General features: G+C 46.2%; 2 protein-coding genes and 1 pseudogene across 2 annotated transcripts; 2 read left to right on the plus strand and 1 right to left on the minus strand.

Annotated features, from left to right (window-relative positions):
- Positions 1-33,980: 33,980 nt before the first annotated feature.
- LOC129473189 (FUN14 domain-containing protein 1-like) lies at positions 33,981-35,148 on the minus strand (annotated as a pseudogene).
- A 2,088-nt stretch (positions 35,149-37,236) lies between these two features.
- On the plus strand, positions 37,237-68,477 carry PXDC1 (PX domain containing 1). The gene is made up of 5 exons (XM_055263415.2): positions 37,237-37,873; positions 52,680-52,771; positions 53,634-53,751; positions 63,434-63,545; positions 67,361-68,477. The coding sequence occupies exons 1-5, from the start codon at positions 37,618-37,620 to the stop codon at positions 67,476-67,478; spliced, it is 696 nt and encodes a 231-aa protein (XP_055119390.1). The 5' UTR covers positions 37,237-37,617; the 3' UTR covers positions 67,479-68,477.
- A 26,978-nt stretch (positions 68,478-95,455) lies between these two features.
- LOC129472921 (mitochondrial import receptor subunit TOM5 homolog) lies at positions 95,456-95,722 on the plus strand. Its single transcript, XM_055262930.2, has one exon. It carries the CDS (start codon positions 95,532-95,534, stop codon positions 95,685-95,687), a length of 156 nt encoding a protein of 51 aa, XP_055118905.1. The 5' UTR covers positions 95,456-95,531; the 3' UTR covers positions 95,688-95,722.
- Positions 95,723-144,179: the final 48,457 nt, after the last annotated feature.

Genomic DNA, 144,179 nt, shown 5'->3' on the forward strand with positions numbered 1-144,179 from the left:
GGAGTAATATCGGGGATAGAAAATACATTATAAATTTAATTTAGGGAAACGTTATCCTGTGTGCCTTTGTAGCATGCAGGCACAGTTAGGGGCTGTTAAGCCTTACTGCTGGGGGGCTGTGAGCCCTACAGTGGTTGCCTTTTCCCGAGGTTCTTTATCAAAGTTCCCAAGCTGGCCTGCATAGAGGAAGTGTGAAAGGCTTTCTAGTAATTCAGTTACTGCTCCTAAACCCAGCAGTGAAGGAATGGGATCAACACTGGGCCATAGCCGTAGTCAAAATATGATCCACAGAGCTAAGATGTTGAAACTCAGAAAAAAACACTGCTTAGACTAAGCATTATTTTGATAAAATACTTTCATGTTGGAAAAACCTAGAATTAAGAGCATTTCCAAGGGAATGTGTTTACTCCACACTGTGAGTTGCCAGCAGCAGGAAAGAACCACATATTTTCCACGAGGATAAGAGAAAAGTTCATCTGGATGGAGCCATTTCAACGTTCCCACTTACTCAGGGAGGTCATCCGGAGAAAGTTCAGATGAACACACCATAGCTGTGTTCACAAATGATCAACAAACCCAGATTCAGAGTGTTTAGTGACAGAACTTAGCATGGAGCATGTGTAACGTTAAGTCAGCAGGTCTGAACCTTAGACTGTCTGGACCACCTCCTCATCGCAGAGGTGGCAACGCTGGGCCTGCCCTGCTCACACAGCTGAAGAGTATCACTGGGAAGGAAGAGGGCTCGTAAGATACTCCAATCCAGTGCTTCCCAGCCTTTGATGAGAAATGGTAAACTAGTGCAAGGAAGAGCATGGGTTCTGGAGTCAGATGGCCGTCCAGTGATAGAATCCTGGTTCTGCCATTATTACCTGTGAGTTGAGCAAGCTCCCTGAAAACTCTGTGACGTGGCAATTACAACACATGATAGACACAGAGAACAGCACAGAGTGCATTCCACAAGTGGCGGCTCTTGGCCGACCCAGACCCAGTGAGAGGCAGCTCTGCCCTGGCCCCACGCTTTACAGGGCCCCGATCTAGCCCCTACTCACTGGGGTGAGAACGTGCCCACCTGGAGCTCATGCGTCTTTCTGTAGACCACATTCCAGGTAACTGGGACCCCAGATTTCCTGCCCAAGCTGCTCTGTTCTCACTTTCAGGTCCTGCATGAAGGGATTCCTCAGAATCTGTCTTCCTGGGGGGCACCATAATGCAGGTGACACCACCCGTGGGCCTGAGGGGTGAAGACAGGCAGCTGTTGTGAGTCATGCATAGAGCTTGGGCATGTGCTCTAAGCAGGCCAAGCTTATGCATGAGAGCCCACTGAGGAGCTGGGGTGAGAAGAGGAGGGGGCAGGCCAGAGGCCAGGAGCTGGCATGTCCTGCACTGCTACATACATGTGCTGTTAACCTCAAAGTGCCCAGAAATTTTACATTTGAACCTTGTCTGCAGGTCATTATGAAGGTATATTTGCAAAGGCAGGAGGACATGGACGTATGTATCAGTTTGGCGAGCAACTTTTAAATATTGAAACCTATGGTGTGTAGGCCTCCATGTGCACTCCTGCCTGGGCCCCACAAATGTTAGGGGCAGAACTGACTACTACAATTGTATATATTTTTCATTGCATCAACCACTCTATGGAAGATCCCATACTCTACCATGTTAAATACTGACATCTGCTCTTTTCCAAGAGTCATATTTACATGGCTTCATTTTTATGAGGAATGAATGAGAAATTTTTATGGTTTCTAAAAAATTTCACTTTTAGAGACAGAGTCTTACTCTGTCACCCAGGCTGGAGTGCAGTGGTATAATCATAGCTCACTGCATCTTGGAACTCCCGGGTTCAAGCCATCCTCTGCCTCAGCCTCCTGAATAGCTGGGATGACACGTGTGCACCAGGCCCTGCTTCTTATATTTATTCTTTAAGGGAAGTTCAAAACAAACGTAAAGAAATAACAGCCTGTGAGCCACTGGACATCAGAATGTAGTTCATCCGGTGTACAGGCTTGTTTTAGAGTCAGTGCGGCCCTCAGAATGGTCATGTTGGCCCCTCAGAAGCAGCCAGTTAGTTGATCCCTGTTCCAATGCTCAGCCACTAATGAGCCTCAGCTGCTCCCTCCATCTCAGCTTCTGTGTCTTTTAGATTATTATCAAACACATATTTTTATTTAGCTTCTCATGTATTTCTTCTTTTTTGCCCCGCTTAACAGCTAAGGTGTGCGTTCCTTGAGAGTAGAGGCTATGTCTAATATCTCTGTTTCTGGCATAGAACTGAACACAGAAGCATAGCTTAGGAATATTTGTTTGCTGGGTCATCAAGGTATCTGACAGGACCAAGTAATTCTGGTTTCTAACATAGTTTTAGATGTTCTGAATTCTTCTAAAAATAATACATTTGAAAACAACCCTTTATTTCAAACAGTGGTTTATCTCTGACTCTAAAACTGATGGATTTTAAAATACATGGTTTCTTGACCAGGTTTTTAAGGTGGCCCATTACTCTAGAGACACAGTCTTAAAGCGGCTTCCTCAAGGGCTTGACTCGCTAACCTTGCTGAATCTCCGTGATGAGCAGAACTCGGTGTATTCATTTTTTAATTGATACATAATAGTTGTACATATTGATGAGGTACATGTGATATTTTGATTTGTGCATATGATCTGTAATAATCAAATTAGTGTATTTAGGATAACCATCACTTCAAACATTTCTCATTCTCTGTGTGTCCTTGATACAAGTAATTTCCCTTTTAAAAATTCATCCTAAGGAAACCAAGCAGCGTCCACCTTTAAGCTCAGGATGACAGGAGTGATGACATCTGCTTTGACAAGCAGTCATAAAAGTATGTTTTTAAATAAATTCCAGCTTCGTGGGAAAATTCTCACAATATAATGTTAAATTAAAAAGCAGGATATAAAATTGTCTACAGAATATACAGTATAAACCCAAGTGTGGAAGGAACACACACAACTACATCAAGGCGTTAACAGAGTTGTCATTTGTAGTTGTGGAATTCTGAGCAATTTTATTTTCTAATGCATCTTTGTCACATGTGTGAATATATTGCAAAAAGTTTTTTCAAAAAATAGGAAATTCCGGTTGGGTACAGTGGCTCACGCCTGTAATCTCAGCACTTTGGGAGGCTAAGGCAGGTGGATCACTTGAGATCAGGAGTTCAAGACCAGCCTGGCCAACATGGTAAAACCCCATCTCTACTAAAAATACAAAAATTAGCTGGGTGTGGTGGCACACGCCTCTCATCCCAGCTACTGAGGAGGCTGAAGCAGGAGAATCACTTGAACCTGGGAGGCAGAGGTTGCAGTGAGCTGAGATCGCACCACTGCACTCCAGCCTGGGCGACAGAGAGACTCTGTCTAAAGCAACAACAACAAACAAAAATAGGAAATTCCATGAACAAAATTAAAAGCGAAAAACGACACCAAAGAAGATTTTTGCAAGTGAAAAGTGACACCAAAGAAAAATTTTGCAATATACATTGGTGTCACTGATTTATAAAGAACACACATATATCGAAAAGCAAAATATTAACACTTACATAGAAAAATGGTAAAATACCTTGGGGCAGAGATCAGCTCTCCACCAAAACCTGCCTCCCTTTCTCTGCAGTCCTGGCCTTGCGCTGGGTCAGCCTGCCCAGGACGCCATGTTTTCCGTCTCTCTTGGAGTTTGGTGTGACTTTGAGGTTCAGCTCTCTCCAGTGGATTGTGACAAAAGTGGGGTGCACAAATTTTATGTCTGGCCCCAAACCCTAGTAAGCAGGTTATAAAACAGTTAAATTCCATTTCCAAAACTTAGTATACAGTGCTGTGAGCACTTTACTGATATGAGCTCGTTTCATCCTAGCAACAACTCCATGAAGCAGGAGAGAATCTCCCCACTTTAAAGATGAGAAAGCTGAGGCTAGAGACAAAGTTCACTCTGTGGCATGTGGTATATTTATGTATACAAATGACCTGAAATGTGATACACACTAAAACATTACCGTGGTTACTTCTGGATGTTCTGACTACAAGTACTGTGTGTACGTATGTTTTCTCAACAAATGTACAATCTATAATTATACATGTGAAATTTTTAAATAGTAAAAAAATTTAAATGACAGCAAAATAATTAGAGCTTTATGGACAATAGATTGCACAATTTAAGACAGTCAGCCAGGGCCGGGCACAGTGGCTTACGCCTGTAATCTCAGCACTTTGGTAGGCTGAGATGGGTGGGTCACCTGAGGTCATGAGTTCCAGACCAGCCTGGCCAACATGGCGAAACCCTCTCTCTACTAAAAATGCAAGAATTAGTGGGGTGTGGTGGCAGATGCCTGTAATCCCAGCAACTTGGGAGGCTGAAGCAGGAGGATTGCTTGAACCCAGGAGGTGGATGTTGCAGTGAGCCGAGATTGCACCACTGCACTCCAATAACTTTAAGAGGAGTAGATTATATATAAACCATTCCCATCTCCCTACTTTTTTGGTAATTCTAGACACAGAAAATACAATTTTGTCTGCCAAAATTGTAACCCAAGTTTATTAGTCCATTCTCACACTGCTGTGAAGAAATATCGAGACCAGATAATTTATAAAGAAAAGAGTTTAGTTGACTCACAGTTCTGAATTGCTGGAGAGACCTCAGGAAACTGACAATCATGGCAGAAGGCAAAGGAGAAGTATGTACCTTCTTCCCAGGGCGGCAGGACAGAGTGAGCACAAGCAGGGGAAATGCCAGACGCTTCTAAGACCATCAGATCTCGTGAGAGCTCACTCACCATCACAAGAACAACGTGGGGGAAACGGCCCCCATGATTCAATTACCTCCACCTGGTCCCACCCTTGACACCTGAGGATTATGGGGATTTTAATTGAGGTGAGATTTGCGTGAGGACACAGAGCCAAACTGTATCCCCAAGTCTGAAAGCTTTGAAAGGAGGACAGAAGGGCTGACAATCACTGGGAGGTCACAATCCACCCTACCCTTCTGTCTGTCTAAGTGACATGGAACTCTGCCCCATTTTAAACCATCCTGCCTCCCAGAGGCTCCCACAGTGTCTTAGACACGCAATGTAAGGTGCTCGGAACTGGATAACCCTTGGCATGACGAAGTCAACAGCACCGCTGCCGGTCAGAGGATGACTGTGCTGAATGAACAGTGCCACTGTCACGGAAAAACACTGGGCACCGCTCTGTATGACGGAACGTGACCCTCTGACTCACATCCACTTGTGATGGAGAGACCTACCTACCCGGGCTGCCCATGCCGGCCGCTGAGCTCGTGACAGACGCGCCAATACTAACAAGTTCTAAATCAGCAAACTTTTTCTGTAAAGTGCCAGAGAGTGAATATTTTAGGCTTTCAGGCCATACAGTCTCTGTTGCATCCCTGCCTTGTAGTGTGAGTGGGGTATGGCTGTGTCTCAATACAACTCCCCCCTCCCCTTTTTTTTTTTTTTTTGAGGCAGAGTCTCGCTCTGCCGCCCAGGCTGGAGTGCAGTGGTGTGATCTCAGCTCACTACAACCTCCGCCTTCCAGGTGCAAGCAATTCTCCTGCCTCAGACCCCTGAGTAGCTGGGATTACAGGCACGTGCCACCACGCCCGGCCCAATTTTTGTATTTTTAGTAGAAATGGAGTTTCACCGTTTTCGCCAGGATGGTCTTGATCTCCTGAACCTTGTGATCCGCCCGCCTTGGCCTCCCAAAGTGCTGGGATTACAGGCGTGAGCCACTGTGTCCAGCCAATAAAACTCTTTTTACAGCCGGGCACAGTGGCTTATGCCTGTAATCCCAGCACTTTGTGAGGCAGAGGCAGGCGGCTCACCTGAGGTCAGGAGTTCGAGACCAGCCTGACCAACATGGTGAAACCCCATCTCTACTAAAAATATTTTAAAAATTATCCGGGCATGGTGGCACCTGCCTGTAATCCCAGCTACTCTGGAGGCTGAGGCAGGAGAATCGCTTGAACCCAGGAGGTTCAAAACAAAAAACAAAACAAACAGAAACAAAAACTCTTTTTACAAAGACTGGCCCGACAATTCATCCACCTAGCCAAAAACCACTTGCGCCCCAAAGGCTATTGAAATTTTAAAAACTGGCCAACCCGCCGTGGTTTGCCACTCTGTGATACACTTGTGCCCTTGCTCTCCAACTGTGGCACCTGGATCAACAGCACGAGCCTCTCCTGAGAGTGAGTCAGAAACGCGGAAATCACGCTCCTCCCCAGACCTACTGAGTGAAGATGTACATTTGAAGACGATCCCCGGTGATTGGTATGCACAGTACAGTGTGAGAGGTCCCGGCAGAGAGCAGATGCCCAGGCCCGGCCGCTCCTTGATATCACCTGGGGAGGTTTAAAAACATACTGATGCCCTGGGATTCTGACTGATTTGGTACTGGGTGGAGTCCACGTGCTGGGATTCTGGAAAGCTTCCAGGATTCTCATATGTGGTCAGAAGTGAGACTCGATAGAGACGGTCACCTGAACATACCCAGCGGTGACTCAATGATGAAAACACTGCCTCTCAGAAAGATGGATAAAACACTCAGCAGCCCTGGCTTGGCTGTCGAGATGCCCATTTATTTCTACCTTGCCAGGGTGCAGGCCTGCACCCAGCCCCGGGGAGGGGCCCCCTGCCCACTTGTGGTCTCTGAAGCGGGTTCTTGTGTGGCTTTCACAACCAGTCCACGGGGGACGGAGAGTCCTGGGAGCCAGGCCCAGCCACGCGCAGAGCAAGAAGCCGGCGCTGTATTTAGCTCCTAGAGAACATGGAAATACTTAGATGTCATTGATCCAGAAAGAACGGATGACTGTGAAGTCAGGACAGATCGTGTGATCAGAAAGCTTAACCCTGAATCTCAACACAGAACATATTTATAAAAAGAACAAACATGAAGCTGCTGCACGCCAGATGGAGTTCTTTATAAACTTCCTGGGAGGAGGGCGGGGTGGGCAGGCATCACAGCACGTGCTGCCGGGGATCTGCTGGGGGGACCACCAAAGGCGAGGCATCCGTGAGAGCTAAAGACACTTAGGAAACAGAATGCCACTTGTCAGACTCTGGCTGTGGCACCGTGAACTGAGGATGGCAATGTACCTTGGTAGTGGTGTGCAAACCTGCTCCTAGGAAGCCTGAGGGTGAACTCCTGGGTAGCCTAGAGAGGTTGGAATCAGGAATCCCTGCTCCTTCTCTCCAACCCAAAATCTGCACCCCACTCCCGAAAAACTACCGTGCAAGGGTGCAAAGGAAATGCATGGTCCCCCCATTCGCCTTGCGATCACAGCAGCCCCCTTCGTTGCCCCAGCTCCTTCCACACTGGCAGATGGTCTGACCTCTCAGGGCTTCTTCGGCCCAGACACACCTGTGGGCCCTGAAATCAGATGACTAAGCCTCTAACTAAACTTGCTCCACCATCAGGTCCCATCCACAGATTCGACTTGTGTTTATTTTGTTCTTTCACAGATTTTGGGTGCAGATTTTGGGGTTAAATATTCACGGAGTGAATATTTAAAATTTCTGGCCACAGCATCATAATTAGCCCAAAGCGAATGCTCAGATGTTCATACCTTGGGAGACTTATCTGGCCTATTATTCCCCAAGTCTGGGGAAGAGGGTGGCTTGGAGACTTTGGACAGGAAGTTAGTGTCCGTCCTCTGAAATTGTTTGGCATGGGAAACCTCATCAGAGCAAAAAGAGAGGCGATCCTACATTGTATTGTCCAGGGAGGGCTGGCAGGCATGCCCTAGGCAGCTCTGGGCAAACCAGACATGTGGTCACTCTACCACACCCTACCATCACGCCACGTCGCCATGTCCTTTGGTAGAATGTTGAGATTAGTTGTGCCTTGTTTGGTCGGGACAAAGTGCATTCAGCAACCATGCAACCTTCACGGCACGTACGTTTCTCTAACAGGCCACCGCAGCCTTATTTGATCACATCCGTTGTGCCATACAGAAATTACTCCGTTTTTTTTCTATATAGTTTTGTCTATAAAAAGCTAATGGTAGTGTCAGGCCACTGTCCTTTGGAGGGATGAGGAAGCTCTTCTCACACACAGCTCAGGAAATGATTTACAGCAAAGGCCCGCGTTGGAGGCCTCTCAGTGTACATTTGTGCTGATGCAAGCTGCGCTTGGGAGCCATTTTGATGTGTAAAAATGCTCGTTTCTAGTGTTTCCAAGAGACCATGAACCAGATGGCCTCATGTGGTGAAAAGGGTAGAGTAAATGTCCCCAAATGAACGGTTTTTAAATAATTATGTAGGGAGATTTGCTGTAGGGAGATTGAATGGCCCAGCTCTTGGGACAAACTGGAGATATGAACCATTTGCAGGCAGACAAATGTTTACTAGGTTTAAGGAGCAGGAGGTGCAGCTAAACAGCTAGAGAAACACTTGTGTGATATTGCCACGGTAGGAATGCTTCCCCAAAGGAATGATATCTGGGATCATTGATAACACTGGGAAATTAAACAGTAAGTTTCATCCATTTATTTGCTATATGGCCTGGATGACAATGCCTCACTTTCCTCATCTGTGGAGTAATAGTATACCCACCCCTGAGGGTACAATGGGATCACGCACACAGGACTTTGTTGGCACCGGTGCAGGGCACAGGGCACATTGGAAGGGCTTGGTAAATACCAGCTGTTAAGAGTGTATCGTTTAATGACTTCCTCATGATGGCTCCCTCCAAATGTGTGAGAGTGACACCTGCTTCATCCCTTCCCTGGACATGCTGTCTGTCTCCAATCACTGAGCCCCTGCATGTCCGGGAGGTTGGAGAATCCACAGAAATCCCATCCAAGGGGCCTCTTCATTGCTTGGCTCTGATTGTGCTGCCTTGGGGCCTGAGGTCTCTCCTAAGTCACAGAGCTGCATCCAGCTCCCTGTGTCGGCCTTCACCCCAGTGTCCTCAGAGACCTCAACATCCGCATATGCCACACTGGCATCATCATTTTTTCTCCCCAGTCTCTGCTCATCCCCGTGGTCTCTGTCAGAGAACGGCGCCCTGGCTTCCCACCACCCTGGCAGGAAAGCTGCATACAAACTGCTTCTACTCACTCTCCATTTCTCTCTCCCTTGCTTTTCTCTCACCAGCACGTCACTGGGTTGCCAGGGGTTCTGCTTCCTCTCACCTGCCTCTTTTAGACCCTCCACCCAGAGCCCTTTAACACTGACTCCCAGTGCAGGTGCTGGTATAAGAAGCTGGGACTCTGCACACTCTGTGGTCCACGGCTCCTGCAGGGTGGGGCTGATGTCACCTTCACAGGACTTCCACCCAAGGTTGCAGCCTTGAGAGGCTTCCTCCTTCCCCGGCCTGCTCCCCACTCTCTCACAGGTAGGTCTCCCCAGGATTAATTCCTTGATAAAGCTCTTGCATGTGAATATATGTCTCAGGGTCTACTTCTGGTGCACCCGACCTCAGGCACCTCACACTCCGAGTAGGAAAGTCTACACGCCATTGGGTCAGTGCCCTCTGTTCTATCTCCACTCCATGGGATCCGCCCCTCAGAAATGTTCTTCCTTGCTTTTCTCACTGCTGGGCCTACCAATACTCAAGGCCCCTTCCAATGGTGCACCCCAAGAAACCCTTCCCGATTGGCTCACCCTCCTTCTGGCTTCAGCTGAGTGCAACTGGGCTGTGTGCTGTTCCTGACCTGAAGCCCTGGGCATATGGTCCGCACTCAGCACCGGCCCTGCCGTGTTAGGGAGGGAAGGCATGAGTATCCCTCCACCCTACTTGTATACATAGGTAAGGGCATGCTCAATTTACTTTACATCTTCTCTTTGTCAAGCTCTTTGATCATTCCAGTTGCTCAGCAAACCTTTTTTTTCAGCCCTGGTAAGAGTCAGGGCTGAAATTTCCCATGTCCCACCCAGTACGGCCATGGAGACAGCGAAAACACGGTGGTTCGTTCACACCGGTTGGTACTGTACCCTGGCCACCCGGCCCCTCCCCAGCCCCCCCAGATCTCTCCATGAGCCCACATTTAAAGGGTGACCTTGTCACAGCAGAGAGCTTGGGTACCTGCCCCAGCACCTCAGCAAATGGCCAGTCCAATCCTTCTGTGCATGTGCCTGGCATGTTGTTAAATATTTTGTGGTATAAGTTCTATTTGTGTTGACAGTTTCAGGTAAGAACAAACAGAAGCAGACAGCATCATTACCGCGGAGGTCCCCAGGACCAGCGCACAGCGACCAGTGTCTCTTGGCCCTTTCCTCGCCAGATCAGCCCTGGTGCCCTGGCAGATGAGATTCAGATGCTCAGCACCCCCACAGCAACAGTGAGGCAGATCTGGCAATAAGCAAAAATGATGGGCGGCAGCCTCCTGGAGCGCGCCGGGTCCGTGACAGTAGGGAAAGAAAGCTTTCTAACACCTCCTGTCCTCCAGGACAGTTCGAACAAGTGTGGTCTGGACCCAGAGCATTGGAAGGAGTCTGCTGCCAGTCACAGGGCAGGCTGTTGCCCCTACTGAGTGAGCAGCCCTGCAGAGAGGCTGGCCCATCACATGCAGCATTTTTCCAGGTCATGCCAAAGTTGAGATATTTTTCCAAGCAGGGCACAAAGGATTCCTACTTAGTGCTTTAAGAAGGAAACCATCGCTGTTTACCTTCAAATGCAGACACCCTGGGTAATTTCAGGCTGGTCTGGACATGCAGGATTTGGAGCAGAGCACAGAAAAACAGTTGATAGAATTAATCAGGATATGAAAGTGCAATTTGTTAGATACTGCAATATTGCCTTTCATGCTAATTTTTAAAGGGAAAAGGTCATCAGGGGCTGGTGGGGACCAGTGTTCAGTGTCCTGTTGCTAGGAAGAGAGGGATAACATCATAGTCTGCAGTCCTGGGCAGATGCATTTTGGGGCCTTATATTGATTGTGCAAATCTCAGCAGGTTTGGCAGGATAGGACTGCTGGTGTCGTCCCCAGCTGTGGAAAGTTCGAGAGATCAAGTAGGCTGGGCGCCATGGTTCACACCTGTAATCTCAGCACTTTGGGAGGCTGTGGTGGGTGGATGGATCACCTGAGGTCAAGAGTTCGAGACCAGCCTGACCAATATGCTGAAACCCTGTATCTACTAAAAATACAAAAATTAGCCAGGCATGGTGGTGCACACCTGTAATCCCAGCTACTTGGGAGGCTGAGGCAGGAGAATCGCTTGAACCCAGGAGGTAGAAGATGCAGTGAGCCAAGATCGTGCCACAGCACTCCAGCCTCGGCAACATGAGTGAAACTCCGTCAAAAAAAAAAAAAAAGATAAATTATCCTTGGCTGAATAAAGAATAAAACTCTACACACACACACACACACTTTATGAGAGGCACATGCTCTGAAATTGTGTAAAAATAGTATTAATAAATCGATGTGAATATGGCTTCAAAAGTAGACGAGTTCAGTTATGAGTTGGAATTTTCTTCCTGTTGGCTGAAGTGGGTTAACTTAAACAAATACCGCTCTTGCTGTAAAGAAAGACCTACATTTCCATCGCAGGTAGGCAGCCTTGGATGAGATGAACAAATGCTTGGCACATGTCGAGTCTATCAGCATTTAGTCATACATGTAGTTACACATCCTTGCTGATTTCATCTCATTTTGTTTTCCTGGAAGGGACCTTGAGCTGCTGCATGAAAATTACATGTTAGTGGTGGGAAAAAGAAAACAACACAAAAGTGGCTGTTCTTGACTAGCTGTCAGTAGTGGGAGGGGCGTTGCGCAGACGGGAACCATTTCTCCTGTGGCTGGCAGTTGCCACTTACGGATCTACTTATTTGGAGGAGAAAAGAGCTGACATAAAAGGCTGTCTCTGAAATTCTGTGCGTAGAACAAAGCGGCACACGGCGAGATGTAGAATTCCATTAGAGGACGGCCCCAGCACTCGCTGTCCTTCACGACGACCACCCTGCAGGCGCATGAATAGAAGCGTCAGCCACCCACAGCCTCAGTGCCCGACGGCATGTCTCCAGGAAGGAAAGGCCCGGGCACAATGCATTTCTCTCAGGTTTGGCTCAGCTTCCCCGGGGATTTGCACCATCACAGAGAAACCTATCTCCTCCAGGGACCCACAGTTGGGGAGGCCACCCCATGCTGTCACCCCTCCCTGTCCCTCTGAAACATTTCTTTCTCCCACTCATTGCTCCTAGACGGTATTTTAACTAGCATTTTCTTGATATTTTCAATAAAGTCTTGAGTTTCAAGTTCCCCTGCGCAAAAATATTCAGTGCCTCAGACTCAGCAGAGGCAAAAAACAAACTCACCGATGTCGCCGGCATCCCCTCCTGCACTCCCTGCTTGGGTCAGAGGTGTCAGCACAGTGGTGAGTCAATCTCACAGCCCCTGCCTGTGGGCTTCTCCCAGGTCCCTGCACCTTCCTGTTCCCTATCCTGACCCCTCTCCTGTTTCCATTGCCATGCCCTGAGCACACAGCCTCTGCCCGCTCTCCTGCCCCAGCCAGAGACTGTCCCCAGCGGTGCCTCCTCCACACCACCGCCAGGTGTCCACCAGGACAGGTCTGACCCTGCCACCCCCACCCACCCCAACAGAGGGTGGGTGTGCACACACACATTTAATACACACACAACATACACACCCAACACACACACACAAAATTCACACAGAATACACCCAACACACACCATACCCAGCAAGACACACACCAACACACAACACACACACAACACACAATACAACACAGCCAACACACACCACACCCACAACACACACACGCAACACACACATCTCACACACAATACACCCAACACACTCTATACTCAACAACACATACCCCAACACACAACATATGCACACAACACCGCCAACACACACATACACGACCCAATCAATACATCACACAATACACACCCAGCAAACAGCCACGACACACACCCGACACACACACAACTCACAACGCATACCCAATACACACCCCACACAACTCACAACATATACCCAATACACAACACACACATAACACATCCAACACACACAACACATACCCAACACACATACGCAACAAACACAACACAGCCAACACACACAACACACATATCCAACAAAAACTCAACACACATCACACAACACAGCTAATACACACAACACACATTACACAACACATACCCAACACACACCCAACCAACACACATTCACAACACACACCCAACACACGCACCCAACACACACCACACACATACCCAACACATATACACAACACATGCGCAACATACATCCAATACACAACAAACGCACCACCCACACACATACCTCATATCCCAGCATACACACCCCAATACACACACACCACACACCAACAGGACCACATCACACACAAAACACACACATACCCAACACACACGAAACACCCAACACACTCCTGCAACATACACACCTCCAATACACACACAACACACATTTCCCAATATACACAAGACACAATACACTCAGCAAACACAGCACATATACACAGCACACACATAACACATACATTCCCAACACACACAATACCCACAATACACCCAACAAATACATACCATACCTAATAACACACAACACACACGACATACACAAGACACATACAATATACCCAACATATTCAACACACAACCAACACACGGGCAACACACACACACATACACACACACACGCTCCTGTTGGTTCCTCATGATGTTCAGAATAACACCTCTAAGCCATCCCAGCCTGATGTACAAAGCCCGCCACAGCCCAACCCTCTCCAAAGATGACACATTTAGGGACTATTTGAAATAAACTATCACTTGCAGTCAAAAGATGTTTTCAGTGGAATATTTTGTGGTTGTGTTTATCTGTTCTGTAGGCAACAAAACATATACACACACATACACACGCATACACATATATATGCACATACACACACATATGCATATACACACACATACATATATGCATATACACACATACAGATATGCATGCACATACATATACACACATACACACATGTACACGTGCAACACACACACATATGAAGTATAATGCATCTGTGTAGGGAGAGAAGGGGAAATTGTTCAAAGGCAGGCTGTCTGCCCTTGTAACTATGGAGTGGAAGAAGTGGTGAGGTTCCCATAGACTCTAGACGCTGATGTAGTGGACCTACTAGCTCACAGTCACCATCTTGGTTATAACTCCTCACAGCAGGTGTAATCCCTGACTTATCTATCTGTGACTGAATGAAGATTCTTCCAGGGCAGGGGTCACGTCTTCATCTGCGTGTACTGGCTGATCAGCACAGGGCGTGAGTTGGGCTTGAAACCCCTATAATCTATACGGAACCAGGATCTGAGAGCTCTCCTGTACTGGGGAATGGAATGGGGAGTGGTGTGGGGCTGTGGTCCTTAGTAATTTGGGTGTGAACCTCCATAAACCTGCATTTGCAAATAGCTCCTAATAAGCTTCCAAAACCCTTCAGGCAGAATGCTTTTTGGGCATGGGGGTGCTCCGTAAGCCAATCCACAGCAGTGTGGACTTCTTGGAGACACTGAAGCAGGGGCAGGCCTAGGGGAGATGGCTAGAATCTTGTGATGAGGTTTACAGTCTTAGAAAGGCCTGATTGTCCCCAAAATATCTTCCCCTACTAAACTTGTCATCACATCTGAAATCCTCCCTCTGGTTGTGGCTGTGGTTCTCAGCCCTAGCTGCACCTTAGAATCACCTGCAAAGCTCAAGCCGGATACTCAAAGCTTCCACCAAAGATTCGAGTTCCATGGTCTGGGGTAGGACCTAGGCATCAGTTCTTTAAAAGCTCTCCAGATGATTCTGAGGGGTGGTCAGGATTGAGACCCCCTCAGTGACACGCCAGGAGCCACAGAGCAGTGGGTCCTCTTCTTTGTTTCTCCACCAGCATTCATGAGATTGTTTCAAGAGAGTTCCTGTTACTGAGCTGCCAATGGTGCCTGCTTCCATTTGCATTTTAAAATAATACATGTATGCAATAATCATTTCAAGATTGTCCCCTTAGAGCTTGCTACCTCTAAGCACTCACGAGTGAGGCCCTGTGGCCCTCAGCAGAGGAAGGCTCAGATTTTGTCATTCAGTTTGCTGAGTACAGCCAGGTGGAGTACTTCTGACAGCCACAGAATTTTATTTTATTTTATTTTATTATTTTTTTAAGACACAGGGTCTTGTCTGGTCTTGAACTCCTGGCCTCAAGTGATCATCCTGGCTCAGCCTCCAGACATTATTCTCAGTCTTAGTTTTATATGGATTAATTTATACCCAAAATGGACATTGGCTAAATAAATAACTCACTTGAAATACTGACATTTATGAAGAAAATAATGATAATATTATTTTCCGATTATATTAAGTATTCCTCAAATATTTTACCAATTACATTCATTGAATTGAAACTCTTAAAGTACATCAGTCTCTGGTATCTCAAAATCTTGTTTAAAAGAGAAAATATAGTGATTCTTTTATCCAATTGCTTTTCTGTTTATTAAAAATAAAACTCAACAAAAGAGACATCGTCTCTCTTACCATTTTGAGACAAAATATAAAAATTTTAGAGAACTGAGTCCATGATCCATTCTTGATGCCCTAAGGATGATTCACTTCAAGCTGCATTTTACCATTTGTTGTTTGCTCAAATGAAACACAATGTAACAGGTCATTTTAAGAATGGTTTGTCAGTAAATTGTGCTTTCTCATGTGAAAGTGGGGCGTGGTGGCTCAGGCCTGTAATCCCAGCACTTTGGGAGGCCAAGGTGGAAGCATCACTTGACCCTAGGAGTTGGAGGCCAGCCTGGGCAACATAGTGAGACAACAAAAAATTAAAAACAAAAATTAGCCATATGTGGTTGTAGCTACTCAAGAGGCTGAGGCAGGAGGATACCTTGAGCCCAGGAGTTTGAGCTATGCTCGCACCACTACACTCCAGCCTGGGCGACAGAGCCAGACCCTGTCTCTAAAAAAAAAAAAAAAAAAAAAAAAAAAGGCCGGGCATGGTGGCTTACACCTGTAATCCCAGCACTTTGGGAGGCCAAGGCGGGTGGATCACTTGAGGTCAGGAGTTCAAGACCAGCCTGGCCAACATGGTGAAACCCCGTCTCTACTAAAAATACAAAATTAGCCGGGCATGGTGGTGCATGCCTGTAATCCCAGCTACTCGGGAGGCTGAGGCAGGAGAATTTCTTGAACCCAGGCGGCAGAGGTTGCAGTGAGCTGAGATCACACCACTGCACTCCAGCCTGATCGACAAAGCCAGACTGTCTCAAAAAAAAAAAAAAAAAAGAAAAAATAATGTGAAATTTGTCAGAATCAAAATGCAGTCACTTGTGTCAAACCCTGACAAAATGGAGCTGGGTAAAACCATGAAGGAAGGGTTTTCACCCACAATTGTCTGATAACAAAAAGTATCACAAAAAAACTGCCCAAACCAGGCCACTGCAACCTTACACAAAAAATATGTCTGCGAGGAAGTCTGTCCAGCAACTGCCTTGGACTGATGCCACCCTTGTTATTGATCCATGTAGCCAAGGATAATTGTTTCAACACAACTTACGTAACCCTTCTCATTTTGCCTTTAAAACCACTTGTCTTCCCGTGCCTCCCTGAATATGCCCATAGTTTATCATGGCACACATATTCAGCACTGTGATGCTCATTCCTAAATAAACTCATTGCCTTTGGAGAATCTTCCTCTGTTTGTTATTCAGACTCACACTCATATAAAAATTAAAGTATGTTAAATAGCACAAGCCACTCAAATGAGAAAAGTGAGAATGCATCAAATTATGATCGTCATTAACATTACATTAGAAACACTTTGTAAGACATCCTTTAATATACTGATCTAAAATAAGATACTAACATTAAGATAAGGTGTGCTCAATGGCATGTAAAATAATTTTTTTTTATTTTAAAGGAGACTTTTCATATTATACATTGCGTGAAAGAGGTTCATAGGCCAAACACTTGGGAAACAGCATCTTTTCGTTAACTCGATTATCAGAATCACACAGTAACTTGTTAAACAGAGACTTCGGGTTCCCACCCAAACCCATGAAACAGAGTATCCAAGAGAAATGCCAGGCCCCTCTACTTTTTGTTGTTTTTTTTTTTTGTTTTTTTTTTTTGAGACAGAGTCTCGCTTCTTCACCCAGGCTGGAGTATAATGACGCGCTCTTGGTTCGCTGCAACCTCCGCCTCTCAGGTTCAAGCAATTCTTCTGACTCAGCCTCCCCAGTAGCTGGGATTACAGGCATGTGCCACCACGCCCAGCTAATTTTTGTATTTTTAGTAGAGACGGGGTTTCATCCTGTTGGCTAGGCTGGTCTTGAACTCCTGACCTCCAGTGATCCACCCACCTCGGCCTCCCAAAGTGCTGGGATTACAGGTGTGAGCCACTGCGCCCGGCCAGGCCCCTCTATTTTTAATAAGCACTCCAGATGATTCTGATGATGAACCTGGTGTGGGAAACACCCATATTTTTAGAAAGCAGGTCCTAGGGGCAGAAAGAAGCCGGAATAGCATGTTTGCTGGCAGGGGAAGGAACTGGCTAGGTAGAAGGAGGCCAGATCTGAACGTAGTCCTGCCCTGGAAGAGCTTGGAAAGCTGGGGTAAAGACAGGAAGAGCCAAAAGAGATGAACGAAGCATTAGGCGAGGCTTGAAGATGCAATGCAGTAGACCCAATTACTTCTCTCAGATGTGTCTCCTATTATGTGACCTTGGAAAGTTACTGACCTCAGGTTCCTTGTCTGTATAATGGGGCTTTAAAAAATCAATGTCCTCAGATTGCCATAAGGATTAAGTTAAATCATCTAGGCAAAGCATTCAAACTCAAAGCAGCTAAACATAAACTGAGAACCCAAAGAGAGGCTGAGAATGGTTCTGAAGAGTGATTTTGGCTGTCTTTGACCTGTCTTAGTGAAATTATTACATTTTGTGAAACTACCTACCTGTATGTTTTCCTGTTCTTTTAGGGATGGACAATGTCTTCATAAATCCCACCAGCCTGGGATCCCATGTCATTTCACTAGGCTGGTCCTTCAATAGAAACATTCTCTCCAAGCCTGGAAATTATTATTTTTTTGAGGTGGTCAAGTTGGAGCATTTAGTGAATAAGGCTAGACAATGCTGTGTTTTTAACATAGTTTCTGCAGGACTTTCTGTGTGAAGACGATGTTCTAGAGAAAGGGAGTTTTATGTTGCCAACCTCTATTAAGTGAGCAGAGAAGCGAGGTTGGGGGTCGGGAGCTGCACGTGCTGAGATCTTTGATTTAATTCTCACCGAAAGCAATCTTTTATTTAACATCTTTCCACGATGAAAATGTAATTGTTAGCTAGGCTTACAAATTGGAGGTACAATTCTAAAGACCATAGAATAACTCACTGGAAGCACACAAGCTGGTAATGAGATTAGAGGCTCAACTCTCAGACATCACAGGGAATAAAATATATATTCAAATGCCCTCCTGTATCTTTCAGGAAGCCAGGGATGGGCTCCCAGTGCAAATAGATGTTATGCAAATACAGTGTGCATATATTAGAGAAGTGATGAAAAATAGAAAGAAAGTAATCTTGAGACCTCCCTTTTCCTTAAAGAAAAGATGTGGCTGCTTCCGAATTGCTCCCCTCCAAGGACGCCTCTGCCCCCTCTCCGCCTGGCTGGCTTTGCAGAGGCTGAAGGGGGAAGACCTGGGAAGACACATGCAAATGAACCCCGCCTGGCTGCGGGGCGACCAGGGTGCTCAAGACGCAAACTGAGCTGCAGCAATAAAGTCAAAAGGAGGAGAAAGAATGAAATGGTGGTTTTCATCTTTATCCCTTGTGGTTAGGCATGGTTCCTCTCAATCTATTGTTAGACTTGATTGTGTTTCCGTATCTGTACTTGCCTTGCAGATACAGTGCTCTTCACTGCTTAAAATGATTAGTATATTCCAGCGGCAATTCCTACAGCAGAAGTATGCCGCATGACAGTAATTCTTTGTATCAGAAGAATGAAATCGGGAGTTTGGGACATTCCTGTTCATAAAGTTACACATCCGTGGGTTCTGTCCTTGATTTTTTCTCTCTAGTCTATATTCTGACTAAAATCCAGCACAAGAAATGTGTAAGCGAATTTCATAAGAACATGAGTCATCTGCTGTGAGAAATCCAATGTGCCATTTAAAATTTACTAGAAAGGTCTAAAACCAGGGCCTTTCAAATCGCGAACTCACCTGGGCTTGGTGGTGCAAGTCTGTCGTCCCAGTTACTCAGGAGGCTGAGGAGGCAGGATTGTTTGAGGCCACAGTGCACTATCAACATGTCTGGAAATAGCCATTGCACTCCAGTCTGGGCAACACAGGGAGATGTCATCTCTAAAAAAATGTTTTTTAATATTATGAACTCGATCTGTAAGTGAGCTCGTTGCCATGAAGAAAGTTTCCCTTTAAATGGGTGAGGCTGGGCGCGGTGGCTCACGGTTGTAATCCCAGCACTTTTGGAGGCCGAGGCAGACGGATCACCGGAGGTTGGGAGTTTGAGACCAGCCTGGCCAACATGGTGAAACCCTGTCTCTATGAAAAATACAAAAATTAGCCGGGCATGGTGGCACATGCCTGTAATCCCAGCTTCTTTGGAGGCTGAGGCATGAGAATCACTTGAACCTGGAAGGTGGAGGTTGCAGTGAGCTAAGATGGCGCCACTGCACACCAGCCTGGGCGACAGAGCAAGACTGTCTCAAAAAAAAAAAAAAAAAAGGGTGAGAAAATTGGGAAAGTAACAAATGGTCTGATATCTGGGTGTGACCCCAAACCTTATTTTCCAGGTAGCATTCTCTAGAAGGGATAGAAACCACGGCCACCTAGTGAGTGTTAGGAGACACTGTGCAGAGCTCACACTGATCTCAGTCAGGGATGCAGTGGTGATTGCCGACAAGATGCTATTAGGTTGGTGCAAAAGTAATTGCGGTTTTTGCCATTATTTTAGTGGCAAAAACCGCAATTACTTTTGCACCAACCTACACAAACTTCTACTTTGAAAACAAAACGTGGTGGAATTAAATATTGATGTGTTAACTTATCAGCGATTACCAAATGATCAGTTTCTAGAATATCATCTTTCCTTTCCCGTCCCGCAGTCGCCAAGAGCCTGATGATTCATGATCTCTTAGGCTAACCAATCTAAATTTCAAAAAGATAATAGGAACCCTGACTACTTAGTTACTTCCCAATGCACAGAGTACTTGCTTATCTTTTTTTTTTTTTTTTTTGAGATGGAGTCTCGCTCTGTTGCCCAGGCTGGAGTGCAGTGGTGCAATCTTGGCTCACTGCAACCTCCGCCTCCCAGGTTCAAGCAATTCTCCTGCCTCAGCCTCCCAAGTAGCTGGGATTACAGATGCCTGTCACCACATCGGCTAATTTTTGTATTATTAGTAGAGACAGGGTTTCACCATGTTGGCTAGGCTGGTCTCGAGCTCCTGACCGCAGGCGATTAGCCTGCCTCAGCCTCCCAAAGTGCTGGGATTACAGGCGTGAGCCACAGCGCCTGGCCTTTATTTAAGAAACAGTCAGAGTATAGAAGAATTCTCTGCTCATATTGATGCTGTTCTTACTCTATTTGCTACCAGGTAATAAAAATACGTTGAAGGAATGAGTGGTGAAAGGATGGAAAAATGTGGATAAAGAGGAACATTTGCAGGGAAATAATATATTACAATTACAGAATATATTTTTGTTACAGTTGGATCAACATATTTTTTAAAAAATGAAAAAAATGTAAAAAAACTGCTTAATTGGGTAAATAGTCATAGGTTTTGCATCTAGATTTATAATTAGCAAACTGAAAAAAAAAAGACAACTTCCAGATCACCAATAAAGTTACTGATGCATTTAGGAGTTTCATTTCCTTAGGAAGTGTGCTCGTTCATAACATGTTGTCATAGAAACTTTTTTTTTTTTTCCTGAGACAGAGTCTTGCTCTGTCTCCCAGGCTGGAATGCAGTGGTGCAATCTCAGCTCACTGCAACCTCCACCTCCCTGGTTCAAGCAATTGTCCTGCCTCAGCCTCCTGAGTAGCTAGGATTACAGGCATGCGCCACCACGTCTGGCTAATTTTTGTATTTTTAGTAGAGAGGGGGTTTCACCATGTTAGCCAGGCTGGTCTCGAACTCCTGACCTTGTGATCCACCCACCTCGTCCTCCCAAAGTGCTGGGATTACAGGCATGAGCCATGGCGCCCGGGAAGAAACTTTTTAAAAGTGTTGTTTTCCGGCCATTTTGTTGTTCCACTGAACGGCCTGGGAGAATACCCTCCAGGCACTGGGTTAAGAAGAGAGAATACCAAAGTGCCCCACACCTTTGCTTCCCTCCTTCCCACGATCCCCAACTAAGATAACTGTGTGTTCATCCTTCCTCAGACAGAAGAGTTCTTGGAAATGCCTTTTGTTTGAAAACACTGACTGTGCCTCACAGCTCAGAGCTAAGAAAAGAGGACAAGTCTGGCTATTAAGGAATAAACCTTGTGTAGCAGGCGGTGGTGGAAGACGCTGTCCGCTTCCTGTACAGTGGAGAGTCTGATTTAGGATAATATGGGATATGGGCAAAAATGTTCACCCGCCTTACTAAAATGTGTTTAACTTGATATTGATACGAAACAGTTATTAAACGTTTGAGAATGGCCTGAATAATGTGCGCTGGCCTGTCTGTTTTCCTGTAAGTCTCTGATTTGAAGGAGGGTATTCCCAGATTCGGTGTCACTTTCCCCTGGTCAGTCACCCTTCCTCATTTCTTACACCTCATGAACGAAAATGAAGAGCCACAGCCACAGGCAAGTGAAATCCATTGGCTATGCCCAGTTTCTCCCCAACATCCTTAGCTATTAATGTCATTCATTTTTTGGAAGCCACTTCAAATCCTTTTTGGAATAGTTATTATACACCATTGAGCAGTATGTGTGTAGTTGCATTCTAGGAGGAATTACATTTCTAATGTTGGACTCAACATCATTGGAATCAATTCATTAGAAAACACTCTTTTCAATTCCATTTTCTCTCACTTTGAAAAATACAGACTATGTGTCAAACCTGTTTCCCTGAAAGGGGCCAAAAGCAGCAAAATTAATCACCAAGAGCTATTTTCATTGAGTACAAAGTTACATAAAGGCCTCTGAAGACCAGACAGTGCTTAAACTATATGCGGGTGTGGTTATGGATGTGAAATACGTGGATAGCATGTGAGCACTGGCTACATGCCCGAAGCATGCCCACACAGCCGCCTGGGTAGACGAGCTATCTCAGAGGGATTGTCTTTAAGCAAAACCATCTGTCACTGTGGTCCGAAAGGCGCGGCATGAGCTCTGCCACAGCAGCGACTTTGAGGTTGAGCCTGTCTCTGAAATGCAGCGCACTGGCAAACTGAGAAAACAATCTTTCTTACTGTCAGACTGGGATTTGCTGACGCTGAACTTGGAGTGGAGTTTTAGAAGGAGTATAATCAGCATCAAAAGAGATGCCAGTCTGCTGAACTTTAAAATAAGTTATTAACAAAAAGCAAAATCTGCAGAGTAGTCTGCAATTGCATATCTTCTAAAGTATAGCTGTGGTTTAGCCCAAAGTTGGTCATCAGAACTAGCACTGGTTTCTAGAATATACACGGGGACGGGGGTAGGAGTAGCAACAAAGATCTTCAAGCATAAACTTACACACACATACACACACACCCACTCCTTGCTCAGAGGTCTATATAAGCATTATAAGTAACTTTAATTATTTTAAAAATAAGAAAAAGCAAATGTTCCAGTTATTCTTAGTTCTTCATCAATCATTGACCCAAATTGGGTGTTTTCGGAAAGCAGTTTATATCTCCTTATAAATGTATTTACTTATTTTTTTAATCTTGGTCTTGTGACTTCTGCTCTGGGCTGAGGTCAGGTCGTTTTGAGTGTTTGAGTTAGAGAACCCCTGGGAAAAGAACTTCAATTATTTTTCTGTCTAGATGAGTGACAGAACAATTCATCATAACAACTGGTATGAATGCACATAATTCTGTAAGAGTCGCTCCTTGAACCAAGACATTGGCATTTGTTTCATTGCCTTGAGCTTTTTTCTGGTTTCAGTTCACCAAGCCCTTTTTTCTTGGGCAGAATTTAAGCCCCGTGGGTGACGTATACACAGTCACAAGACAATGAGTAGCAGCGATTCGACAATTAGCTGAAATACTTGGGAGGTGCAGACAACTAAGGTAAGTAATTTGGGCTGCACTTGGAAGCAAATATTCTGGCCAACTAGAGAGAAGGAGAGAAGGGTAAAATAGAGGTTTTCATTGAAATGCCCATACCTGCATTGAGCAAACCTGGGTGAACATATAAATACACATAAAAGCCAAAAGAGAATCAGGGCGTGATTATTTGTTTTAGAAAGGAGGGTGACGTGGGACTCTAATGTTCTCTTGGCTTGTAGTAAGATATCTTCAAACATCATCTCAATGTAAATTTTCCCCCACTTCCTTAGACTAACCTTCAAGAAGAATTAAAGTTGTGTCAGTAATACAAAGAGAAATAAGCCAGGGTTTCCCATCCCCCAATAATGCTCTCGAGATTCTAATAGAAAGGCCACAGGAGGGAGGAAACAAGAAGTTTGCCCTGGAAAGAGAGGAAAGGAAGAGCCTAAAGCCACCGAGAGGGTATGGAAGGGAACATGGTGGCAGGGGTGGCCTTGGAGGTGGGTGGGGAGGGACTTGAGAATGGAGAGAGCCGACTGGTAGCCAGCATACACCAACCACCACCTCATGGAAGCCAAACCATGTCTGTGGATACTGCATTGCAGGAAGGGAGAAGCTGCTTGTCCTGTCCTCATTGGGCCAGGACCTCCAAGACCACCGATCTGCCCACTGCCTATGGATGGTATGCCCATCTCTGCCCAAACACCTCGATGAGCCCCATCTCAATGGCCTCATGTTACTTGTCTTGAATGGCTCAAACCATACAATTCCCTCCAAAACAGCATACAATTCCCTCCAAAACAGCATACAATTCCCTCCAAAACAGCATGGATCCTTGCTATTCAGAAATGCTGCTGGGGACAAATCCAAGCCCCTTTATGTGGGTGAGGCTAAGTGGTGAAATATACCACCTGCTACAGATTCATGTCCATTCAAATAAATGTATAGAAATTTAGTCAAACCATATCTTTCCAGGAGCCTGTCTGCTCCATCAGGTAAAGGACAATGGAATTCAGCCTTGGTTTTCTGAACCAAGAGCTCTTGCTTACCTAGTCCTAAGTGGCTGAATATGTGATCAGATTGAGGCTGCAAAAAATGAACAAGATCCTGGACACATAGATATGACCAGATACCAAATGAGGTAGACATCGACCCAAAACTCCCTCCACAACTCCTTGAATGAGGCTGAAGGACCTCAGTCCCTTTTTCACTCACTCACAGAATAAAATCATGACTGGGTACCAGTCTAGAAAGTCTGTATGTTATGTGATACTACTCACGAAAATACAGTCAGGACAACATCTCTGCCCTGCAGGGCATTAATGATTTTACAGCCAACATGCACTATAGTTAAATGATCACTAAAGTCCTTTTCAGCTAGAATGTTAGGTGATTCTATTAAAATTTAGTCGAATATCTATCTTGGGGCATTTGGGTGTAAAATGCAATATTCTGTACTTAATTTGCTGAGGGGCTGTTGTGTGTTTTGGTGAGGGGTGTGCAATAAGCCAGGGCGTCTCAGGAATAAGGAGGCTTTAGAAACAGCTGCTGCCACATTCATCATCACCTTGTGGATACTCCCATGAAGCTATATTACAAGTTCATGGCTCTATGAACTCGTATTACATACAAGACACAGTGTTAATTAATTTTGGTTCTTTTTCTTGACTTTTGACTCAGTGAATAATAACCAGTTTGGGACTAATTTTAATGTGCTTCATAAAAAAAAATCATAGCCACGAATGCTTAAATAGTATCTGAGCCTTAATATCACTGTGAGAACGTCAGCAAAAATAAATGGTTTCTCAAGGCAGACAACAGGTTCTTGAAACCATGTTTAGATTATGTTTATTAAAAGGAGTAAAAATATAATTATCCCTCTCCAACTTTTTCTTGGGAAAATTTTCAAATATTTAGAAAAGTTGACAGAATAGTATAATAAAGGCCTAAAGCCTTTTTCTTAGATACAACAATTATTCACGTTTTGCTATATATGCTTCCTAGATTTACCTACTTATTTACTTATTTATTGCTAAGCCAGTTGAAAGACAGTTTTTAACATCACAACACTTCATTACTGAGAACTTCAGCATACAAAGCCTAAAAACAAGAACATTTCCATTACAAAATACCATTATTGTACTTAAGAAAATAAACACAACTTCTGAAATATCATTTGTATCCTGTTTATATAAGTTTTTCCAGTGGTCTAAGAATTACTGTCTATGCTTATTATATAGTTTCATTTTTACGTACTAGGAGTGACTTCACTGACACTTGGCTTCACTCTGTTGTCAGAAAACAGGACTTGAGAGGCTATTCTAATACTGAAATTATCATGTTGGTAAATGCACTTCTAAAATCAGTTACTTGGACGCATTTTATTTGAGAACAAAGTTTACCCGGCAGGATCACTAAAAATCTATGTTGGTGAACTGTCTATATGTATAGGCATATAGCCAACAATTAGCAAATGTTACCTTGAAATTTTCTCAGCCCAGATCACCGTGGAGCAACCTTACGAAAGATGACGTTGGAGTCTTGATGTTCTGCTGTTCATGCATTAGAACAGCTCCCCGTCTACTGGAAATTTCAGTTGCAGATTCTCTTCATCCCATGACCAACAGTCGTTAGATGTTCCTCAGATGTTGTTGTGAGGATTATCAGACTCAGACAAGAATTTTTACGTTAAAGGATGTCCATTCTACAATCCCAGGGCTCAGTTGCTACTTTTAAAAGCACGGGGAGGCCGGATGCGGTGGCTCACACCTGTAATCCCAGCACTTTGGCAGGCTGAGGCAGGCGGATCACCTGAGGTCAGCAGTTTGACACCAGCCTGAACAATACAAAAATTAGCTGGGCATGGTGGCCGGCGCCTATAGTCCCAGCTACTTGGGAGGCCGAGACAGAATTCCTTGAACCCGGGAGGCGGAGGTTGCAGTGAGCCAGGATCGCGCCATTGCACTCCAGCCCGGGAGACAGAGCGAGACTCCGTCTCAAAAACAAAAAAGCACGTGGATACGCCCTCAACCAACAAGACAGGACACCTGCACTGCCCCTAGCCAGAGAACGCAAACTTCACCATTTGCTCCTCTCAGGACACAGCAGTCTACAGAACAGGAAAAGGCCCTCCTCACAGGATTCACATGCTACTGCTGATACAGGTCATGACACGTTATCATGGCGTTCACTCTGAAGGAACACAAAACACGCTGAGAGAGAGAATGACAGGCGGATGGGTGGGGGGAGTGAGCTCTTTCAGGTGGGTGGCCAGAAGGGCCCCCCTGAGGAGGTGAATCACAGATCAGGGAGGGAGCCAGTCCAGAATTGGTGGGCTCTTGGCCTCACTGACTTCAAGAATGAAGCTGCAGACCCTCGCGGTAAGTATTACAGTTTTTAAAGGCGACGTGGCTGGTACTTGCAGTGTTGCAGGTTCTTAAAGGCGGCGTGGCCAGGGTTTGTTCCTTCTGACATTCTGATGTGTTGGGAGTTTCTTCGTTCTGGTGGGTTCATGGTCTCGCCGGCTTCAAGAACAAAACTGAAAATCTTTGTAGTGAGTGTTACAGCTCATAAATACATTGTGGACCCAAACAATGAACAGCAACAAGATTACAAAAAGCAAAAGAACAAGGTTTATACACCCTGAAAACAGACTCTGGTGCCTTGCCACCACTGGCTCGGGCAGCCTGCTTTTATTCTCTTATCTGGCCCCATCCACATCCTGCTGATTGGTCCATTTTACAGAGAGCCGATTGGTCTGTTTTATAGAGAGCTGATTGGTCCGTTTTGACAGGGCGCTGATTGGTGTATTTACAATCCCTGAACTAGATGTAAAAGTTCTCCACGTCCCCATCAGATCAGTTAGATACAAAGTATCAACACAAAGGTTCTCCAAGTCCCCACCAGAGTAGCTAGATACAGAGTGTCGATTGGTGCATTCACAAACCCTGAGCTAGACACAGGGTGCTGATTGGTGTGTTTACAAACCTTGAGCTAGAGACAGAGTGCTGATTGGTGTATTTACAATCTCTTAGCTAGAGGTGAAGGTTCTCCAAGTCCCCACCAGACTCAGGAGCCCAGTTGGCTTCACCCAGTGGATCCCATAGGGTGCAACAGGTGGAGCTGCCTGCCAGTCCTGTGCGGTGCGCCCGCATTCCTCAGCCCTTGGGTGGTGGATGGGACTGGGCGCCATGGAGCAGGGGGCAGCGCTCGTTGGTGAGGCTTGGGCCGCTCAGAAGCCCAGGGCGTGGGGGAGGCTCAGGCATGGCGGGCTGCAGGTCCCAAGCCCTGCCCCGTGGGGAGGCAGCTAAGGCCTGGAGAGAAGTCGAGCACAGCAGCTGCAGGCCCAGGTACTAAGCCCCTCACTGCCCGCGGCCGAGGGGCCGGCTGTCAGCTCCGAGTGCAGGCCCGCTGAGCCCACGCCCACCCAGAACTCGGGCTTGCCCACAAGTGCCGCGCCCGCAGCCCCAGTTCCCGCTCGTGCTTCTCCCTCCACTCCTCCCCGCAAGCTGAGGGAGCGGGCTCTGGCCTTGGCCAGCCCAGAAAGGGGCTCCCACAGTGCAGCGGCGGGCTGAAGGGCTCCTCAAGTGCAGCCAGAGTGGGCACCAAGGCCAAGGAGGCGCCGAGAGCGAGCGAGGGCTGTGAGGGCTGCCAGTACGTTGTCATCTCTCAGGAGGACGCAGGGCAGAGTTTCAGGCTGGCTCTGTCACCCATGCTGGAGTGCAGTGGCATGATCTTGGCTCACTGCAACCTCTGAGCTCTCTGAGTTCAAGCGATTCTCCTGTCTCAGCCTCCTGAGTAGCTGGGACTATAGGCGCCCGCCACCATGCCCAGCTAATTTTTGTATTTTTAGTAGAGACGGGGTTTCACCAGATTGGTCAGGCTGGTCTCGAACTCCTGACCTTAGGACCCGCCTGGCATATCTAGGAGGAGTGGACTAGAGAATGTAGGAATGTGAGGGATGAGATGGAAGACTGGGGGGACAGCACAGGCTATGTAGAGGTCTTGCAGGTCAGGCAAAGGTTTTGGAGTTTAACTGAGTCAGGAAGCGTTGGAGGGAAGCCATTTGCAACCCACATTTAGTAACTGAATGCACTTCGATGGTGTGCTTATCCGTGGACCAATTTTCCTCTGCTCCTTTTTGTCTTCTACATTTTCCTAGGATCTAAATTCTAATTTATGCATTTTTTATTGTATGTATTTTGGCAAGTCATCTTAAATCTTTTGTGGAATCAAATAAGACACATCTGTATCTACATATTTATAGCTATGTCCCTAGCCATGTGGTAAAAATTTTAAAGTTATATTACTTGTTTGGGGCTTATATTACTGGTGAATATGAAGACTGATGTCTGCTCAACACATGTCAGAACAAAGTTCAGGCACAGAAATTTTATTTCTATTCAGAATATAAGAAAATGCTGAATCAAAGTGAAACAATGATCTCTCATTTAATCTAACCATACAAAGGAATCCCATGTTTGTTGTAATGTAATAGTTCCAGAATAAATATTATTGGCAAGCATTATGTCACTATGTCTCAAGTCAATGTTGATCTCAAAATATTTCAGATTTGAACTCCAAAGTTTCCTTATTTTTCCTACATAGTTTCCACAAACAAGCTCACTAACTCTGCTCATGATAGCCTATAGAAAGTAGGCTGAATGTTGCAATGCACTAATGAATGTAAAAAAAAAAAGTTTAGCTTCAACTCCTAAAATGTTAAATCTCTTCATGTATTAATGCATTCATACCATTAGGGAAAATACAGTGGCTTGTGGAGCAGGTACAAATGCCACATGTGACTGTCCATAGGCTGTTTGCTGAATAACCTCACAACTTACATATTTAAGAATGTTTACTGGAATTCCAGTATGTGAAAAGCATAAAACTCCAGCGACCCACCCTCCATCAATCCATAGGATTATTTGGTGCTGTTAACTAATGTTGATCATCTTGGGTTATCATTGATTCTTAGGAGTCTGGGTGTTCAAAAATGGCAACTTAAGTTTAGCAAGTAGCTCAGTGGCAGCTTAGGCCTTGAGTCACAAATTCCATCCTTAGAAAGCCAGCAGCATGAAACATAATTCATATTGACAAGAACCTGCAGAAATCAGATAGTCAAGAATGAGGCTGGGAGTGCTTTGGAGTAGCAAGGCTGAGAAGGAAAACACAGATAAAACCATTCAGAGAATTCACATTGCTGAGTGTCTCGGTGGTCATCTGCAGTCCCCCCTTATTTGTAGTTGGAACAGTGAGTACAAGTGATGGGCCATGGCCACACAGACAGTTCATCTGCAGTGACAAGAGAAGTGACCATGCATATAATTCAAAGAAGAACTTGCTTATTTTCAAATTACTGCACTAATGCTTGTTCATTGCATTAAATTTGGAAAACACAAAAAGTACACAAAAAAAGTCAGTAATCCCATTCTTGAGAGATGATCACCATGAACATTTTACTGTGACCCCTTTTAAGATGGTTTTTTTAAGATGATTTTGGGCCTAGCATATTGTGTCTGGAATTGCTGGGTTCTTGATCTCACTGACTTCAAGAATGAAGCCACGCACACTCACGGTGGATTTCAGTTCTTAAAGGTGGCGTGTCTGGAGTTTGTTCTTTCTGGTGGGTTTGTGGTCTCACTGGCTTCAGAAGTGAAACTGCAGACCTTGGCAATAAGCGTTACAGCTCTTAAGGCAGCACCTCTGCATTTGTTCATTCTTCCCGGTGGATTCATGGTCTCACTGGTTTCTGAAATAAAGCTGCAGACTTTCACGGTGAGTGTTACAGCTCGTAAAGACAGTGTGGACCCAAAAGGCATGCAGCAACAAGATTCATTGCAAAGCCCAAAAGAACAAACCTTCCACACGGGGATGGGAGATCCAAGCAGGTTGCCACTGCTGTATTGGGCAGCCTGCTTTTATTCTCTTATCTGGCCCCACCCACATCCTGCTGATTGGTCCATTTTATAGAGAGCAGGCTGGTCTGTTTTACAGAGAGCTGACTGGTCCGTTTTGACAGAGTGCTGATTGGTGCCTTTATAATCCCTGAGCTAGACACAAAAGTTCTCCACATCCCCACTAGATTAGCTGGATACAGAGTGTCCACACAAAAGTTCCCCACGTCCCCACTAGATTAGCTAGATACAGAGTGTTAATTGGTGCGTTCACAAACCCTGAGCTAGACACAGGGTGCTGATTGGTGTGTTTACAAACCTTGAGCTAGATACAGAGTGCGGATTGGTGTATTTACAATCTCTTAGCTAGACGTAAAGGTTCTCCAAGTCCCCACCAGAGTAGCTAGATACACAGTGTCGATTGGTACATTCACAAACCCTGAGCTAGATACAGGGTGCTGATTGGTGTATTTACAATCCCTTAGCTAGACATAAAGTTTCTCCAAGTCCCCACCAGACTCAGGAGCCCAGCTGGCTTCACCCAGTGGATCCCGCAGGGGGCCGCAGGTGGAGCTGCCTGCCAGTCCCACGCGGTGCGCTCGCACTCCTCAGCCCTTGGGTGGTCGATGGGACTGGGCGCCATGGAGCAGGGGGTGGCGCTCCTCGGGGAGGCTCGGGCCGCGCGGGAGTCCACGGTGGGGGGAAGGCTCAGGCATGGCGGGCTGCAGGTCCCGAGCCCTGTTCCGTGGGGAGGCAGCTAAGGCCCGGCGAGAAGTCGAGCACAGCAGCTGCTGGCCCAGGTACTAAGCCCCTCACTGCCTGGGTCGGCAGGGCCGGCTGACCGCTCCGAGTGCCGGGTCCGCCGAGCCCACGCCCATCCGGAACTCGTGCTGGCCCGCAAGCGCCGAGCACAGTCCCGGTTCCCGCTCGCGTTTCTCCCTCCACAAACCCCCGCAAGCCGAGGGAGCAAGGGGCCCCCACGGTGCAGGGGCCGGCTGAAGGGCCCCCCAAACGCGGCCAGAATGGGCGCCGAGGCCGAGGAGGCACCGAGCGAGGGCTGTGAGGGCCGCCAGCATGCTGTCACCTCTCAATATGAGCCTCCAGTAAAATCTGGATTTGATGATGGGTTGTGAAATGTTCCCCAATGTCCCATTAGTGTTCCTTCACAAGATGAAGGGACAGCATTGTTCCTGTGGGAAGACCAGTGTTGGCTCTCGTCTTTCACTCACTTATCCATTTGCTAAGTATTTAGTGAGCATTGTGTCAGGCACCGTGCTGGGCACTGGAAATACGAATAGGAATGAGGTAGTTCTTTAGTCCTTGCCCTCGTAGAGATTACACCCCAGGCGGAAAACATAACAAACACTCATTATAATTATGAACCAATGCAGGGCACCAGGAGACAGTATAACAGTATCTCCTGACGCATCCCAGGCCAAGCGAGGCCTGCGCTAGGATCTGCCTTGCTGCTCAGAGTGACTGGCAGATGGGCGTCATGAGCTCTGGCAGCCCGACAGGAACGCAGAGTCTCAGGCCCCACCCAGGCCTCCTGAATCAGAATTTACTTGTAACAAGTTCCCAGGAAATTCACAGGCACTGGAGAGTTTGAAAAGCACTGGTCTAAAGGAAGAATGGGAATGAGCAGTCCAGGGCAGGGGTGGCAGGCATTCCACACTGAGCAGGTCCCTGGGGAAGGCACAGGGCCTTTGGCAAAGACCATGAACACCAGTGTGCTGGAACCAGGGCCGGACCAGTGAGTGGATTTGCAGCGGCCTGGCCAAGCAGGGCCTTGGTGTGGGACTAGCCCTCCACCCAGGGCCTCTCCAGACCCTCTTGGAGCCTTGTTTCTTGAATCTAAGGAACAAGGATCTCCTCCCTGTCCCCTTAGGCTGTTGTGAGGATCAAATCAGTTACTGTATCTGAAAACATTCACAACTCTGAGGTCCTCTCCCTTTTGTTTTGAAGAGAAACAGAGAAGAGCTGTAGTTTTTTTTGGTTTTTTTTTTTGTTTTTTTTTTTTGAGACTGAGCCTTGCTTTGTTGCCAGACTGGAGTGCAGTGGTGCGATCTCGGCTCACTGCAACCTCCGCCTCCCAGGTTCAAGCGATTCTCCTGCCTCAGTCTCTTAAGTAGCTGGGACTACAGGTGTGCCCCACCACACCCAGCTAACTTTTGTATTTTTAGTAGAGATGGAGTTTCACCATGTTGTCCAGGAGGGTCTTGATCTCTTGACCTCGTGATCTGCCTGCCTCGGCCTTGCAAAGTGCTGGGATTACAGGCGTGAGTGAACCACTGCGCCTGGCCAAGAGCTGCAGTTTTGCGGGAAGCTCACTGAACTATCTTACCGTGTCTAGAACAACTGGTGAGGCAGAACTCAACATGCAAAACATGGTGCTCTTGTGAACAGCTTGTCAATCACATGAGGCTCCAAACTCCTTGCAAGCACGGTGATTAAAAAAAAAAAAGACCCTCTTTAGCTCTCCCTTTAGGGGTTGGGGGAGGTAAAGTAGGTGGGGTGGGAGTGGGGGTTACAAATAGTGGAACCTGTGGGGTTAGGGCGCCCTGGGGCGAGCATCTCCTCTCCCACCCCACACTCACTGCTCACCTCCTGGCTCTAGAAGTTAATCTTATTTTTCAGACTATAGCAGCATGGAGTTCCCTATTGTGTTGTCAGATGCCAGATGAGTAGGTTACAGACAGAGACCTGGAGGGATGCCTCTGGGCTTTTGCATTGTCTTGCTGTTCACTTTGCTGGCCAGGGAGAACACATAGAACTTAAAAAAATCTAAATCCAAACAAACCACCGAAGAAAAATAAACAGGACACCCCAACACCCCCTCGGAAGAAAAGGCCTTGGGTTTCATGAAGTCTTTTATTCTCATGATTTACTCTTATTAATTGAAGTATCTGGTTTCCAAAGCTCTTACCTACAACAGGGCTCCTCCTTGGCTACACCTTTGTAATTCTAAACCAGGCTTGGAAGATGGGCAGGTGACCCAGAGAGCTCCTCTTTGTTCTCCATTTGCACATTCTATTATGTAGCCTCCTGCAATGAACTAGCTCATCAGCTGGCTTTACAACTCGAAACCACTCCGTCTCCTCTGTATCTGTTACTGACATTTATAGATCACAAGTCCTCAAAGGTGTTTACTGCACACTTTCAGCCATGTACCATTTTATTTGTCCTCACAACAGTCACGGGCTTTTTAATTTTTGTTTTAAATTCCCATTTCACGGAAAGGCACATGGAGGCAAAGAAACATCAAGTGAGCAGGTTGAGACTATCCGATTGGAGGTCATCAGTGGCTGGGTAGGACCAATAGTTAGAAGTAGTCAGAAGTTCTAATACTCACTTCAGAGATTCTTTTATTATCATCATTATTAGAAAATTATTTTTTGTCTATTTAATATCTTTAATAATTATATCATTTCTAAAGCTTTCCACGAAGGGGCATTGCAGTTCTTCAATTTATTGCAAACATATCTTTAAAAAAAGTCAGTCCTAATATTGAAGCTGTAATACAGATTTTAAAATTATGGTCATTATACCGTAAACCACAATGAAGAACATCTTATTTATTTATTTATTGAGACAAGGTCTCACTGTGTCACCCAGGCTGGAGTGCAGTGGCGCAACCTCAGCTCATTGCAACCTCTGGCTCCTGGGTTCAAGTGATTCTCGTGCCTTAGCCTCCTGAGTAACTGGGATTACAGGCACCCTCCACCACGCTCAGCTCATTGTTTTGTATTTTTAGTAGAGACAGGGTTTCACCATGTTGGCCAGGCTGGTTTTGAACTCCTGACCTCAGGTGATTCTCCCTCCTTGGCCTCCCACAGTGTTGGGATTACAGGTGTGAGCCACTGCGCCAAGCCAGAACATCTTATTTAAATAAAAAGGGATTAATATTTCACCAGACAATAAATGTAGCAGTTTCTTTTCTCTCCATATCTACAACCAATGGTGATATTTCATAGGCTAATTCTAAAGAGAAGCAATTTTTTTAAAATGATAAAAGCCACGTTTTGCTCAGAACTACTACTGTTCACATACCATATAAGTTGTTTTACAGCAAAACCAGTTTGCCAGGCTCCAGATGGCAAAATGCTAAGTTGTGAGTTCAGTATTGTCCAGCTAGTTGTTTTTCTGAGATCCGGCAGCACGTACTGTTGAGAGAGGACAGTGTGTTGCCGCCACTTCTCATAGCTGAGTCTACTATGGTAGACCATTCATGTCCTTAAAATGCAAGTCTTAGCAAAAAGCCTCCCACAAATCCACTGGATATCACAATGCTCTGTTTGATGAAGTCAGTTGCTTCTTCAACTGTATTGTTGCTTTCAGGTGCTGCTTTATTTGCTCATTTCTTAGTCTGTCTTTTTTTTTTTTTGAGATGGAGTCTTGCCCTGTCACCAGGCTGGAGTGCAGTGGCGCGATCTTGGCTCATTGCAACTTCTGCCTCCTGGGTTCAAGCATTTGCCTGCCTCAGCCTCCCAAGTAGCTGGGATTACAGGTGCCCACCACCACGCCCAGCTAATTTTTGTAGTTTCAGTAGAGACAGAGTTTCACCATGCTGGCCAGGATGGTCTTGATCTCCTGACTTGGTGATCCACGTGCCTTGGCCTCCCAAAGTGCTGGGATTATAGACATGAGCCACCACGCCCGGCCCTTAGTATGTCTTTTTGCTTTGTGTACGTCTCTTTCAATTCTCTTCCAGTCAATCTGGAAGTCACTGCAGTTGCTGCAATCTTCCCAACTTTCGGGAGCAAAAATCCTGCATACCAGCTTGTCACGCCACACATTCCAATCTGGGTAGCTACTGAGTATTTCTCTGTAACACTACAGGTCTCCAACTGGGGCCAAACACTCGATTCCACCGCTGATGTCTTCTTGCACACTCAGTTAAATCCAACACTTCGTAAGAGTTGTCATCACTTTCATATTCTTGGGGGCTGGGATTAGAGGTCACCATGATACCACAGGTGGCCTATTTTGGGGTGGTCCCTTCCTGCCCTCCTCTTCCTGGCACTTTCAGAAAATAAGTAACAGAAAAATACTGAGAAGAAAATAATAGTCATTAAGCAAATGGGCTTGTCACCGATGGAGGATGTCCAGGTTCTTGGCATCTTGAACAAAGAATTGGACAAAACGCACAAAGAAAGCAAAGAAGGAATGAAGGGATTTATTGAAAGTCAAAGTACATTCCACAGTGTGGGAGCAACACGAACACAGGGGCTCAAAGGCCCCGTTACAGAATTTTTGAAAGTTTAAATATCCCCTAGATGATTCCACTGGTTACTTCGCTTACGCTCTATGTAAATGGAGAGGATGAAGTAAAGTTACAAAGTCATTTACAGCATACACCCTACGGAGTGGATACTTCCTGTTATAGCCGAAGTGTGAATTGGCCTTATGTTCCCTGCCTCCTGAGCTATTTTCCTGCCTCAGGCTGACTGCCCAATCAATGTACACAGAAGCAATACCATGGTACTGGCTTTTGAGAAAAGAAAGGCTTTATTGCAAGACCAGCCAGCAAGGAGACAGGAGGCAGGTTCAAATCTTCCTCCCTGATTTGGGGTCTGGGGCAAGTTTTAAGGAAGCAGAGGGCAAAGGAAAGGACTTAGAAATGTTGGCTGGGCAGGATCTGTTTGAAGGCCTTCAAATTTGGCCATTTATGGTAAGGTATGTTGAGGTGGATTTTAGCCCCTATCTTCTGGGCCAAGAGACCCTTCCCTTCTGAGAGTTCGAATGTTCGGGTTCCAGTCATGTCCCAGACTTCTTCGTTCCAAGGAGACGAATAGCTGGTTCTGGATGTTTGTTAAGAGATCAAACCTTTTTCTATGGTGCATGCCTGGGCTTTGTGACTTGAGTTTTTGGCTCTGTTATACCTGCAAGGTAACTCAACATTGTTATAAACAGAGTAAGCCCCGTTTGGGCTAGTCCTGTGGTTACAACGGCACTTATTCCCACCACCTAGAGTCAAGAGCTGCTGGCACACGGCTGTTTACTTCCAGTTTCCACGGCCCCTATTCCCCTATACAAAATTACACAGGAAACATATGCGTTCATTTAATTAACAAGTGTATATAAGAACATCATAGACAAAAGTTTCTCTAGACACTCTCCATCTTGACCTGTTCACCGCCCCAGACCAGGTGAAGAACTTTGAAGCTATGCTATCTGCAAATCACTGGCACAGTCGGAATAAAAGCTGGTGGTAGTGGGGGGGTCACCTGGGTCGGGACTGAGTCGAGGCAGGTGGGACTGAGTGGTAAGGACCTGGGGGGACATCAGGGTCGGGTCTGAGTCCAGACAGGCCACCTGCCTTGGGCCTCCAACATTTTCGCGCAGCGCTGGGCTTCAGAGGCTTTCCAGAGCGCTGCCGGGCGGGGGTGGGGGGCTCGCCTTGGCTCTCCCACCCCTGCCTACACGCTGTGAGGTCACTTGATTCATTTCTGAAACTAACTTGTAATTCTTAAACAAGTGCTATTAATTCTCTTCCAACTAGGAACGTCCTCAGTAACGCGCCGCTGAGTCAGTTTTCAGGGCGGGCGGTTTCCCCAAGTCCACTTCTGAGGCCCCTCAAGAGCACCCACGGCGTCCGGCTTCCCAGGGCGCTCTTTCCCGGGAGACCTTCTTTTCGCCACTGTTTTCTCCCCTCTTGCTACTTCTCTGAGGGCTGCCCCGCGGTCTATCCGGCCGCGTCCTGGGCTTTGGCGCGGCTGAGGCATGACCGGAATGCGCGGGAGGACGCGGGGCACGGAGGGGACGCGGGGCACGGAGGGGACGCGGGGCATGGAGGGGACCCGGGGCGGGCCGGACTGGCCTGGGCCCTCGTCGGGGCGGGTCGGGGCGGCGCTCGGCCCGGCCCGCGCCTCCCGCCCCGACACTCGCAGCCCCGCCTCCGGACCCCCGGTAGTTGCCATCCCCTGGAGGGCCGGGTGGGGCGCGCAGCTCCCAGCCCTGGGAGGTCCCGAGGATCGCGAAACGGAAAGAGAAAAAAGTCTGCGCCGAGCGCCTGGCAAGCAGGGCCCGCCCCGCCTCCCTCCCGGCTGGTCCAGTCACCGACCTGCGGCTCCGGGGCCGCGAGGAAGGAGGCGCGGGGGGCGCGAGGCGGGGTCGAGCGCTCGGGACTCGGCCCGGCTCCCGGCTCCGGGGGTTCCCTTGGCCGCAGCGGCGCGGTCTCGGCGGAGGCGGCGGGGGCGCGGCCAGTCGGACCTCTTCCTTTCCAGGGCGGCCCGCGGCGCAAGTTCCGCGGGAGGCGGGCGGGAGGCGGACGCGGCCTGGCCTCGACGTCGACTACTGCGCCGCCCGCGATGGGAAGCACCTTATAAAGCCGCGCCCGGCCGACCCGAGCCACTCGCCGCCGCGCCTCCCGGAACGCGGGCCGCACGCAGCCTCCTGGAGTGCCGGGCCGACCCCGGCCCCGGACGCGCCGCGGACGACCCCGGCCACGGACAGACCCGGGAAGACCCCGGCCGGGGCGCGCCTCCTGCAGGCGGGCGGGCGGCGGGGCCGGGGCGCCCTTGGCGGGGGCATGCGTGCGGCATGGCCTCGGCGGTGTTTGAGGGCACGTCGCTCGTGAACATGTTCGTACGCGGCTGCTGGGTGAACGGCATCCGCAGGCTCATCGTCAGCCGGCGCGGCGACGAAGAGGAGTTCTTCGAGATCCGCACGGAGTGGTCGGACCGCAGCGTGCTCTACCTGCACCGCAGCCTGGCGGACCTGGGCCGCCTGTGGCAGCGCCTGCGCGACGCCTTCCCCGAGGACCGGTCCGAGCTGGCGCGGGGGCCGCTGCGGCAAGGTGCGGGGCCGGGGACGCGGGAGGGGCGCGGGGCCGAGGCAGCCTTGAAGTGCACGAAGGAGGCGGGGAAGAGACTTCAACCGAGATTGCGGCTTCTTCCTCCTGCCCGCCCTGGACAGGGGGCACTTGGACCCCGCGCCCGCAGACGAGGAGTGCCCGGGCGGCGGGGTTGGGGAACGGGGAGCCGGCCTGCCCAGCCTGGGGGCGCTCCCGGCTGAGGAGCCAAATGGGGCGGGAAAGGGGCCGAGGCCGGAAGGGCGGGCGCCGGACTGTCCTTGAGGACTAGTCGCTTCCGAGGAGGGCGGGGGCGCCCAGGGCTCAGCGGCTCACAGGGTCGGCCCGGCCCTAGCCTCCTGCCCGGTACCTCCCGAGGGCCGGCGGGCGGGCGCACTGGGAAAGCGTCTGGGAGCAGTTAACCGCAGGGTCCGAGCCGGCGGTCGCGTCGGGTCTGGCAGCCGCCCCGAGTTCTCCCCGCGGAGGGCGCGCCCCTGGTCTTCGAGCGCGAGGTGCCACGCAGCCCTTCCGTCCCTCCTCGGAGGGGCCGCCCCGCCCGCGGCTGCCGCGGACAGCCAGGGCCCCCCCCCGCACCCACGCCAGGGCTGGTCCCCATTCGCGTTTGATCAGCTGCGCCGCCTCCTCCCCGGCCTTGTGACCGTCCTGGCTCGCGGGAATTCTTGTTTTCAGACACCGCGGTGGCTTCCCTTTTCCTACGGCTCTGCCTGATCTTTCTTTTGGAGGCCAAGCTGAGGGGGTGGAAGCCGGGAGGACGCAAGAGAGACGGACTGGAGTTGAGACGAGAAGAATTGCGGGGTGGAGGGGGCAGGCCGGGGAGAGGGGCCGCCTGGGAGGGCCAGGAGGGGAGAAGGGGCGGGAAGACTTCCCAGCAGGTCCCACCCCCCTCCATGTGTGACCACCTGTAGCTCGGAACATTGGGACAGTGGCCCAGCAGCCTTCCTTTCTGCAATCCTCCTCTAAGCAGAGACCTCCTGAAAGCTTGGGGCCAAGTTACTGAAGGAGAGGGTGGCCCGTCCAAGTCTCCCCAGCCTCCTGTCTGGCTGCGGTCTTGAGATAACCTGTGCTTTCCCCTGGCGATGGCCCCAACCCCAGTGTGTGGATTACGTGGATAATTAGCTCAGTTCTCATGACACATCTTTTGGAAGGGCTCCCACAGCGAGCGAGCTGGGGCCCTGAGCGAGAAGGCCCGCCTTTCAGGCCTCCCTCTGCTCCGCAGAGCCTCACATTGATAGCTGTTCTCCAGACAGTTGGGTGTTATTTCAAGCATCGAAGCAGTTTTCCTTGGATTTGCTGTTTGTTATGATATTTTAAATTTAACAAATCAATGCCCAAATCAGGAAAGCATCGTGAAGGAACAGCGGTTTATTCAATGACCTTTCCTGGAACGAGGCTTAAACACGTTGGAGTCCCTGGGCCTCACTGTGGTCAGGCGTCTGAGCTCCGTGACCCCAGGCAGGCGGGTTGCAGCGGGCTCCCCGTGGGGCTCCCCACCTGTAACTTGGTACCTGTGGCCTCTGACGTTTGTGAGGACTGAAAGGCATGGTAGAGGGTCCAACAAGAGCAGGTTCTCCATAAATGCCAGTTGTCATTGTTACCATCGCATCAGCTGCTTCTGGCTGGGGTGGGGCCAGGCGGTGGAAAGAGGGTGTGGTTTGAGTGGCATCCACGCTGGTGGAAATACCTCAGCTGGAGCAGGAGGGAGGGGCGTGTGAGGAACTCCAGTTGCCCTGCACACACCCTGGCTCCGCCTCTTTTGCTCTCACCCTAGTTGTGCTGGGTCCGTTACGCGGTGACAAGGTGTGTGGACACGCAAGCGTGGCTCCAAAGAGTGAAGAAAGGTTGAAGACGCGGGCGATTACCGTGGAGAAAAGACTGAAGGAATATGATAGCTCCCTCCAAGTACCTCAAGGGGAACACAGATCAGAAATAGGGGTCAGAGTGATGGTGGCAGGGCTGGTGGGCGGTGAGTGTGAGGTCCAGCAGCTGGGTGTAAAGGACTTTCTAACAGCACACCATGGAACTGTTGGAGCTGCTCTCTCTGCTGGGGACAGTCTGACACCCCCTGGAGGGGGTGAAGAGGGGAGCCTGGGACCAGAGCCGGGACCATAAGCCCTGCCTTCATTCTAGTCCTTGGTTTTCTGAGGGGCAGTTAGTTGGTCCCTGCCCAGCACCACCTGAGTTTTGTTGTGCAGCGCCAGGGAAGCCCTTTCCCTTTCTTTGATCCTTTTAAGTCCAGGGAAACTATTTGCCAAGTAAAATATATCCCAGTAATGTAAAAGCAGATTGCACCCTATTTCCATGCAGATTTATTATTTGCATAAAAAGATTATCTGGATATACAAACTATAAACACAAAAGGCAGCCAGATGTGTGCTTTGCTGTGCTGCAGTGCCAGCTTTTCTCTGCATAATTCCCTATCAGATTCCCCAGTTTACATGTATTGAACTGTTTCTGGGACGGGTTAGATTTGCATTCTCTAGTTGTATTTAAGAGATTTGTGAGGAAATCTGGATCTCTGAGCTTCTGCTGGCAGTGGGCTGGTGACTCTTGGAAGTGTCTGACTGCACACCCTTGGAGGGTGTGGGAGCCTTGGCCCCACTTGCAGCTTTGAATCTGCTAGCAATTAAAGGGATGCTGAGCCCTTTTCTTGATCCCTTGAGTATTGCAGTGGGGGAGAATGTGCTTTTTCTCTCTCTGCACACACACACTGTGGAGTGGTGCTTGGAGGTCATCCCTGGGCCTTGTATGTGTCGTGGTGACACATCCGCAGGGATATGTCAACCCCTGTCTGGGGTGGAGGCACAGTGCTCACTAGCGCACTCTCCTGGCCTTCTGTTTGGGTGAGGTCAGACCAGGCTGACCTCAGGACTTGCCCAGCTTCTGTCCTCTAGCCCCTTTCCTCATACTCCCACTCTCCCACCACTCACTCTCCCACTCGACCTTCTTCTCCATCCAGATCGGATATGCCCCCTCTCCCTTTCTTGTCCCCCAGCCCTAGGGGAGGGAGCTAGCTGTTTCCTGGGGATATTGTCGCTGAGTTACCAAGGTGTTCCGTTCTTGCGTTTTCCAGACTCTAACACCCGTGTGCCCAAGTCTTTCATTTCAGTCCCCTCTGTGCGATACCCAACATGGTTCAGGCTTACCCTTTATTTACATCTCTCGCATCTAGGAAGGTTTATGCTTTAAAACATAAACATGTTGAATTTCCTTATTGGCATTTTGAGGCTCCTAGACTTTTTTGATTGTTGTTTCTATAGTTTCAGCCTTTGTGATGTCTGAGCCAACCAGGTCACCACTGCAGCAACAGACTGTGTTCCCGAGTAGTCAGGTGATCTTTCATTCTTAGTAGCTGTACAATCAACATTTTGCTTTTACATTCATTCCATCAGATATCTGCATAGTGCCTACCACATGTATAGGTGATGGTGGCACAGCAGTGAACAAGAGACCAAGAACATCCCTGCCCTCATGATTCTTATATTCTGGTTGGGAGAAATCCAATAGTAAACAAGATAAGTAACAAATACATTAGATAGTGATACATGTTCAAAAGGAAAAATAAGTAAGCAAAGAAAGGGCTCCGACTTACAGGAGCAGGGGAGGGGTTTTGCGTTTAGACAGGGTGATCAAGGACAAGTCACCTTTGAAGAGAGACCTGAAGGAAAGCGGGGATCAAGCCATTGGGTGCCTGGGGAAGTCGATTCTAGGCAGTGGAAGAGCAGGTGCAAAGGCCCTGAGGCCGGCGTGTGCCTGGTGGGTTTGGGGAGTGAGGAGGTGCGGTGGCTGGTGTGGAGAGTGTTGGTCAGGAAGGGAGAGAGGCAGGTCGTGGTCACATTTGGGCTCTTATTCAGAGAGGGCTCTGAGCAGAGAATTGATTTGGCTTGAGTCAAACTCGGGCTGCTGTCCTGAGGAAGAGTGGGGGCAGCAGGGAGGCAGGTGCTGGGGCCTGGTGCAGCAGAGCAGGTGGGAGAAGTGGGCAAACGATGATTTGTATTGAGGGAGAGCCACAGGGGCACTGCAAGGCCAGACGTGGGGTGTGGAGGAGTGTGCGGATGACCCCAGAGTTTTCAGCCTGAGGTGCAGGACTGGCAGGATTGCCATTTGCTGCCATGGGGGAGTCGGCAGGAGGAACTGGTATGGGGGAGGAGGTGGCTCAGGAGGGCAGCTGGGGAGGCGGCATTTTAGCATTTTCTCTTAGTTAAGGCCATGATCACAAGCCCGCCAGCCCATGTGGTGCTAATGTACCTGCCTGTGCTCACCTTCATCACCAAAGGCGTTCATCTACCCGCATGCCAGGAGACTGTCTTCTTAGACTTGAGATCTAAGTACCAGGGGACTGGCATCCAGGACATTACCAGAAAAGGGCTGGACACAGATGTGACCGCCAGACTCCCACAACCCTGACAGCTCTAGGAAGATGCGTGCTTTGATCCCAGGACCTGAACCTGCTCATGCTGTTCTTAGGTGGACAGTGAGGGGAGAAGCCCTGTGTTACCCTGAAACATAAGGGAGAATCCCACCTGATGGCCAACTGCAAAGCCACGGAGTTTACTTTCTTAGTGACAGTGACTAAAAAATGATCATGGGCCACACCAGTCCCGGGCAGCAGAGCAGGGGCACAGAGGCACCATCTCTGCCCCATCCAGTGGGCCCTTGCAAGTGGGGTGCTGGCTGAGCCGGCCCTTTGCTTTCAACCACAGCTCCATCCCTGTGCAGAATTCACCTGTGTCATTCTGCCCCAACCCAGAGGGGCAGTTTTACTTCTCTGGGGACTTGGATCTTCTTTTCTGACTCATAGACCTATTTTTGACTCTCTTGACCTGGCCAAGTTGCCCTGCACTGGGGGTGCCCTGCCAGGGTTCCCATGGGGCCACCCACCTTCACGCAGCCTCCTCTTCCTCTTCCTCTGCCTTCTGTTTTGCTTTTCTTTCCCAAGCCCAAATCCCGCCGCCCACTCTGCTTCCCCCATCCTGCTGTACCTGGGATCGTCTTCCTTTTCTGTAAATGACCACTGAGCTGTGTTTGGTTTGCTGCCCCCGACAGATCTCAGACTGAGCCCCTGGGCCCCAGGCAACACCTGAGCTTACTTCCCAGCTGGAGACTGGACACTTCCACAGACAGACTTGCTTCCAGGGCTACTGCCATTTACGGTGGCAGTTGGCACTGAAAAGCTGCAGCTTTCTCACAGAACAGGCCAGGGACTCAGCTCAGGAGCACCTTGCTCTGAGTTCCCTGCTTGGTGGCGAGAGGAGCTGAGCGCACACCATGTGTGGTGACATTCTTCTGCAGACAGACACCTCTAGCCGTGCCCCCTCTTGCCCCATCCTACAGGAAGTGGGGACATCAGACAGACCACGTAGCTCTTTCGCCAACTTACACCTGCAAGGGTTTCTTCCCATTTTTAAGAAACTTTGCTGACTCAGCAGAAAACACATGGTGGACGGGGTGCAGAGGGGGAGGGAAGAGCTTGCAGTTCAGACTTTGACAGGTGGCAGCTCTCAGTCTCACCATAGAAGATCAAGGCCTGCAAGATTGCTGGGTCACCCACCTGGGACACAGCTGGGTCATGGTAGGAGGGGTCAGCTTGGGGGTCAGCCACCTGGGACACAGCTCAATTACAGTGAGAAGGGTCAGGCTCAGGGATCCCCCCACGGAACACAGCCAGGCCTTAATAGGAGGGGTCAGGCTCAGGCTGAAAACACTGGCTTTGGACTCAAGACGGTGGGGTTGGGGGACTGGATGCTGGCTTTGCCACCTGCATGTCATTCCAGGCAAGTGGCTTGGTTCCTCAAACCTCGGGTGCACTGTTGATGCTATAGCAGTAATAATATCTGCACGCAGGGCGGTTGTGAATACCGAAAGCAGTGGTATCCGTAGAGTGCCCAGCACCAAGCTGGACATATATGGGCTGCTGGCTTTAGGACCATTTGCTCTTTGCCCTGGCACTTGCCATGTCCCCTTGATGACAGTGGTCTGCGGGAGAGTGCTGGAGGCTGGCTCCTGAGAGTAGCGAGCCGCTTGGCAGGACTGGCCCACTCATGTGCCCGCCCTTTTCTGGGTGTGGCCCCCTCCATACTCCCTGGGAGAATACCCCTGCCCTGGCTAAAGAGAGAGCCCACAAAGAGGGAGGTCACCAGCGAACTTCAGTGGGATCCCTACAGACTACGCCTGTGGCCTTGCTGGTCCAGAAACTAGAATTGGTGCTGGGTGTGGGCCAGACTTGGGTTACCTAAGAAAGATCCTAAGATCTAGGCTTGATCCTAAGAAAGAATTGCTGGCCATGGTGGCTCATGCCTGTAATCCCAGCACTTTGGGAGGCCGAGGCAGGTGGATCACTTGAGGTCAGGAATTTGAGACCAGCCTGGCCAACATGGTGAAACCGCATCTCTACTAAAGATAGAAAAATTATCCGAGCGTGGTAGCGTGCATGCCTGTAGTCCCAGCTACTCGGGAGGCTAAGGCAGGAGAACCACTTGAACCCTGGAAGCGGAGGTTGCAGTGACCTGAGATTGCACCACTGCACTCCAGCCCGGGTGACAAGAGCGAGACTTCATCTCAAATAAATAAATAAATAAAAATAAATAAGAATTGCCAAGTGCACAGAGTTCTTGTGGCCAGAACCTCCATGGGAAGCCGTTGCCTCCTTGCCCCTCATGGGCAAAGCCCTTTCACGGGATTTGTGAGACCCTGCTTGTCCTTTTCTGGTCTCAGCTCTCCCCACCCCTGCCCTCCACCTTCCCCATCTCACTCCCTCTTCCCCAACCCCTTTCACTCTTATATCTGCTTACCCTTCAGGCCGCCTCCTGCCCAGGAGTGGGGGGAATCCCCTGCTGTGCGTCCTCCTGGCACCCGGATTTGCCAGGCAGGGGACACTTTGTGGTCTGTGTTTGCCCCCTGTTGGACCTTCTGGCTAGCATGACGTGCCGGGAGGTCGGGATCCCATCTTGTTGACCATGGTGTCCCCAGCCTGGTGGAAGAGGAGCTGTGGGTGCTTTGGGAAGAGTGACCGAAGTGCTTCCTTCCTGCCTGAGTGGGCTGCTCCCCCTGGGTACCTGTGGTGCTGCAGGACGGACTGGCTAAGTGGATGGCTGTTGGAGAATGTTGAGTCTAAAATTTAGGAAGGGGATTTGGCTTTTAGTGGGGAGAATAATGAAGAGGCCTAGAGAAGGCAGGATTATAGGAGGAGCAGAGCAGAGCTCAGTAAGGTTAAGTCAAACACTTCTTTCCCAGTCACTCTAGGAGCCACCTCCCAGGTATAGTTGGCAGCCGCTGCTGCAGAGGGAGGAAGAGAGGCTCCCCTCAGCCCCCAGCTTGGGTCCTCCGGGTGTTCTGTTTTTCCTCAGCCACTTCCATCTCTTCCTCTTGTGTTCTCAGCTCAGCTTTTCACTCCTGAAAAGATGGAGAGGAGAGGTGGCTGTGGACCAGCTGCTGGGCGCCCCTGGTGCATCTCAGGGTGGAGCTGTGGGGGAGGCCTTTCTGTCCTTGCGTCCACACAGCCGCAAGCTCACTCTCCTTGTACAGTTACACCGCGCGACACTCCGCAGGTGGAAGCGTGTGAGTCTCGGATGGCGAAGAGCAGCCTCAGGTTCCCAGGGAGTTAGAACTTCCTTGGGTTGCTTAGTTGTGCATTGAGTAACCAGCTAGTCCGTTCTTAACTGGCTGCTGCTTCAGTATTGACTGCCTATTTAGAAAACAGGTACTTAGGAAGTTTTAAAGGTTTTCCTGAAACATTTGAGATATTTAGTTTCCAAAATGTGTATTATACTCAACCTTTGAAGAATGTGTGTCTCCTATGCGGCACACAAGATGAGGCTGCATTCCCCCCTTCACCTCTGCATCTGTGTAGTGTGCTCATGGGCACATTTGTTAAATGGAAAGGAAACAATAGAAATGTAATGTCTGGTTTGACTCAGTCTGTTAAAGCTCACTTTGCAGAGCATTTCCCCCGGGGCCATCTGTTGTGTGCGTGTGGGAACGCGTCCTCTGAGTGCTCAGAGAGGCCTGTTCTTTGGGTAGTGGACGCTCTTTAATGCGTGACCTTCCTGCGCAGCTGAGCAGCATCCTGCTTTTAGTTTCAGAATTGCAGCAGCAGGAAGCCCTCCCGCTAGAGTCAGATGGTCAAGGTCCTCCCTGGAGGAAGCTGGGCCAGTTACCACAAGTGTTGAGCCCAAAGCCTCCACTTCCCAAAAAAGTGGGACTCTGGACCCAGGTTTCTGAGATTCGGAAGCCGCGTTTGTTCGTGTTGGCTCTCACCGTCAGATCTCTGTGCTGCCTCCAGCGCGTTCCGTTCTGATTCCAAGAACAAATCAGGTATTCTGTGTTTGCACAAAGCAGCTAATCCACAAATTGACAGATACAACGCTGTGTTTTCAACTTTCGAGGCCTAACTCCTTTAGGAAGAAAAGTGACGCTGGCAGCCCCCTGTTGATACTCAGTCCCCAAATGTGTGTCCAGTTGGCCCACTGGAATTTATGTACAATTGTGTTACCAATTTTTTGGCTTCAAATTCTTAATTGTTTGGCTACATCTGGATGAAATTCTCATGTCACAAATTGTGTAGGATGAAATTTTAAAAGTTGAGGTTGTATTAGTGATTCTTTATCAGAAATTAGAAGAGTTTCCGGGGCTGTGAACTCTGAGGCTAACTTCCTTAAGCGTGCATTGCAGTGAACGCCATCCTGCTTTTTCCGCAGAGTGCGCGTGCCCCCTGCTGGTCAGTCCTGAAAGAGCCGAATGAAGTGGCTCTGCTTCCGTTTTAAGGTTCGCTTGGGAGAATAGGGAACCCTCTTCACCTGCCTGCGGTATTCATCCGTGTGATCTCAGACAGTAAAACTAAGTCGGACAGGAACCCCACAGAATTGTCATGCCATCAATAATATTTGGAATATAAAAACCACAAGTTTTAGATGATCTATAATTATTGTATTTAAGTGCAGTTTCGAAAACAAGCTTTCAAATCATTGCTTATGGTAAACAGGTGACAACATTTGGAAAGGTTCCACTAGCCATTGGAAGCCAAAGCACTTGAGTCACAAAGGAGGAGTACAACAGGTGGGATAGAAACGCAAATGCATGCAATAGTTTGCTTTGGGGGTGCAGTACTTCTTAAACTCATAGTTCTTCTCCTCTGTCCCTGGGAAATAAAGCAGTGTCTTCAACGTGGATTCTGCTCAGAACTTTTTCTTTATAAATTTGAGTATTTGTAATATGGCATGCTGGCAGCAGGAGTTTGAGGTTTCCAGCTGTGAAACTGAGAAACCTTAGTGAATATAAAACAATCAGAAATTGCAAGATGAAGATTTATTTCTGCACTGTGGTCCCAGTGGACAGTTGTACGGTTTTTTTTTTTTTTTTGAAGTGTTTTCCTTCCACATTAAATACACCCATCCATTTGGTGTATTTAAAACATTTTAAAAACAGTTGAAGGAGAATAGGGAAATGCGAACGTTGGCATTTTAAGAAGGCCAGGCTGTCTGTAGTCTTTTGCCGATGTCACTTCTTGACGGGGGCAGGGAGGCCTTTGCTGCTCAAGGCAGCCCTGCGCTGCATTCTTGTCGCTGTGCTCTGGAGCTTGGTGGTAGCAGCCGGAGCAGTGGCAGCCCAGTTGTGCTGCTGTCAGTCAGGTGGGTTTCAGTATGTTCAGCAGAATTCATCACTTTATGAATCAGCTGCGGCCCCTCCCGGGGAAGGGACCAGTGCTCGTTGTCATTCAGGTGAACTGTCTCCGTGGAGAAAGGACCACAGTGTCCTGAGAAAGCTGATCCAGATTGCCAGCTTGGTTGCCAGGGGAGCCGGAATGGGGAATTAAATAATGGACGTGCCCCTAACTAAAAGCCTAGAGCTTAAAAAATAAGCGCCTGTCATTTCTGTGCTTGCAGGGAGGGATTCCAGCTCTTCACTTTCCCCATCTAAATTTTCTCAGGCTCCTTTTGTTTGGTTGTTAAGCATGTTTACATACCCAAGGAACACAATTTGGCTTCTATTCAGAAACATAAAAACAGGTGAAAGGAAGCAATGTGGTTCTGCACATTTCCACAAATAAGATCAAACCAGCGTGGCTCAGCAGTTTTAGTGCCACTTGTCCCTCGAGACTGTCCTTCGAGGCTGGTGACCGAAGAGCCTGCTGCTGGTCGGTTCTGCCTGGGGTTAGGCTGAGGTGATGACGACAAGACTGAGACTGGGGAGCTGCCCCAGGGCAGCTGGAGCAAACACAGGAGAGTGACTAACACCTGTCCGCTTCTGTCTCATCTGATGCCAGTGTATTCTGCCAGCACAGCCAGCGAACATTGCATCCCTTGTGTGGGCCAGGCACTGTGCTGGTTGCTGGTCACAGGGAGATGAGCCTGAGGTGCCTCCTGCCCTATGGCTCTCACTAGTCTCTGGGGAGACCCCCAGGTGAAGGCACAGTCATTGCAGAGGAGCAAGAGGCTGTAGAGGGTGGGATGGGCTTTCCGAGCCCACAGGCAGGACCCTGTCCCATCGTCACAGAGCAGGTGGCTTTTGCCTAAGTGGGCTTTGCCCCATCGTGAGCCTGGAGGTGGAGGAGGCTGGAGGACAGCTCACCCGGAGGCTGTTGGGCAGCGAGGGCCTGTTTCTCGGGGTTGGCTTGAGGGTGTGTTTCACAGGGCACAGAGCTGGTGAGGTAGGTGGGCTAGGATCAGGTCATGAAGGGTCTGCACGCCCAACTAAAATCCTAACACAGTTTCCAGAGGCCTGACCAGGTATACTTGCCTTTCTGTAGTTCAGTCTGGAAGATGGGTCACAAAAAAGATAGTGTAGGCAGATAAAACACCGGACCCAAAGTTAAGTTTGAATGTCAAATAAGCAGCAAATATGTTTTCAGTGTAAGTCGGTCCCTGCTGTTGCATTATCCATTGTTTATCTGAAATTCATATTTAATTAGGCATCATGTGTCTTATTTGCTAAGTTTGGCCATACTGAAAGGAGATCAATGTAACGCAGAATATATTTATCTCCCTAATGTTACCCTTGGAGGTTATCAACCTAACCAAGAGCTGCACATTAATTAAATCAAAGATATAGCCAAAGATATGTCCGCAAAGCAAAGATAAAAGCCTTATAAACCTCTACAATACCTGTAAATTGTTAGGTCATGCTTTCTGTCATATGAAATGCATACACATATGCTGGACATATTGACCATGCAGGAAGCCAGTCTTGTAAACTGAGTGCAACCACTGTGTCATTCATTTGATCAACTGGAAACTAGTATTCTATCTGCAATAAAAGTTGAAATATAGCAGTAGTTTTGCTTGTCTTAGAGTAAAGAAGCACTTTGTGGGAATGAGTTATATAAGTGTCTTCTCTTTAAAAACAACTTATTTATTTATTTATTTATTTTTTGAGATGGAGTCTCACCCTGTCACTCAAGCTGGAGTGTGCAGTGGTGCGATCTCAGCTCACTGCAGGCTCTGCCTCCCGGGTTCACGCCATTCTCCTGCCTCAGCCTCTCCGAGTAGCTGGGACTATAGGCGCCCGCTACCACGCCCGGCTAATTTTTTGTATTTTTAGTAGACGGGGTTTCACCATGTTAGCCAGGATGGTCTCGATCTCCTGACTTCGTGATCCACCCGCCTCAGCCTCCCAAGGTGCTGGGATTACAGGCTTGAGCCACCGCGCCTGGCCTAAAAACAACTTTTTAAGATTTTTGAATTGGCCCCCCTTTCCTTGGTAGACTTCCCTTAGCAAGCAGGGGATCAAAGCATTTTGCTTGAAAGAGTGGTGCATATATACATCTTGTAATATATAAATATTTGAAATTCTATGTAAATTGCGGTATATAAATATTTGAAATTCTGCGCAAGGAATTCAGGGCTTGCGGAGGCGGCATGCAGAGAGTCTGGTACTTTTGTTGTTTTCTCCTCTTTTTCTTCTCCACCCTGCTTGCCGCGGCATGCGGGGAGGTGGGCTGAGGCTGGGGAAGACGGCAGAGGGTTGTCCAGTCCCTTCCTCTGGTGACGGCCAGGGCATCGTGCTTGGGCGTAGGCACAGGCCACATGGACAGAGGCCCCAGGGTTTTACAGTGGCTGAGTCACAGACCACGGACCCTGTCCCTCTTGAACCCTTATGCCCTGCACAGCTGGCTGCCTGGGCCTGTGTGGCTGAGGTCAGTGGAGGGGGCAGGATCAGACAGCCCCACTGCCAAGCAGGGATGCCTGCTGGGATACCAGGTGAACCAGGTGAAGGGGCACCTGGCACGTGCTTGAGGAAGTGGGGAGAAGGTTCTTGGCCTCCACTGATCCCCACTGACCCCAGTTATGGGGATGCCCCTGCGGTAGCCCACTCTTTTGGAAGTGCCTTTGACCTGTGTCTGGGGAGCCCTGGGGAGTTTCCATGGACTGTATGCTCTGGGGCCTCTTAGTTTCAGTCAGGAAGTTTAAGAAATTTTTTTTATCTCTTTCATAGACCTATTCAACGAATTGCTTGAAAACTGAACAGGCTTTTCCCCTGTAAAACAAAATCAGACCAGAACTTCTGAAAAACTTAGTCTCTGTGACCAATAATACTAGGTTGGTGCAAAAGTAATCGCAGTAATCACGATTTTTGCCATTAATAGTGAGCGGTGACAGCATGCTGGCAGTCCTCACTTGCTCTCGGCGCCTCCTCTGCCTGGGCTCCCACTTTGGCGGCACCTGAGGAGCCCTTCAGCCACCGCTGCACTGTGGGAACCCCTTTCTGGGCTGGCCAAGGCCGGAGCCGGCTCCCTCAGCTTGCAGGGAGATGTGGAGGGAGAGGCGCGAGCGGGAACCGGGGCTGCGCGCGGCGCTTGCGGGCCAGCTGGAGTTCCGGGTGGGCGTGGGCTTGGCAGGCCCCTCACTCAGAGCAGCCGGCCGGCCCTGCCCGCCCTGGGCAATGAGCGGCTTAGCACCCGGGCCAGTGGCTGCAGAGGGTGTACTGGGTCCCCCAGCGGCGCTGCGCTCGATTTCTCATGGGACGTTAGCTGCCTTCCCGCGGGGCAGGGCTCGGGACCTGCAGCCCGCCATGCCTGAGCCTCCCACCCGCCTACGTGGGCTCTTGTGCGGCCCCAGCCTCCCCGACGAGCGCCACCCCCTGCTCCACGGCACCCAGTCCCATTGACCACCCAAGGGCTGAGGAGTGCGAGCGCACGGCATGGGACTGGCAGGCAGCTCCACCTGCAGCCCCGGTGCGGGATCCACTGGGTGAAGCCAGCTGGGCTCCTGAGTCTGGTGGAGACGTGGAGAACCTTTATGTCTAGCTCAGGGATTGTAAATACACCAATCAGCACCGAGGTTTGTGAATGCACCAATTGACACTCTGTATCTAGCTGCTCTGGTGGGGCCTTGGAGAACCTTTGTGTCCGTACTCTGTATCTAACTGATCTGATGGGGACGTGGAGGACTTTTATGTGTAGGTCAGGGATGGTAAATGCACCAATCAGCGCCCTGTCAAAACAGACCACTGGGCTCTACCAATCAGCAGGACGTGGGTGGGGCCAGATAAGAGAATAAAAGCAGGCTGCCCGAGCCAGCAGTGGCAACCCGCTCGGGTCCTCTTCCACACCGTGGAAGCTTCCTTCTTTCGCTCTTTGCAATAAATCTTGCTACTCACTCTTTGGGTCCACGCTGCTTTTATGAGCTGTAACACTCACCGGGAAGGTCTGCAGCTTCACTCCTGAAGCCAGCGAGACCAGGAGCCCACCGGGAGAAACAAACAACTTCAGACGTGCCACCTTAAGAGCTGGAGTACTCACCGCGAAGATTTGCAGCTTCATTCCTGAGCCAGCGAGACCACGAGCCCACCAACAGGAAGAAACTCTGAACACATCCAAACAAAAGAAGGAACAAACTCCAGACGCGCCACGTTAAGAACTGTAACACTCACCGCGAGGGTCGGCGGCTTCATTCTTGAAGTCAGTGAGACCAAGAACCCACCAGTTCCGGACACAATAGTTCTGGGACTTAAGCTTTTGTGGCTTAATCACCGCTCACAGGCACGTTTGCGTCAACCTGGGTCACACAAGTGTGGGGGAGATGCCGGTGTCCTTGGGCACCTACTTTCCCATCCCTGCAAAGCCAAGGGATAGAACCTGTGATGGGAAGACTTCTGCTCTGCACTTCTCATGGGGAGATAGAAAAGTACCTGAGTCTTCATGCCTCGAGCTGTGGTATTTTAAAAATAAAATGTTGCACTGCCTGACAGCCACTCGGGCCTGTGGTGACCGTGAGAAGCAGAGGCTCAGATTCCTGGAAAGTGGCATGAGTCATGTCCACTTTCGTTTTGTCCAGGCAGAGATCTGACTTTTTTCCTTGTGAACGTGGCATGTAAATGACTGGTCTAAACAGGGGCTCCATTTCCAGGGGTCTGTGATCTGAGCAGCTGTGGCCAGCAGAGTGAGTCCTTCCCTGTGTCACTGGGGGAGGGCTGGTCTTGGGCCAGCACCCCTGACTATAGCCATCATGCTGGTGGGGCCTGATTCACCCTGGACTGAGCTCTGGCTGTGAACAGGGTGATTATGGAGTCTGCCACGCTGCCCCACTTGGAGGGATCTTACACCTCCCATCACCTTTTCAGATTGAGAGTACCAACTGCAGCACAGACTTAACGGATCATTTGGTAGGTGAAACATTGAATGAGGCTTAGAGCGGGATTTCCAAAATGGGGCTACATGTGCATAAGGCTGAATGAATGTTCCTGATGTCTCATTACAGAGGAGGACCCTGGCGGTTCCTGGGCACCTGTCGTGTATTGCATTGGGAGCACGTTTCCTGTTGTGCTTTTCTGACTTTGAGCATTTCTGTCTCAATTCTAGGACTGGTTGCCATAAAGGAAGCCCACGACATAGAGAGCAGGCTTAATGAGGTGGAGAAGCTGCTGAAGACAATCATAAGCATGCCCTGTAAGGTGAGTGCGGCCAGGCCCCGGGCTGGGCAGGGGGGGTGGGAGGCGCTGGCACCTCCCAAATGCGAAAGGTGTCCATCCCCTTGGAGAGTTGACTTGCTTGCTCCCTCTCACTTAGCCGTTTTGTTGCCTCTCTGGAAGTACCAGGCGATAGGGACGGGGTGGAGGTGTGCAGGTGTAATCGGGAGAAAGAAGGCTTTCGTGGGCTCCAGTGGCCCCGGTTTTTCCTCCCTGGGGAAAGAGTGAAAATGAGGGCTGCAAGGAGGCATGGGTGGAAGGGCGTGGGGCTTCTCTGGCTGCAGGGGGCCTTTGCTTTCTGCCTCTGCTCAGAATCCACTGTCTTGCTGAGGGGATTTTAGAACAGACATGTGGAAACCAAGCAGAACATTGGCGTCAGCACAGCGGGGCACATTGCGCAGATTTGACCATCAGCTCACTTTCCATGTAAGCCTGCGGGCTTCATCGTGAGTGGTGGTTAAGAACCTGGACTTGAGCGCCAGGCAGACCTCCTTAGCTCATGGCAGCCTCCCTTTCTTTCTGGCCAATGGGGAGAGTGGACACAGCCTACAGTTGACTATAGAGGGTGGGAGGTGTGAGTGAAACTGGCACATCAGAGCCACGAGTCCCTCCACTGCCCAGGTCGCCGAGGCCTTGGCTTTCAGCCGCCTGGGCCATGAACACGTGAGGGCTGTGCAGTGATGGCAGCTCTGCCCCTGCGGCCAGCCATGGGAGCATCCGGACATTCACAGGGCGTTTGCATCACACAGGCCGCCTCTGCGGAGGAGCGGGGGCCCCCTCTTGGTAGACAGACAGGGCCAACATGTAGAGGCTGTTCATTTTTAGTAATCCCTGTATTTCTCCTCAGTATTCTAGGTCAGAAGTTGTGCTCACCTTCTTCGAAAGATCTCCTCTGGATCAGGTGTTAAAAAATGATAATGTACATAAAATTCAACCCAGCTTTCAAAGTCCAGTCAAAATATCAGGTAAGAGCCACAAAGGAGGCGTTGGGGGGAGGACTGAGACTTCACAGAAACCCTCACAGTTGGCTTTCTCTGAGGCTGGGCCACACTTTTCCAGAAAGACAATCCAAGGGAAATGCGAATCTACAGGGAGGGGCTGTTGCCTGATTCCTCCAAGCAGTGTTTCCTCCTTTGGTTTTCACTCCTGCTGCGTCCTCAGGGGTTTGTTTGGCATGTAAATTGGAACTCACTTAAGAAATGGTATAACGATGAACAAACACATTGATGATAGAGTTTGAAGCAAACTACTGGAATCCACCGTTCAGCCTGTTGAAGCGAGATAGCCCGTGTCACGTGGCATTGAATTTGGTTCTTGCTTTTAGGGGCAGCCATAACCAAAGGGACGCACAGGCTTTAGGTCTCCTTAGTGTGGATGTGGGACTGTGGCTCCTGGCGCAGGAAGGAAGGAAGGGGAAACTGGGGCGTCTTGGCCAGTTTGGTGACTTACTAAGTAAGATCTGGGTTGCAGGTGTCATGAGAACACTAGACTTGTTTTTTGCAGCACTATTTTGACAAAGGCTGACGAGGAGGATTTTGTAGGGAAAAGAGCTCTGTCCTGGGAGTCTGTAGGACTGGATTTTCCCAAGCAAGTGGCAGCCACCTTGTGACATAAGTGACACTTGTATGCGATCTTGCCATGGTCTGCCTGGTGGACAGGGAGGGACGAGGGGACTCAAGAGAGGAGACATGGCTCAGCCAAAGGAGAGTGCCTCCATGATGTTGCATATGTAGGAAGGAGAGCAGGGGGCCTGTGTCCATCATTCCGTGTCTGAATGGAGGAGGAAGCAGGGGAGAAGGAGGGATGGAGGACTCAGAAGGACGTCAAGGGAGAAGAGTGGATGAGAGGGAGTCTGAGCCCAGAGCTGACTCAGAAGGAATTGGGAGACCAGAGGACAATGGGGATGGGTGACTGATGCTGTTGGCTGTGAACATGGCCTTGCTGATTACAGGCCACAGCACAGGTGGGATTCTGAATTGTGTGCTTGGGAGAACTGGGTGGGGTGGGCAGGTTCTGGAACCTGGAGTGGAAGATGGGTTTCTAGATATTAATAGGATTGTGTGTGCGCAGGGTGGTGGCGCGCCTGACCCTGTCTGTGGCTGGTGCTTTGTTTTGTTTTTTACTTTTTTGTTTGTTTTTACTGACACATAATTATTGTACATATTTATGGAGTAAAGTGTGATGTTTTGATGCATGTGTATATTGTGTAAAAACCAAATCAAGAGTATTTAGCATTTCCATTATCTCAAACATTCATCTTTTCTTTGTGGTGAGAACATTCAAAATCCTCTCTTCTAGCTATTTTGAAATACACAAGGCAGTACTGTTAACCCTAGTCACCCTACTGTGCAGTAGCACAGCAGAGCTTATTCCTCCCACTGTCACTTTGTGCTCACTGACCAGCCTCTCCCTGTCCACCGCTGGCCCCTCCCCAGCCTCTGGTAACCACTGTTCTACTTGCTGCTTCTATGATCTCCCTTTCTCTAGGTTCCACATATGGGTGAGATCTTGTGACGTTTGTCTTTCTATGCCTAGCTTATTTCACTTAACATAATGCCTGCAGGCTCATTCATGTTGCCACAAATGACAGCATTTCATTCTTTTTAATGGCTGAATAGTATTCCGTTGTGCATATGTACCACATTTCCTTTACTCATTCATTGGTTGGTAGACGCTTTGGTGGTTTCCATTGTGTGTTCTTGGCACCTTTGTCAAAAATCAGTTGGCTGTAAGTATATTGATTTATTTCTGTGTTCTCTATTCTGTTCCATTGGTCTGTGTGTCTTTTTATGCCAGTACCATGCTGTTTTGGTTACTGTAGCTCTGTCATATATTTTGAAGTTGTGTAGTGTGATGCCTCTGGCTTTGCTCAAGATTGCTTTGGCTATTTGGCATCTTTTGTGGTTCTATATACATTTTAGGATTGTCTTGCTGATTTTTGTTGTTGTTGTTTTGTTTGTTGGTTTTGTTTTGTTTTGAGACAGGGTCTCCCTCTGTTACGCAGGCTGGAGTGCAGTGGCGCAGTTACAGCTCAAGTGATCCTCCTGCCTAAGCCTCCCAAGTAGCTGGGACTACAGGCATGCCCCATCATGCCAGGCTAATTTTTGTATTTTTTGTAGAGATGAGATTTTGCCATGTTTCCCAAGTTGGTCTCCAAACTCTTGAGCTCAAGCGATCCATCTGCCTTGGCCTCCCAAAGTGCCGGGATTATAGGTATTAGCCACCGCGCCCGGCCTAGGATTGATTTTTTTTCTATTCCTGTGAAGAATGTCATTTGTATTTTGATGGGGATTGCGTTGAATTTGTGGATCACTTTGGGTGGTATGCTGCTTTTGATATCTCCGTAAGATAGCTTCCTATGTGCCCTTAGACAAGAGCAGTGAGTACAGGAGCCCCTTTTTAGCTGGTACTGGGTCTCCAGAACCTTTATGGGAGAGTGAGGTTGGCTGGGTCCTTTATCCTGGCTGGGTGTCTGTGGATCCCCATCTCAGAGGGCTCTGGAGTCCTAATTGTCTATTGCTCTGGGTTTTGCATTTTGTAGTGCGGATGGGGAAGCCTGATTGTTTAGTCTGAGTGGGGAGAGTCCTAGCACCAGTGTCTGTTTTTTGTTTTGCTCTGTCTGGGCAACCCAGAGATCAAGGAGCAGCAGAGTCCTCTTAGTGCCTTGCCTTGTGGGAGGTGCTGGCCCCCAAGTGAGAGGGACAGATTAGAGCTGCCTGGAGCCACCTCTGATGGAGAAGCTCCTGAGGCACAGTGCCCGGCACATGCTTCAGCCTGCCCTGGCCTCCCATTTCTATCAGCGATGTGGATGAACACATGGCCCACGTGTACCCTGAGGGGCGAGCATAGTGAGACGAAATTTAACAGGGAGAAGTGTAGAGTCTCATGTTGCCATTAAAAGTATGTTTTCTTTGCATTTTTGCAAGGGCTGAGGACAGGTTTCAGCCACAGCTGTCTGTGGCCTTCCGTGTGTGATGGGGGTGCAGTGTCCAGGTCTAGGAAGGCAGGGGTCCTGGCCTCCTTATGCAAGTCAAGACTGTCCCTGGGATGCAGCAAGATGAATTATTGCATCCAGAGAAGAGTGTCTGGCGGGCAGGGGTCAGAAGAATGGGAGGAAATGTGGAAGGGCAGCTAGGAGGAAGGGGATGCCACCTTCAGATGTTGGCGGGCTGCCATGGGAAGGGGTCAGGTGGTGGCTGGCACTGGGCCTGTGGGTAGAAGTAACTGTGGGCGACTTTGGCTCAGCACAGAACACGTTCTAACATCTGGGGCTGCCTAACCATGGAGTCTGCAGCTGCCTGTGGCTAACAGTCTCAGTGCAAAGTCTGCGGGCCTGGAGGTGTTGCTGCAGGAGGCGGCAGGCCGTACGGCCTCTTGCAGCCTTGCAGAGCCGAGGGTCTCAAGTGCTCTGAGTGTTTTCTCCTTTTCCTCTTCTCTGCCAGTCACCGAGTCTGGTGTTCTTTCTCTGAATCCCCCAGACCTTCTGATCTCTGTTCCCAGTCTAGCCGGCCCCTCACTGTGTCTAAGGGAGCTTCTAAATCTAGAGCAGTTGTGCCTGCCTGTGGCGAGGTGGTACGCCCACCCACACCATGGCAGATACCTCCCTTCAGGAATGCTTTTTAATGAAATTACTATTGACAATAAATAGCCCCAACATCCCTTTGAGAAAATGGCTCACACATAGGCACGTCATCTTCTCAGTCTTGGTCCCATATTTGGCATGTTTCTGGATCTGTGGCTCCCCAGGCTGAGGCGCGGGGTCCAGAGAACCCTGGCATCACCTGAGACTGTCCACACAGCTTTCTCTCATGCCTCCCCCTTTCTCTAGGACATGAACCCGAGGACTGAGCCAGTCATCCCAAAGCTCTGACCTCTGAGTCTCATTAACTGTCTTAAAAACTCACTCTCACAATCAAGCCCAAGTTCTTGGTCATTCAGGGCATTCAGAGCCTAGCCCACGCTAGCCTTTTGATTTTGTCACCTCCACTCCAGAGCCTCAGCCTCCTGCAGGGGACTGGCTAGCCGTTGCATGGACTGTGGCCCTGCAGGGTCCTTCATGTAAACCTGCCTGTCCACTGCTGTCCTGGTTAATTCCATTTATTCCTGGCCAAGAGCCCACACCCACCCTCCTCCTCCATTTCTTATGCCACTGACATAAGTGTAGGGAAGCGGTGCCGTGGGGAACAGGCATCTCTGCTCTCATGATGCAGGCTGGGGAGGGGGACCTGCAGGCGCCGAGTGCCTTGGCTTTTCTAGGACAGTTTAGTTGTCAGGAGCTCCACTAGATGGCGCCCAGCGCTAGCAGGTGCGGCGACTATTTCCACATCCTGGGGCCACGGTGAGGACAGTCAGGATGGACTGCAGCCCTTGGCACTGCTTCCAACCAGTGCAGCCTTAATCATTCTTTGTCCTTTGTAAGAAAGCAGGAATCTAGAGCATTCTGCCCCGTGGCTGCAGCTGTGCAATGTGAAAGGAAATGCAAACTTCAGCTTCGATCTGGCAACTTGGACTCATCAATCTCAGCCACAAAATCTGACCATTCAGGTTTAAGAGGCCTGGAAATGAATCACAATTTTATTTTTCATTTATCTGGCTTCTGGCCAATCTCAACCTTAGTTTTACTATGTAGGGGTAGCCCAGTTAGCCAGTTAATACAAGGGCACTGCTCTGGGTTTTGTTCTGTTGCTGGAGTGCATGGGAAATACAGTGGGAGAGAGGAGGTGAAAGGGAGGAAGGCTAGAGTATGAATGCGTTCATGGCTGAGACTGCATGTCTGCTGAGAAAAGCAATAGAGTTATTGAAGTGAGGGGTTGTGTCGTTTGTGGGGCTATGAAAACATAGCTGCATCTAAAAAACAGAAAAATTGCCATCAGGCAAACAGACACACTGGTAATTGTTGCAAAAAAGATCCATTGATTGATAGATGCAAAGATTTGTGAGTGAAACTTTGAGGAGAAACAGGATTGCATAGCCTCGAGGCATCTTACCTCAATTATTAACTACAAAGGGAAAGATGGTAACTTCACTATGGAAACAGCTGGCAGAAGCCTCCTCACCAGGCACTCCACAGCAGCCTCCCCAGCAGCAGGACCTGTCAGCATCACCCCCACCCCCATATGCCACTCCAGGTCTCATGCAGCGTCACTGTGTAGGATTCCTGCCAAAAATGCATCACCTCGATCGAATCACTCTAAAACTGCCAACAAACCCAAATCAAGGGACATTTGCTAAAATAGCTCAGTCCTCTCTAAAAGTGTTGTGGTCATGAGGGACAAGGAAAGGTGGAGGAACCGTCAGAGGTCGTAGAAGACCAAGACAGAGCAACTCATTGCAACACGGGATCCTGGATTGGGGCCCCCACGGAAAAGAGGAACATTGGTGGGAAAACTGTTGAAATTGGAGTGAAGGAGGTCTTTCATTTAGTTAACAGTATTGTGCCAATGTCAGTTTCCATGGAAGAGCAGGGCTGCTTTCATTTGGAAAAATGTGAGTTTAAAAAAATAGCTTGAAAGTCAGCTGTTTCATGGAATCAGTCATGTATGTGATTAAAATGGCTACATTGGTCAAAGATTCTTGCTATAGATACTAAGCTGACTTCTAAGACATTCACATTGTATGTTTGAAGAGAGGCTCAGATGCTATAATTTTTTTTGAATTAGAACATTTTTTTCCGTTCTTTATCATTTACATCATAACAGTTGTGAGGACATCACTAAAAATGATCATAATAGCTGTGAGGAAATGCGGACCTCAGCCTTGATAGGCTACTTGGACTCATCAATTTCAGCCGCAAAATCTGATTATTTAGGCTTAGGGGGCCTGGAAGTAGAACACTGTTTTTCGTTAATCTGGCTTCTGTTTAATGTCAACCTTATTTTTACTAAATAGGGGTAGCCCAGTTAGGCAATTAATAAAAGGGCAATGAATGATCATGATAGATCACTCAGGACTCTTTATTGAGCCCTCAGCATTTGCTGGATTCTTTACATACATCATCTCAGTTAGTCTGCACAATGGCCTTTGGAATGGATACCTTCATTTCCATTGTACAGATGAAGAAACTGAGCAAGAAGTAACCTGCTCTCCAGGCATAAGTAGCAGAGCCTTCCCCAGCTGCGCAGTCTGCATGCTTTCCTACCTGCTCGTGCCTCCTGAGGAGCCAGCATTCCACACTGCAGACACGCCATGCTTGCTAGTGCTCTGGCTGAAGGCACATGGCAAGTTATCAGTGGACTTTGTTACAAGTCAGGCTGCCTGGTCCTGTAGCAATGAATCTCAATGAAGCCTTTTGCTTGAAGGTACGAGTTCATGGTCTACACCATCCTCTTGTGAAAACTGACCTGGGAGGTCAACTGCCATTTAAATATCTGCTGTCCGTGGTTGAAATAGGGCACAGACTACAGGCTTAGCAAGATGATCTCTTTAAACCAGTGGTCCCTACAATTAGAGGCTTGCTAGAGCTAAATGTTTTTTCTTCCTTTTTTTTTTTTTTTTAAAACTGTGGACCTGTTCTAATTTCTACGGCTTTTCTTAGGACTTTTTTGTTAAAGTGACCAAGTAAATAAAAATGTAAACTGTTACAGAATCTGTGCTCCATTTTGAACTAGCACAGGTATATAAAAGCTGTGCACACTTCCCTAGGTTGTAAGACAATTTGCTTTTCAATACACCATCCCTTTCTGAACCAGAGTTGGGAATAAATGTTCCAGAGGTTGCTGCACACCTGCCAGCTGTGTAGCCTGGCTTGCCCCAAGGTTTTTCGAGATTCTGGGGCTGAGAGCAGAGGTGGGATCCAGGAGGGAACCGGAGCTTCTCAGGGACCATCTTTAGTGAAATGCAAGAGTCTAAGCGAAGTCCCTCTCTGGGCCAGGCCTGAGACAGCAAGGTCCATACAGGAGGCACCAGACATACCTTAATGTCCTCCAGGGCCCAGCCAGCCTTGCAAATAATTAAACCACATGTATGTGCGTGAGGCTTCTTGTCACAGGCAATTAAGGAATGATTGCTTACAAATCTATTTTTTGGGGGACTGGTAAAGACTCCATTTTATAGAGCTCCAAATTTCACATTTAAGAAAGATTAGGCATGTAAAGTAACTCTTCAGAATTTTATTCAGAAGTGATTTGCTGCAGTGACATTTGTTTTAACTTGTAGGCCACCACCCAACCAAATTCCCTTTGCAAAAGGGGTGGGAGAAAGGGGGTGGGGCTGTCAGCTGGCTGTATGGAGGTTGCTCTGAGGTTTTATGTGCTTCCCAAGAAAGACAGATTTGGGTCAGAGTTAATAAAAACAATGAAGGCAGTGGTTCTGTGCTGCCACCCATTTTAGATAGAGAGGCGAGGGAATCTTAGTTCATCTTGTTAGGATATAGCAGTGTTCACAGTCCGCCTGTTCAGTGAGGCTTTGGTAAGCATCTTTTTTTTTTTTTTTCTTTTTTTTTGAGACGGAGTCTCGCTCTGTCCCCCAGGCTGGAGTGCAGTGGCGCAATCTCGGCTCACTGCAAGCTCCGCCTCCCGGGTTCACGCCATTCTCCTGCCTCATCATCCCGAGTAGCTGGGACTACAGGCGCCCGCCACCACGCCCGGCTAATTTTTTGTATTTTTAGTAGAGACGGGGTTTCACCGTGGTCTCGATCTCCTGACCTCGTGATCCGCCCGCCTCGGCCTCCCAAAGTGCTGGGATTACAAGCGTGAGCCACCGCGCCAGGCCCGGTAAGCATCTTGTTTCACCCGTTTTGCACCTGGAAGTGTGGCTGACCCCAGACTTTGGGCACTGATTCCTCTTTGCTTCGCAGAGCTCGTTCTCAGGACCTGCAGCCCTACCGTGTGGTACAGGGAGGAGGGCAGGGAAGAGCTGAGGACTGATGTCCCCAGGAAACACCAGTGGTCCCTTCTCCAGAAAGGCAGGTGGAATTTAGCAGTGACCTGATGAATCTGACTGATGAATCGATATTTTGCTCCTATGGGGGGTGAGGAGGAAATCTGTTTTTCTTTCCTCATTTTTGTGTAATTTCCCTAATTCTCTTCATATGGAAAGCAGTTCAAAGAACTGAGAACCAAATACCTAGAAAGATTAAACAGAAAGTGACTATTTCAGTTACGAAAAAAGGCAAATCCATGCACGGGAATGAACCAGTCTAAATTGTGGTGAGGTGTAAGAAAAAATAAAGAAAACTGTCTCCTAAGCAGTGAAGGCATCGGATGGGGCAGTGAGCGATGTTCCTGTTGGGTGCGGCGTGCCAGGGGAGACGGAGGGCCATTTGGAGCTGTGCCCTGAATGGGAAGAAGATAATCCCTTGGATTTGAGAAGGCACCAGGAATTTGGAGTGTATTTTGGCATGATTTTTATGATGGGGTACATAAGAGGTTCTGATTCAAAAGAATAGAAGAAGGTGATCCTGGTCTTAGAACTGTGGTTAGGAGATGAGCAGTCTCATGGGCAGCTGGAGGACTTTAGCGCCAAGAACTGGCCCTGGCTACCAGATCTCATCTGCCAAGGGAGGGGACGGAAACGCGGTCCCTCAGAAAATACAAATGAACGCTGCAGCTTTTTATACCTAGATGGACCAGATGGCGTGATGCGATCCAGGAGTCCATGGGATTTCAGAGTGAGAAGGATCCTCAGAGATTAATACGACTTTGAAATTTCCATTGGAGGAAACTGAGTCCCAAGGCCATAGAGCTCGTTGTCCTGGCTCCTCCTCCTCCATTCCAGCCCCTCCAGCCAAGGACGAGCGCAGACTTCCACCCTCTAGCCCACGCCGTGCAGCCAGTGTGGACGTAGGAAGTCGTTTTTCTTTGCTGGCTTTTCTAAATTATCCAAATCTGTGCTTATTTGGAAAAAGAAAAAAAATCATTTACATACAGAATTATATAAAGCGAAACAGTGAAAGTCACCGTTTGGTTTAAAATGCACACTGAGAAGTAACTCAGGAATGGGCAACCGATATTGTATATTCTCACTTAGAAGTGGGAGCTAAGCTATGAGGATGCAAAGGCATAAGAATGATATCATGGACTTTGGGGACGTGGGGTGAGGGATAAAAGACTACTTACTGGGTATAGTGTACCCTGCTTGGGTGATGGATCCACCAAAATCTCAGAAATCACCGCTAAAGAACTTATCCGTGTAACCAAGACCCACCTGTACCCCCAAAACTATTAAAATAAAATGCACACTGATTTCATTCAGTCAGAACAACAACCCAGGGCAGTCAATATTGTTACTGCTGTCTTAGCCACAGGGAGAGCTCAGCAAGGCGAGGTACCCTGGGCAGAGCCACGCGTCACTGTGCCATAGATGTGCTCTCTCACGCAGACTCACAGATTTGAGCCTAGTACTCCTTCTTTGTACTCCAGCTTGAAGCCCACAGCAAAGGGCATATGGAGAGCGTACTCAGGCAGCCAGAGCATCTTTGTCTGGGGAGAGACACAGCAGGCCTGGCTCCTGCGGGGGTTGACCTCTTCCCTGACTTTGTGTGGCAGAGCTCTGAATGGGTCTCAGGTGCACAGCATTGTCTTACAGTGTGGAAGAGAGGCACGGGCAACAGGTGGAGGAGGAAGTAGGGAGATGGGGGTAAGCCCCAAACTCCAAAACCTCAAGCACCAACCCCTCCTGAGGACTCAACCCTGTTGCTTTGATTTTCAGAAATCATGAGGTCCAATGGATTTTGTTTAGCAAATACCGAAACAATAGTTATTGACCACAGTATACCAAACGGAAGAGACCAGCACCTGGGCGTGGACCCAACAGAGCATTTGTAAGTATGCTGATTTGAATATCATTTCATAGACTGTCCTGAGCCGTTTTCCTTGTGGGATGGGGGCTCACTGTTCTTATGGAAGGAAGTGGGTGCCCAGAGCCACCCAGCAGTTCTGCCTGCATTTGGACACTGATTTTTAAAAGTTTGCCTTTCCCAGAGTCTGGTGAGATCTTGATTAGTAAATCTGTGGAGGTTGGAGTTGCTGGTTCTGAGGGGCATTTAGGAGACGTTGCAGGGCTAGGGGCCTGGTTCGTGTGGGGCCCTGAAGGGTGTGATGCTGTCTCCAGGGCCAGGAGGGCCACATGCCTCACACTCAATGGTCCTGATTCCCTGGGATGGGGACATGTTTGCCTCATGGCTGCCTGCCCTGTGCTGAAGATGTAGGATGTGTCTGATTACTGAGGCTGGACAGCCAAAGCCCCCACTGTCTTCTCCACTCTTTCTGTCTCTGATTTGACTGTAACACGTGCCTTAGAGAGCCCGACACTGGGGTCGGCAGCACCTTCAGCCTTGGCTCTCCTCCAGGCATCTTCTTGGTGAATTATGGGGGCACCAGGGTCCCCAGACAGCTTGGCCTCTGTTTCCTGACACAGCCAAATCCAGACTGCTTCTTGGCTATATGAGCTCAGAAAAGTTATTTAACCTTTCCTGACTTCTCTTACCTTCACGGGACCATTCTGTTGTCCCACCGTGGGTTGTGTTGAAGACCACAGATGATGAGTGTAAAACATCCGCTTGAGAGTCCCACAGAGGCAGCTCTGGCTGCAGAGTCTCCCTGTGGGCCCAGGAATGACATAGCCTGGGGGTGGCCCAGGTCTTGCCCCACCCATTTGCTAGCCCTCCATAGCAGCAGATTGAAACTAGAGCTGGCCACATGTGCCCAGACCCACATCTGGGCCTGTGGGCGGCAGGGCTGTGACCCTAGTGTGAACCTGGGCTCCAGCTGGTGGCCTGGGCCTCCTCTGCTGAATCCTTGCTCCATGACTGAGCACGGGGGGGGGGTCCCTGTCAGGCTTGTGGGACTGGCTCCTGCTAACAGACCCCACCTTTACCAGTGTGTCTCTCGGGTAGATGGTGTGAGAATCCTTCCCAATAGAGGGGTCATGAGCTGCTGGTGGCAGAGGCTGTGCCGGTGGGGCCAAGGCTGCAGCTTTCCTGACCTGCCTTGCCCTTTTGTGTCCCTTGCCCTGACCCCACTGTACATAGCTCATTCAGTCATTACCTGTGGGTCCCCCATGCCAACAGCCTGGCACCGTGGGAGGTACAAGGCTGGAGTGTAATCATGGATGAAAGAAAGAGGCCCTTTAGCTTGGCAGGGGTAGTCACTGGCCAGGCACTGTCTTGGGGAGAAGACAGATGGAGACCCTTCCTCATCGCCACTTGTGCAGGCTCTGAGTCTGCAGTGTTTCCCGGGGGACCCCTTTCTATATCCAAGAGGCCCTTGGCACCCTGGAATGAGGCCAGATTTAGGAGGCAGGTTCAACAGTGAGCAGGCTGGAGCTGAGGAGAAACACACGGAGAGAAGAAAGCCAGGCCAGAGGTGTGGCTCTTGCGGCTGCCCAGGACTGTGTGTGGACAGGAGTGACAGGTCTTGAATAGGCGGCTGCCTGCTCTGGGACGCCTGGCTCACAGGGAGAGAGGGCCGAGAAAATCTCCATGACCCTAGAAAAGCCTACCAGAGAAACGCCTGCCGCCGTGGGGCTCGGGAGCATTTGGAGGGAGTTCCGACTCGGGCTTGCCCGGCCTCTCTCTGGCTGCCCAATCCCGGGCAGCCCAGTGGAGTCGATGGTCCAGCTCCAGTGTCTTGCAGGGACGATCTGTTTCTACATGGCACCGGCTGTCGGGTGGGGGATTGACAGCGACCAAGAGCATAGAGAGACGCCGTTTGTGGAACTGGAAGCTTCACCTCCCTGTGTGGCTGTCCTCCCTGGCACCCGAGGCTGACCGTCCGGCCCAAGCCTGTGAGCCCAGTGCCGCCAGGCCCACGGCAGGGCTGCCACAGCAGAGTCTCAGCAGACTGCCCCTAGTCTGGCCCCAGGGGCAAGTGGGCACCAGTGCCGGGGCCCAGAGACCCACCTGCACTCAGGGAATGGATGTATCTGATAGAGATGGGGCCAGTGGGGACTTCTGGGGCTCTGCAGGTGACAGTCTCAGCTGGCGAAGGGATCGCCCGGCTTCTGGGAGGTCATCCAGGGCCAAGGCACTGGGCGGTTCTGTGGGGACCTCAGGGAGCCTCAGCCCCATGACTCATTTTCCCTGAGCATCCCAGTACCCCTCCTTCCTCATGTCCTCAGGGTCGTCCTGTGATCTGGGCGGGGAGGACAGGCAGGTGGTGGGACACTGTGTGAGGTGGCACTGTGGCTCTGCCCCTCACCTGGCTTGAGCCTTTCGGCACGCCCAAGGTTCCCCCTTAGGTTTCCATCCAGCCCTGGTCTGGGGAAGAGATTTCATTTCCTGGGATGAAGTTGGAGAGCTGCTGTGTCTCCGTGAGCCCATAGCTTTCCCACCCACAGCTAGGGCTCTTTGTGCCACGGCCTCTGTCCCAGCCTCGTGTTGCCAGGACCGTGAGCATAGGGAAGCCGAGGCGGGGGCTGACACCACACTCCAGGCCTGGCCATGGAGTCAGACGGGAGGCCTTCCTCTGCAGCCTCAGCCTTTCTTATCCAAACACCTTAAAGCTGTCTTCACAGCCCGGTCTTTTGAGGTCAGCGGGATTCGCACAATGTACTAGGTTTGTGGGGGCATGTGCTGGCCCTGCCTTGTGTGTCTGGCCAGGGGCCTAGACTGTGCAGTAATCTTGGTCATGGCAAACCTTTCCAGATATGGCTGAGTTCCCACAGTTGTCCACGGGCCAGGGCCACTTTCAGGCACTGGGGGCGGCACAGGAGGCAGCCCCGACGTGGCTCCCAGGAGGGCGGGGCGGCTGCTTGCCCCTGTCCACACTCCCACGCGGCCTGCTGGGTTTGGGCTGATTCATAGGTCGAGGAAAATCCCACAAGCGGTACAGCTGTGTCCCCTTCCTGGGGAGAATGTCCTTCTTGTGCTTTTCTCCTTGTTATGCATTTTTAAAGACTTGGAGTCTCTTTTCTTAACATAGGAAGTCTGCCTGGGCTGCAGAAGGAATAGAAACAGTTCCAGTGTGTGGGGAGTCAGTATCGCCGGCTTTTACGTCCCCTTATGTTTGGGGTTTGTATTCTTCCCTAGTTCTCCACACCCCATGTAAGTCCCCCACATTCGGATGCTTCTCATCTGCCAGAGCCGGAATGAAACACATACCCACATGCAGGCTTCCCCACTAGAAGGTGTCTCCCCCGGGACCTCCACGGGCCTTGCCGGCTCTTCTCCAGCCTCCTGTTCCCTCTGCAGCCTCCTGTGCGTCCATGTGTCATCTCTGCTGCGGTCAGGCTGTGAGCTTGTGACCACTCCTCTCTCAGCTGTCCCCAGGGCCCAGCACAAGGCAGGCGCCTCTTCCCTGAGGACAGACCCTGCCTGCCTTGTTCACTGCTGATCCCACAGCCTGACGCGGTGCTGGGCACAGAACAAGAGGTGAAAATCAGCACTCCATGAATGAAGGAATGGATGAAGGCCTCGCTAAGGGTTGTCTAAGCAAATACAGACAGCAGTCTCCAAGGCGGTGGAAACCAGAAGCCCTGGCAGTCTCAGAGTAGGAGCCAGCTCACCAGTTAATTTGTAGCCGTGGTTTTTTGCACACTTACTAGTGGGCATTGAAAGCCATGCTAACGGACCCAGCGGATGTTTGGTGTTGATCCCAACAACGAGCCATCCCTCACCTCTGTTTTCTCTAATTTCAGATTTGAGAATGGCAGTGAGTTTCCCTCAGAGCTAGAGGACGGGGATGACCCAGCAGCCTACGTCACCAACCTGTCGTATTACCACCTGGTCCCCTTCGAGACAGACATTTTGGACTGAAACTCTCTATCAGGCTTCCCCTGCCTCAGCTGTTCACTGCCAGCTCTGATGCTGTCCACTGTGCTGACCCCCATGGTCACAGCTGCTGCCCCAGCCCTGGACCTCCCAGACGTCCCAGGCCCCACTGACGCCAGGAGGCCTGGGTGTCCTGCAAGTGGAGCAGCAGGGGCTCCTAGTGGGCCAGGCTGACCGCAGAGTCTCCAGCAAGCTGAGGTCACAGCCAGAGGCCACAGGGCCTGTGTTCTGAGGGTCTTCACTCCCTGCTTAGTGCCCACAGGGCTGCACACTGCCAGGGCAGGGACAGTTCCTGTGGGGCTCGCTCCCACTGTTACTGCTTCCTGGGAGGTGCATCCCTCTTGGTGAAGTGGCCTAGCGCCCCCCAGCCACCCTGACTCCCCACCATTGCCTCCCACGGCAAACGCACAAAACGTCTTGAGGGAGATTTTGACAAGTTGCCCATTCCAGATGCCACAGGCAGGGGGTGTTTAGTAATCCAGGATTTCTCTGAGAACTGGGATGTGTGGCCTTTTTTTTTTCTTTTTATCTTTTATCTGGAAACTGGGTTTGGGTCAACCCCAGGAGTGTTTGCAGAAGGCCCAGCACAGTGGGGGGTATTGGCTGCAGGGCGGGGAAGGCATTGCTGACCAGATGCCTGTGTGAGCTTGGACTGAGCGTTGGTGGTTCTTCCCAGAGGAAAGGAATTTCTTTCCGGCCTGCCAGGTCTCTGGGCCTTCAGCACGGGTCCCGGTGCTGCAGTGACACCACCCTGGGGTGCTCATTGACGGAGGTGCCATAACGAACTTGAAAGGACGGGAATCAAGAGGGAAGCTGGGGCTCCCCTGCCCACAGGAGAGGATCGCCGTTCTTCAAGCTTCTCTGCTCACTGTCTACTAACGACCGACATTTGCTGATGTAAATAATAGTAAATTATTGAGAATTCTAATTCTTTTACACAGTCTGTTTTTAATCTATTTTAATTAAATAAAATCTATGACTCTACTTTGCGCTGTCCAGAATGTTTGTGTATAAAGGCGTGGTTCTTTCTGTCCCCTGCCTTGGGACAGGGTGGAAACTGACTCCTGGGGCCCGGCCCCTCCCCCTCTTCCCGTCACATTCCATGAGTGAGAAAGTGTGTTATGTTCTTACCCTAGGGAAGTGGTCTGCCCAGATTGAAAAATGGACACACAGCTTGTTTTATTTTGGAGTGAGAAGGGGGTTGACTTAGGGTTTTTTCTTTTCCTCCATTTTTCTTTTTGGCAGCCACAGGAATTCTCTTTGATGACTCAGCTGCAAAGCACATGGACTTTCCTTTGGTTTTGCATTTCCCTCCCTTCCAGCTGTGTTGTTTAAAGCATCTTGATTTCAAATAGGCTAGTAGGTAGCTCACTCCGGGGTTGACCAGTTGCCTTTCTTTTCTTGACACATCAAATTCGGTTCTGTGCAAGGATGAGGCTTCCTGCTTAGTAGCTAAGATTAGAATTGATCAGCATGTTCAATTAATGCCCATCTGACTTTTAAGGATTTATTCATGGATTCGTCTCATCCGTTTCACAGAGGTGCTTCTCCCCAGCCATTTGGTCACTGCGATGCAGCTTCCTTGGCCGCCTCCTTGCTCAGGCCGTGTTCCTCTGTCAAGACTCGAATTTGGCTCCCCAGCCTCATCCCCTGCTCAGCCTTCACTGAAGAAGTTTTACTGTTACCAGTCCGTGCGCAGTGAGGTCTTGCCAGTAGGGGGTGAGATGTTTGGACATCTGTTGTCCTATTAAGCACATCAGAGCATTCTCTGGCTTCCTTTTTTTTTTTTTTTCTGGAAAAACAGAAGTCTTGTAAGTCCATTTTTTGTATTCCCACACTTGAAAGAGCCATAAGTACAAATAAATGTTTCTTTAGGTGCAAAGATGCATGCTTACTGGCACTCAGCATCACTGTTGGAAGCAGTATGGAGTGGTGGCGGCTATGGCAAACAGGAGCGCTCAGACGCTGCATCAAGGGAGCAGCTACCACTGCTCAGTTTAGCTGGTTGTTTTGCCTGCAAGTATGGGCCTGGTATGGCCAGATCTAGTTTTTCAATAAAAGCTAGAAATCTGACACTTCTTTGTGAAATATCCCAATTTTGAGGTGTTGGCAAAAAATAAGTAAATAAAAATAAACAAAAATATATTAGAAACTTGACCAAGTGAAAGAATTGTGAATTGTCAGCCTCTAAACTGTCATTTCAGAAAATCGATACCAGAGCAGTTGAGGTTCATGTGTGAATTTTCATTCTTGTCCGCATATTCCTCCAGGGACTGGCTTCTCTCCTAATTCACTCTCAGGTTCTTCGTGCTGCTCTGGCAACTGAGACCCTTGGCTGCAATGGCTTGGACACTGCCCTTAGTCACTGACAATTGTGTGAAGGCTGCTGTTGTAAACTCCACTTAACTACCTTAGGCTCCTGTGAAGTGGTGGGCAATTCAAACAAATTCCTGTTGCCAAATTAAATCATTTAAGTCGCCTAAGTTTCCTGTTTGAAAAGTGCTTTCGGCATACACTATTTATGGGCTGAGCAATCATCCCTTCTTTGTCTGTTTTGTAATAAATGCTCATTTTCATGTATGAGGCCTGCCTAAAGTGAAAAATGCACAGTGTAAACATTGCCTAGTCCCGCTTGTAATGATTCCTGCAGAATTGACACTCTCCAGCACTTCCCTCGTTGTGGGGAGGCACACGGTAACGGAGCCGACTGTGGGCTCATCCATAAGCATACGGTTCTCATGGCTGTAACATTTAATAGAAGTATATGTGGGGGTGTTGGCAGCCAAATTGCCTTGAGCAATGTGTCCTAACCTTCACTAGTTTCTCCTGTTGGGGATAGGACGTGTTCTTGGTTTCATTTTAGAAGCATTCTGTCAAATTACAAGCCTTTTTGTTGCAACTAAAATTGCTGTCCTGTGTCCTCTGTGCCTTCTGCAGACCAATATTCTCCTCTAGGCCCAAGGACTTAAAATGCAGACTGTATTATTTTTCAGCATGGCAAGGCCAACAGATGAGGAGGTGGCTGCCATTGAAAAGAGAGTTTGCTATACAGGCAGAGCCCAAGTCGAGGGGGCACATATGCCCTGGGGAGCCATGTGAGAAGCACCAGGGTAGGTCAGGAGGCAGAAGGAGCAGGGGAAGGCATAGCAAGAGTCTTTATTGTGGTTTCTGTGGGGAGGAGATAGGGAGGCAGACTAAGCAGTCTCCAAGATTGGTCAGTTTGATAATTTCAGCAGGCTCCACGGAATAGGGGCTGTCCCTAGTTGTCTTGTACCTGGTCCTGGGGTGATTAGGGCAGATGGATGGTGGCCCAGAGTATGGAAGCCAGTAAGGGTGGTTGGATGTGGACTCTGGAAGGATTGGTGTGCATGTGCCAAGCAAACTAGCAGATGAGTCCTTTGTCATCTCTAGGAACTGGCTAATTCCTGGAGGGACAGTCCAAGGTCAGCATGACCCCATAATGTCAAAGCATCAAATACAGAAACCAGAAGCCATGGTGATGACACACACCAATCCCTGTGGACCCCTGGTTGATAGAGATTTGATTTTATCTTTTGCGGGAACACAGAGAAAACCAAACGTGGCATGCCTGTATGCTTCATTCAAAAGACCTTCCAACATGAACAAGGCTCTGTGTAGATATCAGTGTTGCTTTTTAAAATTTGAATGGGTGATATATTCCTGCGGTCCAAAAATTAAAAAGCTTTGAAAGGTTTTGTAGAAAGTATTACTCTGCTTCCTGTCCTTATTCTACCCCCCAAAATTGATTAGTTTCTGGTATATCCTGCCAATATTTCTTAATGCAAATGCCAAATGAATATAAGCATACACTTTTTAGACAATAGCTAAAAGAATTCCTCTGGAGTCTATATGATTTAGCATTTATGGTCAATAATAACGTGTTTTGAAGCTATATCTATATCTTCATCTGTCTGTCTCTCTTATCTACCTGAAGCACTTCGGAAATAGATGATCTGCTCAAACTTGATAAGTTTTACTTCTCAAGGGCTTGGTTGATATGCAGTACATCATATCTTAAATAAGTGTAATTTTATTAGGATTCTGGGCAAAACATTACACTTCCTATTATTCGCTCCTGTCTGTTTTGGGGGTGGAGGTGACGATGGGGTGGTGGGGAGGTGGCCAAGGGCGGTGAATTTGCCACAGGCCAAGGGGATGCTCTTGGTCTTACAGATAGTAACCTTGAGAACAAACTTCTCTCTTGTGGGCACACTCATATTAAACAGTCTTGAGGCAGATGTCCAAACACCAAAATCGCTGCCCATTTATGTATTTACAATAGAAATAACTGACCCCAAAATCAGAATACTTAGAAATCACGTCCTGCCAGAGTGTTTACTCCCTACAAGTGGGAAAAGTCAAATAATGATCTAAATCTGGCTCTGCTAACACAGCAAATGTAATAGAGGGAATTAATTACATTAATGCTACTGGAAATATTGTACAAAGACTTTGGAGTTTTCACAGAAGGCATTTTCACACCAAAAAAAAATCAATAAGCAATTTTAAAAAGTGACTATATCATGCTTTTTCTTTCTCCCTGTGGACAAGTGAAAAGTTGACATAGGCAATGAGTTTATTGGAAATCTCTGAGGTGAATGAAGAGACAACAGGAATGAATTCACCCGTGGAAGTCTAAGCCATAGTATCTCTCATGTCAGAGTGGCCTTGCCTACAGTGTGACTGAAATGTTCAGACGTGGGTTAGGAGGGGGGACCCTCTTCCTAGTCTTAAAGAGTCCCAGCTCACCAGGGAAACATTTCTCCAGGAGGAGTGTGATGGTGGGAAGACAGGGCACTTACATTTCCATGCTCTAACTGTGTCCTCTTGGATGGAACTATTATGGCTGACTGCTGGATTAGACACTCAAAGTTGGTTGGCTTGGTCTAGATACCTCTCCACCAGATAGTGCTTGATGGGCAATGAACAAGTTTGCTTCTGCATTGCTACTGCGGCTGACTGCCCTTCCCCTAACACATTCTTCCTTAGACACTTCAGTACATTTAGACAGGTCTTACAGCCAAGATGCAAGATCCATTCTTTCTATTCAAAAATAATTTGAACATATCGTTTATTCTAATCAATTAAGTGTCAATTTTGGAATATAACATACAAATAGCAATATTTTATTATGATTTTATTTTATTCTTTTAATGATAGGGTCTCTGTTGCCTAGGCTGGAGTGCAATGGCATGATCATGGCTCACTGCAGCCTTGACCTCCTGGACCCAGGTGATCCTCCCACTTCAGCCTCTCAAGTAGCTGGGACTACAGGTGTGTGCCACAATATCCCACTAATTTTTTAAAAATTTTAATAAAGACAGGGTCTTGTTATGTTATCCATGTGGGTCTAGAACCCTTGGCCTCAAGAAGTCTTCCTGCCTCAGCCTTCCAAAATGCTGGGGCCGAGAAGAAAGAACAGATCTGGAGGTGGAGATTTTGGAGGATCGTAACAAAAGAGGAAATATGTAAAGCCATGAGACTGGACTTGATCACCACGGGAGCAAGTATAGATAGAAAGGAGTTCTGAGGACTGAGCCCTAGAGCTCCCCAACATTAAGAGGTGCCAGCAAAGCAGAGTGAGGCACATGTGAGCTTGTGTTACGCAGCAAATGCTAACTGATACAAGGGCTAATTTCCTTCATGTGCTAAGAACTCCTCCTCCTCTTTCTTATTCAAAGAACCCCTATGAATCAATAAGTAAAATAATAATAAAAGGAGAGTGAGAAGGGCCAGGGAATAGGAGAAAAGTGAGGAGAATGAGGAGTCTTGGAAGCCAAATGAGGAAAGTGCTTCAAGGAACAGCCAAGGATCAGCACATAAGAGATAGTTATTATACCTACAATGAGGATGGGAAAAGAATGCCAGATTTGAACACAGCAGAAGTCACTGTCGACCTTCACAAGAGCAATTTTAGTGGAGTGATGAGGGCAGCAAAGACATGATTGGAATAAAAAGGTGTATAGTAAAAATTCTCCTTCTCCCTCTTATCAGTCATCTGCTCATTTCCCAGAACCCCTATCCCCACCCAGGGAACCACTTTTATTAATTTCTTATTTATACATTGAGAGTTTTTATGCAAATATAAGTATACATGGAAAATACATATTCTCTATGGTTTTTAAATTTAAAAGTTAGCATTCTACGTATACTTCTCTACACCTTGCTATTTTTCCTAAGCTATCCTAAGGCTCTTTCCTATCTGTTCTTAAAGAGCTTCCTCATTCTTGGTTGACTTCTGTACAACGGTTCATTGTGAACATGCCCTGACCAGTTCCCTGTTGATAGACATGTGGGCTATTTCCAATGTTTTATTGATGATTATACAAACAATTCTTCAGTGAATGACCTTTTCACAATACATGTGTGGGTATATTTATAGGGCAATTCTTCCAAAGTGGATTTCTGGGTCCAAGGGTAGATGATAATTTGGTAGATGTTGCAAATTTCCACAGTTTGCATTCCCATCAGCAACATGTGTGAATACGGTTAAGCCTCTATTGATGGAAAGTGAGATTATTTCAAATATTTTGCCATGGCAAAATAAGCAGCAAAGGATACACAAATATTCAAATATTCAAGAATTTCTTATGCATGAGAATATATTTGCAAAATAGAGATCCTGATTGATTTGTAGGGGTTCTTTCTATTATCATGTGAAGGAAATTAGCCCTTGTATCAGTTAGCTTTTACTGTATGAGACAAGCTCCAAAGTGGACAGCTAAACAGCTGTTTATTCAGCTGCTGGTTCTTTGGGCCTACAGTATGGGTTGGGATTAGCTGGGTGGTTCTGCTCTGTGGGGCCAGGGTAGGCTGATCTTGGCTGGGCTTGTTGAGGAACAGCTAGAGTGGGAGTGCTCAGCCGGGTGGTTTTTTTCTTTCTGCTCCATGTGGTCAATCAGCCTCCATCTAGCTGCCCTAAGCTTTTTCACAAGGCAACTCATGGTTCAAGAGCAGTCAGGCCAAATGCCCTTGCACAAGTGCTTTTCAAGCCTCTGCATCACATTTGCACTATCCCATTAGCTGAGACGAGTCAAGTCCAGTGTCCATGTGGTAAGACACTACCCAAGGGCATGGATACAGGGAGGCATGAACAAATCAGGGTCATTACTGTGATCAATCCATGGTGGCGCACAAAGTCCTAATCTTAATTCTCTGTCATAAGTATTTTGGGTTATCACTCTAGTCTGTTTATTGATAAAGCAAGGGACTGTGCTAGAAGTGGCGATGATCCTTGAATCAGCTGATCACAACAGTTTCAGTTCTGGAATATGAGCTTCCTTACAGTGAAGCTCTTGCCTTCTGTAGAGAGACCACTCCTGATGGTGACGGAGCCATGAGGACCGGGTGCAGGACTATGCATGATGTGGAATGGCCTCACTTTCGTGGCTTTAAAAACAAATTTTTATTTTCCAAAGCAGTCGTCTTTCCTTCACTCAAAGGGAGCTTAATGACCAGGTATCCCTCTGGCATTCCACACAACCCAGCAGGACAGGTTTGATCTCTGCTGATTTCAGCTGCTAATGTGTTTCAGTGGAAACAGACCGCATCCAAGCCAGGGCTTTCAGAATCACGCTGGGACAGTCAGGTGACTGAAGCGAAATTTTGACTCATCGAAAATAGTCTTCTTGACCCTTGTTCCCATCTAATTTATATTTTTCATTTCATAAATGGAGTTGACTTGACTGAGTCAGCCCAGGAGCCTGCTGTTTTGGGGAGAAAAGTCTATAATAAAATCCATGAAATTAGTCCTCTGAGAGTGTGGGCAGAGAGGTGACAGTGACTGTGCAACCCCTGAGGCATGAGTGTTTCTGTGACGTGATGCTGTCACCCACATGCAGGCCTGAGGAACCAAGGAGAGCCCTTGACAGGGGGCAGGAAGAGGAGGAGAAAGAGAATTGACTTTTATTAGCACCTACTGCATTCCAAGCACTGCACAAGGCACTGTGTATACAGAGACACATAAGATGCTGTCTCAGTCCTGAATAGACATCAGCTAGCATGAAGAAATCCCACAAAAACACAGTATCAAGAAGGAAGTGGAGAAGGTGGAGCAGATAGAGAAGGAGGAAAAATAAAGAAACAAAAGGAATTACAGCAAAACAAGGGTAGTGAGAAGGTACATCAAAGACCAACTATCTGGTGGGGCATTGGAAGATTTTCTTAACCACTGTCGAAAGAGGCCTTGACTATTTCAGTCTCTGGTTCTCCTGCAGATAGCCTCAACTCATGGAGAGTTTGAGCTTCAAATCCACTCCTGGTTGCAGGGGCAGGATCCACTGCCTGTTTATCCCTGAGACTGCCCTGCACTCCCTGCTCAGATTTGAGAGTTAGAGTTATGTGGCCCAGAGACTTCTTTCTCTAAGCTAAACTCCTTTGGCATGTGATTAGCATCCAGACAAGAGCTGAGCAGCTTAAAGTCCCAGGAACTACTTCAGGGGCCCTTGGGTCTTATTAAATGAGATCAGAGCCCTGGTGTGTCCTGCCCAGTGCCAGCATTCCCACCCTGAAAAGATGCCTTGCACACAGAAGGCAAGAAACAACCACACATTGAGCGAGTGTGTCATTGTGTCTGGACCAGGCTAACGCCTTCCCAAGCACCAAAGGTACCCCAGGGAGTCTGAATTTTCTCTGGAAATGACCCCTTCCTTCTCTCCCAGCTTGATCTTCAGTAGTCCTGGGGCGGCTGTGAGAGGGTATTTGCTCCTCTCCTTCACTGGAATTTCTCCTCCCACTCACCAGAAAGAAAAGAAGAATGAGGAAGTGTACATGACAGATTCTCTGTGTCTGGCTTATTTGTTCAAGGAACACATTTGGGGCCAGCACCCAAGGATAAGGGAGGGCCCTGCCATGCTCCCCTGGGGACCGTGGAGGGCAGGATGTTTGGTTTCTGGGCTCATCAGAAGCAGGTGGCAGTTGAGGTTTGGAAGATCCCAGCTCATCCAGTGGGCAGCAGCCAGATGGCAGGAGCTCCCCCACTGAGCAGGTGGGCTGTGGTCTGGGTCTCCGGAAGCCACACAGGCCTGGCTTGGGGGGCACTGGCTCTGCTCTGCACCTGCCCTGTGCTCATGGGGAGGCTGGGCTTCCGACTGGCTTTGATGGAGCACCCAGGAACCTGATGGGTAGAGCCTGGCCTGGACCAGCCTTGTTCTGTGTGGAGCCCTGATGCCTCGCCTTTCTTCTGCCAGGATCCTGCTCCCATATTTCATGCTGGAGTGTGTGCCCTCTCCAAGCCCATGGCCCCCAGAACCACGGCCCTGTCATCCATCAAGCACATGTTGCATCACCAGGAGTGGGGCTCCTGATGGATTAATTGCTTCATATGTCGGGTTTACAAACCTGTACCTCCCTACTATCTCTCTCTCTCTCTCTCTCTCTCTCTGTCTCTCTGTCTCTCTCTCTCTCTCTCTCTCCCCCTCCCCCTCTTTCTGTAACACACACACACACACACACAGATCTCAGAACCCACACCATCCATTCTGTTTGGCTGTCTCTATCACAGTGAGCTAGAAGCCAGTTTTGGAGATGAATTGACTGGAACATCTCTACAAAGTTATATTTTCACAATTTTTTTTAAGAGACAGTGTCTTTCTGTGGCCCAGGCTGGAGTACAGTGGTGCCATCACAGCTCACTGTAGCCTCAACCTCCTTGGCTCAAGCGATCCTCCCACCTCAGTCTTCTGAGTAGCTGGGACTACAGGCACATGCCACCATGCACATCTAACAGGCTTGATTAGATTTCTTCATTGACTTTATTATCTTCTTGATAATCAATTTGAAAAACTGACATTGAGCAGGGCCTAGCTTATGGTTGCCTTAGTAGGTTGGCAGGAGTACCCCCGATTCTTTAGCAAGCCTGGCTGTTTTCCTTCTCAGACGCAAAGTGGTCAAGCCTACTCTTGGCAACCATGATTGACTACGTTCACTCCCTTCCCTGATTATCTCATCCAGATAGGTCCAAGTGCCATTCTGTTGTTACTTGCTTGCTATTAGTAATTGTTACTACACTTCAGTAGTGAAGTAATTTTGTTGTAATTCTTCTCTTACAGTTATGTGTTTATTTATTCATTTTTATTTATTATTATTTTTTGAGACAAAGTTTTTGCTCTTGCCACCCAGGCTGGAGTGCAGTGGCATGATCTCGGCTCACTGAAACTGCTGCATCCTGGGTTCAAGCAATTCTCCTGCCTCAGCCTCCTGAGTAGCTGGGATTACAGGTGCCCACCACCACGCCCGGCTAATTTTTTGGGTTTTTAGTACAGATGGGGTTTCCCCATGTTGGCCAGGCTGGTCTTGAACTCCTAACCTCAGGTGATTCACTCGCCTCGGCCTCCCAAAGTTCTGGGATTATAGGTACGAGCCACCGTGCCTGGCTAATTTTTTGTATTTTTAGTAGGGATGGGGTTTCACCATGTTGGCCAGGTTGGTCTTGAACTCCTAACCTCAGGTGATCATCCACTTCACCCTCCCAAAGTGCTGGGATTACAGGCTTGAGCCACTGCGCCTGGCTTATAGTTATGCATTAATAAATGTCAGAGCTGCTGTGGTAAGTCACAAAGGCGGCACTAGAGCACAGGCATTGTACAGTCTTTGGAGTCAAACTGACCCAAGTTCAAACTTGGCTACACCACTAAACAGCCATGTAATTCTGAGCCAGTCACATGACCTCTCTGAGCCTCAGTTTACTCAACTGAAGAGAGATAATAACTACTTGTCTGGGTCAATATGGGAATTAAATGAAATAAAGGATATAAATCTATTAGCACAGTATCTAGGATACGTGGCCCAGCAAAGATAGAGTCTGTTACTGGACATCTATTTTTGGAGCAGTCTATATTAGAGTTTGGTCTAGAAAAACTTGTATTTGTTTCTTTACCGATAAAGCAAGCTGTTCATTTTAATACGTACAAATTTATATTTCTAAGTGAGTGTAAGAGGGGTTTGCGGGTTTGCAGGTTTGCATGATTCACAGCTTGTGTGTCTACAACTGGGTTCAGAGGGAAAGCCAGCGCCTGTTCGTTTCTGAGGGTGGAGCAGACCCTGCCCTCCTGTGGGCATCCTGTGCTCTCTGGTGGTGCTGTGAGGTGGACAGATCATTGCTGGGTAAGACCTTTCTCATCTCTTCATGGCTAGTTAGGGTGAAAACACTCAGCACGGATCGGAAGAATGTGCCCTAGGACTGGGACAGAGAAAAACAGGGTGGAGAAAGCAGGTGAAGATCAGAGTTTGTTTTGAACGTAACCAGCTTTTGTGCATCACTGTCCACACTCGTGCAGGAAAGGCCCTGGGGCATGCTGTAGAATTTCAGCCTCCCTAGTGGATGTTGGCCCTGCTGTCTGTCCTTCTTGGAGGAGCTGAGATGCTGCCCGGCCCTCTCGACCCCCAGACATAGGCACTCACACACAGAATGACTTCACAGCCCAGCCTCCTTGCTGCCTTTAACTCAGTGAATCTGCTGTCACACTGTTTGGTGACCTTGAGGTACAAACGCCTGATTATAGTACAAGGAGTCGTCTCTTCCCTGGGTATTAAAAACATTGTTAGGAGTCAAAATCTCAAACCAAGAGCGCAGGCTCTGATGGTTGGATTGCAGCACTCAGCCTGTGGGCAGAGGAAGGGTCGGGGATTCAGTGTCACAATAAATGCCTGGTCCTACCCAGAAGTCGACCCTGAAAATGTTGAGTATGGACCTTGAATTGTCTTAGCAAAGCTGTGACAAAATGACAAGCTTAGCTTCAGGACTAAGTGGCCTTGTTAGAAACCAGTTTCCTCTATGAATGGACTTGATGGAAGGCCAAGCATGTGAGGGAAGCCCCCAGCCTACCACACCGTCTCCTGCTCGAAGCTTTTGGGAGTTTTCAGGAAGATGCAGAGACATTAGTTTATGTAAAGCCACCGGATAGCTGTGAGCATGACCTCAAAGTCCATCCTCCTCCACTGTCTTCCTTCCACTGGAATTTGGTGTGATTAAAAGGATTTGGGCTTTAAGTCTGAGACACATGGGTTTAAATCCTCCTTCCTTCCTGTCTGCATTCAGTCACTGGTCTCGTGAATAGGTGTAGGACAGATACTCTGTGTGGGGTCTGGGGTTATAGACAAGGCAGACGAGGGCCCTGGCCCTGAGGGAGTTTACATTTTAGCTGGAATGACATGCAATGCAGTGGTTAGTTACAACAGGGATTGTGACCAGCTAAGTGCATGTACCATGGAGAAACACGATGTGGCTGCGGGTCTGAGGGGGCTTTCGTGAGTGAGTGACTTAACTGAGTGCTGAAATGTGGAAAGAGGATAAGTGAGGGGGTGGGACGTGGAGAAGAGCAGCCAGAGAGAGAACAGCATGTGCAAAGGCCCTGAGGCAAGAAGGAATCTGGCCCAAGCATGGTGACACTTCAGTTTACTACCTGCTTCCCTACAGTGCTCAAGAAGAGTGAGTTAGGCTGGGCACAGTGGTTCAGGCCTGCAATCCCAGCATTTTGGGATGCCAGGGCTGGGGGATGGCTTGAGGCCAGAGGTTTGAGACCAACCTGGGGAACATAGTGGGACCCCCATCTCTGTAAAACATTTTTTATAAGTATCCAAGGGCAGGGATACACATATGTAGTCCCAGCTACTCAGGAGGCTGGAGGATTACTTGAGCCCAGGAGGTCAAGGATGCAGAGAGCTATGATTGCACCACTGCATAGTGCACTTCAACCTGGGTGACAGTGTGAGACCCTGTCAAAGAAAAAAAAACAAGAGTGCGTTGTAAAGAACAAACAATGAGTGTGAAGTGCCACATTGGCTGGCTCATAATAGGTCTTCTCTTTTGTCCAAGGACTTTGAGTGTCCACCTCCTCCTTATTAAAGCCCTCTCAAACTTTGCTTTTCTTGAAAAGAGTGGAATTTAGATGATTTTGCAGCAATTGGGATCCAAGAAGCCAGAAGCCCCACATAGCCCAGGACTGGCCTGTGAATGATAAAGAGGAGGAATTGTGTTATTGAGCAAACAAGTAGGTGGCAGATGCTGCTGCCTCAACCAGCTCTTGGTGGGACTGGCTACAAGGGTGTGCGTTTTCCACTGTACCTACCTTTGTCAAAAAATTACTGGTTCCTTCCTCACACTGCATGAACAAGCCACATGACTATAGGACTTCTCAGAGATAGGTCTCAACTGAGGCTTGATTATTCATATGGATGGATTAATTATGATGAATCAAGGGGTGCAGCATGTGGGTTCACCAGTAAAACGAGCCCGTGTGGACAGAGTTTGGCAGAGACAGGACCTGCTGCTCCGCCCAATTTAATTTAATGCATGCCTGGGCAGAGGGGTTTCTTCAGTCCTGACTTACCCTTGACTTCCCGGCTACACTCTGTGGGTTTCAGGAGTGACTTCTCCAACACCTTCTGGACCAGGAGGAGAAGCATTGTCAGGGCCTGTCCCTGGGGTCCTGGGCTCCGAGGCCAGGCTACATTGATCTTGAATTGACGATGGCTCTGCTGAGGTTGCTTTTGTGTGTGCTTCTTGATGGCTTGTTGTGAAATGTGTTCGGTAGTAGTCATGAAGCAGATCTTTGGCATAAATTTTCATCCCAGCAAGGAGTGCATGAAATTGAAAATCGGCAGAGCCAAGGAGAAGGAGCCCAGGCTCCCGACAAATGGGGACTCCTTGGAGACGTCCCACCTGGATGGCGGGAGCAGCCTCTCTGGGGCCTCTGAGTGCTCTGCTGCCCCACATCACCTCCTCACCCTGGCAGAGCCTGGCTCTCTCCAGGGACCCCACTTTACTTTCACTGCTTCCAGGAGAGGCTGCTAATTTTCCATGTCCTCCAAGATTTGCCCATTACCACTTGCAGACCAAAAGCTCTCTCCCGCACAAGCACCAGTATCTCTGAGGCTCCAGCTCCTCCAACCTCCATTCCATAATCCAGGGCCTCATAGCTCCCCATAGTGCCTCCTCACTTGCAGGCATGCTGACAGTGCAGCCCCTTAGCGCCTCGCGCTCTAGTCCTCCAAACACACTGCCTTCTGCTGGCCTCAGACACGCACTCACACGGCCACAAGCTGGACTCTAATGATATGAAACTGTGCAACCTAAAAAGAATAAAATCAAACCTGCCACTCTTTGGCTGCAACCTCTTGCTCTTTCTAGCTTAGTGTCTTACTGATTCTAACTGCAATCAAAAGCATATGTGTATGTGTTTGTATGCAGGTGTGTGTGTGTGTGTGTATGTGTATATATACTATATATACTATATATACATATGTATATATAGTATATATACACATGTATATATAGTATATATACATGTGTATATATACTATATATAATATATACTATATATAATATATACTATATATACATATATACATATGTGTATATGTATTTATTGTGTATATATAGTATATATTTGTGTGTGTATATATATATACTTTTGTGTATATATATATACACGTGTATATATATACACGTGTATATATAATTGTGGTAAAATATAGATAAAATTAATCATTTAAACCATTTTTAAGTGTACAGTCTAGTGGCATTTAAGTACATTTATAATGTTGTGCGACAATTGCCACCATCCATCTCCGGAACTTTTCCATCTTCCCAAACTGAAACTCTGCACCCCTTAAACGCTAACTCCCAATTCTCCTCCCCCAGCTCCTGGCAATCCCCCTACTATTTTCTGTCTCTGAGAGTCTGACTCCTCTGGGTACCTCATACAAGTGGAACCACACGGTATTTGTCTCTCCGGGGACTGGCTTGTTTAGCATTACATTCTCCAGTTTCCCTCTTGTTGTGGCATGTGACAGGATTTCCTTCCTCTTTAAGGCTGAATCATATTCCATTGTGTGAATATATTACATTTTGTTTATCTACTCCTCCACTCATGAATACTTGGGTTTCCACTTTTCAGCTGTTGTGAATAATGCTGCTAGGAACAAAGTATCTATTTGAGCCCCTCCTTTCAATTCTTTTGGGTGTATACCCAGAAGTGGAATTGCTGGATCACATGGTAACTCTATGTTTAACTTTTGAGGGACTGCCAAACTGTTTTTCTCAGCAACTGCACCATTTTACATTCCCACCAGTAATCCGCAAGGTTCCAGTTTCTCCACATCCTCGCCAGCACTTGCTATTTTCCATTTTCTTTGTTTGTGTTTAAGTAATGGCCACCCTAATGGGTATAAAGTGATAGCGTATTATGGATTTGACTTGCATTTTGATTTGCATTTCCCTAAAGATAGTGATGCCGAGCTTCTTTTCATGTATGTATTGGCCATTTGTGTGTCTTTGGAGAAATGTCTATGCAAGTCCTTTGCCCGTTTTTGAATTGGGTTGCTTGTTTTTTTGTGTTGCATTGTGGGAGTTCTCTATATATTTTTGGTTGGCAGTTTTTTCTCCCATTCCATGCGTTGCCCTTTCACTGTGTCCTTTGATGCACAACAGTTTTTAATCTTGTTTAAGTCCAAGTGATCTATTTTTCCTTCTGTCACTTGCACTTTTGTCATCATACCCAAGAGATCATTGCCAAAGCCAGTGTGGTGAAGATTTTCTCTTATGTTTTCCTGTAGATTTTTTATAGTTTTAGCTTTAATGTTTATGTTTCTGATCCATTTTGAGTTAATTTTTGTATATCATGTAAGGAAAGGGTTCAAATTTATTCTTCAGCATATGAATATCCAGTTTTCTCAGCATTATTTGGTAAAAAGACTGCCGTTTTTCCATTGAATGATTTGGTACCCTTGTTGCAAATAATTTTGCCGTGTGTGCGAGGGTTTATTTTGGGGCACTCTATTCTAATCCATTGGTTTGTATGTCTACCTTTATGCCAGTACCTCATTGTTTTGCCTACTGTAGATTTGTAGTAGGCAATCAGGAAGTCCAAGACATCCCCCTTGACTGTTTTTATCCCCTAAGATTGCTTTGGTTATTTAGGGTCTCTTGAAATTCCTTACAAATTTTAAGATCAGATTTTCGATGTGCAAAATGTTTTGACTTATTGGGTTCTTCCAATTCATTGATCTCACTCATTTCTCTCTACCATTAATCCTCTTACATTCTCTTCCATGGTGCATCATTATCACTGCTTTCTTGCAAATATTCTCAACTTTCTTGCCCCTCTCTTCATCACACAAACTTGGGTTCCAACCATCTGCCTTCTGCTGCCTGAACTAATGTGTAACTATTACTATTATTGCTGATGCTGCTGTTAGGATAATAAGAACAGCTAATACAGGTTAAATGATCGCTAGGAGCCAGACAGAGTTCTAAGCACTCCCTATGAATTAACCCACCCAGTTCTCTTAATTCAGTGGAATATTGCTGGAGAATACAAGAAAGACTGGAGTCATTATAAATTCATAATTATTAACACAAATGAATACTCAGCTTTGGCCTACAATCTTACTTTTTTTCTAGTAGACTGACTTTTCCACTCTCCAAAAAGGATTCTTACTTTCTTCATGTTTTCCAAACCTCCACCTTTCCACATTTATTCTCAGTGGATGACCTTGCTTCATACTCCATTGGAAAAATAGAGGCCCTCAGGTGGGAGCTCCTGCTACCAAACCCATGGACCTACCTTCATCTCTTCTCATCTGCTCCTTCATTCTTCCTGGGCTAGGATTTCTCTGCCACAATTCCTCTACAGGGAGCTCCTGATCCATCCCTCCTCAGTCTCGAAAGAATTTCACTCCCTTTGCTTTTCCTCCTTCATTCTCATCAACCTCTTCATCTATCAGATGACATGTTTACTACCACCACCGCCCTTGATTCCACACCATCTGGCTTAACACATCCTTCCCTTGATTCCATGTCATCTGGCTTAGCACGTCCAAAATAACTTATCTCTTCCTTTCTTTCCTTCTCTAAACCCACTCCTCCCTAGTGATCCATCTTGGCAAACAGCACCTTTATCTACCAATTTTCTCCATCCAGAACCTTGGGAGCCGTTCTTCACACTCTCTCCCCTTTCTCCCTTCCATCCATGCCATCAGGATATCCTGTGGATTCTACCTCCAAATCAAATCTCACGTCCATGCACTTCTCCATCCCCACTACCACCTGCCACCTCCTCGTCCGGTCACTGCCATCTCTTTTCTGGACAATTAGTGACTGCCTCACCAAGCTTTCTTCTCTTGCTCCTCTTCAAGCCATTCTCCAAGCAATACCTACAGTTATCTTCTAAACCCAAAACTGAATCAGGTCATTCTCCTGCTGAAAATCCTATAATCACTTCCCACTGTATTTGCAGTGAAATCCAAACTCCTCTACCTGGCCAGCCTTGCCCAGCCCCATTGGGCTGCTGCTGGCTTCTCCAACATCACTTCCTTCCTTCTTTCTCCAACTCCTCTGACCTCTCAGTTCTTCAGAGATGCCAAGCTCTGTTCTACCTCAGGGGCTTGGCATGAAACATTTCCTCTACCTAAACTGTCCCTTCCCCTCGCCGCATCCTGGGGCCTCCCTGACTCCTCATCCTTCACATCTTCAGAGAAGTCTTCTGTATTAGTTCATTCTTGCATCACTATAAAGACGTATTTTATACTTGGTAATAAGAAAGAGAGGTTTAATTGGCCTACAGTTCTGCAGGCTGTACAGGAAGCGTGGCAGCATCTGCTTCTGGAGAGGCCTCCGGGAGCTTTTACTTCTGGTGGAAGGCAAAGGGGGAGCAGGCATGTTACATGATGAAAGCAGGAGCAAGAGAGTGAGGGGGCAGTGCCACACACGTTCAAATGACCAGATCTCACGAGAACTCACCCTCTACTGCGGGGACAGCACCAAGGGGATGGTGCTAAACCATTCATGAGAAACCGCCCCCATGATCCAGTCACCTGCCACCAGGCCCCACTCCAACACTGGAGATTACATTTCAGCATGATGAGAGGTGAAGCCAGCTGGACTTCTGGGTCAGGTGGGGACTTGGAGAACTTCTCTTTCTTACAAGAGGATTGTAAAATGCACCAGTCAGCACTCTGTAGCTAGACACACCAATCAGCGCTCTGTGGCTAGCTAGAGGTTTGTAAAATGGACCAATCAGCACACTGTAAAATGGACCAGTCAGCACTTTGTAAAATGGACCAATCAGCAGGACATGGGCGGCGACAAATAAGGGAATAAAAGCTAGCCACCCCAGCCCACAGGGGCAACCCGCTCAGGTACCCTTCCACACTGTGGAAACTTTGTGCTTTCGCTCTTCACAGTAAATCTTGCTGCCGCTCACTCTTTGGGTCTGTGCCAACTTAAGAGCTGTAACACTCACCGTGAAGGTCTGGGGCTTCATTCTTGAAGTCAGCAAGACCACGAACCCACCAGAAGGAACCAACTCCGGAAACATCTCCGGACACAGTGAGATTTGGATGGGGTCACACATCCAGACGATATCATCTTCCCTGTCAGCACAGGGTCAGGCAGGTCCTCATTCCTCTTTCTCAGAGTACACTATTTTCCCTCATGTGAAATTATATATCTATTGTTTTGTCCCTTGTCAGCTTACCTGTTGGACCTAAATGTGATTATATCAGTTTTGTATCTGTTTGGACTCATGGCTGTTCTCCTGAATCTAGCACCTGGCCTGATCATGTAATACGTACTCAAGGAATCTGCAAGTCTGCAGAAAAGTGAATTGGCTCTCAGGTGTTTTAAAGTGAACTGTAGGGTTGATGCATGGCCTATATATTTACTTCCAAAAAACTAGTCAGCCCACTGCGTTTCATAAAGGGAAAAGATGGTCACAGCAGAATCCTAGCAGAAGCCTGCCACAGGGCTGGTTGTGGATGTGGGGGCCAGGTGGCCTCGTAAATCATAATAGAGCAGATTTTTCTTCACTGGGAATTTATGGATTGTTGTATCAGAATGAAACTGAGTTTTTAACCAACAGTTCCATAAGTATTTCCAAACCCACATTCCCTTGATCTAAAAGGCGTACACTCCTTGGGTTTCTGTTTCCGTGACAATGTAGGTGGAAGGAGAAACAAGGAACAGGAAGATCTTGATGTGAAGGGCCAATGAGCCCCTGGGCTGCAGGTCCACTCAGTCACCCGCTTCCTCCCTGCAAACCCTGTGTCCTCTGTGCTCTCTCTCCAGGGACTAACCCTGGGATCAACAGAGAAAAATGTGTGTTTAAATAAATGACTTCCGCCTCATTTCTGACCCTGTGCTTTCTATGTACACACGTGGAGATACACTCAGACACACAGAGACATACATACTAAGACACACAGATATGCACACTGACACAGATGTACACACACACAGATATATACACAAGATAGGCACACGCAAGTTCACTCCCAGAAACACGTACTCACAGATGCGCACACAGAGACACACACACACACACAAGCACACACACTCAGCAGATGTATCAGAGTGTTTTTCTGAATTTTAATTCAGAAAAATGCAGTGGAAGGAGCCTGGAAGGGGTTCTTACTGCACTAAAGTAGGAGGAGACTGGTGGCCAAGAGGAGGAAGTAGAAATGAGCTGTCTCTGCCCAGCTGCTCCCGGGCTCTGCTCCTCTGGCCTCTCACAGTGGGGCTGGCTGAGTTCAATCCTCAGGTATTGCAGAGCTTAAGAATGCATGGAACATCTTTACGCTGGGAACTGGGGGGAAGATGGATCAGCCTTGCAGAAATCCTTGGAAGACAAGACAGCAGGTCCCTTCCTGGTGTTGGGGTGGCGAATATCCAAGTTACTGGTGGAGAATCCATATGGGTGTGCAGCAGCCTCAACTGTCGCCTCCTCAGAAAGAAGAATTTGACTGAAAAAAGAGACCAAAGCAAGTTTCAGAGCAGAGTGGAAGTTTATTTAAAAGCTTTAGAGCAGGAAAGAAAGAAAAGTACCTTGGAAAAGACCCAAGCGGGCGACTTGGAAGTCGAGTGCCCCATTTAACCTTAATCCTGGGACTATATGTGCTAGCCCCTTTCCGGCATCTTGTGACCCTTTCCCTTCAATTTTCTTTTAGCGTGGACTGTCTGCCCGCGGTGCCGTCTTTATGCTTGGGAGGTGAGCATGCGCAGCGTGTTGACTAGAGTTGACACATGCTCATCTGAGACTTTCTTACCTGTCCGGTGGAATGCCCCTGAAGATCATGTCTCTTAATGCACATGTCCACGCTCACTCGCAGGATTCATGAGATTTTATTGGAAGCTTCTGACTCCCAATTTCAAGTGTTTTTATATACTGGGAAATTGCCTTTCCCTGGTGGCTGCGGCCAATTATCACCTTAGTGTGACAGCTGTGGGCCATCAGGAAATTGCGTTTCCCTGGTGCTGTCTGCCAATTCTGATTTTTAGAGAGGCAGTGTGGCAACTGCCAAACCATCACCTGATGGTCCCCTGACATTTCTGGTGGGTGGATGTTGGGGAGCCCTCTCCTGCCTTGCTCATGCCTGGCTAGCTACCTGTTGTAACACTGGAAGGGCCTGGGGTACACCGGAGGAACTTGCAGAAGTTGGTCAGGGAAAGCTGTGGCTGATGGCAGGGCCAGGAAGGGGGCCCACCTTAGCAGCTCAGATTCTCTTTACGCTCGAGCCCCATTCTCTCCCCATGCATGCTTCCTGTGTTATTGATCCTTCAGGTCTCAGCTCTTTAAAAACAACAAGAACTAATGTTTATTAAGAGCATACTCTGTGCTGAGAACTATACACGCATTTTCTCATTTAATCTTCAGAATAACCCTTGAGTTGGGCAACATCAACATCATCATCACCTTCTTCAACTCTTTCATTTTTAAATGAAGACATTGAGCTCAGTGGTAAATTTGCTTGCTTGAGATCATGTAGGTGGAAGGATTTGAGCCTGAGTCTGACTCTGATTCCGGGGTTCCCTTCTTAACTTCCTCACTCTCTCATCCCTCCCAGACCATCTTGGCCAATCTAGGTTAGGGGTGCGGGTACCTCCCTCACTTCTGCCAAACCAGTGCTCTGCAGATGGGGACCAAGGGGGCTGAGGAGGCTGACAGTCAGCCCCGTGCTCCCCTGGAGGCAGGGGTTGGGAGACACCTCTTCACTCTGAGAGTCCTGCTTGTCAAGGTCTGGGTCCACTCTGAGGGGGTGCCTTTTCCTGATTTGCACAAAGGCACTGCATGGGCATCATGCTGTCCTGAAGGGATTGTCACTAGATTTGTAATCTTTCATTACTCGTCATTCTCTCTAAGGACTGCTAGCTCCTTAACAGCAGAGGGTGTGTTGTATTCAGCTTGGGCCTCCTGTCCCTAGCATCCAGAAGGCACTTCATGCACAGCTGTTGAATGAGGAGTGGCCAGTGAAGAAAGGCATTAGCACCTGGGTGTAGGTGCCTTACCCCTGCCCCTGGGTGCAGTGCATGCTGACTCGTACCTGCGCAAAGGCGCAGAGGGTTTCTGGTGTGGGGCCAGGGAGTTCACCCCTCAGAAGAAGGGCTGACATTTCACATCTCCTTTTCTTGTTACCTGTTACCTGGAAAGAAGAGTTTTAGATTTTCATGGACTGCCTTCATGCAACTTTGATCATCCAGAAAAGTGCTGCAAAAATGATAAAAAGAGGGGTTAGCTCTGCTTACAACTGCAGAGCCCCTCATCTCATAAAAAATATGAAGAGTCCCCTAGTATTGAAGCTTTTCTGTCCCCTAGCTATGGAAATGTGTTATTTAGCCTCTCCTGGCCTCAGTTTCCTTACCTCTGAAATTGGGATAATAATGTCCACCTCATAAATTTATCGCACGGGTTAGAGGAGGCAACCCATGGGAAGGGTGTAGGATAGGACCTGCTGCAAGTTAAGCCATAAGGTAGCTGCTAGCTCTGTGTGTGACTGTAACTTCATTATTATTACTGGGTGGAAGTCATGCACTTTGAATCCAAGTTGCTTACTTTTTGGACAAAATGGATACAGCAAAATAACAACAATCCATGGGTTACAAAGTGGGTGAAGCAGACAAAGAAGGCGTGGTAGCAGAAGTGAGGATGGGGACCCTGGGGCTCAACGTCAGCTGGGAAGGCATAGGGATATGGATTTAAGCTGGATCTGGAGGGATGGGTAGAAGTTAGGTAGACTGAGGCAAGGGGAATTCCAAGTGCAAGACCAGGAATGAAGAGGTGTGAAGCGGATGGAAGAGAGATGTATTCCCCAGCCTCTCAAGCTCATCAGTGGGTCTCAGCCTAAATGCCACTTCTCAAGCCTTCCCTGATCCCTCCATCTGGACAGCCCCCTTGTTATATGCGCTTACATTCTGGCACCAGTGCTCTGACACCAGCTAGGTGTTCCGCAATTCAGTTCAATTCTGTTACTATCTAAAGTTAGTGCAGAGCCCCCAAATTAAAGGGCACAGCCCCAATAAGACTGTACCCATTTCAGATGACAGGTGCACTTTGGGGGTCCCAGGCCACTTGCACTTCTACCTGACTTGGCTACAAATTCAGGAGTTTCCACAATCCCCAACTCAGTCTCAACAATTCACTAGAGTGACTCACAGAAATCAGGAGAGCACTGTGCTTATAATTATAGTTTTATTACAAAGGACACTGATGAGGAACAGCCAAATAAAGATGCATAGGATGGGGTGGGGAGGACACAGAGCACCCAAGCCCTCTCCTTATGGAATCCAGGTGCTTCTTCCTCCCAGCACATTACTATGTTTGTGACCACAGGACCAGCCCAAAGTAGGCCTATTCTGTTGATAACAGGACGTCAAGTCACCTTGTAGGCATAACAGAGTGAAAACTTCAAGTCACGTACGCCAGGCATGTGCAATAGAAAAAGGTTTGACCTTTAACAACACCTGGTACAAGGATTCCTCTCTGGGGAACCAAAAGACTGGGAAATGACTGGAACCTGAATGCTAGAACTCTTTCAAAAGGGATCTGTTGGCCCAGAAGATCTGGGGCTAAAATCCTTACTGTAAATGGTTTGTTTGAAGTTCTCCCATGAGACTCTGCCAAGTCAACATTCCTAAATCCTTTCTCTTGCCCCCCCAACCCTTAAAATTTGCCCCAGATCCCAAGTCAGTCAGATAGATATGAACTGCATCTCCTGTCTCCTTGCTGGCTGGTCTTGCAATAAAGCCTTTCTTTTTTCAAAAGCTAGTGCCATAGTATTGGCTTCCGTGTGTGTCAGGCAGCAAGTCCATTTATTCATCTTCACCAACCGGAAAGTTCTAATGAGCCTTGGTGTCTAGAGTTTTTATTGGTGTTTCATTATGTAAGCATGATAGATTGAATAACTGGCCACATAGTTGAACTCTATCTTGAGGCCTCCATTCCCTGGAGGTTGGGCAGCTGAAAGTGCAACCCTATAATCACATGGTTAGTCTTTCTGGTGGCCAGCCCCCATACTGAGGCTATGTAGGGGCCCACTGGGCATCACCTCATTAGCATCACAAAGACAGTCCTATCATTTGGAAAACTCCAAGGGTTTTTGAAGCTCTGTACCAACTAAGGACAAAGGCTATATATATTTTTAAATTATATTACAGTTCTTACAGCACTTTTCATGGCTGAAATATATCGCTTTTGCAGTTAAATATTTAATATGTATTTATCCAATAGACTATAAGCTTCAAGAAGAAAGGGACTTTGTTGTTTTTGCTTCACTGTAACGTTAGCATGTAGCTCAATTCTTGGCAAGTAGTATTTGCTTTGATTGATAGATCTGATTAGAATATTCGAATAATGGGTGTAAGAGTTAAAGAAAGAGAAAAGAAACACGAAAGTGGCTCAACAGTCAAAGACAGGTTTATTTTGAAGAATAAACCTGAGAGGGGCATCTGGCTGATTTTGGTCATGAACACTCTCTCTTACAGGGTAGGAGTATTTATTGGTTTTAGGGTGAAAGAGCCTATCACAGGCTTGGAATGTTTCTGTGTGGAGAAGTTTATTGTGGGGTTGGAATGTCTCTGGTCGGAGGAGAGGTTATCTTGGGGCTGACGTCTCTCTGGCAGGAGGGGAGATTATCTCAGGGCTGACATGTCTCTGGTCAAGGAAGGGTTTAATGTTAGGGTTGGAATGTTTCTGGTCAGAGATGTCATTTGTGGTTTATGGTCATGCTGACCTTAGCCGTTAGGCTGATGCCTTTTGGATTTAGGTGCTTTTTGATCAAGGGTAACTTTAAAATGGTGGTGCTTGTCCAAGATGGCAATGCTCGTGCTCTGTCAGTGGGGAAAATTAAAGACTAGAAAGGTATATTGGGACAGTGTAGAAGGCCTTACATGCTCTATGGCCTTAAATGTTTCCAGCATGTCTCTCACATCATCTCAGTAACTGCTGAGAAGGCACCACTGGGAAGGTTTGTAGAATCACCTAGGCCTGCTCTGGCTCCATGGAAGCCTCTCTGCAACATGAGTCTTATGAAGTCTGGGAAAAGGGCATGAGTGGAATGGATGACTCAACATTCAACTGCAGTAGGGGGGTGTGAACTCATTGCTAAGTTGAGAGAAAAGGGCCCAAAATACAAAATGTGGTAAGATTTGTCTCTCTCATGTTTAGCAGTCTGAGAAGTGCTTAAAAATTTTTTTTGTTAGAGTGCTGGTGCCTAGTAGATAGGGGAGTAGGAAGGCAAGCCCTAGTCCCGACTGAGCATCACTAGACCAGAGAAGGGAAAGAGGAGGGGCTCCGAGGGGAGGAATCCAGGCTCTTGAAAAGAAATTTATTAACACCTGAAAGGCTCAGTTCCTATTTCCATCATCCCCTGCTCACGGCCAAGTCAAAGAAAAAACTGATGTCTAGTCATGAAAACAGCAAAGCGTGAAGTGGGAGGATGATGGTGTCCTGTGTGGCAATGGGAGATGGGACAAATTCAGAGCACTCAGTACTTCCCCTCTCTTTCTAGAGCAGAATATAGGGGTTCTAAGTGTTCAGATACAGGTCTTGATTCTTTATCTGCTTCTGTGGCCCTGGCTTTGTTGTCTAGAAATAATCAAAGATCATAGAATATTCCATTTGGAAGAAACTTCAAGGCCGTTATTTGTAACTTCACTGAATTGCAACTTCCCCTCAGGTCCAGTCTCTGCATGAAGTGGAATTCAAAGGAACATAAACCCAGAGGAATAGTGAAGAACTGTGCTGTAGGCTTTTTAAAAAGTGAGGTCCTCACCCAAGGGGTTTGCATAGTGTGCCACCAAATAAGCATCTCAGAACCTTCTCTGGATGTTACTCTCCTCCAAATTTCCACATCGGGGCTGGGGCAGCCCCTGCATCTCTCCCTCTTCCCCTTCCCATGATTTCCCACTGCCTCCTTGCTCTCCTCATTCCCTTCCTGCTTCCCTTCCATCTCACCATCTATCTCTCTCCTACTGGAGGGGACCTTCAGGGCTCTGCTGCTGGCTCTGTGGTGGAAGCTCCCTGGGGTGTGCAGGCCTTCAATAGCACTGAAAGCTTTTCTCCAAGAAATTCTTATTCATTATTTCTGGTGAGCAAAACTCACCATCTGCGTATTCTCCAGGGCAGCTGTCCCAGTGCTGGGTGTGTGGCAGGTGCTGCCTAAACACTGGCTGGCTGCAAGGAAAGGCTTTTTTTTTTTTTTTTTTTTTTTTTTGCGTAAGATTCCATTTCACAATCATCAGGAGCCTGCCTGCATTTCATGGGCCCATGCAATTACTTATTTTATTCCAGAGAAAAAAGACACGCCATTTCTGTGAATCGAGGGTCTTCATTTGAGTTCCTTGATTGTTTTCTTTTTGGTCCCTCTGTCCATCATGCAGGGAGGGTCCCTATTTTGCTGAGGTTAGAAGGAGCCCCAGCTATCTAGAGACATTTTAAAAATGTCTATAAATAAAATTAAAAAATTTTTTAAATGTAATATTCAATTTAGAGCAAGATTTAAAATACTTGAACACTAAAATAGAAACAGTTACCTACAATCTCTGCCTGATCATCTATAATTTAGCAATGACTGACGAGCTGAATCATATTTTCTCAAAGTATCCTTTGGCCCCTTTTCCTTTCCCCAGGCTTGAAGAGCTCTTTCTAATTACTTAGCCTTCAATGTTCCTAAATGTGCTCCTCCCCTTTTCTTTCTCCCCTGGTTCTCTGCTCTCCCACTCTTCACCTGGCCTTTTGGAGATTGTGGGATTTGCAGAAGCTTCATCGTGCATCACATTTTCATGTTCAGTTTTAATGCCTCAAATGAGTCTTTTCGATCTTTCACTCATCCTGTATTAATGAGTGCTCTGCTCTTTATAACTCCTCACAGTTGTTCCCCAGCTGGAGGAAGGAGCCATCCCTCTGCCTGGGCAGCTAGCTGCAGGAGGAGAAGCCCACACCCACAGTGCATCTTCCCACCAGCAGCCTAAACCCCCATGGTTAGCTTTTGCACTACCAGAAGTTTCCTCACAACCACAAACTCTGCCTCCCTTAAAAAAATGTTTTTGAAATTGATGCATAATAGTTGCATGTATTCATGGGGTAGATGAGGTTTTTTTTGATACATGCATACAATGTGTAATGGGTAATTGGAATATTCATCACCTCAAACATTTATCATGTTTGTGTTGGGAACATTGGGTACAAAATACAGTTAGATAGAAGATTCAGAATAGGTTCTAGGGTTTGAGAACACAGTAGGGTGACTATAGGTAACAAGAATTTATAGTACAGTTGACCTTCGGACAACATAGGAGTAGGGGGAGGGCCAGCCCCCTCGTGCAGTTGAAAATCTGTGTATAACTTTTGACTTCCCTGAAACTGACCTACTAATAGCCTACTGCTCACCAGAAGTTCTACTGATAATGTAAATAGTCAATTGGCACATATTTCTTCTATGTATTATATACTGTATTCTTACAATAAAGTGAGCTAGAAAAAAGAAAATGTTATTAAGAAAATGATAAGGGTGGGGCACAGTGACTCATGCCTTTAATCCCAACACCTTAGGAAGCTGAGATGGGAGGATCACTTGAGCCCAAGAGTTTGAGGCCAGCCTGGGCAATGCAGCAAGACCCCAATTCTACAAAAAATGAAATAAATTAGCTGGGTGTGGTGGCATGCACCTGTAGTTCTAGCTACTTGACAGGCACTGCACTCGAGTCTGGGCAACAGAATAAGACCTGCCTCTAAAACAAAGAAAATCATATGGAAGAAAAAAATATATTGACTATTTATTAAGAGGAAATGGATTATCAGAAAGGTCTTGACCTTGTCATCTTCACATTGAGTACAATAAGGAGGAGGAGGACAAGGAGGGGTTGGTCTTGCTGTCTCAGGGGTGGCTGAGGTAGAATAACATCTACTTACAAGTGGACCTTCACAGTTCAACACTGGTTCGAGGGCCAACTATGTTTCAAAATAGCTAGAAGACAAGATTTAGAAAGTTCCCAACATAAAACAACCTTTTTAGTTTGAAATAATTTTAGACTTACAGAAAAGTTTTAAAAATATTTCTTAGAATTCCTGTACACCCTTCACCCAGACTCCCCTAACATTAATGTCTCTGTACCCAGAGTTCAGGGACCAAAACTATGAAATTAGCATTGATACAACACAATACTAAACTATAGTCATTATTCATATTCTCCCAGTTTTCCAGCTAATGCCTTTTTTTCTGGTCCAGGATCTGATCCAAGATTTCACCTTGCACTTGGTCTTGCCTCCTTGGTCTTCTCCAGCCTCAGATGGCTCTTCAGTCTTTCCTTGTCTCTTATAACCTTGGCGATTTTGAAGAATTGTAGGTTTTTCCCCCTCAATTTGAGTTCATCTTATGGTTTCTCCTCATTAGATTGAGGTTATGCATTTCTGAAAAGAACACCACAGAAGCAATGCACTCTTCTCAGTCCATCACATCCAAGGGTACATGACATCAATATGTCTCATTACTGGTATTAACTTTGCCAACGTGGCTAAGGTCAGGTCGGCTGGACTTCTCCGTTCTAAAGTTTCTGTCTTTCCCTTTGTAATTAATAATAATCGGGGGTGGGAGGAGATACTTTGAGACTATGCAAATATCTCATTTACCCTGAAACTTTGTCTCAATCTTGTTGACATCCATCAGCAGATTGTGTCTGCAATAATTACTGTGATGTTCTAAGGGTGATTTTCAGCAGCAGCTGAAGGCTGGTGAGTCAGAGCCACAATGTTCCAGATCCAGGGCCTTACGCAGAAGCTGGATATGGAGGGGATGAAACAGAAGGTGTGTGAGGATGTGATCTCCTCCATATGGAACTTCCTCATCTATGTGGCCCTGCTGCAAATCATTCATTTTATCTTAAAGAAATTGCATAGCATATGAAGAATGAGTATCACACATGAATGTATAATATGCAGAACCTGGTTACAGTTTCTACAACTCTCTGCAAGCAAATAGGCCCAGAAAACTGTAAGAGACTCTTTAATGGTTGGGTATAAAAATTCTGCTTGTTAAGAACAAGATTGGCCCAGCTAAACTTCTGTATCAATAAATATTCCATTTATTGTATTTATTGTATCATAAATCAGGAAGCAGGTCTCTGGCCCTGGGCTGTTGGTGAAAATTAAATCAATTGTTAGAAACTGGAAGCCATAATTTCTGCTGAGTGTTGATATGTGGCTAGAATTCTTAACACTACCTGTACAGAGTCAAGATCTCTAACAGAAAACTCTTCCAGTTCTGGAATAGTTTCAGAGGCAATGGGGATACACTCCCATAGGAAGCCCTTAGCAACTCAGGGTACCTGTGAGACCTTTGCAAAAGGTATTCCTGTTGGAGATGAGCTCACAGACAAAAATGACAAGGCAGATAAGGAATTCATATCAAACATTGTTACAACAATGTTAACTAACTGCCCAATAAATGGGAGAAAAATATACAAAAGAACCATGGATAACAGAGCAATCAGAAAATAACTTTTAAACAAAGGAAGGAATAGAATATAACAGAACATAAAAAGGAAAAGAACAATGGACTTAAAAAATAGCCAAATAGGGCCGGGCATGGTGGCTCACACCTGTAATCCCAGCACTTTGGGAGGCCGAGGCGGGCAGATCAGGAGGTCAGGAGATCGAGACCATCCTGGCTAACATGGTGAAACCCCATCTCTACTAAAAAAGTACAAAAAATTAGCCGGGCGTGGTGGCGGGCGCCTGGAGGCTGAGGCAGGAGAATGGCGTGAACCCGGGAGGCGGAGCTTGCAGTGAGCCGAGATTGTGCCACTGCACTCCAGCCTAGGCGACAGAGCGAGACTCCATCTCAAAAAAAAAAAAAAAAGAAAAAAGAAAAAAAATTAGCCACATAGAAATTCTAGAAAGAGAAATTGTGGCCACTGAAACAATAATCTTTCACAGACAGGTTGAACAATAACTTACATGAAACTGAAGAGAGAATTGATTAACTGGAAGGTATAGCTGAAGAAATCATCCAAAACAGAACACATTTGTGATAAGAGATATAAAATACAGAAATAAAAATAAAAGATGTGAAGGATAGAAAGAGAAGCTCCAGTATTAATCTATGGGAATTCTAGAAGGTGAAAACAGAGATAAATAGGAGGAGCGAGGGTCAAGTAGAAAATAGCTGAGATTCTAGAACTCAGGACAGGACTCCTTATATCAAAAGCTGTGCCAAATTCCAAGGGAAACAAACTAACAAGCAGAATAACACAGATGAAGTTATGGGAAGCCAAGGAAAAAAAGTTATAAAACTGACTGAAGAAAAAAACTAGTGAAAAAAATTTTTGAAGAAAGTCACAATCAGATTCCTCATTAGCAATTACAAATGTCAGAAAGCAACACAATCATATCTTCAAAGGGATAAGAAAGATAATTGAAAACTTAAACTTTTGTAACTAGCAAGTCCATCATTCAAGAGGGAGGGTAAATTAATACATTTCGAATGAATAAAATCTAAGAGATTTGACTACTCACTGAATTCTTGCTCAAAGAACTACTAAAAGATGTACTTTATCAAGAAGAGATATGATCCACAAAACAGTCTGCTGGTAGATTCACATAAAATTGGCTCTTAAACTTTTAATCATAACTCACTCTGGAGGGAAAGTTTAAAACATGATGACATGTTAATACTTAATAACACATGGAAGGGGAAGGATGGAAGGGGCTTAGATGTATTGCCTTTTTGAGAAGTAAAACAAACATATTTATTAGCTTGTTGCTTTATTTAAAATATAAATTTATCAATACATGTCAAAAATGCCATAACTACAAAAAGAATGGAGACTAAATATTTAACCTCAAAAATTATAGAAGAAAAGAAGACTTGATACAATAGAAGGCAGGTAAAAAGAACAAAAGGATAAGAGGAAAAAGGCATGGTAAATAGAAAACAAAAAAGCAGGTGGTAGAATGAATCCAAAAATATTAGCCATCCAATAAATGTAAATAAACTCATCTATTTCTAAATAAAGACTCTGAAATTGGATGAAAAAGAAAGTTGAGCCAATTGATGTTTGCAAGAAACACACCAAAAATTTAATAATCCAGAAAGACCACCACTAATTCAAAGAAAAGTGACGTAGCAAAATTCATATCAAAAAACAGAATAGAAGAAGAGCACTACTAGGATAAAGGAAGTTATTAATTAATGCTGACAGCCACACTCCAACATGAAGATGTTAAAGTGGTGAATCTGTATGCCTTTGAAACACAGCCTAAAGTATCAAAACAAAAATGGACCCAATTACACAGGGGAATTGACAAACTCACAACGATAGCTGGAAATTTTAATGAGCATGATGACAGACACTGTTAGTTGCCTTCTTTTTTCACTTGCTACCAGAATATCATTCTCAGGGGGTGGGGGGAGTCACTTGTTCCAGGAAGGCCTTGAGTTGACATTTAGAAGAAGTTCCTACCTAGAACTTCTAAGGCACATTTTTCTTTGTTTCCCCAAAAATGTGTTTTACATGGACTGTGTTGATTTTTTTCCTTCCTTCTTATATAAAATTAACAGGCAAAGAAAGAGCACTTGGAGGTCTGCTTGGAGATCTCTGATGTTTTTCACAGGCACAATGTCCTTATTTGGGAGCCTCAAAATACCAGACTGACATTGCTCAAAGCAGCTTTGGGAAGAGGGCAGGTGTCTGAGATGCTGAGAGGCCAACTGAGCAATTTTTTAGTTGAAACCACGGGCCACACCAGGAACAAACCACTGGACCAAATTGATTCAGGACACCTGCTGTGGCCCCAGTTTCTTCTCATGTCTCCTCACCCCTAACTCTGCCCACCACCTCCCACTTCTCTCTGTTCCCCATCCCATCGCAGGTTTGTATTTAAATTTCTGCATAATGCATGTACTCTGTGTGTTCTGAAGTACTTTCTATCAAGTGCTTCATTTTAAAAATGTTTCTTTTAAATGAAGCTATGCATAGACTCTTTTTGAGGCTCTCTTTGGCTTTTCTTGCACAATTTTAAATTGACCAGGCCTACTTGCAAAAATAAAGACACTTTTTCTGCTCTTTGTTCTAAGTCTCCTTAATTTTGCTTCTCACATGGCATTTGTGCTTCAGTGAAATTTACCTCTGAACTGTTGCCGTGGTAACCAGGGGTCTGCCTTAGTGAAACAAATCTGTGACATGTAAATAAATGGGGATCGGGGCAATGTATAGCAACTTTATTCACTCTATGTCTTAATGGCAATTTGTCATATTAAAAGCCACCATGATATTTTAATGTCCTTCACAGGTTTAATCAAATTAAATTTCCATTCATACAGAATACACCCTGGAATCAGGTACTATGGCTAAGGAAATCCATCGGTTCATTGTTATGTGTTGTGTTAGCTAGCTCCCAAGAGAAGCAGGCTAACACATCCTGGCTTCCCATCCTGGTAAGCCATCCCTCCCTTATGCAATTCCCTTCCTCATTTTACTGGGGTTGGTCTTGTGATCAATGCGATACAACACAAGGAATGGAACGCCACTTCTGATATTAGGTTACAAAGACTGCGGCTTCCATCTCTCTCATATCACACACTTTGGGGAAGCCAGATGCTATTGCATGAGGACACTGAGGCAGTCAATGGAAAGTCTCATGGGACAAAGAATTAAAGTCTCTGGCTAATAACCAGTGAAGACCTGAGGCCTACCAACAATGATGCTGCCTGGCAGCAGGTCGCCCAACAGTTGAGCCTTCAGATGTGACTGCAGCCCTGGCCGACACGTTGACTTCAACCTCATGAGAGGCCTGGAGCCAGAACTACCCAATAAACTCCTCCTGGATTCCTGACTCACAGAAACTATGAGATAACAAATGCTTGTTTATTTAAGCTGCAAAGTTCTGGGGTACTTTGTTTTGCAGCAATAGATAACCAATGCACCATTTTAAATTAGAAAAACATAAAGACATCACAAAACATACTTATTAGCAAAGGTAAATTGAAAGAAATTTGATCTTTCTTTTGTTCAGGAGATACTTCTAGATCTCACAGTCTGAGGCTTATCACCATGAACGCTTAGTCTCCCCCACCAGCAGACTAATGGCTCCTTGCGGATGGAGTGGGGACTTATTCACCGGCACCCCTATTGCCAAACCCATGCTTGGTACATAGCACATGCTTGGTGACTATGTTCCGAGTTGTTGACTTGATCGCACGGTAGGATCTAGGCATCGGCTCTGTGGCAGAGTCCCCATTGAGCTTACACCAGGCTCCGGAAGGAGCTTACCTGAATGAATTCTTTGCATTGTCTAATTGCCTATTTGTCTCTATTTCTTAAGAGTTAATAAAGGTGAATGAATTATTCATACACAACAACAACATGGATGAAGCTTAAAATAATTGTGCTTAGTGAAAGAAGCCAGACAAAAAAGATTACATACAGTATGAGTTCATCTACATGTAATTCTAGAAAAGTCAAACTAATCTATAGTGACAGAAAGCAGATCAGTGGTTGCCTGAGGTGGGAGGTGGGGAGAGGGTGAGATTATAAGGGGCATGAGGAAACGTTTGGGGGCACTGATTATGTTCACTAAGAAAACAAAAGGAGCAGGTGGGTCTAGAAGCATCTCCTGTCTCCAAATCCTGAGTTCTCTCCACTGTACTCTGTGTCATCCAGCCATTGGCTTCCTGTTGCTTAGGAAGGTCTTCAGCAGTATCAACAAAAAAAAATTTTTTTTAACAGAGAAGGAATTAGCTCTACTATGGCTTTCAATTGCTTAGATTCTGATGAGATGGAGATGTACTTAGCCAATCTGAGTTTGCGCCGTGTCACAGATAAAATGGAGCTACTCAGTTGCTTAAACACAGAGGCACCACTGCAAAGCCCTTTTAGCAGAGGGGCCTTAGTACCCCAGCTGTCTCTCCACTGCCTGCGCCGTAGGCACTGCCCATGTACCCCTTGACCCCACGGAGCTCTTCGACTTCCTAGGGTCCCTATGCCCCTTCCTGCTAAGCACAGAAAAGGACATACAAAGGCTGCCACTTTCCCCAAGAACAATGAAAGTGTAAAGCAGGTAGTGTCCTCTCCGCTTAATTGAAATGGTTTCCTTTCTCTCTGCATTCTTTTTTTAAGCAGACTTTCTGAGTTCGGTGGGCACCTTTTCAGAGGACTCAGGAAGTTAGACTCCCTCACTAACGTCTTTGCGTTTCAGACACACCCAGCTCAGTTCCCCCATCTTCTTACCCTTCCTGTCTCCTTTCTTTTACTTGGATATTCATGTCTTTTGTATGAGGTTTGGGTTTCTCACTTTGGTGTCAGAGCAACCCAAGTCAAAGTCCTGGCTCCAAATGACCTTAGGCGTTAACACTCCTGAGGAAGCTTTAGCTTCCTGAGCTGCAAAATGGGGATATTGATAAGCTTGAGCTCACAGGATTGTTATGAGAGTGAAATAGGATCGTGCATGTAAAGTTTAGTCCGCCTACAGTTTAGATGCTGGCCTAAGGTCAGCCCAGCACCTGGTACCTAATAAGTGCTTAACACATGTTAAATATTAGACTTTGATGAGTAGCGATGAATTAGAATAGAGAACCAATGTGAACATGTGAACCTTCGTATTTCTCCATAGTAGATTTTGGACTTCCACCTATCAAATTTGCTATATGCATTTATCACATTCACTGGCCTACATACAGCTTTCCACGTAATTTTTCCAATAAAATAAAAGGAATTTGTTATTGTTATGGTTGTTACAACTCCTTGAACCACATTCCACATGAGAACTCTAAGTCCTAGCCAAAGTCTCTTAGCCATAAAGTTTCTTTCTTTGTGGGAATATCAAAATACTGCTTAAATAGCCATTCCAGCAACAACTTCCTATCCCAATATTAATACATATTATATTTAATAATATAAACATTATATTTTATATTTAAACATATATATTTTCTATTTAAAATATTATTAAATATAATATGTTTATATTATTAAATATATAATTTATAATATTTATTAATCATTTTGTGCTTTTAAAAATAAATATATGCATTTTCAACATGGTAGCTAAAAAAACCAATATACCTGTCATTTTTCCTCATTATTATTATTATTTTGGATGGAGTTTTGCTCTTGTTGCCCAGGCTGGAGTGCAATGGCGCAATCTTGGCTCACTGCAACCTCCGACCTCCTGGGCTCAAGCGATTCTCCTGCCTCAGCGTCCCGAGTAGCTGGGATTACAGGCATGCGACACCATGCCCGGCTAATTTTGTATTTTTAGTAGAGATGGGATTTCTCCATGTTGATCAGGCTGGTCTCGAACTCCTGACCTCAAGTGATCCCCTGCCTCAGCCTCCCAAAGTGCTGGGATTACAGGTGTGAGTCACCGTGCCTGGGCTCCTCATTATTATTTTTATTTTTACTTATGACTGGCCCAACTTACTTTCTAAGATTAGTGCCCAAATTATGAGAGCAAAGTTCTCAGAGGCTGACATCTCAAGTAATTGAAGACTCCTTGAAGGTACCAGCTTCTCGAGATGTCTGCCTCTAGGAACAGTATTCTTCCTTTCAATGGGTGGTAATTTTCCAGAGGCACTGGTAATGGAGAGGGTGACCCCCATTCACAGAAGATATCAGTCAGGCCTGAAGCTCATAACTAATTCCTAGCAGAGTTAGACAGGTGTAGGAAATACCGCTTTCTTTGACGGGATGGTTTCCTAGGACCAGCTCCTCCTTCCACTGCCTTTCTGGCATAACACTCATAACACTCAGACCTTGTTGAATTGGATCATATGCTGGTTTCTGTCTTTCAAAAGAAGGTGCAAATCCACATAGCTTTACATGGACCTAAGTCCTGGGCTAAGACCCAGATATTTTTCTGGCATCTTTATACCAGTCTCTTATTCTCAAACAAATGTGGGCCCTTCAGCAACTTTTGATGATTGTGGACTGACTCAACAGGATTAAATATATATATAGAGAGAACTTTATCGGTGTGAGTATTCAACATCTGTGTCTTATCTACTTGATGAACTTTGTTCTCTGATTTGTGACTGTGGCCACTTCCAGCCACCAAGTGACATTCAGTCTCACTTTTAAAAAAGATGATTATTAGAGTTCTGCGTCAACTCAACTAAGCCTTTAAAAATCACAGCCAAGATGCTTGGCCTTTGTGACAGGTGCTAGAAGTTCAACTCAATTCAGTTCCATCCAAGACTCTTTGTTTTTTTGAGATGAATTCTGGCCAACTCAGAATTTCAGTTATCCCAGTGTATAGAGACTGCATTACATAGACAAGGACACTTAAACAACGGTTCAACCATTTTTACATCAATAACGTTAAGTAACTGGAAAGAAATGCCCTCCGAAATGACTAGGAGATCTCTAAACAACATTGAAGTTATCATCTCACAACTCTATCAGTTTCTATTTTGCACTGACTTTGTGAAACTACTTTTCTGTTAAAATCACAGTGCAGGCAGACTGTCCCATCCAATCAGGAACATGTCTCTTGTCCAGTGGGAGGCTCCATAAGTCCCTGACAGGATCAGACTCCCAGCTGTGCTCATCATTACTTTGTTTACCCTTTAACTTAGTTTAAGGTTTATTAACTTAGTGAAGCTCAGGATTTTTCACTCAGTGACAATCAGCCTGCAGCCCGGAGATTCACCTGCTGTGACGGACAGAGCTGCCCCCACTTCCCAGGTGCCTTAGAATTCCCTCTCCCCACGGGCTTCTGAGGGAAACCCTCACTCAGTCACCTCGTGGGCTACGCTACACATCAGGCAGCCCTGCACCTGTCAGAGTGTCTACTTAGTGCAAATAATCTTAGGCATGATTTATCAGAAGATCAGGAGGAACCCTTGGAGAAGATGCCTACTTCAGACCTGCTTTTGTCTAACAGGAGAGAGCAGGTGATAAAACAGAGCTGAAAAGAAACTTGGGATGAGCTGACCATTTTGTCACAAATTTTGAGCTCGTCAGGGAACCCAGGAGTCCCCAAAGTGGTAGGTATCCTCGGCACTAAAAGATTAATTTCTAGGTCTCAGCTAATGGCATAAGCTCCTTGAAGGGAAGACATTTCAAGAAAAAAACTCTATTGCCTTGCAAATTAAACAAAATGAGTTAAGAGAAAAAGAGTGACTCTTATAGTCTAAATCAAATAATCCTGATGAGGAAGGTAAAAAAAATGTTGCAGAGACTTTGATAACTGAGATTAAGAATGAGCACAGACTAAACACAATGTGGGCATCTAGATTGGATGCTGGAATGGAAAAAGGACGCTGGTGGGGAAATTGGTTAAATCTCAACAAAGTCTGTAATTTAGTTAGAAGTAATGTACCAGTGTTAACGTCTTAGTTTTTTTTTTTTTTTTTTTTTTTTTCTTGAGACAGAGTCTTGCTCTGTCGCCCAGGCTGGAGTGCAGTGGCGCAATCTCGGCTCACTGCAAGCTCCGCCTCCCGGGTTCACGCCATTCTCCTGCCTCAGCCTCTCCGAGTAGCTGGGACTACAGGCGCCCGCCACCACGCCCGGCTAATTTTTTTGTATTTTTAGTAGAGACGGGGTTTCACCGTGGTCTCGATCTCCTGACCTCGTGATCCGCCCGCCTCGGCCTCCCTAAGTGCTGGGATTACAAGCGTGAGCCACCGCGCCCGGCCAACGTCTTAGTTTTAATACAAGTGCCGTGGTTACATAAGATGTTAACATTGGGAGAAACTGGGTGAGGGGTATAGGGAAACTCAATGTAGTATCATTTCAACTTTTCTGTAAATCTAAAATTATTCCAAAACAGAAAACGTTATTAAAGAAAATGAACAAAGAAAACGGAAGAAGGACGTACTCCAGGGATGACTATGAGAGAGCCACGATCTGTCAGGTCAGGGCCAGGAGGTCTAGTCAGGCAGGAGGCATCTTTGTGACGTGTAAAACAAGAACAGGAATAGGAAAGGTGGATGGTGTGACACTGGCAAATGACACAAACAAGCTGAGGGTTGGGCGGAATGAGCACTGCTTGAGGGAATGGAGGGCCAAGACAGGTGCTGAGATGGGAGAAGAGCCACCAGCTTCTCTGCATGGCTCACAGCTCCCCGCGCGGGATGAAGCGCCTTCCAGCTAAGTGAGATGACCTTTCAGAAACGAAGGTGGGAGAGGAACCAGAAGACTGGAGGTAGACAGACATGAAGCTCACATTGAATCATGGGAACAATGCAGACGCCACAGATGATGACCCAGTGGGCTCCATGTGCATCCTGGGAAAGCACTGATACTGATAACCAGATGAGCCATCTGTGAACGCTTAGAAGGGAAGAGGACATCACAGGCGGCCAAAGCCCATTCACCCAAGAACAAGGGAGGCTGGAATGACCTCAGACCCTTTTTGGACAATGTTACTAAACTGATAGATTGGGGTGGATGGGGATGTAGGCATAGTGTATTTGGGTTTCTAGAAGACAAAGGTTCTCATTATGACTTTCTGAACACAGTGTTCTTTTGAGGGCTAGATGATAAGATAGTCAGTGAATTTAGCACCCAACAGAGTAATATTTAACAATAAAAAGGAATGAAGTATTAACACCTGCTACAACATAGATGAACCTTGAATTTATTATACTAAGTGAATGAAGCCAGACACAAAAGTCTATGTATTGCATGATTCCGTTTATATGAATTGTCCAAAATAAGCAAATCTATAGAGATAAGAGGTAGATTAGTGGTTGTCAGGGGCTGGAGGTGAGGGATAGAAAGAGGAATGGGGAGTGAATGTGGGCCTCCTAATGAGTACAGGATTTGTGTTGAAGGAATGTTCTGGAATTAGTTGTGATGGTTGCACAACTTGGTGACTGTACTACAGAACACTGAACTATACACTCTTAAAAATGACACAAAACAAAACAAAAATCTCTGGGTAAACATACCCATTCCCTCGCTGACCCACACCCACGCCCCACTTAAAAAAAAAATCTGGTGGATACATTCACTATCTTGATTGTGATGGTAGCTTCACGGATGCATGCATTTGTCAAAACTTACCAAATTACTCACTTTAAATATGTGCAATGTATTATATATCACCTGTACCTGAATAAAGTTATTAGAAACAAAAAGAAGGACCTAGGGCTTTGCCTGGATCAGCAAGTACAGAAGGTATGACTGTTCAGGGTGAAGGTGAGCGTTGGTCTAAATGGCTGCTGAAGCTCGTATCAACCTTGAGAGGACATACATCTGCAGAATTAAAAGCATCCAAATAAAACAAATTTTGTTTGCTTACACGTTTGTTTTTTGTTTTAAATCATCATTTCCATGTTGAATTTGTTTGCATACATTCTTCAGCCTCTGGGACCTCCAAAGATCAACGGGTAGGACCCTGAAAGTTCCAGATTCTGAGTTCTGCATCCCTCCAAGTTCTAATCTTGTTAAGAGATGTAGGGAAGTTTCAGTTAGACAGAATGAGTAAATGATACCTATTTGAGGTGATGTATATGCTAATCAGCTTGATTCAATCACTCTGCATTGTATATATACATCATAACATAACTTTGTACCCCATAAATATATACAACTATAATTTTTTGACATAAAATAAAATAAATATAGGGACTCTAAGTAAGAGGGCTTAGGTGAGACTTTTAGTTTTAATTTTTTAATTGACCTCTGAAAACACAGATAACAATTTTTTTTACCATAACAGAGAGGCTTTTATGAACAGAATTATTGAATTGCAGAGAGCATTCCTGTTGCTAGTTTCAGGGAAGCTCCCATTTAAATGTCAGTATTTGAAGACTAATTTTCATCATTATCTGGACTCATGGAAGCAAATATACTGGTAGCAAATTTCTGGTAACAAAATGTACTCATCAAATGATAGGAGAAATCTTATTTAGGGGCTGGTTTTCACTGTTAGGACTTAGAAGGTGTAGATTCTTGTGAAATGTCACTCATGGTCTCTCTGAAATTCTTCCTGAATGGGCCAACAGGATCTGTCATTGTATCGCTGCTGAAACTTATGGGAAATACTCCACACTTTGAAGATTAAGATTAAGAAACAAGACAGACTTCTCTTTGAAGTCTCCTGCTTTTCTTTGAGCTACCTCCTTGATATATCCAAGACTCGGATTCCTCATCTATGAAAATTAGCATATATTGGCTCCTTTTCAGGCCAGTGGTGGGTAAATGTTGTAATATTAGCAAGCAAGGAAAAACCACTTTGCATTATTGGACACTTACTAAGAGGATCAGTTAGAGGAAAACCAAGAAGTTTACATCCAAGGGAATTTAATGCAGGATATTGGTTATGCAAACGACAGAGCAGCAGAGAAGTCCCAAACAGGGATGGCAAGGTTCTCAGCCACTGGCATCAGTAGGAAGCCACCACAACCTCTCAACTGGTGACACAACGGAGGGGGCTATGTTTTTGGAGTCCAAGAGCTAGAATCACTCCAAGGAGGCTGGATCCACAGTGAGCCTCTGGGATGGGAAGTGGAGCCATCAAGAAGCCATTTGGAGAAGATGCCCGGGTTAAAGGGAGAGGAGGACACAAGCATCTTGCTTCTTCCTTCATCCCACCCTGCAGCTGCCAGCCCTTGTCTCCCTTAGATTGAACCTGTATGGGAAGCCACATGACTTGGGAGCCTGAAAAGCAGAGCCTGCAGGAGCCAGGCCTGCTGTCTTGAGGACAAGAGGGGAAGGGTGTGCATGGATCTGAGGGCTCACAGGCCAGGGCCAGCACACTGGGGGCCTTGAAGCTTATTAAGTCAGGGGCTGAGCATTGCGACTGCCATCTGCAAGTGGCTCAGTTGATGTTCCCCTTCTTTTACTCACTCTCCACCTGCCAACCTAAAGTGAACATTGATTTTATTGTTCAGTGGGCAAGTCATAACTCTGTGCACTGTATATTATTCTATCTGTAGGTCTGTATCAGCATGGACTTGCTGTCAGATTTCCTAGAAGGCAGAAGTGTGATCTGGTTACCGTGCATGCTGCCCATCCTGTGCTCTGCATTAGGTTTGATGAATGGCCCCTGTTCTTGTCATTTGGCTCTGCCCTGTCTAGCTATTTTCTCTTGGGCACCACTGCCTCCATCTGTTTCTTCTCTCTGCTCAAGGGAGCTTGTGAAGTGTTACCAAGACCCCTCCAGCCTGAACCCTGAGTGGGAGGCAGCATGCCTGCTGGTTGACTATGAAGTCTTTCAAGCCAGTAGACTTCCATTTAAGCTTGGAGAAAAGTGAGTTGCTAAATGATTTCTTAACAGCCTGCATAAGTAATATCTGGCAAGAATGAAATCTTTGCAGCAAGACCATCAGTCCCTACTGCCCTTTCTCAGCTCCTGGCACTTGGATCTTGGAGCCTCCTCTTGCAGCCTCAGTCCTGAAGCAATCTTGAGGGGGAATATGTTAATTATCTCATCCCAAGATCTGGAATCCAGTCTTGTTGCATCAAGTCCACAGCATCTGGCTCAGCAATGTGCCCTGTGATCCCGTGTAGACACCAGGTGTAGCTCTTCCTTCTTCTTGCTATTAGTGAGTATAAAGAGATGCTGGAAGCAGACCCCATGGGACCTGGCAACCAAGTGGATGCTCCACTCTCCCAATCACTAGTGTGCACCTATCACCCTCTACTTAACTTTAATTTTAATACCCAGTTGTTCATTGCTTGCATATAGAAATACAATTGGTTTTTGCATATTGATGTTGGATTCTATGACCTTGATAATCTCACTTATTAGTTCTAATAGATTTTGTGTAGATTATTTGGGGTTTTCTATGTAGGCACTTATGTCATTTGCAAATAGAAATAATTTTCTTTCTTCCTTTCTTTCTTCAGGTGACTTTTATTTCACTTTCTTGTCTTATTTCACTGGCTAGTAAGTCCAGTACAATGTTGAATGGGAGAGGTAAGAACAGACAGTCTTGCTTTGTTCTTGTTCTTGGGGGAAAAGCATTCAGTCTTTGATCATTAAGTATGATGTCAGCTGTAGTGTTTTTCAAAGATGTTCTTTATCACTTTGAGGAAATTACTTTTAATTCCTAGCTTGCTGAGAGATTTTAACACAAATTGTGGTTGGATTTCATCAACTGCTTGCTCTGCATCTATGGACATGGTCATATTCTCAAGTCTGTTTATAGAGAATGACATGGATTAATTTTTGAATGTTGACTCAACTCTACTTGAACTATAAACCTCTTGTCCACCTGAAAGCAGGGGCAATCATTGCTTACGTCCAAGCATTGTTTGTTTTGTTTTTCATGAGCATTTAAAATCATATAATGTATGGGTGGGCGTTCCAAGATGGCCAAAGAGTAACAGCTCTGGTCTGCAGCTCCCAGTGTGATCAATGCAGAAGATGGGTGATTTCTGCATTTCCAACTGAGGTACATGGTTCGTCTCACTGGGACTGATTGGAGAGTGGGTGCAGCCCATGGAGGGTGAGCTGAAGCAGGGCAGGGCGTCGCCTCACCCGGGAAGTGCGAGGGGTCAGGGGATTTCCCTTTCCTAGCCAAGGGAAGCCGTGACAGACTACCTGGAAAAATGGGACACTCCCGCCCAAATACTGTGCTTTTCCCAAGGTCTTAGCAACTGGCAGACAAGGTGATTCTCTCCTGTGCCTGGCTCGGTGGGTCCCATGCCCACGGAGCCTTGCTCACTGCTAGCACAGCAGTCTGAGATTGATCTGCAAGGCTGCAGCCTGGCTGGGGAAGGAGTGTCCACCATTGCTGAGGCTTGAGTAGGTAAACAAAGTGGCTGGGAAGCTCGAACTGGGCAGAGCCCACTGCAGCTCAACAAGGCCTACTGCCTCTAGACTCCACCTCTGTGGGCAGGGCATAGCTGCAAAAGGCAGCAGACAACTTCTGCAGACTTGAACGTCCCTGTCTGACAGCTCTAAAGAGAGCAGTGGTTCTTCCAGCACAGTGTTTGAGCTCTGAGAACAGACAGACTGCCTCCTCAAGTGGGTCCCTGACCCTGTGTAGCCTACCTGGGAGACACTTCCCAGTAGGGGCCGACAGACACCTCATATAGGTGGCTGCTCCTCTGGGATGAAGTTTCCAGAGAAAGGATCAGGCAGCAATATTTGCTGTTCTGCAATATTTGCTGTTCTGCAATATTTGCTGTTCTGCAATATTTGCTGTTCTGCAGCCTCCGCTGGTGACACCCAGACAAACAGGATCTGGAGTGGACCTCCAGCAAACTCCAACAGACCTGCCACTGAGGGACCTGACTGTTAGAAGGAAAACTAACAAACAGCAAGGAATAGCATCAACATCAACAAAAAGGTCATCTACACCAAAACCAACATCAAAGACCAAAGGTAGATAAAACCACAAAGATGGGGAGAAACCACAGCAGAACAGCTGAAAATTCTAAAAATCAGAACGCCTCTTCTCCTCCAAAGGATCGCAGCTCCTCACCAGCAATGGAACAAAGCTGGATGGAGAATGAATTTGACAAGTTGACAGAAGTAAAGGAGGATGTTCGAACCCATTGCAATGAAGCCTAAAACCTTGAAAAAAGATTAGATGAATGGCTAACTAGAATAAACAGTGTAGAGAAGAACTTAAGTGACCTGATGGAGCTGAAAACCATGGCATGAGGACTTCGTGATGCATACACAAGCTTCAATAGCTGATTCAATCAAGTGGAAGAAAGGGTATCAGTGAATGAAGATCAAATTAATGAAATAAAGTGAGAAGACAAGGTTAGAGAAAAAAGAGTAAAAAGAAATGAACAAAGCCTCCAAGAAATATGGGATTATGTGAAAAGACCAAATCTATGTTTGATTGGTGTACCTGAAAGTGATGGGGAGAATGGAACCAAGTTGGAAAACACTCTTCAGGATATTCTCCAGGAGAACTTCCCCAACCTAGCAAGGCAGGCCAACATTCAAATTCAGGAAATACAGAGAACACCGCAAAGATACTCCTTGAGAAGAGCAACCCCAAGACACATAATTGTCAGATTCACCAAGGTTGAAATGAAGGAAAAAGTGTTAAGGGCAGCCAGAGAGAAAGGTTGAGTCACCCACAAAGGGAAGCACATCAGACTAACAGTGGATCTCTTGGCAGAAACCCTGCAAGCCATAAGAGAGCAGGGGCCAATATTCAGCATTCTTAAAGCAAAGAATTTTCAAACCAGAATTCCATATCCAGCCAAACTAAGCTTCATAAGTGAAGGAGAAATAAAATCCTTTACAGACAAGCAAATGCTGAGAGATTTTGTCACCACTAGGCCTGCCTTACAAGAGCTCCTAAAGGAAGCACTAAACATGGAAAGAAACAACTGGTACCAGCCATTGCAAAAACATGCCAAATTGTAAAGACCATCAATGCTAGGAAGAAACCACATCAATTAATGGGCAAAATAACCAGTGAACATTATAATGACAGGATCAAATTCACACAGAAAAATATTAACCTTAAATGTAAATGGGCTAAATGCCCCAATTAAAAGACACAGACTGGCAAATTGGATAAAGAGTCAAGACCCATCAGTGTGCTGTGTTCAGGAGACCCATCCACGTGCAAAGACACATGTAGGCTCAAAATAAAGGGATGGAGGAAGATCTACCAAGAAAATGGAAAGCAAAAAAAAAGCAGGGGTTGCAATCCTAGTCTCGGATAAAACAGACTTTAACCCAACAAAGATGAAAAGAGACAAAGAAGGCCTTTACATAATGGTAAAGGGATCAATTCCACAAGAAGAGCTAACTATCCTAAATATATATGCAACCAATACAGGAGCACTCAGATTCATAAAGCAAGTCCTTAGAGACCTACAAAGAGACTTAGACTCCCACACAATAATAATGGGAGACTTTAACACCCCACTGTCAATATTAGATCAACGAGACAGAAGGTTAACAAGGATATCCAGGACCTGAACTCAGCTCTGCAACAAGCAGACCTAATAGACATCTACAGAACTCTCCACCCCAAATCAATAGAATATACATTCTTCTCAGCACCACATCACACTTATTCTAAAATTGACCACATAATTGGAAGTAAAGCACTCCTCAGCAAATGTAAAAGAACAGAAATCACAACAAACTGTCTCTCAGACCACAGTGCAATCAAATTAGGACTCAGGATTAAGAAACTCACTCAAAACCACACAAGTACATAGAAACTGAACAACCTGCTCCTGAATGACTACTGGGTAAATAACAAAATGAAGGCAGAAACAAAGATGTTCTTTGAAACCAGTGAGAACAAAGACACAATGTACCAGAATCTCTGGGACACATTTAAAGCAGTGTGTAGAGGGAAATTTATAGCACTAAATGACCACAAGAGAAAGCAGGAAAGATCTAAAATTGACACCCTAACATCACAATTAAAAGAACTAGAGAAGCAAGAGCAAACAAATTCAAAAGCTAGCAGAAGGCAAGAAATAACTAAGATCAGAGCAGAACTGGAGGAGATAGAGACACAAAAAACCCTTCAAAAAATCAATGAATCCAGGAGCTGGTTTTTTGAAAAGATCAACAAAATTGATAGACCACTAGCAAGACTAATAAAGAAGAAAAGAGAGAAGAATCAAATAGATACAATAAAAAATGATGAAGGGGATATCACCACTGATCCCACAGAAATACAAACTACCATCAGAGAATACTACAAACACTTCTATGCAAATAAACTAGAACATCTAGAAGAAATGGATAAATTCCGGGACGTATACACCCTCCCAAGACTGAACCAGGAAGAAGTTGAATCTCTGAATAGACCAATAACAGGCTCTGAAATTGAAGCAATGGTTGAAGCCTACCAACCAAAAAAAGTCCAGGACCAGACGGATTCACAGCCGAATTCTACCAGAGGTACAAAAAGGAGTTGGTACCATTCCTTCTGAAACTATTCCAATCAATAGAAAAAGAGAGAATCCTCCCTAACTCATTTCCTGAGTCCAACATCATCCTGATACCAAAGCCTGGCAGAGACACGACAAAAAAAGAGAATTTTAGACCAATATCCCTGATGAACATCGATGCGAAAATCCTCAATAAAATACTGGCAAACAGAATCCAGCAGCACATCAAAAAGCTTATCCACCATGAAAAAGTTGGCTTCATCCCTAGGATGCAAGCCTGGTTCAACATATGCAAATCAATAAACATAATCCATCACATAAACAGAACCAATGCAAAAACCACATGATTATCTCAATAGATGCAGAAAAGGCCTTCAACAAAATTCAACAGCGCTTCATGCTAAAAACTCTCAATAAACTAGGTATTGATGGAACATATCTCAAAATAGTAAGAGCCATTTATGACAAACCCACAGCCAATATCATACTGAATGGGAAAAAACTGGAAGCATTCCCTTTGAAAACCAGAATAAGACAAGGATGCCCTCTCTCACCACTCCTATTCAACATAGTGTTGGAAGTTCTGGCCAGGGCAATCAGGCAAGAGAAAGAAATAAAGGGTATTCAATTAGGAAAAGAGGAAGTCAAATTGTCCCTGTTTGCAGATGACATGATTGTATATTTAGAAAACCCCATCGTTGCAGCCCAAAATCTCCTTAAGCTGATAAGCAACTTCAGCAAAGTCTCAGGATACAAAATCAATGTGCAAAAATCACAAGCATTCCTATACACCATTAACAGACAGAGAGCCAAATAATGAGTGAACTCCCATTCACAATTGCTTCAAAGAGAATAAAATACCTAGGAATCCAACTTACACAGGATGTGAAGGACCTCTTCAAGGAGAACTACAAACCACTGCTCAATGAAATCAAAGAGGGAACAAAGAAATGGAAGAATATTCCATGCTCATGGATAGGAAGAATCAATATCGTGAAAATGGCCATACTGCCCAAAATAAGTTGTAGATTCAATGCCGTCTCTATCAAGCTACCAATGACTTTCTTCACAGAATTGGAAAAAACTACTTTAAAGGTTATATGGAACCAAAAAAGAGCCTGCATTGCCAAGACAATCCTAAGCCAAAAGAACAAAGCTGGAGGCATCACGCTACCTGACTTCAAACTATACTACAAGGCTACAGTAACCAAAACAGCATGGTACTGGTACAAAACAGAGATATAGACCAATGGAACAGAACAGAGGCCTCAGAAATAACACCACACATCTACAATCATCTGATCTTTGACAAACCTGACAAAAACAAGCAATGGGGAAAGGGCTCCCTATTTAATAAATGGTGCTGGGAAAACTGGCTAGCCGTATGTAGAAAGCTGAAACTGGACCCCTTCCTTACACCTTATACAAAAATTAATTCAAGATGGATTAAAGACTTACATGTTAGACCTAAACCCATAAAAACCCTAGAAGAAAACCTAGGCAATACCATTCAGGACATAGGCATGGGCAAGGACTTCACGTCTAAGACACCAAAAGCAATGGCAACAAAAGCCAAAATTGACAAATGGGATCTAATTAAACTAAGGAGCTTCTGCACAGCAAAAGAAACTACCATCAGAGTGAACAGGCAACCTACAGAATGGGAGAAAATTTTTTCAATCTACTCATCTGACAAAGGGCTAATATCCAGAGTCTACAAAGAACTCAAACAAATTTACAAGAAAAAAACAAACAACCCCATCAAAAAGTGGGTGAAGGATATGAACAGACACTTCTCAAAAGAAGACATTTATGCAGCCAAAAAACATATGAAAAAATGCTCATCATCACTGGCCATCAGAGAAATGCAAATCAAAACCACAATGAGATACCATCTCACACCAGTTAGAATGGCGATCACTAAAAAGTAAGGAAACAACAGATGCTGGAGAGGATGTGGAGAAATAGGAAGACTTTTACACTGTTGGTGGGACTGTAAACTAGTTCAACCATTGTGGAAGTCAGTGTGGAGATTCCTCAAGGATCTAGAACTAGAATTACCATTTGACCCAGTGATCCCATTACTGGGTGTACACCCAAAGGGTTATAAATCATGCTACTATAAAGACACATGCACATGTATGTTTATTGTGGCACTATTCACAATAGCAAAGACTTGGAACCAACCCAAATGTCCATCAATGATAGACTGGATAAAGAAAATGTGGCACATATACACCATGGAATACTATGCAGCCATAAAAAAGGATGAGTTCATGTCCTTAGCAGGGACATGGATGAAGCTGGAAACCATCATTCTCAGCAAACTATCACAAGGACAGAAAACAAAACACCACATGTTCTCACTCATAGGTGCGAATTTAACAATGAGATCACTTGGATACAGGGTGGGGAACATCACACACTGGGGCCTGTCGGGGGATGGGGGGTGGGGGGCTGGGGGAGGGATACCATTAGGAGAAATACCTAATGTAAATGATGAGTTGATGGGTGCAGCAAACCAACGTGGCACATGTATACCTATATATCAAACCTGCACATTGTGCACATGTACCCTAGAACTTAAAGTATAATAAAAAAAAGGAAAAAAGAAAATAAAATCATATAGTGCATGTAGCACACTCAGCAGCATCTGACAAACGGCAAGGCTGTAATAAACTGCAGCAGATATCATCATGGAATTACTAGCTCTTGCAAGAATCCCCACCCTCCACCCTCACCCAGGGCTGGATTGTGTCACTCAACGGCTGTGCCTACTGTGTAGATCTGGGGCATGCAGAACACACGTGTATCCAACCTGGCTCCTGATATTTCACCATGGCCTGAATTTCCTGCTGTTGTGCTCTATTCCACAAGATTGGCCTTTCCAGCCCCAAGGACTTTCCTGGACCACATTTGAGTTGGCCCTATATTGTGCGCTGTCATTTGGAAGGCTGGCTGCCCTCACAGAGCTACCTCTGTATCTGGGCTGTTTTTCCCTGCACCCTGCCCTGACTGCACAAACCAATTTGGGTGTCTTCAGCTGCAAATAATAGAAAAGCCAATGCAAAGTCTCTTCCTTAGCTCATACAACCAGAAATCTGGCAGTAAAGCAGGCTTGCAGACTTTCAGTGGGTCAATGATATTCTCAAGAACTGTGTTCCTCCCTGTTTCTCTTTGGATGTCCTCTGTCAGTCCAAGCTCAGGCTGGTGTGTCCCCTTTGTGGGTATTGACTGGCAGCTGGTGGCATTCCTAGCTACATGTTGGCTTACCTTCAGTGGGAGAGTGTCTTTCCTCCAACCATAGAACAAGGATCTTCTCTTCGTCTGCCTGGGACATTTGGTTACTCTCTCGCTTCTGACCAGTATCTGTTGCAGAGGGAATCCTGTTTATGAACTGCCTTAGGCCTGGATTCCCGAACCCAACACTGGAAAGGGGGATTAGTTAACCACCGTTATCCTGGTTTATTCAAAGTCCCCCAGCTCGGGGAGGCAAAGTCAGTTCCCCACACTGCACTGACGCTGTCCAGTAAGGGCAGAGGGGAGTGGACGCAAGAGAGTCACCTACAAAGCCCACTCCCTTCCATGCAGCCAGGACCCCAGCATACTGTGTTCTGGGTCCTGCGCCAGCCACTACAAAATCCCAAGTGGCAATTTTTAGATTTAACTGAAAATCCATATGTGTGGAAATTTTTATATTACCCATGGAAGAAGGGTGAAATTTTCCCCAAATATGCTTATTCCTTTCTGCCAAACTTTTCAAAGAGTCTTTTATGGACTGTCTCCTCTTTCTCCCCATACTTATACATTTATATACCCTGGCCCCTGAAAAATGGCTAGTATTTAAAACACTTCTCTAAAGCTGACCTTAGGTCACCAATAAAGTCTTAATTGCTCAATCCAACATCCTGTTCCTTTCTCCTGGCCCAGTGGTTCTCAACCTTGGTTGCATATTAGAATCTCCTAGGCAGCTTTTAAAAGTTCAGATGCCAAGCTGTACCCAGAAAAATTCAATTAATTTACAGTCTCTGGGAGCATTCATTATTATTTAATCTTCTCCAGGCGACATCCATATCAGCTGAGAAGCACCACTGATGGGCCTAGACATTCTCTCTGTAGCATCCAGGGTGTGGCTTCATCCTTTTTTGCCTGGGACTGTTCAAGTTTTAACAGTCAGTGTTTTGCATTTCAGAAACCCCTCAGCCCTGTGTCCACCCAGACAGCTGGTTGCTCAAAGTAGCACCTGCCCCAGTGGTTCTCCACCCTGATTTCAAATTAGAATCACTTAAGAAGCTTTAAAAAACTACCAGTGATGAAGCACTATCCCCAAGAGATAGATTCAGTTAGTCTAGTCTGGGCCCAAGCACTAATTATTTTTCTAAGCCTCCTTTCTAAAATCCTACATGATTTTAATAGACAACTAGGGTGAAGAGCCATTCATTTGCACCAGCTGTTCTCAAAATGAGCGCTGCCCCCCGCCCGCCCCGACCAGCAGCAGCATCTTCACCTGGAAACTTGTTAGAAATGCAAATTCTCAGGCCTCACCCCAGACCTGCTGAGTCAGAACCTCTCGGGGGTGGGGCCCAGACGTCTGTGTTTTCAGGAGTTCCGCTTTAGGTGAGTGTCATGCATGCTCAAGTGCGAGAACCACTGACAGACAGTGCGGACCTGGCTCATCTTTCAGCACATTCTGACTTTGTTTGAATGGTTGTTTACATTATCAGTCCATCTTACGTACAATTTAAATGCCCTGCTGGGAGCACAGATCGTTTGTGTACTGTTCCTGACTCCTAGTACAGGGCCTGGCCCTGATTAGGCCCCAATATGGAATGGGTGTTTGTTTAAGTGGTTGCCTTTCAGTAGAGTCACACTTTGCCAGAATGGAGCTCCAGCCCTGAAACTGCTCCTTTGGCCGGCCTGACAATCTAACACTAGCTCTCCACCAGCAATTGTGCTGCCTGTCACGCACCATGAGGGGAACCTCAGGGGGAAAAATCCCGAGTCAGGGGTTTATAGCACTGATGTTACCAGCACAGAGTTGGGAACGAAAGACTGATGGAGATCACTTGGCTGCTCTGCTGGTTATCTGGCAATTCCTTAAGCTTCCTGTCCATTAGTGTCTTGATCTAAAAGGAAGGGAATAATAATAATAATATATGTCTATAATTCACATAGAATTAACTTTTTGTATGGGATGAGAAAGGGGTTGTAGTTCAATTTAAAATATGAATATCTACTTTTTCAGCCATGGTTGTTGAAGAGACTATCCCCATTGAATGACCTTGGCATCTTTATCAAAAATTAATTACTCATAGATGCATGAGTCTTTTTCTGTATTCTATTCTGTTCCATTGATTTATATACCTATTCTTATGCCAGTACCATACTGTATTGATTACTGTAACCTTATAGTAAGTTTTACAATCAGGAAGTGCAAGCCCTTCAACTTTGTTTATGTTTTTCAAAATTGTCCTGGCTACTCTAGATTATTAGTATTTTCATATGAATTTCAGAATCTGCTTGTCAATTTCTAGCAAAAGAAACTGGGATTGTGCTTATCTATAAATGAGTTTGGGGAAATGGACATCCTAGCAGTCCATGAATATCATATACATTTCTCCATGTATTTAGATATTTTTAACTTCTCTTGGCAATGTTTGGTCACTGTCTACATAGAGGTCTTGCGCATATATTGTTAAATTTATCCCTGTTTTATGTTTTTGATGCATTATTAATGGTATTTTAAAATTACTTTTTCAATATTGCTGCTAGAACATACAAATATGATTTTCATATATTGACCTAGACACAATTATATTATCTCCAAAAAATGATAGCTTTGCTTTTTCTTTCCCTGCATGTCCTTTATTTCTTTTTCTTGTGTTTTTTCATTGCTAAGACTTCAGTACAACATTGAATAGAAATAGGAACCAACATCTTTAGCTTGTTTCTGGTCTTAGGGAGAAAATGTTTGATATTTCAGTGTTAAATTTTGAGGTGATGATATAATTTTTCTCATTTATACTGTTGGAGTGGTCAGTTACATGCATTGATTTTCAAATGTTGCAACAACCTTGTATTTCCATCCCACTTGGTCGTGGTAAATTGTCTTTTCTTATACATTGCCAGACTTAATCTGCTCATATTGTATTGTTGATATTTACATTTATGTTCATGATGAATACTTGTCTTCAGGTTTCTTTTCCTGTAATGCCGTTGTCTGTGTGTGGTATCAGGGTTATTTCAGGCTCATAAAAAGTAATGGAATGAAATAATTTTCTCTCTGTTTTCTAAGAGATTTTATCAGATAGGTATTATTTATTCCTTAAAATTTAATATTTATCAGTGAAACTATCTGAGCCCAGAGTTTCCTTTCAGGGAAGGTTTTAGATTATGAATTAAATTCCTTAAATATATAGAGTATTCATACGTGCTATTCCTTCTTGAGATAGTTTTTATTAGTTTTGTTCAAGAAACGTTTCCATTCTATCTGAGATACGCATTTTATTGGCATAAAGGCATTCATTACATCCCCTTATTATCATTCTAATGTCTACATTCCCTTATTATCATTCTAATGCTACTTGCTCTTTCATTTCTGATATTGATCATTTGTGTTTTCTCTTCTTGATTAGCATTTCTAGGGCCTTATCAACTTCATAAATCTTTTCAAATAATGAGTTTTGCTTTTGTTAATTTTCTCTATTATTAATCTTTGTCTTCTATTTCATTGATTTCAGCTTTTTTCCAGTTATTTCTTTATTTCTCCTTAACTTTGAGTTTAACTTGCTCTTCTTGTTCTAACTTCTTAACGTGGAAACTTAGATCATGATTTTGAACCTTTTTTCCTTTCTAACATAGGCTTTTAAAGCTATAAAATTCCCTCTCCATACTGCATTAGCTGCATCCCAGAAATTTTGATGTCTTGTGTTTTCATATCATCCAGTTAGAAGTTACTTTCTAGTTTCATTTGTGATTTTCCCTTTGACCCATGGGTTCCTTAGATGGGTTTTTAATTTCCGGATATTTGGGAAGATAATCTGGATATTTTATTACTGATCCCTGATTAAATTCTATGGTAGTCAGAGACCATATCTTGTAAAATTTTGAGCTTTGGACAATTTTTAAGACTTATTTAATCAACCAGCATAGGGTCTGACTTAGAGAACATTCTATATGCACTCAAAAGAAGAGAATATGTATTCTATACAGTATAGTGTTTTGTACATATTGATTAGGTTAGAATAGTTATAATGTTGGTAAAATCTATTTCCTTACTGATTTTTTAAAAAACCTAATTTGTTCTATCAGTACTAGAAGGGAGTTCTCAAATTTCATAGCACAACCCTGGAACTTTCTATTTCTCCTTTTATTTTTTATCACTTTTTCCTTCATGTATTTTAACATTCAGTCACTCAAGACAGCTATGCCTCCTGATGAATTATCATTTTTATTCCTATTAGAACATGGCCTTCATGAGGTCAGGGACTTCATTTGTTCTGTACAGAACAGCGCCTGACACACGAGCGATATCTATTAGATAAATGCACACCCACCTGATCTCATCCTCCCAAGCACCCCGTTAGGTAGTTATCACCCCATTTCATGGATGAGGAAGCAGACTTAAAAAGAGTGAGTCACTTCTCCAAGCTGCTTTCTATGTAGCTACTCCCCACTTTTCTTTCTTCTCTTCATCTCCCTTGGGTAAGTAGTAGTTGAGAAGACTGGGCAATGGGCCCACAACGAGATTCATTTACAGCTCACAGAAGATACAGTCTACCCTAAGTATTCCCTGTCTCATCTATGTACCTCCAATCTCTACACAAGCATCAGGCATGGATGTTACTACTACTAGTACTACTATTCATATTACTACCCAGTACTGTGATTCCAAGTACACTTGTAGGAATCCCCAAGGTTCCTCACAGGTTCCCTAGGCACAAACACTAGGGAGACAGTTTAGTCATCTGAACTCCTATCAAACTCCCTGGCATTGTATAAATTAACAGGAAGTGTTTACCCTTTTAAAATGGTTGGATGGTAAATAGAATGTGCATTGTGACCCCAGAGACCCTTGAACATCTTGGAATCCTCTCATCTCCAACCAGAGGCTGATGCATTTTCTAGAGGCGCTGGACTTCCGGGCCCTGTGGGGCCAGCAGCAACCTCTCTGTTGAGTAGACTGGGGTTGGCCAAGGCCAAGTGCTCCCAGCCCCAGAGCTCTGGGTCTTCCCCTGTAGGGCACAGTGCCTGCAATTAGCACAAGCTTCTGGGAGCTCCCTCCCAGAAAAAAGAATTCTTTGAATTCTGCTCCCAGCTTAGGGTCAGCTAATGCCATCTGTGGTGGCTGGTACAGGGTGATAATCGGCTCTGAAGCCATCTCTTTGAGCCCTAGGGTAGATGCCAGTCTGCACCAGATCAGGCAGAACATCCAGGCTACAGCCCGGCCAGGAATTGCTCTCGGGAAATAGAACACCCCCACCCCCTCTTTTCTTTTGTTTAAACTTAAACTGGGAAGATGCTGAGTTGCAGGGTTATGAGGAAGGGACGATAGGACTGTTGTAGTTTTATATGCTGATATTTTCATTTTTTAAAATTCCTGATAATGAAAAAAGCAATACAAGAGTGATTTTTAAAATAATCACTTTGCATTCTTGTCAGAGAAATGGATTGCAAAGCGACAGTGATCTGACATTGCCTCCAAATGTTCCAGCCTCCGCCCTCCTTAGTGGCCTGATCTATCTCTGGTTGAGGCTGACTCTGCTATTTGGCCAACATGGGGCAATGCTGGCTATTTCTCTGTAGGAATCCAAGTGCTTGGTAGGAGAAGGTGGAGGGCTGTGGTGGGAACAGCTCCAGATGAGATGGGAGTGCTCTGGGGTAAATCCTTTATGAAGATTAGAAAGCAAGTCTCCCTCGTGTTGCAACCCCCATAGTGATTTTATGGTAGCTTGGAAGAGAGGATTCCAGAGACAAATTGCTTTTGAGAGGGTGGAAGCTGGGCCATAGCTTTATCACTGGACACGTGAGTTATCTTGAAGAAAAGGATCAAGTGGAAACCAGAAGGCTTGGCAAAACAAGCCTGACCCTTAAGTGGGGCCAGCCCTGGGAAATTCCGTGCAGTCATGCGTCGGAGCCCAGAGGCAGTGCAAGCAGTTTTCATAGAAGCCTGCGAAATCCAGACAGAGCTCACTAGCCAGATTGACTTTCCTGCTCATTTGCAGGGTAGAGTGAATGGCATTGACATTACAAACATTCCATCTTCACTGATTTAAAGACAAGGAGTTCTGTTTACTTTCACCCTAAACAAAGAGGCTCCTTCTTGCTCAGTTGGAAGGAGCAATCCCTGAGTTGCTAAATATCACATAAATCTCATGATGTGACAGAAACCCAGGCCTCCTGGAGCTCATCACCAACTTTTTGCAACCAAGACTCCCAGTAATGCTAATTATGCAAATATCCTGCTTTCCCCACGTACTGAGTGGACTTGATAAGTTTTCTTTTAATAATTTGCTGAGAATCTGCAATGCTGTAAGTACTTTAAAATCATTACTTAATTTAATCCTCACAATTGTCCTCTGTAGTGAGATGAAGAAAATTGTAGTCACTAAATTTCCACCTAGGAAGAGAATTGCACTTATTTAGAAATTATGCCTTGACATGGGCAAGGACTTCATGTCTACAACACCAAAAGCAATGGCAACAAAAGCCAAAATTGACAAATGGGATCTAATTAAACTAAAGAGCTTCTGCACAGCAAAAGAAACTACCATCAGAGTGAACAGGCAACCTACAGAATGAGAGAAAATTTTTGCAACCTACTCATCTGACAAAGGGCTAATATCCAGAATCTACAATGAACTCAAACAAATTTACAAGAAAAAAACAAACAACCCCATCAAAAAGTGGGTGAAGGATATGAACAGACACTTCTCAAAAGAAGACATTTATGCAGCCAAAAAACACATGAAAAAATGCTCATCATCACTGGCCGTCAGAGAAATGCAAATCAAAACCACAATGAGATACCATCTCACACCAGTTAGAATGGCGTTCATTAAAAAGTCAGGAAACAACAGGTGCTGGAGAGGATGTGGAGAAATAGGAAGACTTTTACACTGTTGGTGGGACAGTAAACTAGTTCAACCATTGTGGAAGTCAGTGTGGTGATTCCTCAGGGATCTAGAACTAGAAATACCATTTGACCCAGCCATCCCATTACTGGGTATATACCCAAAGGATTATAAATCATGCTGCTATAAAGACATATGCACACGTATGTTTATAGCAGCACTATTCACAATAGCAAAGACTTGGAACAAACCTAAATGTCCAAGAACGATAGACTGGATTAAGAAAATGTGGCACATATACGCCATGGAATACTATGCAGCCATAAAAAAGGATGAGTTCATGTCCTTTGTAGGGACGTGGATGAAACTGGAAAACATCATTCTCAGTAAACTATTGCAAGGACAAAAAACCAAACACCGCATGTTCTCACTCATAGGTGGGAATTGAACAATGAGAACTCATGGGCACAGGGAGGGGAACATCACACTCCGGGGACGGTTGTGGGGTGGGGGGAGGGGGGAGAGATAGCATTAGGAGATATACCTAATGCTAAATGACGAGTTAATGGGTGCAGGAAATCAACATGGCACATGGATACATATGTAACAAACCTGCACATTGTGCACATGTACCCTAAAACTTAAAGTATAATAATAATAAAATTTAAAAAAAAAGAAATTATGCCTTGAAAAGTGCTTGGGTTCGAAGGTAGATCCCTGAACTCCCCAAGAGTAAGAACAGTGGACCTTCTGCCAGTGAAGTTGGAGAAGATGTAGATGAGAAAGAGAGAGAGCAAGAGTAAGACAGAGAGCGAGCACAAGAGAACACAGAAGGCCCCTTCCACCACCCCAAATCTTCAGTAAATTCTACATAAATCGTGAAACTCTTAATGCGAGTAGATTTCTGTTTTTCTTTTTAATTTAAAACTGTCAGGCGGCTGAGTTCTGTAGTCAGAGTCTTGTGATAAAAACAGAGAGAGCCTTAGAGGATTAGAGGACACAGGAGTGTGGTGGTCTAGGGAGCCCAAGGAGGTCAGATCTGGGAACATCCAGAGAGTGAGAGATGCTGCAGACACCACAGGGTCTGGAAGGTGTGTTTGGACCAAATTTACCCAGTCTGCGAGGGGCATGGAGGCCCTGGAAAGGCTCCGGGTCCATGTCTACAGTAGACATTTCCTGCTGTCATTGGTCACCTGCATTTTTGAACATCCTCTCTGTGCTTGGGTCTCCTCCACCTCAGGAGTCCACCTGTCCCCAAGTTGGAAGTCTGAACTCGTGTTCCTGGATTCCTCCCATGCACCTAGGTGCTGGTGTGGGGCCTGAGCTCAGCCAATCTGCAACACCTCCAGGAGTCTTCCTCTTAGATGCTGAGGCCACTGAGAAGGAAGCAGCACACAGAATCAATCAACCCTGGAGAGGGTGCCGGAGGCAGGCAGGTTCCAGCCACGTGGCAGCACAGCCTCACTGGGATAGTCTAGCAGTGTCACTCAGGTACGGCTGCTCTCTGAGAAACCGCCAAACCCAACTCTTTCACACACACCTAGGACGATTCCAAGAGCTACCTAGGACCCTTTCATAAGGTTCTGAAAGCCAGCCAGAGTGGCTGTGATCAGTAGCAGTGAAGAGCCTTCTTTCACTGACATTCCACATTTTACAGATGGGGAAGCCAGGCTCCAGCAGTTACAAAACAAGCTCCCGTGACCCTAGACCCCACTCACAAAGCTGGGATTGACGCAAGCTCATCTGACTCCAAAACCCAAGCTCTTCACACTGTGACAAGGGAGGGGACAAATAGGAAAAGGCAGTTTGAGCTTTTCTGGGAGAGGAAAGAAATGAATACCTTGGCCTTTGTCCAGATGTGGCCTGCGGAATAAATCCTATGTGGCAAGGCTGCTTAACCTCTGCTGGGGCTCTGTCATTACGGTGATTCTTCACACAAGTTAAATGCCATGGTGAGGATGGCACGGGGGAAGAAAAGAGCTCAAGGCAGGCGCCATCTCCAGCAAGGATCCACTGCAGGTGGTTGGTGAGTCCAGATGGCTCCCCCAGATGACACCGCTGGGTGGCAACCTAATTATTTTTCATTAACTTTTAATTACGGAACACTTCAAACACGTGCAAAATTAAAGAGAGTCGTACGAAGAACCTCATATATCCGAAACTCAGCTTCAACCGTGATCAACTAATGCCCAATCTTGTTTTATCTGTATCTCCACACACTTCCCCCTCATTCAGGATTATTTCAAAACAAACCCTAGATTTAATAATTCTAGATTTAATAATTTTATTCACTACTCTTTCAGTATGTATGTCTAAAAGATAACAATATCATTTTTACATCTATAAATTAATAATAATTTTATAATAGCATCATTTAGTCTGTGTTCATATTATTTTTTCTGGCTCACGCATACTTTCAAAGTTTGGCTGAATCGGATCCCACTGGGTCTCCTAAGCTGCAGTTGCAGGCTAGCAGGTGGTAGCTGATGCGCCTCTGAAGTGCTTTCATCTATGGGCTCCTTCTCTGTGTTTTTTCCCTTGCAGTTTACCTGTTGGAAAAACAACGTTGATTGCCTGATAGAGTTTTCCATATTCTGGCTGATTTCATCCCCATGGTGCTATTGAACACATTCCTCAGTGCTCCATTTTTTCCCGTAAACTGGTAGCTAGATCTAGAAGCTTGATCAGATTTAGTTAATTGTTGGGTGTTCCTGCTGTCGTTATTTCGTAAGATTTCCAAAAGGAGTCTCATAACGCCTGGTGTCTCTTTTTTTTGAGACGTTAACAGCCATTGGTGAGCATCGTGCAGATAACGCATTCTCAGTGGGGACAATATCACCCCTGCAAGAAGAGCATTAGTCATCAGGGGGCAAAAAAGATCTTAATCTTTTAATGTATAAGTCATATGTATATATACACAAACACAGTATGTAACAGATATGTAGTATATCTGTGGTATTAAAATGTCATGGTGTAGGTGATTAGAAATCAAATGCCTAAAAAGTTGAGAAACACCATTCAGATCTGTTAACTCATCAGAGGTTGCACACACCCCTGAATGAGCAGATGATGCCGTGTCAGAGCATCAGCGGGCAGGACAATCATGGAGCTAAGTGCTGTGGTGAAATAAATCCTATGTTATCATTAATTCAGTAACAAAGTGTTTGTACACATGGTAAGTAGCCTGAAGTGGTAAGCAAACTTCATCGGTGGCAGTGATTTATTCCCATTTTTATGCCAAGCTGAATGAGCTTTTTTTTCCTTTCATCAGCTCTCTGGAATCCATTGACATCAGCAGCACGGGATTGACAGGTGTCCAGGTTGCCACTGTGGTCCCTCGTTCTCTCCCTCATGCCCCTCTGGTCAGGCACGTTATTGGTCCTCAGAGGACAAACTTCCTGACCGAGCCAGCATTGGTCAGGGGTTTGCTGCGCCCTTTCCCCAACTTCCTTACTCAGGGCACAGGCCTCAGGCACAAGGTTGCAGCCCTCCCCTTTCCCCCACACCTCCCAACAGAGAAACCTTTGAGGAACATCGCTGTCCGTTCCCTCTCCTTTGCCACGCGGAGCGAGCCAGCTGTGGCCAGATGTGAGTGGTGTGCAGGACGGACAGTGCAGGACGTGGCGGGTTGGTGCAGGGCCCATACCGCCTGGCTGTAGGGCAGGAGTTGAGGGGTCCAGGAGGAAAGGAGGGCTGGGCAGAATGAGGAACCAAGGTCAGAGAAATGAGCTTCAGCCCCTAGGATTCTCGATGGACATGCCCATCCCACAGTGCTGCAATGATCTGTAAGTGACACCGCCCTTTTATTCGTGTTACCCAGCTCCTAACCTTCATGCTGTGAGCTAGAAAAGGGCATTGTCACTGTCCCCATTGTACAGAAAAAAAAAATTAAGGCACAGAAGTTGCACAACTTGTCCCAAATCACACAGACAATTAGTGGTGATTTTTAAATTCTCTGTTAATTCCCCAAACAGCCCCATTTTACAGAGGAGGAAGCTGACTCTCAGAGTGAGCAAACAGGGAGCTGGGATTTCACTTCCCCGCTGTATCTCCCCAGCCCTTGCACCTTGAGGGAAGCTGCAGGCCCCTGGACCTTCCAAAGACCCTGCTCTTGGTACTGTACGCCACTCACTGCCTCTTGTACAGCAAGCTGCAAAGGTCTCCTTCTCAACCAGTCTTTGATCTGACGGGGGAGAGTGAAGGACAAGGGCCTAGAGTTGAGAGTTGGGCTAAAAATGATGCCAGTGTACCCAAGAATCATCTCAGGTGAGGAGGCCAGACTGAAGCAAGCAGGACCACAAGGTCTGCAAGGCTGGGCTCTTTCCTCTCCTTCCTTTATCAATGCAACCCTGACGACCACCCTCCACAGACCCGGACCTGCTCCTCTCCCACCCCCACTCCCCTAACCTCCCGCCACTCACACCCTTGCTGGAGTGCCGCGAGGTGGAGTTGGTGACTTCTGTGATGGGAATGTTTGCTGAATTTCATCAGTTTTGTTTTATGGCAGCTGTAAAACCAGACAATAATCACCAACAGGTTGAGCTGCCCTATGTCTCTTTCGACCACTTCTGATCTGTGATGATAAAACTTGCCGGGAAAGACCCCAGGGGCCCTAGCTTCCCTGCTGCTGTGTGTGTGGTCCATCCCTCGCACCTTGGAGGCAGCCAGTCTCTGTTCTAAGCTGGCTCAGTGACACCTAAGGAAGGGATAGGTTCTGTTCTGATGGTTATTGCGCACTCTGACTCTGGCTGGATTAGGCTACGACTTTGTTGTGCTTTTAAGCTAGAAAATTCTCTACGGAAACTGGGCTACATCATTTCGTGTAATTGAATCAAAGGCTGACATGGGATAAAAGTGGCCAAATGTGGCGTTCTCAGCTAAAGGAAGCAAATTATGCCAGGGGCATGTTTGGGTCTAAGAATTCCTTCCTCCTGGTAGAATGTACTTATTTTATGTCAGGCACTCTCCTAGGGACCAGGACACTAAAGAAGCAAGGCAGACAAAGGCCCTGCCTTACATTCTAGAAGACTCCATATCAAAGTGAGACATACTTTGGGCATGGGCTATGAAGTAGGACTTCTTAGTGTATTTCCTTTAAATTGCGTGTTTCCCAGTGAGTTAAACAGCTGTTCCTGCCCCTTCAAGAAGTGTGCTGAAGTAGTGAGGGGCCAGGCTTTGCAGATGGGCAGACCCGTGTTCTACTGGCTCTACCACTCTTCAGCTGTGTGACTTAGGCAACTTCCTTAACTGCTCCGTGGTGTATTTTCTTACCTGTAAATTGGGGATAATGCGACTCTAATAACAGGATTGCTATAAGGTCAAATGGGAGGACATAGGCAAAGAGCTCATCCTGGCACCTGCCACACAGCACCCAGTAGGCGTACCATAACTGATCATTATTATTCTTTCACTGCTCGACAGATTTATTTTTTTCTGCGATTTGAGATGAGTGTCAGGGTTTTCAAGGAATGTCCATTAGATTAATGGGGTTGGAAAATCTGGAGAGCTGAGAGTTTTCTTTTTCAATGATAGGGTAAAATCTGGAACTTGAGGAGTTACATTGACCCATCAGGTAACGATTCAGCCTACCATCCAGGGCACAGCTTCAGCCAGTGAGGGCAAGGACGGTGATCATGAGGATGCCTGACTATCCTCACCTGTGCCAGCACCTCTACTCCATCCCACTCCTCTACCGCGATCCCAACAGAGTCCTGGAATTTATTCCCATGCAGTTCAATCAATTGGTCTTGCCTGAGCGCTGAAGCTGTCTGTCACCTCTAACCTAGACTATTAGAGTGGCAAGAAATCTGCTAGTTCTTTTTCATATTTAAGTAATACGATGTTTCAAAGTGCAGCTTCACAGAGTCCTGGAATTTAGACAATGTGAACATTTCACGGGACTGTTAGGTGTACATGAAATTATGTGTTGCATATCAGTAGGCATTTGTATTTGTATTTATACAACTATCCTTGCATGGATAGCCGCTTTCCTACATCTATTTTTATATGATTACCTTAATAGTAGACCCAAAACCTCTCTCCCACTCTCCTTTAACCCAGTATTCAGAAGGGATATGTTACTTATAAAAGATTAGAATTTATTGATTTTATGCATGACTTTTTCTGAGCTTTGCTGGTCATGCGGTTTCATAGCTTTGCTGTTATGTTTTTTGTTTTGTTTGCTTTTAAATTAAGCCAGGAAGGCCAATGATTTCTCAAATATAAGCAATTTCAACTAGTTTCAGCCTGTAAACAATTACCATGAATTACTCAGTGGAACAGTTCTTACCAGGACACAGTATGAACAGCATGCCATCAATTCTTCAGTCCTCAGCAGGTCGTATCATCATGGAACCTGGGAGACTCTTAACCCATCTTAACCTTCTTGCCTGCAAAAGACTGGTCAGACTGGCTGTGTCTCTTACTTTCTCAAGAATCTTTCATTGCTCTTATTCTTTTGTAATGTAAAGTTCAAGCTTGGCATATGCTGTGATTTGAATGTTTTTGTCCACTTCAAAAATTCATGTATGGAAAACTTAATCCCCAATGCAACAGCGTTGTGTGGTGGGCCTTTTGGGGAGATGGCTACGTCATAAGGGCTCTGCCTTCATGAAGGGATTAGTGCTCTTATAAAAGGGCTTGCAGGCACAGGTCACTCAACTTACCAAAGTTGCAGAATACAAAATTAACACACAAAAATCAGGTGCGTGTATATACACTAACCACAAACACTTTGAAAAGGAAATAGTTCTACTGGGGAAAAGACCTGAATAGACAGTTTTCCAAAGAAGGTATTCAAATGGTCAGTGAGTATATGAAAAAAGTGCTCACATCACTAATCATCAGGGAAATAAAAAGCAAAACCACAATAAATGCCTCACACCTGTTAGGATGGCTAATATCAAAAAGATAAGCGATAACAAGCATTGGTGAGGATGTGGAGGGAAGGGAACCCTTGTACACTCTTAGTGAGAATGTAAATTGGTACATTATAGAAAACAGTTTGGAGGTTCCTCCAAAAATTAAAAATAGGATTACCGTATGACCCAGCAATCCCTCTATTGGGTATACACCCAAAACAAATACAATCAGCATCTTATACAAATATCTGTGCTTCTATGTTCACTGCAGCGTTATATACAATAGCCAAGATATGTGTCCACTGATGGATGAATGGACAAAGAAATTGTTGTATATACGCATACAATGGAATATTGTATTCAGCCTTTAAAAAAAAGAAGATACTGCCATCTGCAACAACATGGACGAACCTGGAGGACATTATGCTAAGTGAAATATGCCAGGCACAGAAAGACAAATACTGCGTGGTCTCACTTATCTGTGGAATGTAAAAAAGTTGAACTCATAGATGTAGAGATTAGAATAGTGTTTACCAGAGGTGGGGGTGAAGGCGATGGGGAGACATAGGTCAAAGCGTACAAAGTTTCAGTTAGGTAGAAGGAATGAGTTCTGGAGATCTATTATACAACATGGTGACTGTAGATAACAATAATGTATCGTATATTTGAAAATTGCTAAAAGAGTAGGTTTTATATGTTCTCACCACAAAAAAATAAGTATTTGAAGCCATGGATATGTTAATTAGATTGATTTAGTCATTCCATAATATATACATATGTCAAAATATGTTGTACACCATAAACGAATACGACTTTTTAAAACATTAAAGACATGTAAGAAAATTATAAATAAATATAAAATGGGCAAAGTACTTGAATAGACGTTTCTCTAAAGAAGATATACAAACGACTTACAAACAATGAAAAGATGCCAACATCACTAATCTTTAGGGAAAGACAAATCAAAACCACCATGAAATACCACTTCAAAGCCATTAGAGTGGCCACCATAAGAAAAACAGGTATTAACTGTTGGCAAGAATGTGGAGAAACTGAAACCCTTGTGCACTGTTCGTGGCAATGTAATATGATACAGCCACTGTGGAAAATAGTATAGCATTCCTCAGCAAATTAAACATGGAATTACCATATGATCCAGCAATGCCACTTCTGGACATATACCTACAAGAATTGAAGGTAGGGTCTTGACATATTTGTACACCACGTTCTTAGCGGTATTATTCACAATAGCCAAAAGGTGGAAGCAACTCAAGTGTTCATCAAAAGATAAACAGACAAACAAAATGGGTATACACATACAGTAGAATGTCACTCTGCCTTAGAAAGGAAAGAAATCCCGTCATTTGCAACAACTATGTGAACCTGGAGGATAAATGACAAATAACCCAGATACAAACAGATAACTACTGTGCAATTCCACTCAAATGAGGTTCCTAGAGTGGTCAAACTCATAGAGATGGAAAGTAGAAGGGGGGTTACTCAAAGCTAGGGGGAGGGAGGAAGAATGAGGGGTTACTGTTTACTGGGTATGAAGTTTCATTTTTGCACGATGAAAAGCGTTCTGGAGATGGAAGTGGTGATGGCTGCGTAACAATGTGAGCACTCTCACCACTCAAGCATACACGGAAAAAAAATGAAGATAGGATCCCAGCCCTTCGGGAGGCCAAGGCGGGCGGATCATGAGGTCAGGAGATCGAGACCATCCTGGCTAACACAGTGAAACCCCGTCTCTACTGAAAAATACAAAAAATTAGCCAGGCGTGGTGGTGGGCGCCTGTAGTCCCAGCTACTCGGAGAGGCTGAGGCAGGAGAATGATGTGAACCGGGGAGGCGGAGCTTGCAGTGAGCCGAGATCGCGCCACCGCACTCCAGCCTGGGCAACAGAGCGAGACTCCGTCTCAAAAAAAAAAAAAAAAGGAAAGCACACAGATGATAAGTACACAGCTCCATGAATTTTTGCAAAGTGAACACAGCAATAAAATCCCACACAGATGAGAAATAGAGCCTGGCCCGCATGCACCACAGAAGTGCCTTCCTCGCCCTCTCACTCACCACCCCCGATGAGGATGACATTATTCTGACTTCTAGCATCACAGATTAGTTTGTCTGATCTTGCATGTTATATAAGTAGAATCAGACTGGCTGTGTTTGATGTCTGGCTTATTTTGCTCAGCCTCATACTTGTGAGATTAATCCATTTTGTGCTTATAGAAGTTCATTTTTATTGCTGTAGAGTATTCCTTAATAGGAATATATGAACAACGTATTTGTGTGCATTCTATACTTGATGGACATTTGAGCTGTTTCCTTTCTGGGGCTATTATAAACAGTCTGACCATAATCATTCTTGTATGTGTCCTTTGGTGCACATAGCTAGGCATTTTGTTGAAGATATACTTAGAACACTCTGTTTTAGTAGTTGCCATAGAGTTTTCTAAAATGGTCGGCCCAACTCTACTCCCAACAGCAGTGTTTCATCATTCAGTAGTTCCATTTTCTTGCCAAAACACAGTATTGTCAGTTCTTGTTGCTTTAACCATCCTGGCAGGTATATAGTAGTATTTATTTATGGTATTAACTTGCATTTTTGCCTTTTTGTATGTTTATTGGCCACTTGGAGAGCCTCTTTCATGAAATACCTATTAGAATCTCTTGCTCATCTTTTAAAATATTGGACTGTTTTTTCTTAGCTCTTTGAAGTGTTTTTTAAAATGTATTCTGGTTTTGAGTCATTTGTCTTACATATGTTTTGAATATATTCTCCCATTCTATGACTTGCCTTCTCACCCTTCTAAATGGTGTCATTTGATGAACAAGAGTTAACTTTAATACAGTCCAAATGATCATTACAAGAGTTAACTTCCATGCAGTCCAAATGATCATTGCCTTTATGTGTCATGTTTTGGAAACATTTCCTATTTTAAGATCATGATAATATTCTTCTGTGCTATCTTCCAGAAACTGCATTGTTTTCCTTTTCATCATTTAAGCCTTTGGTCCAGCTAGGATTGGTTTGTGTGTATGGTGTGAGGTAGTGGGTGGTCAAGATGTTATTTCTCCATATGTTTATCTAATTCACTCAGCTATCTCTCCCCAACAGCTCTGTGGTGCCTCCTTTGTCTAAATCCAGTATATGTGTACATGTACACAGCTACTTTCTGGACTTTCTGTTCTCTTCCACTGGTCTATTTGTCACATCCTGTGCTACGCTAACCTTATTACTAGAGCTTTATAATCGACCTTGGTCCTGGTGTTGTAAGTCTTCCATCTTCATCCTTTAGGGTGAAAAGCAGTAGAGGGTGTCAGGCTGACCTCGGTGCACTTACTTTTCCCCTGAGATCTTGGCCTTTAAACCCTGACTGCATCAGTTACTCCAGCTTTTATAGTTTTTCTATATAGTATCCAGCTTTTATAGTTTTTCTCAGCAGAAGAGTTGGTCTGATTCAAGCTGCTCGGCCATAGATGGAAGTGGAAGCTCAACCTTAATTCTTTAAAAAAAAAAAATGGTTTTATTGTGATAAAATACACATAACATTGACCCTTTTTAGCCATTTTGAAGGGTACATTGCAGTAGCAATAAGTAATTCACAGTGATGTGCACCATTTGCTATCTAGCTTCAGAATGTTTTCATCACCCCAAATGGAAACAGCCATACCCATTAAGCGCCATTCCGCCTGCCCCGCTCCCAGCCCAGCCATTTATTTTTACTCCTAACCAGCCACATTAGTAAACTGTCTTAAATTTCCAAGGTGCTTTAGAGGCACATCACTTAATTATCACAATGATTTGGTTAGCTGGTTATGGTTATCCCCATAAGCCAGAGAAGGAAAATGGGACCCAGAAAAATCTCACTGGTTTCGCAGCTAAGAGCTGTTTATCTGGGGCAGGGCGGGGGAGGGGGCGGGTCTGAACTTGCTTCCCAAACAGAAGCCTTGACACCTCAATATTTTCTTGGCAGAGTGAGTAATGTCGTGTAATATTTAAAGAGGAAGGCTCTGGAAGTACAGGCAAATTTACAAACAACAATAATGAAAAGTTGGAGTTCATATATGACTGCTTTTAAGAAGCTGCTAAATATATTAAATATAACTGAACACATTCACTTCTTTGGATCTATAATCTTCATTTGTATTAAGGATTCTTGTATTCAAATTACTGCCTGATTTGAAAGCATCCAGTTCCATTTTTAAGAACACCATCCGGAAGTCATGACATGACCTTTACACACGGTTTTAAATTCCCATCTTCCCCTAGGTTCATGCTGTCAAGAGCACATGTGTTACTAACGCAAAATCTAGGACGACCTAACAGAGATGCGGCAGGCAATGGACTTTTGGAATGTAAACCTTCTTGCTTTTCCAACCCATTTAATTAACTACTTAGTGGGAAGGATGACCTTGGAAACCCCGGAGTCCTCCCCACCACGGAGCTGCAGACTCCCAAGCTCAGTGGAGGCTGCAGGATCCCAGTGACCCACCTGCGGAGTGGAGAAGTTCAAAGACCCTGTTTTACACATGCAACCATGAACACTGTTGGCCTTGCTCCCTGAATGAACCAGTGGTCAGGTAGGAGAGGGGAGTGAACCTCCACTTTGTTAGCATCATGGTTCCAGAATAATCTAGGAGCAGAGCTGACTAAGGAAAAGGCTCGGGCTGCAGGTCAGGTCTTGCCCAAGACCACAATGCATGAGACTCATGTGAGTTTCCTATCACTGGCTCAGGGCTGTTTCTGTGTGGTCCTGAATTACAAGAAGCTAGCACATCCTTTCCTAAGAAGGAATGAGGCTCGCTGGCTCTGCTGGAACAAATGCATTGTGAAATGAATGCATGGAGACTCAGAACAGGTCTGGGGATGCACTGGAGTGAGGCCTGCAGAATCAAGTCAGGGCGGTGTCCTCACTCCACATGTTACAATGGCTCATGGGTGACAGGAGACAAGTTTGGTCCTAGCCCTTAACCTCATGCTTACAGTGCTCCCCATTCCCCCAAAAAAGAGTTGACAAAACTGAATCCTGAGACACATGGGAAATCATTTTGAGTGGACTGCTTGGGGCTAGTCTTAGGCAGAATAATAACTTAGTATTAATGATGACAAATGGCCAGCACAGTGGCTCACGCTTGTAATCCCAGCCCTTTGGGAGGCCGAGGTGGGAGGATTGCTTGAGCCCAGGAGTTTGGGATCAGCCTGAGCAACATCAGGGGACCCTGTCACTACAAAAAATTTAAAAATTATCTGGGTGTGGTAGTATGCGCCGGTGGTTCCGGCTACTCGGGAGGCCAAGGTGGAAGGCTCGCTTGAGCCCAGGAGTTTGAAGATGGCAGTGAGCTATGATCACACCACTGTACTCCAGCTGGGATGACATGGTGAGACCCTGTCTCTTAAGAAAAAAAGAAGTAATGATAAATAATGAACAATAACATTAGTCACTTTACATGTGCCAAAAAATATCCACAACCGATGTCTCACTTTATCCCCCATCTTGTCCTGTGGGGTGGGTAGGTATCACCGGATCTTACTGATATGAAGATGAAGGATGCAACGGGGCTCAGCCGAGTTGCAGGGTGAGCCCAGGTTTCCCTGGAGCCGTGCTGACGGGTGTTCTTGCCTCCATCCCCCCTCCCCTCAGGCAAGTGCCTTCTTTCCTGCCTTTCTTCCATCCACAGGTCTGCAGGTCTCTGCTAAGATACTAACCAATAATTAACATGTGACACAAAGCCACACTGGAAGCTGGAAAATTCCATGCAGTTGAAAAAGTGCCGCCGTATCTGGTTTCCCACAGGGAAGGTGAATAATTGAGTACCTGGCCACCTTTCTGAAACCCCTGCTCTGTGTCATGGAACGTGTGGCCGCCAAGGGTACTTCTCACATATCGAAAGTTCTAATGCAACGGAAAAGGATATTCTTTATTCCGGGACCGTCTCCAGCACCTAGTGTGCCACCTGGCCATGCTGTAGGGAGACCCTCTGTGGAACCAGCGTGCCCCTGACCCTTCCCACTGCCCTGACTGGGGCTGGGAGGATTCTTCACCCAGGGCGGCCACTGAGGCAGCAGCTGGTGGGAGACCCCAATAGAGAATAACCAAACCGGCCTCTAATTGCCAAACTGGAGCTGGCACTAGACACCAAGAGCACCTGGGTGTCATGAGGGATGGGAGAGAGAAAGGGAGAGGACAGCAAGCAACTAATTGGCAGCAGAGCCCACTCCTCCTGTCGGTGGATTCTCCCTAGTTGCTCTCCAGTGGGGCACTAGAGGCAACACAGATTGCAGCCAAGATGGTCTGCACGTGGCACAGGGGCTCTGCCAGGGCAGCTGCTGCTCAGGACTGTAGGAGCAGTGTTGCTTGGAATTGGAGCCTCCTCCAAAGAAAGCACAGCTCACACAGATCTTAGTGAGAAATAGCAACAATGACTGCCACCATCATGCCCCTGCCACGTGGCAGGCTCTGGGGTACACCCTTTCCAGGCACTACTCCATTGGCAGCAAGCATATGAGTGGGGCTATTATGATCCTCACTTTAAGGACAAGACGAACAATGAATGCTACAGAGGTGAGGTGACTTGCCCATGTTACTGAACAGTCGTAAAATGAAAGCCACATTCTGATCTGTCTCATCTGTCACTTTCTTTTTTAAAGTTAATATACACTTTTTTCCCATATCAGTGTGTGCAAATCCACTCCATGCCTTTCAGTCATTGTGTGTGTTCTGTTTTATAAATATACCATAATTATTTAAGGAAAACACTGATAAAATGAATTTTGGCTATTTCAGTTTCTCAATGTTACAAACACTATGATAATGGACATTCTTGCATATATATATATATATATCTTTACACACGTGTGCAAGGTATGTAGAGTTTATATTCCTCAAACTAAAATGCTAGGTCAAAAGTTATTATTCCTTTAACTGAAATGAGAGTCACATAACATAAAATTGAACACTTTAAAGGGTACAACTCAATGGGATTTAGTACATTCACAATAACGTGCAACCATCACCTCTATCCAGCTTTAAAACATTTTCATCATCCCAAAATAAAACTTCACATCCATTAAGCAATTACTTTCTTTTCCCTCCTCATCCCAGCCCCTGGCAACCACCAATCTATTTTCTGTCTCTGCAAATTTGCCTACTCTGGATATTTCATATAAATGCAATTATGCAACATGTGACCTTTGTGCCTGGCTTTTTCCACTTAGGATAATGTTTCTGAGACTCATCCGTATTGGAGCGTGTATCAGTGCTTCATTCACTTTTGTGGTTGCACAATATTTCCTCATCTGCATATACCACAAATATTCATCTATTGAACATTTGGGTTGTTTCCCTCTTTGGGCTACTATGCATAGTGCTGCTATGAACATTTGTGTACAAAAGCATGTGTTTGAATGTCTGTTTTCAAATTTGGGGGTACATACTTAGGAGTTAAATTCCTGGATCATTGTGGTTAAAATTGTGACAGGCATTGGCAAAATGCTCTTGAAAAATTGTACCGTCGTGCACTTCTGCTAAAAGTGAGGTAGAATATAGGTCTTCTCACAATGCTGCCAATACTGGATATTCTCAAAACGTTTCATATTTACCAGTCTGATTGCGGGAATAAAAGATACATTATTTTGCCAACTTTTAATTTTTAGTTAGAGTACAGTTGGGCACCCAGGCAGCATTGCTAGTTGCCCACTTTGTATTTGTTTCTCTTTCTATTTTGTTAACAGAATCCTGATTTTGTTTGGAAGGACACCGTGCCTGGTTCCAGGTAATCGATCATGATGAGTCGAAGCTGGGGGTTCTCTATTGGAGCATGGTGCTGCCCCTCAGGAGGCCTTGGGAAACATGTGGGAGGGTTTGCAGCAGCCACAGTTTTGGGGAGTGGGTGCTGGCATTTAGTGTCCATAGGTCAAGACTAATAACTGCCCCATGACTGCTGAAACAATCCTCTCCACAAAGAATTTTCCATCCTCAAAGGCAGAAAGTGTTGAGAAACACAGGCAGCCAATCTACCAGGATTTAGTCAAACTCAGGGTTAAGGGTGCAGGCCTCCATAAGACTGCCTTCACTTCAGACACCAGCCACAGTTTAGAGGTCCCAGGGCACCCTCACTTCTGCCCAGCTGGCTTCAAATTCAGGGCCCCCCACGTCCACCCTCAGGTCCAGAACTCCCTGACAGCACTGGACTTACAATTTTATTATTGCAAAGGATACAAATCAGAGCCAGCCAAAAGAAGAGACACTTGGGGCCGAGTCCGGGAGGGCTCCAAACACAGAGCTTCCATCATCATCGGGAACACATTACCCTCCTGGCACATCAGCGCTCTGGAGTGCAGAGTTTTTCTTGGGGCTTCATTATATAGTCATGATTAATTGAATCGTTGGCCATGAGGCTTAACTCAGTCTCCAGGCTCCTCCCCTGCCCAGAGGTTAGTCTGATATCACATAACTTAAAGCCCCAACCCCCTATCATATGGTGGGTCTTTCTAGCACGTCCAGCCCCCATCCTGAGTCACTGCTAGCATAAACTATCAGGTGTGGTCCTAGGAGCCCACCATGAAGAACAAAGGCATTCCCATCACTTGGGAACTTCCAAGGGTTTAGGAGTTACCTCCCAGGACCTGGGAACAAAACCAACCTAATTATTCATTGCGCATCAGTCTTCTGTTGCTCGGCCTCTCTTGCAGCTAGAGGTGGTCTTAGGACACAGTTCTAGCTGGTGAAACCTAAATGAAAGTTTGCTGGGGTTGATAGGAAAGCTCCTGCTGTTTTTTGTTCCCACCTCTCAGCCCCAAACCAATCCCTCTTCTTTGTCTTGAACTTGGGTGTAATATATGAAGCTGTGTTACAACTTGTGTTGAGTAAAGTGAAGGAACAAATATATAGAAAGAGCTTTGTTCCCCCATGGTGTTTTTTCATGCTGAACCGATGCCTGTAAGTGCTCCCGCCTTCCTGGTTTGGATTTCTTGGTATGTGAGAATGTAAACCCAAATTAGTTTGAGCTATTGTTAGTTAGGTGCTCTTTACTTGCAGCCAAGAGCTCTCCTGACACAGCATCTTGTCATATGTTTATGGGCCACTTGGTTTTTTTTTTTCTGAGAAACATCTGCTCGTATCTTTAGCCTACTTTTTTCTATGGGATTATTTTATCTTTTCTTATTGGCTTGCTAGAGAGCTTTGCATATTAGAGGAGTTATCCCTTTGTCTAAAATATGTGTTGCACAATTATTTTTTCTATAGTACACCATTTGTCTTTTAACATTCTTATGGTGGTTTTTCTCTGCAATTTTTTGCCATTTTAATATAGTTATGTTTGTCCAAGTCTTCCTTTTTGGCTTCTGAGTTATGTGTCATTCTTAGAAATGCCTTATTTCTTTCAGAGGTATAAAAATACTCTGTGGGGCTTTAAACATTATTTTTGTTATAGGAGTTCCCCCTTATTTCATGTTTCACCTTCCGTGGTTTCTGTTAGCTGTAGTCAACTGAGGTCCCAAAATATTATATGGAAAGTTACAGAAATAAACAATACATAAGTTTGAAATGGCATGCCATTCTGGGTAGTGTGATGAAATCTCATGCCATCCTGCTCCATCCCACCCAGGACTTGAATCATTCGTTTGTCCAGCATCTCCATGCTGTATACGCTATCCGCCTGTTAGTCATTGACACTGTCCGCTCCTGACATCCACCCATCAATATTGTCATTGCTCAATGATCCAGGATCACCGACAGCAGATATCCTCCTGATGCACGGTCAGAAGGTCAATAGTAGCTTACTTCTCCTTCACGATGCCTGACTCATTCACCTCACCTCACCTCATCACATGGGCATTTTAATCATCTTATATCATCACAAGAAGAAAGGTGAATACACAATAAGCTATTCTGAGAGAGAAAAAGAGACCACATTCACCTAATTTTTATTACAGTATATTGTGATCATTATTTTATCATTGGTTATTGTTAATCTATACTGTGCCTAATTCATAAGTTAAACTTTATCATAGGTATGTATATACAGGAAAAAACATAGTGTATATAAGGTTCAATACTATCCTTGGTTTCAAGAATCCACTGGGGGTCTTGGAACATATCTCCTGTGGGTAAGGTGGCGGGGGGACTACTGTATATTTAAACATTTAAAAAATTTAAACTTGTCATATGTTATTTGTTATATTTAAACTGTATTATCTTTTGTTGTGTTAAAACTCATTTTGGCCTAAGAACACAATTAGAAATAGTAAGAGCATTAAACACTTACCAGGCACCGTTTTCGTTCTTTACAAGATTGTCTCATTTAATCTTCACATGAGAAAGCAGATCCTGTTATTATCTTCATCCAAGAGGTGAGGAACTGAAGCTTCCAGGGGCAAAGTTCCTTAACCGAGGTCTCACGCCTGCAGAGGGAACAGCCCAGGCTTGAGCCCAGGAGGCTGAGTGCAGAGTGTGCTTCCTTACGCACAAGGTTCCACCAGTGGAATTATGACAGCCCAGTGGATTTCTCAGCTCCATTTCTCCCATTCTGTTCCTGCATGATACGTGCCATGCGGTGTTTCTGTCTTTAGAAAATGGCTCAATAGGCTGAGCATGGTGGCTCAGGCCTGTAATCCCAGCACTTTGGGAGGCCAAGGCAGGCGGATCACCTGAGGTCAGGAGTTCGAGACCAGCCTGGCCAACATGGTGAAACCCCGTCTCTACTAAAAATACAAAAAGCCGGGTGTGGTGGCGGGTGCCTGTAATCTCAACTCCTCGGGAGGCTGAGGCAGGAGAATCGCTTGAACCTGGGAGGAGGAGGTTGCAGTGAGCAAAGATCGTGCCACTGCATTCCAGCCTGGGCGACGGAGTGACACTCCGTCTCAAAAAAGAAAAAAAAAAGAAAATGGCTTATTAGATATGTTTTGATTCCACCAACCTCTGCATGCACTTCCTACTTACTCTTTGTTGTATCCGAAAACTTACTTTAGGACTTGGGGCCTAGAATGGTGAAGTTAATGCTGGTTCCTCCAGCCGCCTCAGGTTTGGGCTATTTGCTGTAGCGGACATGTTTGAAGGGTGCGTGGCATTTGTAATACACACAGACACAGAGATGGTTGCCATGAATAATTTGTTCTGCTCACAGATCCCTAGAAACAGGAAGCACAGCCCGCCATGCAGGGCCACGTGAGGAAGCGCCAAGGCTTGTCGGGGGCAGACAGAGCAGAGGAAATCCTGGGCAAAAGCTTATATTGTGGTTTCTGCAGGGACGAACAGGCAGGCAGGGGGCACAGGCTTAGGAATGGGGCCAGGCTGAATAATTTCAGAGCTCTGGGCCATAGGGGCTGTCCCTGGTTAACGGCCCTGGGGGCTCAGGGCAGGCAAATGGTGGCCCTGAGTGTGACATCCTGATAAGGGAGGTGGTTGGAGGTGTGGACTTGGGATTAGCTGGTTTGCATGTGAAAGGTGTGTTAGTAGTGTAATTGTTTGCCATCTCCAGAGATTAGCTAGTCCTGGGGTGGAGTGGGGAACAGTCCCTCTAGGGTCAGCAAAGCCCCAACATGTCAAAACATCAAAAATGCAGAATAGAGAGATGTGGGTACTACAAGACAATTATTCCTCTGTCTGCCCTGCACTTCTCTCCTCTTAGGCTTTCCTGTTCTCTATGTTATGATAGGAGTAGCAGACACCATCTTCTCACATCATCTCCATGGTTTTAGTGATTAACTGAGGGGTGGGCCTCTGATTCCAGGTGGCAAAGGTCCATTTCCAGAATTTTTTTTTTTTTTGAGACGGAGTCTTGCTCTGTCGCCCAGGCTGGAGTGCAGTGGCACGATCTCCGCCCACTGCAAGCTCTGCCTCCCGGGTTCACGCCATTCTCCTGCCTCAGCCTCCAGAGTAGCTGGGACTACAGGCGCCCGCCACCACGCCCAGCTAATTTTTTGTATTTTTAGTAGAGACGAGGTTTCACCGTCTTAGCTAGGATGGTCTCAATCTCCTGACCTCGTGATCCACCCGCCTCGGCCTCTCAAAGTGCCGGGATTACAGGCGTGAGCCACCATGCCTGGCCCATTTCTAGAATTTTTAGAGTGGAACTGGGATGGGCTACAATATAGAGAGAAGCAGAAAGGAGAGGGAGAGAGGGGAGCCTGGGACATCTGAATCCTGGATCCAGTCATCCCTGAAGCTAACTCTATCTCTGTCCTTGATAACAAGAGCCATTAACTTGCTCTTTTGCCTAAACTAGTTTGAACTGGATTTTCTTCATTTGCATTTTATCTTTATGGAAGAGAAAATATATGCATGTGTTAATTTATTTTTGGAAAGTTCCACGATGGCTTTTGAAGAGACGCTGAAACACCTAAGTAGCTCCTCTCATACAAGGTGGCATTTCGAAAATTTAATAACTAACTCACAGGTGCCGGGGTGAAAATTAAGAGAGACTGCACTGTCACGGCAAAATAAAAATTAGTAGATTCAGTTGTGTTTAATCATCTCTGTTTTAAGAAGCTGCAATGACCTTACTGAAGGGGTAAATTGAGTACTAATACATCGCAAGACGTATGAGGGAGTGCTGGTGGGAACCCCCATTTGCTAAGGCCCTTGGCAATCAGAAATAGGTTTCAGGAAAGTGACATTGCAGGCAATTAGGCAAGTCATTCTCCAGCAAATACTCTCTCTCTGAGAAAGAGGTAGAGTCCCCCTACCCACCTCTCCGAGGCAGGGATGTTAACGGCAGCTCCTCTCTACTGTCTGCTGCTGGTGCTTGGAAATGAGACGTGTGTGGGAACTACAAGTGGAATACCAGGAATCTCACTGCACTTGCTTGGATGAGGAAGACAGCCTGGCTCCACTGTCAGAGACAGCAGCCGAGGCTGCCATTTAATGGTCCTTTCATTAAATCATCTTTTCCAGCGCTGGCAAACCCATCCATGAGTCAGTGATTCTCCCTCGCCTATCCTCACCTTACTTCTAACCTCTCTCTTTTGTATGCAACTTGAAATGTTCAAGGTTTAAAAATAAAAATACATTGTAGGCACTCTTGGCCTATGCACCGCTTTTCACAAAGGAAATCAAGCTTTAAATAAAAGGCAGGAAACTGCTCAGCACCCCCGGCCCCTTTGAAAAGAACGGTTTCTCTGTGCTGTTAAGCTGGGGGGCACCTCGGCTGGTGGGGCTTGAGTGGCGGCGGGTACAGCGTACAGCTACTCAACGTAACCGCAGTCACACCCACTCACATTTTCTCCTCAGCCCTGTCTTTTGGAGTTTGGGCAGAAGTCCCAGTAGATATTTTTACTTCTGTGACACTAATAACAAATGACTTTAAAAGCACAACGCGGGAATCCTTCTCTAAATATTTCTGGACTAAAAAAGTATAATTGGCATTGCCAAAGCAAAGCCTTGCTGGCCCTTTTCCTGGTTTTGAATGCGTGACCTCTGCCTGTGGTTCTTTTTCTAACACCTGACCATCCCTCCTCCTTGGAATACAGGTGTGGCATTGTTCCTGTTGCACTTTGCAAGCTGCTTCCTGGAACCCTCAGGGGGAGAGGACAAATACTTAGATAATCACCACACAAATGAACATCTCCTTTCATTTCCATGTGCGTCCAATTTGGGAACAAAACTCGACAGTCAGCTGCAGTCGTCCTTGTTTTTAATTATTCATCCATTCATCTCTTCAGCTACGTGTTCCATAAACATTTATTAAGTGCCAATTATGTATGAATAAGGCATTGTCTCTGCCCCCTTGTCTGTGTCCTCCTGAAACTCCTGTTCTAATTATGGAGACCCGGCTTGTGCATGAGCAGCGAGGTTACAGTACGGGGAGTTTTGTCCCTGTCACCTTCCGCCTTTTGGAGGTTGTTGAGAACACCGCCTGCAAGGGGAGCCTCGGGGGGTGCTTCCTGGGGCCAGGTGCAACAGCTCCCACCTCACAGCACTTTGCGTCTCCTCCACATCTTTTTGGCATGATGGGTCCTTTTACTCTCCTCCTTCCCTCATGAGGAAACAGGCTAATGGGGACTAAGTGACTTGTGCAAGATGACAGGGTGGGGATTAGAACCCAGGCAGCCTAACTCCCGAGTCTATGACCATCTTGTGACAGTGTCCCCTCCTCGTAAAAGCAAATCACCACCACCAACAAAACCCTCTCTTGGCTTGGCAACGGTGACAACACCTTCTCCAGGTGTGTTCTTCACCGGTTCCTCCTCCTCATTCACACAACCCTGAAGGGTGCATCCATGCTCCCCAAAAACCTCATTGGTCCTTGAGTCTTCTACATGCCCTGCCCAGGGGAATATCTGCAACACATGCATATGCAAGGGAGTATGGGCGTGCAGTGGAAAGACGGGGCTATTCTTGCTTAACTCTTTTAATCTGCAGAATGTGTAAAGGGAATCATGTTTTGCAGAATTTTTCAGGAGGCATTAAATATAATCTGCACTAATGCCTTTCATCCCAGCACTTTGGGAGGCTGAGGCGAGTGGACTGCTTGAGCTCATGAGTTCAAGACCAGCCTGGGCAACATGGAAAAATCCTGTCTCTACAAAAAATACAAAAATCAGCCGGGTGTGGTGGTACGTGCCTGTATGCCTGTAGTCTCAGCTACTCGGGAAGCTGAGGTGGGAGGATGGCTTGAGCCTGGGAGGCAGAGGTTGCAGTGAGCCGAGATGGCACTACTGCATTCCAGCCTGGGCGAT

Source organism: Symphalangus syndactylus, chromosome 23 (assembly GCF_028878055.3).
Source record: "Symphalangus syndactylus isolate Jambi chromosome 23, NHGRI_mSymSyn1-v2.1_pri, whole genome shotgun sequence".
In the NCBI taxonomy this organism is placed as follows: domain Eukaryota; kingdom Metazoa; phylum Chordata; class Mammalia; order Primates; family Hylobatidae; genus Symphalangus; species Symphalangus syndactylus.

Bases quoted from the DNA above. Each gene is read 5' to 3' on its own strand.
- LOC129472921 (XM_055262930.2), top strand. From the start codon at position 95,532: ATGTTCCAGATCCAGGGCCTTACGCAGAAGCTGGATATGGAGGGGATG.
- PXDC1 (XM_055263415.2), top strand. From the start codon at position 37,618: ATGGCCTCGGCGGTGTTTGAGGGCACGTCGCTCGTGAACATGTTCGTA. The intron at 37,874-52,679 runs GTGCGGGGCCGG...TCTCAATTCTAG, and splicing joins GCGGGGGCCGCTGCGGCAAG to GACTGGTTGCCATAAAGGAA. The intron at 63,546-67,360 runs GTAAGTATGCTG...CTCTAATTTCAG, and splicing joins GTGGACCCAACAGAGCATTT to ATTTGAGAATGGCAGTGAGT.